The sequence below is a fragment of the Achroia grisella genome, unplaced genomic scaffold, assembly GCF_030625045.1.
Source record: "Achroia grisella isolate CSIRO2021 unplaced genomic scaffold, CSIRO_AGI_Agris_v1 utg241, whole genome shotgun sequence".
Lineage (NCBI taxonomy): Eukaryota > Metazoa > Arthropoda > Insecta > Lepidoptera > Pyralidae > Achroia > Achroia grisella.
In genome coordinates, this window is record NW_026712734.1 from 235815 (window position 1) to 379993 (window position 144179).

The following is a 144179-nucleotide window of genomic DNA, read 5'->3' on the forward strand; positions in this document are numbered from 1 at the left end:
AAAAACAGTCAAGAAGCAAAACTCTGTTAACACAGTTGGATTTATTAATGCATGACTTTATATCATGGAGAGAACATCAAGTGTGAACTCTAAAAAAAAATATGAGACTTGGGTGCTTAGGATTTGATTTACGAAGTATTATAAACACAAATAATTGAAAATATAATATTTATATTCCTTATTATTAAAGTAAAAAAATATAAAACATATAAAATTACAGTAATTTTATTAGCAATAGAATCTAAAATAATTTAAATTAATCTTAACTTTACAATTGTTTTGAGATACATGTATTTACATTATTTTCTATAATTTCAACTAATAATTATCTACTAGTTTATAATTTTGTATAATTAAATCAAAGTCTACATCAATGTAGCATTATCTACAAACATTTTCTTAACAAACTTCTTTCTAATTAAGTTAATGACTTAATACTTACGGAACAATAAACAAATGTTCCTGTCATACAATGCTTTGTGGGTTTCAACACTTTTATTTTAGACGCTGTAAATGTAGGTATAATACTACATATGAGTAACGTGAGGTTGTCCATTGTGTATAGGTGAATTCGTATCTTCTGAATTTTCAGCATCCTGATACTTGGTAAACTGCAAGAATATCTGTTCAAGGGTGGTCTGTGAGATGCTATAATCTTCAACATCTAATTCTCTTTTGGCGTTTTCCATTATTCCAAACATTCTAGACCATGCCATAGTGGAATCTGGTAGGTAATATGTCAATAGGCCTTGATACTCCTCCCTAGAGTAAAATACGAAATATTAAAATTGCCACACATTGCCATATGTATATTTTATTTTCTCTATGTTGACGAAGTACAAGTATATCGCTTACCAACAGGCGGGATATTAGCTTCTTTGCCATTCCAATTACATAAAAAAGAAAGAAGTACCTAAAGTTCCTAGACATTCACACTCCTATTTCCTATACCACTCCGAATGAGAAACGAACCCACCTCATGTAAAGTGGTAACCCTTCTAAACATCACAAACATTAAAACTGTTACATAAATGGACAAAAATATTAAAGTACCTTGGATTATATCAATCTAATTTACGAATAAGGCAGCATTATTTAGCGTTTCTCTAAAATATCTAAAGCTTAAATAGTCCTATAAATTATAGAACTATATATAGTTTAACTTTAACTTTAACTTTAATTATACGAATTTATATATTATAGACTAGATATATAATTTCTAGACATATATAATAATAATATATAATAGGATAAAAAGTTTACATTCAGGTCATGTCGACATTGGTTATACTCACATTAATTTGGGACTTGTGAAATTAGAGCATACATATTGTTTCAGATTATCCACGGATGTTCTCTTTGAGACATCTGTCGCCGCCTCGTCCATTCTTAGTTTAATAGTCAACGTAAAACCTATAAATATAAATATATTTTATTCGATTATAGAACCGATACATAATTAAAGTATGCAAATCACACACTAGGTTCAGATTATTATATTGATTAAATATTCGCTTCGTTCTCATGTGAACGGTGCCAACTCTTATATAAAGTAGTATTTATTAATTGCTCTGTTACAAACCTTGTGAGAACTTATTCTTGAGATGCTGCGGCGTGCCGATGCATCGGAAGCCGCCCCCGACCATGATGGTGAGCCGCGAGCAGAGCGCCTCGCACTCCTCCATGCTGTGAGACGTGAGCACCACGCCGCGGCCGCTGCTCATCGCGCCGCGCAGCGCTTGCCACACCTGCATACACAACCACACCACTGCCACTACTACGGTGCTCTACTACTACTGCGCACCACACTGCTACTAATCCAAATCAAATAAAATGAAATCAAAAATTCATGTAGGACTACGACTACTGCGCAGGCTACACTACTGTCACTACTGCTTCTACTGCGCACATACGCACCTGACGCTTCGCTGCCGGGTCCACGCCGGTCGTGGGCTCGTCCACAAACACGAGCCGCGTACGGCCCATCAGCGCCACAGCCGTGCTCAGCTTGCGCTTGTTGCCGCCGGAGTACTGGTGAACCTGAGAAATGTAAACAATGGTCAATCTGACGGGTAACATGCTCAATACGAGGCCATTATATTAGATATTAGTCATCAGGAGTAGTTCCATTAACTTAAATATTACACCATCAGTATATAAAAACGATACAAATCTCTCTCGTGATGATGATCTCTGACGTGATGTGTGTGTACCAGAATCTCATATTTATGTATATTTAATGTAAGTCCGTACATGTTGGTACTCATAGAATAAACTTGGAGCAGCTCAAACTATTTACCCTTTTATCCAAATGTTTAGTGAAACCAAGTGCGTGCGCAAGTATGCGTATGTTAACATTAGTGCTTTCCCTGTCCAGGCCGCGCAGCAATGAGAACAGGTACAAAGTCTCCCGACCCGTAAGCTCCTCAAACACTGCCTCGAACTGCGGACAGTACCCTGAAAGTAATATGTATTCATTAATAATGTAATGTACTATCATTACATCTGCATTGTATAAAATTAGTAATTTTTAAAGTTGCTTATAGAGTATTACTATTGCATCTTATCTGTGCTACTACTAAAGTGCCTAATGATGACTTCACTTCATTATAGTTTTAACGACTGAGCTCATAATCACTATTACTGTACTAGTCGCCCACTTTGATGTGACTTAACGAAAACATTTCTGCCCTAACTTTACCTAAATGCCTCTCCAATTAATGCTATTCGCCGGACTGTCCCGTCCTAGTACAGCTATTTATATAAAATTTAGCTTTAGTATGTCGACTCACCTATATTTTTGTACACTCTAGTTATGTTCTTCTTCACAGAATCTCCACCGATATATGCATCTCCGGAAGAGATAGTCTCGTCTCCCATCAGCATTTTGAATGTTGTAGTCTTGCCTGCACCATTCACACCCAAAAGTCCGAAACATTCTGATTCGCTCACAGCTACAAAAAACATAAAATTTTCAGTATATGCATAAATTTGTATTGATCCTGTACGAGTACAAATATATACATTATACATGTAAATCTATTTGTCTATAACCTGCTTTAATGATAGACCAACGCAGAGTCAAATCTGTAACAGCTTTTATAAATTCATACGTGCTTTAATAAATATGCCTCCTGGCCTGTAAGACCTTTTCTTTTTAAGATATTGTTTAGCCATTGCCATTTGGGTACGAGAGTCGTACCCAAATAGAACAATAGGTAATGCCATATTAATTAGACGATGGTAATACATGTAGGTATATAATAAAATAATACAAGACAAAATACAACTACTACTATTATGCAACGGAATTCTGCAAGTAATATATTACGTCTCTAAACTCTATATCCGTCATACTTGAGAACGAGTACTGTTTGTCTGTTGCTTTGGTCTGTTAAAGTTGTGTTTGCTGAATAATTAAAAAAATATCTAAAAATTAATCTATTATAATTCAATAGCATATGCTAATGGTCACTGTATTCATAAGTTTTAATAATGATGTACAATGGCATTTGAAAACAGTGAGAGCAGAATTTCTTATCTTATCTTCTTGGCTCGAACCACAAACAGAACTGAAGGTAGATTTTACTTTTCACAAGGGTCTGCAATGAGACCTATATGAAAAAAGATATTGTGATATCATTTGATTTGGCATCTAAAATATTACCGTCATACTTACTAAATGAGACCTGATTGACTGCGAGATGTTTCCCGTAATACTTTGTGAGCCCGCTAGCCACCAAGCTATGTCTGCCAAGATCGGATCCCTTCACTTGTTCCACGTGTCGAGCTTCATCTACGACGTCATTGTCTAAAGTGTTAACATCGATAGGTGGTGCTTTTTTCGTAAATGTGAATACCTATATAAACGCCAATCCATATAAATTAAATTATTATAGAATAATAATTATTATAATAATACAATTAGGTACTAAGATTTAGTTACTAGAAGTCCTACTAACATAGTATAAATTTGAAAGGTCTTAAATATTGGGATGTGTAACTCTACATAGGTATATATATGTAGTAACAACGATAGTTATTATTACATAGTATAAAACAAAGCAGATGTCGCTGTCTGTCCCTATGTATGCTTAAATCTTTAAAACTACGCAACGGATTTTGAAGCGATTTTTTTAATAGATAGAATTATTCTAGAGGTAGGTTTATATATAATACATGTACTCCCGGGTGAAGCCGGAGCGAGTAGCTAATAATTAATAATTCCATTTGGAATTACAGCGTGAGGACAATTACGTATAAATTTCATATTTATAATATATCAATGATACAGGTAACATACAAAATATGTTAATGTAATTCTTATAATATATTTTTTAGTACCTTCTGAAATAGTCTATACTCGACGATCATGAGAAGGATCCAGAACACGGCACCAGATGATAATATTACCACTAAGTACCGAAGAACTCCGGGAGACTCCCATTCAAAGTAAGGATTTTCACGTACTGTAATTATAAATTAAGACATATAATACTTTATGAACAAATCAAACTTTACATCTGAACATTGGCTGTAATATACTATAATTAAAGTTTATATATTTAGAAAATATGATACGTAAATCATTTCTATATAATTTGTTATAGGTAGGGTACAAATATAGATTTTAAACATACCAGTAAATATTTAACATATTATATGTTAACATACCAGTAAATATATAACATACCAGTTTATATTTTACAGATAAAATAATACTGCATAAATGTGCCAAACGAAAGGAGGCCTTATTACTTAAGGCAATTTCGAAGAAACGATCTTGATAATCAATCAATACGAAATTCTATATAAGCTTTCGTTTTATACATATTACAGACTCGGTGATCTAGAGGTTCAGCACACCACCTTAATTCCGTGGGTCGCGGGTTGGATTCCTCGCATGATACAAATATTTATGTATATTATGTATGTATTTAAGTATATCTAACAGATTTTTAGTACTCATACTCCAAGGTCTGCTTAACTTAGGGCTAAATGACGCTGTGTGTTTTGTCCAAGGTTATTATTATTATATTCTACGTTATTTGTATACATATATATGTACTAACTGCAACAGGCACTTGTTCTGTTCTCGCAGAGATACTGCATGTTGCATTCCTGCACATTTATCACCGCTTCCAAGTAATCACAGGCCATTAGGCAAGTATGTTCTGTTATAGAGACCGCGCTTAAAGAGCTGAAAAATAATACATTCCGTATTATATATTTTGTATGGCTTTAAAGTGACAAACAAGCCGATGGACATCACTTGGTGGGAAGTGGATATATATGACATACACAGTAGACAGGGCACTCCACGTCCCTCCGCGGGTTTAGAGTGTCGTCTGCACTTACCCTCATTTTCATTTGCTGAAGTTGTAAATGCTAGCTATGGTCAATTGTAAATACTTCGGAAAAAAAAGTTTCTCTGTATATTCTGATGCCCGCAGTAATGACCCTCTTATGCGATACCATCAAAAAAGAATACAGCATACAAACCACGCTGCGAGTGATATTAATTCATAAGATAGAGGTGACATGAAAGCAACTTTTTGTATAATATAGATAGAATATGAATATTAATGTTTTTAATATTGCATGTAATATAATTGAATTGCATAATACATGAATCCATTAAGTAATGTTTATATTAAGTTTATTTGAATAAAAAATATTTCTATTTCAAATAAAGTTTGAATTCTAAATTCCTTTTGTAAAACTAAACCATTCGAATACCTAATATGTAAAATGTTTTATTAAAGAACAAACAAGCGTATTTTAAATGTTTCTGTTGCTTTTGTTATATATTTCTAATATATCCTGTACTTACCGGAGTGCTGTGACGAAAGAGTAAAGAGGGAAAAACTGCAATATAGTATCCATAATGTCTGCCGCATGAGCTGTGTCAAGCATTGGATTATACAATGCTTCTACAATTTGAGAACCTATAATGCCTGAAATAAACAATAGGTACATTTAAATAATTTTCCTGCAGATACATAATAAAATACAATCTGTATAAATATACAACGCTTTTCATACGCACAGTATTTAAAAGATACATAGGTATGTAGGTACCTTCCGTTGGTATAAAAATGAATAATTTCATAGAATAGAATAAATTTATAGTGGACTTAAGTAATATTGAAATAATAAGTAAGTAATATCAAAAAATACTTTTAGCTTATTTAGTAGGCCTCAATGTAATTACGTTTCATGCATTAAAAAACTGGATAAAAATAAAGTTTAATAAAAAGTATTGCCTTGGAAGGAAGTTTTCCTCTTTTAACTTTGAACTTCAGTATTTTTTTTATATACCTGGATTGGCAAAAAACAGGATAGAATGGCCACCTGACGTTAGGTAAGTGCCAACCGTTGATTATGTACATGAGCAGCACAAGGAATACGAGACCAACGTTCTACCCCTAATACCATTTCCATTTTGAAATATTAAAGTATTATGCAACCGAAACCGTGATTTTATCATACTCAAACATTCAAACTCAGGTAACCATTCAGACAGCTTTAAACAAAATCTAAATGGATATTTCTTATCAAAACACAAGTTAATAAAGTACTTACCAAACAATAAGTTAATAAAGTACATGACAACGAAGCCGACCGCTGGCCCGGTGAATAGGAATGAGAACAGATAATGCAGTGGTAGAGCTGCCGCACCATATACCATGATGCACACGTACATTCGACCTACAAACAATCGGTGAATAATTTTAGTGTAATAATACACAACATCGGAAAATATACTGAATTAAAATGTAAATTGTATAATTTTTTTATTCAAATAAATTTTAAATCTTGGAGCGATATAATTTTTATAAAAATAGCCATTTTTTATAGAAATTGTATCGCCCCAATCGTAATATAGATTCGGAATTAAATATTTTCTTACTTTAGGTTTAACTAACTAAGAAGTATAAGAAAGGGAAGAGAAGAAAATATTAAGATTTTTTTTCCAAATGCTATAATTTTTCGTTTTTAAATACATATAATGCGGTAAATATTACAACGATATTTCATTATTGTGATTAACAAATAATTAATATCATAATAAGTAAGTACATTTGTTGAGTTGCCCAATGAAAAGAAATATAGTAGTTTGTAAGAATTAAAAAAAAGATTTTTGTAACTAGTAATAGCATTCTATTACATACCCAGCTCGGCAAAACTGGACAACCCAATAACTCTGAAGGCCGCACAAGGTAAAACAACAGTCAGGGAAATTTGAAGAAACCAAATCCAATCAAAGACAGCAGCACTACTCCACATCACGACTGGGCGGATTCCTGCAGCTTTTTGAAGAAGTTTTGCGCGAGACATGCGCTCCTGAAATTTTTAAACCTTCGTTTAAAGCACAACGAAAATAAAAGTAAAAAGTTTGAAATTGATTTTCTGACATTGATACTTTAAAGGAGAATAATCATACCTTGATATAGAACATAATGTAGACCGCTGTAACTATTCCTAAACTATTTCCAATCGAAAAAGATAACTGGAATGACACAAACTCTACCATTGCCAGCATGTCACTCTGAAACAAAATGTTGTATATAAGACTACAGACTACATATTTTTATTTATATTTACATACGACTTTTTTCGTTTGTTTGTTTATAGATCTATGTACTCAAAGTGCGTTGCAAGATAGGTAGTAAGATGAATTCTTTAAAATTAGACAGGGCTCTTACTACTTTACTACTTTTTTCATTAGATTATACAATATTTACTTATAATAATGATAGGATAGTTTAAATTCTTAATAATCGTTACTCAGTAGTCACCGAGGTAGATTTTGTACAAAGTAATCAGTTTGGGGTTTTTCTGTGTCGGTTGAAACATACAATCAGGGAGGCCGTTAGCTTACTTGCATAAAATCGCATGATCACATAAAAAAGTATGTACCTATTTACATGACCCTGAAATAAATAATAGCAGCTGTAATATAAGAAGAAAATAGATAAAGCTAGCAGTAAAAAAAAATAAAGTGATCTGATTCTGTAGATCTGTTATCGAGTAATTACTTCATGCAGTGTTAATATTACTTTTTGTATCTGAACGGTCTCATATAATAAACAGATTTATGATTTAGTTTACGTAAAGATACCTTCGTTATCACAAAATGTTTTAAAGTTACTAAAAATACATACATACATAGTAAAATTATTATGAGCTTACTGTGTTAATTCACATTTGATCAAACTGTGTACCAAATTCCTGTAACAATGAACAGTAGCTATAACAGATACTAAAAACTTACTTGATCTCTATAATTAACTTCAAGAGGATGGTTGTTGACATTGATCTCAGCATCGGGTTGGAAGGCCTTAAGCAGCGCATTGTGGAGTGTTGCAAGTGAACTGGGTAAGTCGTGATACCCAAAGTTGCTGAACCAAGCAGTTGCTGATTCATCGCCGAATGTAGCCCCGCTCAGTAAACTATGTCTGATGCTGGCCGTGCCCCCCGTCACGTTCGCCTTTATAATATTTATTATATTTAGAATCGAGTTTTAGAGTACTGACAATAATAGTTAATTCCTTATAATTTATCGTATGTGCATTTCGTTACATTCAGTTATATATATATATATATTGGATAGGTAATATAAATTATAGGTACATGATAAATGTTAGGCAATATTTATGTTGCCTCAATAATATCTCACAACAATTCACCTCACCCCATACAGTCCTAAGCCAAGCAGAGCTTATGTTATGGGTATTAAACAACTGATATCAATAATAAACATACTTATTTTCTTGTAAATATATATATATATAATATACATAGAAAACACCCAGACCGATACAAACAATACTCAATAATATAAATGTTTGTGCCGTGCGAGGAATCGAACCTGCGACGATCGGATGTAAGGTGGTATGCTGAACAGCTAGACCACCGAGGTCATTTAGAAATATTATATAAGATATACAGTTTGTTTACATATAGAAATTTTTCCTTTTTTATTATGTTGTGGTTAAGAAATATATAGGTAGTCATTATTAATATACCCTTTGTAAGTAGTAATCATCGACCAGTTGTCCGTCAACAATTGTGAGGTCCATATTATCTATATCAGACGATGTATACATTTGCTCGTAAGCAGTCTTCGCTAATGCACCTCTGGATGTTGAATTTGTACCATTGAAACTTAAAAGACTTTCTGTGCTGGCATATCTACGGATAAAAACATACACTATTAGTATTAATGATGATCTTCGTCAACTATAAAATAATAACTTTGCAATTTAAATACGATATGTATTAGATATACTCTGGTTTCTTCAAAACGCATAAATCTTTGCCTTTTACTAAAGATTTCCGTTCAAATGGTCTTACCATTGAACAAAATAAGTTCATATATTATATTAATAATTTAATTTATAATATGACATGTTTTCATAATGACTTTTTATTTTTTGATAGTAACAAATTTGTTACAAACTTTTGTATGACTGGAGATAGATTTTATCTGCCTAAAAAACAAATAACAAATATAATAATATAAATGACCCCATTATAAGTAATATAATGGGTTGCATTAATCCAATTAGTAGTACTTGTACTAATGTTAATACTAAACATACTGAAAATATTGACATAAATATTGATTCTAGTAAGAATCCTTTTATTTACAAAAATTTAAATATGACTGCAGATTTAAACTGCTGAAAAAGACAAAGGGAAAGCTATCAGAATTGAAAATTGTTCACCAGAACATACAAAGTTTTCTCGGCTGTGAATTAATTATTCAATTGTTTTTAGAAAAAAATAATATAGATGTTCTATGTTTAACTGAACATTGGCTCAAAGTGAGCAATATGATGTTCAGCTTAAACAATTATAATATTGTCAGCTGCTTTAATAGAAAAATAGTAAATAGAGGAGGTTCTATGATATTGGTGAAAAATAATATAAAAGTAAAAGAACGTAGTGATATTGGCAATCTTTCTGTTGAATGTTGTATTGAAATTTCCTGTGTGGAACTAGACAATTATATAGTTATATGTGTTTATAGACCTCCAAATAGTGATTATAATTTATTTGAAGAGGTAATGGAGGATATTTTAAAAAGAGTATTTAATATTAACAAAAAAATTATAGTGTGTGGTGATTTCAATGTTGACATTTTATCACATAATACCACAAAAACTAAATTAATGAGTTTATTTCAATCCTTTGACTTGAGTAATATCTACCAATTTTGTTATTAAGGATAATAACAATTACTATTAATACGTTTTTTTCGTGTAGTTTGTATTATATAATAAATATAAAATCATGGACTAGTCATGGAAACTTGGGGACATCTGTCACCCATATAACTACTCTAACGGGGCTAGGGTACCATTGCGCTGACTTATTCATAAAGGGCTATCTGACAATCGTGACCTACTTCCCATATTATCTTTCACAGGTGCCGCCGTCTGACTAAATGTGAGAGGAACGTCATTTCATAAAAAAAATTGCCTAAACTTTTATTTACCTTTATCTAAGAACTTTTATCTAACTTTATATATATATATATATAGAATGTGTCGTTTAAATACGTGATCCCGATATATTGTATTTTGTATTGATAAAAGCGTCAACAAGCAACTTACTTAATATAAAAAAAAAAGTTACCTTGTAACTTATGTTTAGTACATGTATCTATTTCCTAAATACTTTAATATACCTTCTGGCAACGATGTATTTATTAGCTATCTACTATGAACTAAAATACTATTATAATAACGAACAAGTACTACTTTCTTACCCTTCAGTGAATCTGAGCGGACGAGATTGTAAATCACCTTGCAGTGACATTATATATTCCAATACTGCAAGTGACGTTACTATTTGGACTAAAGGAACTAAAAACTGTAGTAAAATTAAAGTCCATGATCGTATTTTGGTTAGCCAGAGCTTCATCCAAACTGCCGTAACATGCTGCCTCAACAACTGTATCCCCGTCGTCAATACTTCCTCATAAACCACTAAAACAGTCATAGGTCATAGTCATACACATACATACACTAAACTAGGTACCGACTTGATATCTAGTTAGTATATTTCCCAAACTTTGGGTAAATTACAAAACACTGGCGACGTTTGCAGAATATCAATTCGAGAGGTGAAAGATTTTTGGCACATAAGCCATTAAAAAAATAAGTGATCTTAAAAGATAAATGAGCAATACTTAATGCAGTGTCAATTACTTTTTGTATCTATACGGTTTCATATTATAAGCAGACTTATAATTTAGTTTACGTAAAAACACCTTCGTTGACACCAACTATTAATATGCAAAGATACAAATATATTACAATTTCAGTAATAATATTAAAATAGATACTCATCAGGCCTGCCACATGAGTTCGGGTATAAATTATTTAGAGTACTGCGTTAATTCACGATTTCATCTATCTGTATACCAAATTTCACTTAAATTTAGTGCCTAGGCGTGATTGAGTTAAACTCCAATAATTACAAACGTAAACGTGTATAATATTGACAAGGGTTATGAGATAAAATAATACATACACTGATCTGTAGACGATGTGTCCAAGTCTTGTGCGTTTATATTATTTGCACTAGCGATTGTATCAGTTTCATCAGAAATAGAAGCTAATTCGGCATCAGAGCCCACTCTGAAATAAATAATGATTTCAATACTTGTTCAAAGTATTACAACATATTTAACAACAAACTATAATACAATCGTTGAATAATACAACGCTAAACGATTGTACCAACGTATTCTTTCACTACGTATTTTCCAAGAAGATTTCCACGGATTCAATATTTTTACGGAAATATGGTTGTTATATTTAAAGTACATACAATTACTAAAAGAACTTACATAATCTAATTTATTTTTAATAAAACAAGTGAATACATATTTTTACGAAAATAAATGATGATGATAAGTATTTTAAGTCGGGTAGTAGCTTGCTTTAAAAGCTAAAGATTAATACATCGGCGTATCCTCTTGAGATTGGCAAAATCTGCAGAGTTTTGTTGTGCATAGGACTATGTATATCATTTGTTTATTCTAAAAGAAATAGAGGTAAGGTAGATACTTAATTAATAAATAATGAAAATATTCTTACGACAGGAAAACATCTTCTAAAGTAGTTGCTACCAAACCATAATTTTTAAATTTAATATCGTCTCGGTTGGTTTCCAAATCGTTTAACATAGTTTCGAATTTATCTGAATTCTCATTTGACAAGCTGTAAGTTAGCTCAGTACCTAAAATTAAATACAAATATATTTTTCCTAGGGCCTTATCTGCTTATTTAAAAAAAAAAATTTTTGACTTATCATTGACTTAAAATAATAATTGGATTGTAATTGGAAACTTATAAAAATAAATTAATGAAATTAATTGCAAGTTAATTGGAATATATGAAATATAATATAACATACCACGATCTTCTTTAATTTCAGTATTGGGAATGTATTTATTGATTAGTAGAGTACATGCATTGTGATTAAATTCTTCATTTTTCACTACAACTAAAGTGTATCCAACGCCGTAGTGCTTCTTTAGGAAGTATGGAGAACCGACACATTGGAGCTGTCCATGGGCCATGATTGCCACTCGGTCTCCCAGGATGTCCGCTTCATCCATAAAGTGGGTCGTCAAAATTATAGAACGACCTTAAAGAGAACATAATGAGTAAACATTTATTCTTTATACCTTACACACAAATTATCATATTAAAAACTTAGATATTTATAAAATATTTATTCGCAACACTAGCTGTGACTGACTGACTTTCACTTTTTTTTATTTAATGAATAATTTTCTTTGAGTAGGTTTGCATAAGCGAAGTAGTAGGTAGAGGGTCCATTTAAACTAGAAATAATAATATAATACTTTTGGAGAAGTGCGTTATTAAATATGTTATTTAGAGAGCGTAAGTCTTAAAATAAGAAAGACAGAGAGACTATGTAAACAGTTAGGAACTGTAGTAGGCAGTACAATGAAAAACAGTTTAAAACTTATAATTTCTATGTCTTTTAATTTCAGTTGACTTGCCTTTTTTAACTTTTTGTAGAAGGTCCCAAAGTGCTCGGCGCGACGATGGGTCCATACCTGAGGTGGGTTCATCCAGTAGGACGACGCGAGCTTGCCCACTTAAAGCTATACCCACACACAGGCGGCGCTTCTGTCCGCCAGACAGGCCTTCGGCTAAATAGTTGCGCTGAGAAAATAAAATTAAACATTTTATGAATCTACATTATCATTGAATTCAAATTAAATATTACATTTTTCTTTAACAAACCGTCCAAATCCACTAATTCTTTATATGTAACATTTTTAACACAACTTACCTTTGATTGTAATTCCAAGTCGTCTATAAGAGTGTCTATTTCTTTGTTTAATTCTTTGCCCTTGAATCCCTTGAGTCTTGCAAAAAATTCCAGATGTTCTCTAACTGTTAGTTCATTGAAAATGACGTTGTGTTGTGGACAAAGGCCAAGGTTACTGCGAGCTAATTTCATTTGTTTCTTCATATCATAGCCTGCGATACTTACCGAACCTCGAGTGGCAGGCAAATTACCTGGCGACCGATATACAAATATAAATATAAAATCTAAAACTATTGTTTATTTTCAGATCAATTGTGACCAAATTCATCATTTGATTAATTTCAACATTCATTCAAAATCATTGTGCCATAAATTTAATTTTATCCTAATGTACACACAAACTTTAATTACATTTCTACATCGCATGTGATGTTGATAATTTGCGATATGTCATATCTTGTTTCAAAGGCTTAACGTTTGAAACACAAGTAGACCATGACCCCTACCCATAGACATTAACAGACACTAGGCTAGTATTTTTCTCATGTGATAGAAGTTAAAAAAAGTATATATAATAATCAAAATAGTAAAAGTAATTAAAAGCTGTAAACGCGACGGGTGAAAGACATACAACAAATGCGTATGGATTGTGTGACAAGGATTAAGAAAATAAAGAATAAATGTATGGCTTGGTATGAGCATGCGTATGAATAAAGATAATATTTTAAAGAAGGTAAATGTTATATATAAATGTGCATGATTATAAGGGCAGATGAATAAGAGCCCACAATAGAGATGGATGAACTGTGTGATAGATTTTGTGGTAGCAAACAGAGTGAATAACGATGACTGCGAACAGAGATAATAACAAAGAAAAATAAATAAGGAAACGCCGATGATGATGACAGTAGCTAATACAGAAGTAATATATAATTTGATGCTCTCGCTACAAATAGGTTTTAATAGTATGGCAATAATTTTATCAATATTGATTAGTAACAATTAATTACAAACCTGTTAGCATTGATATAGTGGTAGACTTTCCAGCACCATTATGACCGAGTAGGACAGTAATTTGGTCGTCATAAATATTTAAAGACAAGTTATTCACGGCGGTGTTCGCACCAAATATTTTAGTCAAATTCTGAAAAGGATTTTTGTTATATGTTATAGATATACAATTATATCAATTTGTATATAAATAAATTTATTGATTGAAAACCAATATTATAATATTAGGTACATAAATTGCACTGATGCTCAAATTAGTAAAGCAACTATAATTTGCATATTATTATTTACTTCAACAGCAATAACAATATATTAACTACACCAGCATATAATCATATTACACTTTGTAGATTTATTATAATTACAATTACAATTGGACAATAAACCTATTAAGAGACATTTTATAAGTTGTATGTGTATAAGTTATAAAGATTATAGATAGATTTTACATTCAATACGGAATAATAATAACATGGTTCTTTATCATTTTATAGACAAACTTGCTGTTCCTAAGTATCGTTTAGAAAAAGTCAAGGAAAGGTAAAGAAAAAACATACCAGAGTCTGTTATAAATCTGCCAGAAAAAAGATTTAAATGTCAAATAAAACACTTCCTTTAAAACGATAATAATGTTTTTGTAGAAAAATTTTAATTACATCCTATCTGTAAAAACTTCTGTTAGATCATATTTATATCAATAAGGTTTTACAATAAAATACCAGAGTCTGTTATAAATCTGCCAGAAAAAAGATTTAAATGTCAAATAAAACACTTCCTTTGCAAAAAAGTTTACTATAAAATTGAAGAATTCGTTAACGATAATAATGTTTTTGTAGAAAAATTTTAATTACATAGCACTGATCTTGTGATGAATCTGCATTCCGAATGAGTGGTAGAATCAAAATATGACTATTCAAAAGTGCTTGTAATGAGTTTATTTGAATAAAGATTATTTCTATTTCTATTTCTATTACAATTACAATTAGAGACATTTTATAAGTTGTATGTGTATAAGTTATAAAGATTATAAGCGACTGAAATATTCTATATTGACTTACTTCCATAGAGAACTATATTTATTCTGAGTATAAGCATGACCACACGTCTACCTGAGACGTGGTTACAAACAAAGCATTAAACATATTAAATATATTATGAACAATACCACTTCAAAGATGGTGATATTTGGGGCTGTATCAGACAGTGATATCAAAGGATATTGTGTCAACAGATGGTGTGTGCTAAGCACCTGTAACCTCTTACAGGTGCTTGCAGAAACTTTCAGTGTTTTGCCAGCTTTATAAACGGATATGCTATTTTGTTGATGAATATCGATATAGTATAGTAGATTACAAATTTTCCGAATGGACATTGGTTAAACTTTCACTCTATACTAACGTAATACTATGATTTCAATTTACTTCCATTTTCAACAAAAATAATCACCAAAAATTCTTACTGACTTCTATACTTACTCTAATTTCAACACCTATGGTAAGTTCAGGTGGATCTTTTTCCATGGTTATTTCTCCCATCTCAGGAGGACCAATTGTTTTTACATCTGTGAAATAATATACATACATAAATTACTTTGTTAATAATTTATCATTTCTGTAATAATATATTACAGAAATTATAAATTATTAACAAAGTAATATAAAATACATATATTTAAGATAGATTTTCATCAACTTCAATTTTGGCAATCATTTGAATTCTATCTACACAGAAGTAACGTGCAAACGTGCACAACGTCGAGAGCAAGCACCAGATATCTATAAACAAAAAAAAATGCTTACCCGTATCTTGTGAACACCAGAAATCTTTTCGAAAAATAAAATTCCAAGGCTTTGGTATGCCATATGGCCCGGGTAGAACTTGCTCCAAATAAAGTGCTATTAACATATATATTAACGAATCTATCAATAAAAATATAACCACATATCCAAATGGTAAACGAGTTGAGTTTAAATCTGTGACTGACATGAACTCCCCCCATTGCATACCTAAAAGTATAAAATAAATCAGTCTTGTTAAATGGTCATTTTTTAATGGACCTACGTAGTACTTGCATCCACCGATAGAATTAATAGTCTTTATTATAATAAAATCAGCTATGTCTCTACATTAAAAACTAAAGTTTTGTCTACTTATTTTAATGAGTCATATTTCGATTGAAATTTTTATCATAGATATATGTATAGCAGCATAACATTTAATATTTATTTAATTCGGTAAACAAACATAAAAGTTACTCTATTGTTACTATGAATACAAGAACTCCTATATATAGGTAGGTTTATGAGTATAATACTAACCGCCTAAAGTCTCCTTGGCCAGCAATTGATGAAAACCGTATGACATTACTGTGTTTATGCTAAAAAAGGAAATTATTTGGCCTGCAGTTGACAAATTGATATCTGCCATCAATAACACTGAAGGAATGTATGATAGAAACCAAACAACCCCCATAAACAACGCTGCTGTGCTGCCTAAAACAAAAGAGTTTTCAATCATTCAAATTGTACAGTTTTGTCAGCTATTTACTACTAAACTACTAATTACTACCATAAATTACTAATATACAATAGCAACAATACTATTATATATTTTATATTTACTAGATTTTTTTTTTACTTTCTAAAAACCAGGCAAAATAAATAAATAATAAATCAGAAATGCAATATACGTCAATTTAACAATTGATTTATTAAAAATATGTATTTATATTTGTTTTCGTATAAAAAACAAACACCTTACGTAAAAAGTAAGCAAAGAACAGAAGATTTAAGCAGCTTTTCGGAAGTTTTAGGGCAAAGGCAAAATCCTGAAAAACTATTTATTACGTGAATTGGTGATTGATTTTTAATCAATTATCAATTCGCGGCACTTGGCATACAAAACAACGTAAAATTTTATTAAAAGTATTTAATTCACGTAATTATTTTATTTTCTTACCCACTGAGAAGAAGCCACTGATCATGAAGCAGAAAAATATTGTACAAAACAAATATAAGGCCAAGAAGAAAAATAGCACATCCCAAGGAGTTTGCGTGAATAAAGCGTAGTCACCTATACCTTCGTCAGTAGTAAACCAGGGTACCTAATGCAAAAACATAAAAACATATTCAGTAAAAGTTATCCTATTAAGGTGACATTTGTTGACTTGGGGTTTTTAATTAATACATATTTTAATGTGATATGGAATGGAAACCTAGATGACGATGGCCCACATTTATATTCATAAGTGCCAACCTCCGCACTATACTTGTGTATTAAAAATACAGACATCAAGTCATCACAACAATTCCGAAGGACTAACGTGTCATGCTTCCGTACCCTATAATTTCACTGGCATATCTCACCCTTCAGCCGACACACAGCTTATAAAGTAAATTGATTGGCGACTAAAATTGCTGATTATGCGTATTAATTTATATGTATTGATATGATTACATTATTTACCTTCAAAACAATCACGATAAGACCAGTAGCCAATAAAAGAAATATGAACTGTTTCAAAAACCATGCACACCAATGAATCCACGTAGGCATTCCCATTATTTTTAAAGATTCCTGTAAGTTGTAATAAATATTTAATGAAATATTTTATATCTTCAAACTATATTATCTCTATTCAATGCTATCTGTAGCAAATCATTTTAAGAGGCCTGTGGATTGTATTCGGAATTAGGTTCTTTAAACCCAAAACTGTTTACGATTAATATTTTGTACAAACCAAAAATTTTAAAAATTCACGAAATTGTTTTGTTATTATTTGTTGTTGTCTTATGTTCATACAAGAATGTAAAGAATGTAAAGGCCTTTGTTGTACAAGCTATAATATGTACCTACACGTATTGTAATATAAAAATTGTTTACTTATTTGTAAATATTACAGTTGCAGTACCTATTACTGCTACATTACAAATCTTATTAATCGGTAATATCATGATCACCACTCTTTTCTATAGGTACCCAGAATATCATAATAAGCAACTGCATGATATAATATATAGGTAGATATAGAATATAAACATTTACGTTTTACGTTAATTAAGTCACAAAATGTATTTGGTTGGCGCAAAAACACACGGCCATAGGAAAGTATGCCAGTGCGCTAAACCGTTAACCTAACAAAGTCATTATACAAAGTTTTCAACCATGGCAAGCATCCTCGGATTATTTTATCCGTATTCTCCGTTACCAGACATTAGTCAGAAAGATGTTTTAACCATGAATCTATCTATAGATGGTGTAACAATAACAATTCAACTAATTTGAGGGATAAATTTTAACTTACACGCGCATACTATATAGTATATAGATAATATAACAAATTTATTGTGATCGTATCAGTGACATTAATTAATGACATTCATTCGTACTATATATACCTACTGTTATCTTATTTATATACAAATATTTATGAAACTTTTTGATATTTTATTCGATTATTTTGTGTATTGCGATTATGTTAGTTATTTATACGTACTATGACCTAATACATGAATTTGGATGTTTGGCACTTTGATAAACCACATCCTGGATTATTTGACAAATACTTTTAATTAAATTCGCGTGCATATAGAGGTAAAAATTTGCTATGTAACTACGAACTCTTTACATGTTACTTAATGAAATATGACGTAAAAATACCTATCTAATTTATATTACAGACACGAATATAGGCCTTTCGCGATTTCGTCTAATTTCTATATCAAAAAGTAGACGAAATCGCGGGTGTTTGTTAGTAAATATCTAATTACAAACCTTCAGTTGCAATTCCTTTTCAAGTGTAACAACTCTAGTAATGTTTATGGCTGTGTAACTGAAACTTATGACTATAAATATAGGAAAGAGGGCCTGCATCACTTCTATTGCAAAATCTTGTACAAACGCTGGATGGGGAAACCTTTGAAAATTCACATTAAATCTTCTAAAGTTTTCTCCTGTTATTCTAGATATCAACTCCATAGATATAAAGTGTTGTAGTTGCACAAACATTTCATGTACATATCCTGTAAAAAAAATAAACACTAAGTCAATATATAAATGTTACCTAGTTTAAATGATGTTCATTGCTATTAATCACTAAAGAATTAGAATCTATGAAATATACAAATATACGATATTAAAGCAAAATTATGTACATTTAGTGACTTAGATCTAAACTTGATTAGATCTGCAGCACATCTTATTTATTAGTTACTGGTTATTGGGAATAGTTACATGACCAAACTCAGAGTACCTAACGAATCATTACTTTGAAATTAATTTGCTTTCTCGCTTGAACAACGTATTTAAGCACGTTTTTTTATTAAACTGTGTATTGATAGTAAATACATGTCCGTCTATATCGCTTGTAACCGTTAAATATTTGGAAATTTGTGAAAGAACTGTTACACTATCCTTCACTTACTAAAAATGGGTGAATTAATTATACGTTTATTTGCGTAATTATACAAAGACTATTTGTTGCTAAAATAAAGAGAAAAACAACGGTAGTATTTTTTATACTACGAAGGTTCAATCAAGGATACAGCCCACTTGATGGTAAATGGTTACACAGCAAAGGGGCTTTCGTAGCGGTGAATGTTAGGGTTAATTGAACTAAGTTCAGTCGCCCCCAATCAGAGACTTGTGTAAGAGTACTCTCAATTTCAGATACTGGCTGTACGTGGTTTACCTTCACAACGAAAAGATATATATATATATATATATATATATATATATATATATATATATATTTCATGCATACTAATATTAGTATGCAACCTTAGTATCGTCCGCATAACTAACACTATCTAACACTGTTGGGCCGCCAACTTTAGCCGCCTAGATATGGATGTAAGTAAATGAAATAATTAAAAAGTCAATACACATCAAAGAAATTTTATGTAATATTGCCTGCCGCCATTTATACACTTAACTTTAATTTAATTTAATTATCTAAGTGTGGATGAAGGAAGCAGTAGTTATTTTCACAGTAGTTGAGGCTCTGAAGTACTTAACTAGATTATCACGCATCATGGTCGCCTGACATAGTACAATTAACAACGACCCCTCTCTTCCCCTTACAGAGTAATTGTAGTATACAATTATGTATTTACCTGGATCACTGCCACCTACTGATGAAGATGATCTAGGTCCTGGTACTTCAAATAGTGGAAAAATCAAATCTGTACGCCAACTACGACCACCAGATAAGTAAAATGAATTTAAGCGAGGCCTTTCAGGAAACCTTAGGGAATAATTTATATTATTTGGTATTTCGGTTGCTCCTGCAAATAAACAAGTTTTAAGTAGCATTTAGTTAGCAGTAGCTAGAATATAAAGTTATAGTAATATGTTACATTCATCGAATACAAACGAAATCACCTAAAAATGTTTAATAAAATTAAGGTATTAAAATAATACGTTAATTTTATTAATATGGGACTTGATACAGTAATAAAGTAGGCAGTTGCGTAGTTATCAGACTATGCAAAAAATGCTAAAAATCGAATGAAACTATTCTCGCTTGTTATATTGAAATACGTTTCTAATAAAATATTTTCTTCATTTCAAAAGAAGTGACAAAATATGTAAAAGTTTAAATTAATTTGTATGGCTTTAGTTTTTATGAATAACCACGCACCGTGTAAAGTATCATTGAATTCCACAGCAGCCAGCACCCTTCGAGTATATACTTCATTAGAATATATCCCTCTGAGATCAGCACTACTGTTGTAAGCTTCAATCTTTATTAATGATTTCAGAAAATTATTTATAGAAATTGAATTTAAATCTGTCGTATCTGTCGGAAGTGTAATATCTGGCGGAATTGGCATATTCTCCAATATTTTTTCCAATATTATCTTCAATATAATTTTTATGAGATCTACTACATTGCTTCTGAAAAAATTCGTTGTGGCACGTCTAACAACATCCTCCAACACTTCGCTTTCTGGTGAATAAGCTACAGTCATTCTTGTCAAGTTCATACCAACCCTGAAAAACATAAGTTAATAAAAATATTAGTATAAACATTGTGCAAATCGAAGACAATAAAAACAGTTTTTACAAAATATTAAAGCTATTGGGGATATAGACACTGAGTTAGGTTATGCCCGGTATTGCTAAGCCGTTTTTAAGAGACTGTCTATCCGTCAATACGATTTTGTTTGTGAATTTGTAGAACTGTACATTTTTAGTTACAAATACATTGCAGTAATAGTTATTGAAATTAATAGTACTAATAGTTGTTTATGTAACTAATGGAATGGAATGGAAAATAGACGGGTGTTTAAACCCGTCTTTACCGTAAAATATACCGTAAACCCGTGAATACTCAACAAAATAACATCAAATATAATTCCAACAGAACTTTTCATATTAATCTATTTCAGTCGTCGTGAGTGCTAAGGGTTATGTCATATGAGATAACATTAATAGCATCCAGAAAATCTTTAAGAACTTTCCCACTTTCTTAAAATAAAGTACCTATTACAGAATAAATAAAATAATACTTAAAGCTCAATTTTTTATTGTTTTTCTAATACTAGCCTACTACTAATTTTTATGTTATTTAGCATCGCGTCATCGCTTTTTCGAAAAGTCAGAAAAATATGTTTAATGAAAACGTACCGCGGGCAGGCGATAAAGATGTAGTTCATATCTAATAGAGTTAGAATTACTACATCAAGTATTCACACAATCACTTCAATTCTACATATCTCCATATTCATGGCCTAATATTAACTAACATTATGATTTCTGGTGTGTCGTACAACTTCGTGGAGCACAAGATGGTGGGCTATGAACTCGTACAAAAAAAGGATTATAGAAGCAGCCTTCGAACGGAACGGACCAAGTACTTACAGAATACTTAAAGATGAAACGGTGAGAGAGTGCACAGGTACAGGTTCAAAGGATCGTAGATCGACATTCCTTGGCTCGATTTGCCAACGAAGAAGCAGAATAAGCGAAAGAGTTACAACTGGTAGTAACAACTCGGCTACGGTCTGCCAAGGGTGTCTCCACTGCTGCAGGAAGTTCTTCCACGTCAACAAGCGGAACTTTACCCACGAGTTAGCTTCTTTTTTTTGCCGCATATTGAGACGGTATCTGAAAAAATAATACCTTTTAATGTAATTGATATGACAAATAAGCTCACGGCTCACTGGATAGTAATTTAGCGATATAACGTAATGTCTACATGTGACACCCGGGACACCATTAATTCGTATCTCGATTAAGATGTCATGCCTACTAACCCTGCATTTTCTCATCTTTCAACCGAAACATGTTACAAATCTATATTTATTCAAAAGTTTACTAAGCTATACAAATATATAAATCTTGAAATCTAGTAAAACTGCAAGTTATAACTAGTAATAAAAATACTTTTCGTTAATCGTCATCGTAATTAATTATTAACTAACAGAAAGTATTGTCTTAAATGATTTGCAATTATTTACTCTTCACGGCATATTTGTTATTGTCACGTGAAAGGAAATTATTCTAATATTCTATCAGTCTGTACATAAAAGGTTACGAGTTCGCAACTCGTCAAAATTTCCTGCTGAACGATTCTCAGGTTCGCCAGCTAGTTGTAGCCAGTTGTAAACTCATTGTCATTCAGCTTACAGATCATACAGGCTATGCGCTATAGATTTCTATGGCTATCCATTATGATTTTATCATGCTAACACGCAACCACTCGCACATACAGCTAGTAGAAGTTTTCATAATTTTAAGCTTAATTACTCCGGTTAACATTCGTAAATAACTAATTATAATATAAATAGTTGAAATATTTAGACAGTCAGCATGACTAGCACAATCGATGACTCTTCAATGACACCAAACAACAATATCATATTTTATGATATAATATTTCAGTAAGTACCTACTTATATCTGATAATGACGTCATTAAAAAGATACTTATCATTCAGATAAGACGACCCCATACGGGCAAATTCAGTACAAAATACTAAATGTTGCATAAGAGAAAATGTAGATGAGTCAGGCAACAACACTGCGATATCGATCTCGATCTCGAGTTTTAAGAGTTCATTAATAAAGATATTATCTTATCTGTTGTAAATACCCATATACACATTATAATTTTTTTATTCGGTTTTCTTTGTAATTTCCGAATATTTCTTTCACTCGCATCTTTATTTATGGACTGTACCTATTTAAGACGACACCATTGCTGCGTCTAGTGTTTGAATTATATTAATTCGTTATTTGTTGTAATACTTTAAAGACTAATCACAAGGCTGCAAAAATTATCTCAACACTGATATCGCAAAAATTTTGGAAGCCCTGCTATAATATACAGAGTCAAATCAAATCAATAATATATTCAATATAATCAAATTAATAATCATTTATTCATGTAGGGAGATTTTAGCCGATTATGAACGTCAAGTTTTTTGTATTCATATTTTTCCCTGCTGTTCAGTACAGTATACAGATTCAATTGAGACGAACTGGCAAGAAACTAACTAAATTTCTTTTTTTAAAAAACAATTTATTTACATAATGGCCCCGTATAGGTTGAATGCCAAACATATAATATTAATAGAAATCCCGTGCTTCATGCACATAACAAGGTTTTGCTTCACAAATATCATTTAGCTAATATTTTAAAACTTAAAGGTAATTTCAGTATATCCTTTGGTATCTTATATATAATATAATTTTTATATCCATTCCCATAACATATCTATTAACTTTTTCTAAACAATAGTTAGGAAAAGCAAGTTTGTCTTTAAACCTAGTATTAATATTATGAATATTTATTTATTTTATGTATTCTTTATTGCACTATTTAAAATAAATATACAATTGGCGACCTAAATTCCTAACAGCTAACCATTTGGGAAACACAGAAAGTGGTTAAAGGGCCGTAATGGGAAAAGAAATACTTTTAGTATTAGGTCCTTACATATGAAATTGGCGTTTTGTCGTACTGGCCACTTTGATCTCAAATATCTCATTGGTTAGGAATTCCAATTTCAAATTTATACAGCTTTTTACTTTATGCATCTGTTTTTTGAAAACCGTAATCGCAATCTGTTTTTCTATCTTTGCGTCACTCAGTTTACAAAATGTAGGTAAAACTTAAAATATAGCTTTATTTACGAGTACGAGTTCCGCCGTGGCGCCAGTGCTGCAAAAACGGTTCCTAGGATTAATGATGTGTATGGCGGTGATGTCGCAAAATAATACACAATGCGTTTTTAGTTGCAACGATTTCGTTCTGGAAATTTCGACCTGCAAAACAAACCCCGTGGGCGGCCGGAGTCCAAGGTTGATAATAAAGAATTGAATTGTGGAAGCAGATCCATCGTAAACCACCTCCGAGTTAGCTACATGCTGCGGTGTTAGTGACAAAACTGTTTTAATACACTTGAAGCAAATTGGGAAGGTAAAAAATATTGAAAGGTGCCTCCCTCATGAATTGAGTAGACCAAATCGACAAACGCGCGTAGACTGCTGTATTACATTAGTCAACCGGCATAATAACGAAGGGATGAAAAGTAGATCTTGTACGATAATCGGAAACGCTCATCGCAATAGCTGAACCCTGGCGAACCAGCCAAATCCTGCCCCAAGCGAAAATCCACTCAAAGTAAGTTACTTGTGAGCGTTTGGTGGTCTAGTGCCGGTGTTGTTCACTTCAGCTTTCTTAAATCTGGCCAGACGATTACGGCAGATGTGTATTATTAGCAATTGCAAACAATGATGGAAAAGCTAGCTGCTAAACAACCGAGGCTGGTCAATCGCCGTAGTACATACGCCGTAGCCACTGCTGCTTCAGGACAACGCTAGACCACTGCACAACAGACAGTTACCAAATTAGAAGAGCTTCAATTGGAATGTCTAGACATCCACCATTCTCCCCGGATCTTGCTCCAACAAATTACCATTTATTTCGAAAATTCAATAACTTCTTGCACGAAAAAAAATTAAAATCCGATGGGGCAGTCTAAAGCGCCTTCAAAGATTTTATTGATTCCCGTCCGAATATTTTTTTAGTAATGTGATCAATGAACTACCTTTGAGATGGCAAAAGTGCATAAATAGTAATGGTACATACTTTGATTTAGGTTACTCCCTTACAAAACGCCAATTTCATATGTAAGAACCTAATATTTACCTAAGTTAGGTAAATATCTCAATAATAATATGCTTTTGTAACAATAATGTATATGTACTTAATATTTACTTATGAATACAAATGTTGGTAGATACCGTGCGAGGAATCGAGAGCGGTGTGCTAAACCGCTAAACCACCGTGGCCGTCATGTTGTTCTAAGACATTTATAATCATTATTATACCTCTTATCCTGTAATTTCACTAACATCTTACAATACAACTGCATTGTAAGATGTTAGTGAAAGCAGATGCAACTGCATCTGCTTTCCAGTTGAAATAAAAGTACCCTAACCACTTCTTATGTCTACGCTATTAGTGCAGTCGAAAATGTAATTCCATCCATAGCAGTAAATAATATAAGATAGGTATAAATATTGTACAATTGCATGCAACCAAACAAATAATAGATAACCTAAATTAATTAAAGCCAACGCAAGGCGTAACGAAAATTACACATAGGTATTAAGTAGTATTATTTGGTATTAAGTACTTACATATAAGTAATAAAATTCTTTGTATGTCTAGTATAACGGCAAACACGTGTCGTAGAGTCTAAGCCCTCATGTAGAAATGTAGGCACACGGCAGCATCATGAAGGTGGTAGATTGACTGACTTCTATGACCCAATTCACACATTCAGGTTTTATTTCAAATGCTTAAAAATAATTATAAAATTCTTCCTGTAGCGGGAAAATCGCAATTGAAAAGCAAATATTGGAATAGGGTGGTAAGATTTATTGGTAATCACATGTATTGCCTACGTATGTATGCTGATAGAACTGATCTAAATAACTATTATTGTTATACAATTGGAATATTGAGTATGAAAGGTTGAGACGATACGCCTTTTGGAAGGTTGTTACTGTCTATCGGGCATCAAACCATCAGTAATGTTTTGTTATATCTCAGAAATATAGTGATTTTACACAAAAAAAAACGTAATATTGGTTTACCAATATTTTATTACACAAAAATTATTTTTAAATACCTAGGTCTAGTATAATTAACACAGTTGTCTAACAGTACCGCTAAATCTAATTCATTAGTGTATTTATAATATTATAGCTAAATATATTGTACCCTATAGTAAGTACTCATGGTGAATATGTAGTAGGTATATGTACACTACTTACGTGTAGATTTCCAAAATAACGAAAGATAAACAACACTACACTAACAGTTTCAATGCCATTTGCCAATATACTATTCACAAATTATTCTCAACGAAGAATAATCATAATCATTTTCATAGATATCGATAACAAATGTACTTACTTTGTAACGATAAGGTTAATCAGTGCTAGGGTACATTTATTGATTATTTTAGTATTATTATCTTTGCAACAAGCATTGAAAGAATCGGTGTACCTATCTGTTATGGACCAGGTCATTATTTAATATATTTTAATAGGTTTGAGAATCAACATTAAGGATGTATATCCCCATCCTTAATGTTGATTCTCATACAACTCGTGCTACTATTAAAATTTTCTACTACAATAACTAATTAAACTCATTGAAATTTTGTCCATAGAATTTGAACCTACCCTATTAACCTACTTATTTTATGTTATGTTTTACAATTATATATAATTCTAAAAAAATTTAGAATTACAACAAATGAAAAACTCTATTTTCACCAAAAAAAGAACCAATCTTTAGCTCAAAGAACAATACAAAACAGTTTAAATATTTGAAAAAATGTTTTAGATATTGGAATCATAATGACTTGTAGAGCGGAATGTGAATATTTACGGCAAAATTTCTACTGAAAGTACTGCTTGGGTGAGGGAGTCCCAAGGTGTCTGAATAGAGATAGAACGAACATCGTAATGTTATTGCGTGGACAGAATCCTCTTAATCTTTTCGTTCGTATTTTAGGTTGCTTTTAGCAGTACTTTCTCTCGACGTATTGTAAGTTATAAAAAGTTGTAAACTGAATTACCTACACTTAATTTAATTATACAAAACAGACTCCTTGACGACTGTCATAGATAATATAGAGGTATCCACGCTGACGACTTCGTACAAATATATCTCGATAAAACCTGTGTACCTACCTGGATATATTTGGGCGATGTTTTTAGTAAAGCAATTAACACGATATATAGATTTAGAATAAATAGCATTTGCACTAAATAATTTTTAATTCAAGTAACATTGATCATCATCAGTGATAATAATAATTATATTTTTAAATAGATATGTACGATAAACTGCGATTGATATATCAATCTACTAGATATATAACATATGCTTGCTGTTTGCTTTTACTAAGTACTAGCTGATACCCGCAACTTTGTCCGCGTGGTATTTGTTATTCCTTCGATTAATATTTTAACCTCCTGATTAGGTTGGCTGACTTACACGGGAAAAAGCTACATGGAGCTGGCTGTGCAAGATAGCGCTGAAACTGATATCTATGTCCCTATGACAATACGCAGCATCTGCCCTTGGGTTTTGTTAATTGTCATAACGCGTAACACAAACTCACTGGAAACTGTATACGTTTGAAACGGAAGGGGTAATTATTCTGAATTAATGGAAGTTAGGGTGTAAAACATCTCTCGCAGAAACCACACCCCATCAAAATCAGAGAAGTAATTTATAGAATAGAATAGAATAGAATAGAAAAGAAAATCATTTATTCAAATAAACTTAATGTGATGGATTGGATAATTCGATGATGTTGTGATATATGATATATGATAATAGGTTCTGGGACAGCAGGTACATAGGACGAATGGATTTATATATAGAAATAAAATATTTTAGGAAATTCCGAAAGAAAAATATAATGTCACTTTTTTGCAATAATAATTTTATAATACATTACTTTTTAAATATAAAAATTAAACTAAAAAGAGGTTTCATAACATACACCCCACCTTGCGTGTGCGCAATGCTAAAGAACAACAATAAAATAAAAATAAATCACAGGTTTAGACGTCGAGGCAGTTTCACAGGACGACCAGAATGTGTTGTCTTTGTTCAAAAGATTGTCGGGCTCAAGAGCGGGATCTGCGACTTTATCATTTGACCCTGATGACTGTGGAAACTGAATACTCTCTAACCTCGATAACTCTAAAGGAAATAAACGTTGCAGTGCACGAACACGTTCACCCTTTGCTGTTTTAACACGTGCTACCCTACCGACATTATCAACACCTAAACATATCTCTAAAATGAGACCTAAAGGCCAGTTAACGCGCTTCAAATCATCTGAACCTATAAGCACGATATCCCCAGGTTGGAGATTGTTCTCGTTTTTAGTGTTCTTTTGTACTAGTAAAGATAAATATTCTGATCGAAATCTTTGTTGTAGATCTGTATTAATTTTTTCGATATAACTATAACGAGTAGTAAGGTTAGGTGATTTAACTTGGTTTAAATCAAACGTAGAAGTATTGCCTACCTTAAGAAACATAGCTGGAGTGAGAGCTTTAAAATTTTCAGTACTATTTACTATATAAGTTAGAGGACGTGAATTAATGACAGCTTCTGTTTCGCAAAGTACAGTAAACAATTTTTTTCTAACAGAGCAGCTTTGCCTAAAACTCTCCTCAAAATTTCTGTTATAGTACGAACCATACGCTCCCACCATCCACCCCACCATGGCGCTTGAGGTGGAATAAAGTGCCATGATATTTTTTGGATTGATATTTTGGAAGAAACGTCATCCCAATTAACAGTCGATAAGATATTGTTCGTCCCTCGAAAATTAGTGCCATTGTCACTATATATGATTCTGGGCCTACCTCTTCTAGCAATGAAGCGCTTTAAGGATAAAAGGAACTCTTCTGTACTAAGTGAAGAACATAATTCCAGATGTAAGGCTCGGTAAGTAGCACAAGTAAATACTACTATCCAGCACTTATCACCTGATTTAAGATATAGCGGTCCTGCTAGATCAACTCCTGTTACTTCAAAGGGTACTCTACATGTTACGCGGTCAGCAGGTAACGGGGCTAAAGGTACAGTACAAGCTTTAACGTTATGCCGTTTACATATAATGCATTCACGTACGACAGTTTTTGCTAATTTTCTAATACCAACTATCCAATATTCTTCCCTTAATATATTAATTAGAGTTTGAGTTCCAGCATGAAGACCAAGAACATGGCTCCGATGAACAAGTCGCTTCACTATTGAATTTGTTCCAGGCAATAACATCGGAGTTACGAAGTCTTCTGTATCACCACTTAGTGTTAATCTTGTTTTTACACGAATAATATTCTTACTGTCTTTAAATATATCCAACTTAAGTCTTGTTTTCACTTCATTGATATCTCCATATGTCTCTCTTTGTATTAAACATAATAACCGATTTTCTGCTTTTTCATACTCTTCTGCAGTAATATCCTTCTTATTCTGTCTATTACAATCGTATTTATTAAATCTTAAACACCATGCTACAGTTCTAACAATTTTTGAGTATTTTCCAAAATAAAGAAATCTGTCAGTAAATCTATAAACTTCCTGGACAGTTAAACATGTTTTCTTTATTTCTTTATTAACTTCACTTTCATCAGGAGGAACTTCACAATAAGGCCAAAGTTCTTGGGATTTCTTAAGCCAATCTGGACCTTCCCACCAACGACTTTTAAAAAGATTTTCAGCATTACAACCCCTCGATGGAAGATCAGCTGGATTGAGTTCACCAGGCACATGATGCCAATCATCTACGTGACTCCTATCTGTAATCTCTTTAATTCTATTGTGCACAAAAACATTAAGACCAATTCCCCGTCTAATCCATGCTAACACAATGCTGGAATCAGTCCAATAGTACTCTTTACAGTTTAATTGCAATGCATATTTTGCTTCTGTACATAATCGAGTAGCTAATAAGGCTGCAATAAGTTCCAGTCTTGGCATAGTGATGGGCTTTACTGGTGTAACCCTCGCTTTAGCAAGCACAAGTTGCACTGTTACTACACCAGCATATTCTGACCTCAAGAAGACACAACCAGAATAAGCATATTGACTTGCGTCACTGAAGGTATGAATGGTATTGTTACAATCAGACAGGTTACACTTGCTCAATCTTCGTGGAATGCGACATTTCTCAATTGATGATACTTGTTGGAGCCATTCTTTTGCAGACTTTTCTAATTCGAGAGTAAGTTCCTTATCCCAGTCCATTGTCCTTTCCCAACACTTTTGTATTAACAATTTTGGTATCAGTGTAGTAGGACAAAGAAACCCGATTGGATCAAAAATGCTCTGAGCCATCGATAATAGTACTCGTTTAGTAAGTTTTTTATCAATTTGTTTTAGAAATGGAACTTTACAATACAATTCGTCTGTTTGTGAATTCCAAGTTACTCCTAACACAGAAGTGTCTGTTTGATTTATATCTAGAGTAGGACCAGTAAACGTAACTCAAACTTACCTTCATTCATAATATTTAAAGCTTCGATGATAAATTTCTCCATTTCGACTTCATTATTCACACTAACAATGCAGTTATCAACATAAAAACTATTCTTCAATAGACTGGCCATTTCACATTCGTATTTCTCAAGATGGTACAGTATTGTAGCTGACAGGAGGTAAGGGCTTGTCGTAACACCAAATACTACGCGACGATGCCTAAAAACTTTTAGTTTTCTATCTGCGCTACCGGGATTATTCCACCACAAAAATTTGAGAAATTTACGGTCATCTGGGTGAATAGATTGTAGGAAAGCCTTCTTTATATCGGCAGTAATACCTATAGCGCCCTTCCTAAATTGAATAAGTAATTTGGGTATTAATTCTATAAGATTACTTCCTTTTTCGAGACAAGCATTAAGACAAACACCTTCTTTAGTAATTGCAGACGCATCGAATACCGGACGAATTCTCGTGGTAAGGCTAGAGTCTTTAACAACGACCTGATGAGGTAAATAATGGCCAATTTGCGGATTATCATCTACAACTTCTTCAATTATATTACTATCTAACCATTCTCCAAATACTTCATCATAAGCTGTCAATAAGCCTAATTTATTGAGTTTATTGGTAGTTGAATGAAGACGTTTTAAAGCTAAATTATAATTAGGAGATAATAAATCAGCTGTATCATTCCATGGTAATTTAATTTCGTACCTATCCTCATCATTTCTGACTATACTTTCTCGAAAGAAATTCTCGACTTCTTCCTCGCGTTTCCTAATACTTTTTACTTGCGCCTCATCTTTAATACCTATGGATTCTAGTTTCCACAAGTCATCAATATCAAATGAACAAGCGTGTACTGAAGTAAAAATAGAATACATACCGGAAGTAGGTCCCTGAATTACCCAACCGAATTTCGTCTCGATTACCACTAAATTATCACTCACATGTTCTGATCGCCCAGTGTACAGCGAACCTAAAACATCAGAACCAATTAGTAAAGAAATCTCAGTCACTTCATCAACACAATCAGTAATATTTATACCTTTTGCTTGTAGTTGTGACAAAAGTATACCTGGTTTCACCTTTGGCAAATTATCGCATATTGTCTTTTGCTCGAGTGCCTCTATTTGTAGTTTATATTTGTTATCAAGACTTTTACAGACCCCTCCGAATAAATTGTGCCTTAGGTGTTCATTGCCTGTAGGTACAATCTTTAGTTTGTCAATTACATCAGATCTAATAAAAAAGCGTTGAGCACCTGAATCTAGTAGAGCTCTTACTGTAACAACTTGATCTTCGTGAAATAAATGTAACTTGACGGTTTGCAATAGAACAGTACTCTGTTTTGTCGACTGTTTGAGCATTGACTTTTCATCTTCACTCTTTTTTGTTGACTTTTGTAATTCTACGCACATAATTGGGTAATGTCTCTTCTCACAGATGACGTATTTAGGATATTTCCTACATTTCTTCGCATGATGTCCAGTTATAAGACATATCAGACAGGAATTCTTTTTTTTAGAAAATCTTTTCGCTCCTCTAAATTCCATTTGATCGGTGTCTTGCATTCCGAACTATTATGCGTTGATTTTGCACACCACACACATTCTCTTATTTCATTATTGGTATGTGCAATAGTTTTTCTTTATTCCTATAGAGTGCAATAGTTTTTTCTTTATTCCCTTCTATATCCTTATAGATGTAGTTAAAAAACTGGCAGAAGGAATTACTGAATCCACGTTTGCAAAGCCTCCTCGTGATAAATTAATTTTTCTTCAGATTCTACTTCATTACGAACAAAATGTAACAATTGTGTCAACTGACTTTTACCTTTATCATCAGTAGTGACGTTTATTTGATACCTATTCCATGCTCGCAATATGTCTTCTGGCAGCGCTGACTCCACCATTGGAAATAAAAAGGCGGCATATTTGTCTTGCGTAACACCAAGAGACTCTAAAGCTAGAATTTGTGTCATTAACTTATCATATAGAGTACGAGTGGACATCTTACAGTTATCTTTCCTTTGAACAATAGTTAATTTTAATAACTCTCTAACATAATGTTCAATTATAAGTTCGTCTTTTGCATACCTTTGTTTGAGCTGCTGTATCACCTTAGGGTAGTTTTCGGCCGACGGAGGAAAACTTTCCACTAGATCTCTGGCACTACAACCTGTCTCAATACTTTGCAAGAGATATTGAAATTTATCTTCGTCGTCTATGTCACTATCAGCGTCAATCTTCTTAAACTGAGTCCAGAAGGGTATCCAGCTTTTTATCTCTCCGTTAAATCCTGCCAGCTGGAGTTTGGGAAGGCGAAAGTGGCGACGATGTCTTTGAGAAGTCTCTCCACCCTCACTATCCGCTTTTACTACAGTGTCAGATGCCGAAGAGCGGGATACGGTATGACTACAATATTCACTGACCTTGTGCTTCAATAAATAGAATTGACTATTGTAAGCTTCTGAAGATTCTAGATCCTTATCAAAAAAATTCTCGTCTCGCTGTTCCATATTCAACCATAGATCCATCAATCTATTTTGTAGTAACGTTAGCTCGTCGAAAATCTTAGTAATATTTATTATCTCCGAAGACATACCAACTTTATCTTTTTTGTCTAGATATTCTTCTATTTTTTTAGCTTTCCTTTGTAGTTGTACCTGGTCCATTTCGCTCACGGTCGCCATAATGTGATGGATTGGATAATTCGATGATGTTGTGATATATGATATATGATAATAGGTTCTGGGACAGCAGGTACATAGGACGAATGGATTTATATATAGAAATAAAATATTTTAGGAAATTCCGAAAGAAAAATATAATGTCACTGCAATAATCTTAGGAACTAACTTTCAAAATTTTATAATATATTACTTTTTAAATATAAAAATTAAACTAAAAAGAGGTTTCATAACACTTACATTGAAGCACATTTGAATAGTCATTACATTTTTTTTAATCTACCGCTCGTTCGGAAAGCTGTCTCATCACAAGAAGAACGAGCAAGAAACTTGCGAGTTGCTCTTATAAATAACTTTATTGTTACTTTAGATTTTTTAGTTTAAGTGTGTGAATACAAACTACCAATTAGCACTAATTCAATTAAATACTGAAATAGAAAAAATATTGAATATATAACCAACTGGTTAAACAATTAATAAGAGGAAATCAGTCATAGTGATTAGAGCAGACCAGTCCCTACAAGCAGTACCCGTTCACGAGTATGACGGATGAGCCAGCCATCACTGCGCTCGACCATATTTTAGGGAGCCCAATGACCCGGCCCACCACGCCGCCACAAGTCTGGACATTTTAGTGAGCATGACTACTCAAAACACTAGACCACGTCAAAGCTACTTACAATTGCCATCTGATAGTTATTATATTCACATTTTACATAAGAATGCATGCGGCAATCAATACAAAAACCGCTACGCTTTCATATTTCTAAAATCAATCAAGAAAGCAATGAGAAAATTAAATTATAACGTTGTATGCTAATAAACTAATTTTTACTTGATATGTTGTCATCTATGAATTCGTCTATCCTGTAATAGGCTTTCTTACATAAAAATTGTTTAATATACGATTTGAATTGCCTCTTTGTCAGATTTAATGCAGATTCTGGCAGTGTATTATAAAATCTTATGCAATTACCATAGAATGAATTACTGATTTTGTGCAGACGGCATTTAGGTAAAATAAGCTTATTTATATTGCGTAAGTTTCTACTTGTACAGTCTTTGAGTTTTTTAAAACTCTCTAAGTTCTTCCGTGTATACATGAGATTTTCATAAATGTATTGTGAAGTATATAATATATTATAATATAGTTTAGTCCCGTTGCATAATTTTGGAAGGCGTGAATTTCGTAACAAATTCATAGCGACGCCATTTTTTTTTCTTAATTTTATGTGATCGAAGTCCAGTAGCACTCAGAGAATCAAGGAATTACATTGGATAGTTGGTAGCGTCATCTGGCTCCATTCGGTATACTCCACTAGTTCTTGTTCAACAATGGTAAGCATATCCAAGTTGATTCTTGCTGCTCGGCCACTTCGCGGAATCAAAATTGAACTTTCATAAAATCACGAGATTCTTTTCATTTCATTCTCATGATTGGTTATTTGCCTTTGGTTAACATAAATGGAAGCGATAAGTTCTTCAGTGAACTAACAGTGTGGCAGGGATTTTCAGAAAAAACGATTTGCACGTCTTCATTGAATACGTTCTTTCGTCAATTTTTAGCAATAAGAAAATTCCTGTGCTTTTGTATTTCAGTCTGTCCGCGCCTATCATGTTCAGTGTTAAGTGCATCTGTGTGATTTGTCGCAAAAGGATTGGGGTCTTTAAGCATGCTTTTATCTTACAGACTGGCTCTTATTCTAGACAACGCTACAAGATCTATTTTGCCTTAAGCTCTTAATTATTTTAGTGAGTAAGGTTTTTACCGTCCAACCGGTGGGCTAATTATGTAACACGATATGAAATTGTTTCTGTTGAAGTTGTGATGCAATATGAAATCATTTCAATTTAAAAAATGCGATCAAGTAAGGTCGAATGACCGCAACATAAATCATTTCTATCGATAAAACACTACTATGAAGTTGCAGCGGAATATTGTTAATCCGACCAATTTAAAAAGTCAGTACATTAGATAGCTTATACCTTTAGAGGGATACATTTTAATTTATTGGGTTGTTACACTAGTTGGTTGATTTGAAACAATTTTTATTGCGTTCAAAAATTACAAAATATACTGCAGCGTTCACTTGTTCTTTTATTTTAATTTTATTAATAGACATTTAATAAAATAAAATAAAGAAAGTCTATTCTATTCTAATGAAAAAATAAGGTTAATAATTTTGAATATAAAAGCATATTTTATACAAACTATTTATAATCATTAATAATATTAATCTAACCTACAAATTAAATTTTCTTTTCTGCTATAGATACCTAGGTAAGTACGTAGGTATCCATATAAATTTAAAATGATATGGGCACATCTTTTTAAATTTGTACATAATTGTAAAAACTTTAAACAAATAAATTTATTTACTTTAAACAAATCACAGAGCATCATAAACGTTGTATTCCGTTCACAGAGCACCGTATTCATTGAAATAGTTTTTTAATTATATTAATATCATAATCAACCCTAATTTTATATTAAACATTTACTCTAGTTAATACAACATTCTATGTGATTTGGGACGAAAATAAAATATCGAATTGGCAACACTGATGTCGTGTTGTGAGTCGTGACAATTTTCCCATTTTAATAAATTTAAAACCTTTTCACGACTTTCTACGTAATATTTAATATAATAAAAATATATGTAATACTGAAAATTACCAAAACAAGATAAATAATGCTGCTAATGCTGATATTTTAAAGATTGTAACCAAAAGAAACACCTTCTAAATTGTTTCTCATAATGTAAAAACCGTTTCAATTCCACGCTGTCATTTCGGCAAAATAGCGATTACGTGACGTTGCAACGAGGTTACTAAATCGACATTCGATAGAAATAATTTTTATCGATATGTAAAGTTGCGTTTACGTTGCAATGCTAGTTGACAGCGTCAAATGGCGTCTATATGATCGCATTATTGACAGATGACGTCATTTTCACTACGTTACATACGAAAATCGTTGCGAACGAAGTTACATAATTAGCCCACGGGTTCATTCAGAAACAGAATTTCATCCCATGGCTAGTTCCACTGGATCATAGTTTATTTTCGCAGCATATTCTCTATTATTGTGTTACCCTTCTATTGTTGGCGGATACTCGTAGATGTAACCAAACCTTGTACAGCAATGTGCCGTACTCACCCTGAAGAAGACTTTCGGAGGAAGTCGAAACAATTGTTGCGAGATACGAAAACTTTGTAAGTTTTGTCGTTTTCTCTCGCAGAAGCGCCATCTATTGACTGTTTCAGAGAGCATTGTTTAGAATATTATGTACCTAGTTACGTTGAGTCCCTAAATAAAGCCTTTAATCACGTAGTAGTAGTAGTAGAGGAAATGTGCCTTCGATCCCTAATATATATTTTGAAATATTATTTTTAATTTTAACTATAGTGGCATTAAAAAATACATACATCCCTAAATTTTCACCCTTCTTTCAGCATCCCTTATTTTTTAATAGCGATTTTAATTTATATGGCAAAACAACGCTTGCGAGATCAGCTAGTATTTCATATATATTAATTAACAATGTAGGTAGGTATTAGGTAGTATAGGTGTTCTACACCTACCTAATACCCTTTGCATACTGATATATAAATATACAAATACATTATTTAAGTACATATTTAGGCGAACACCTTTATCAATCCAAATCAAAAATATCAGTTTATGTATGTGTCAATTTGTGTAGGTAGGTACTATACAATTATGATACATATTTATCACAGAACCAAGAATTTACGATAAGTGAGTGAGTACTCATATGTTTCGAATTACATACGTTGAGTGATGAGACATCTCATGTTATTTTCAATCAATTTAATATCGACTATATGTCAGGTGCGAATATTACCTTTAAGTTTTCAATAAACATTTTATGTTTAAATATTTAATTATAGCCATTATTTTCAATGGTTTGGCCTGGGGGTCTATCTGGCGTTGCTGTAGGGCCAATGTTCCTAACAATGGGCCCAGTATTGTAATGTAATGTAGCAAATGACTGTTGCTAAAATAATCCCTCTTTTCGTAACGTCGGTCCACCTTGCTGGAGGCCTTCCCACGCTGCGTCTTCCAGTCCGTAGTCGCCACTCGAGGACTTTACTGCCCCAACGGCCATCTGTCCTACGAGCTATGTGCCCTGCCCATTGCCACTTCAAAGTCGCAATTCTTCGGGCTATGCCGGTCACTCTGGTTCTTCTGCGGATCTCCTCATTTCTGATTCGATCACGCAGAGTAACTCCGAGCATAGCCCTCTCCATTGCCCTCTGAGTGACTCTGAGCTTGTTCATGGGGCCCATAGTTAGCGACCACGTCTCTGTGCCGTAAGTCATCACTGGCAACACACATTGGTCGTAGACCTTCGTCTTGAGACACTGCGGAAATTTGGACGAAAAGATATATCGGAGCTTCCCGAACGCTCCGAACCGAAACGAATCCGAGTTGGATTCGACGATTGACCTCTTTCTCGAAATTGGATCTACCTAGCTGGATAGTTTGCCCTAAGTATACGTAGTGATCGACAATTTCGAATGTAGAATCCCCGATTTTTACGGGAGCAGCATCAAACGCCCATGTCGTAGGGCGTTTGACATAATTTTCGTCTTGTCTATGTTCATCTTAAGACCTACTCCTTGTGAGATTCTACTGAGGTCTTCGAGCATTTTGCTAAGGTCTTCCAGAGTCTCAGCCATGACCACGATATCGTCGGCAAATCGAAGGTGATTGATGTACTCGCCGTTAATATTGATGCCCAGCCCACTCCAGTCCAAAAACTTGAAGACATCTTCCAACGCAGCGGTAAACAGCTTTGGCGATATGACATCGCCTTGCCTGACAGGTGGCAGGTTGTATTCTTCGGTCTTCTGAATTACCTGCCGCGGCGTATGAATGTGGTCTATGGTACTGAAGCCTTTTCGGAACCCGGCTTGTTCGGGATGCTGGAAGTCGTCAAAACTGCGCGCGAGACGATTCGTGATGACTCTCGAAAACAACTTATAAACATGGCTCAGCAGTGTTACGGGTCTGTAACCTACTTTTTAACTCTTTATTACTGTCTAATTTTTATATTTAATTAGTTTGAGTTTAGTTCAGTAGAGGACAGTTTTGACCTGAAATTCTATCGTCGGCGATTATTTATTGTAATAGTGGAATAAAGAGACTATAATAGGATATTCAATGAAAAAAATATACAAAAATTTAAATTTGAACTAAGTAATGTTAAAGATAAAAGGATATTCAATGAAAAAAATATACAAAAATTTAAATTTGAACTAAGTAATGTTAAATGGAACAAAATAATCGATATAAATAAAAATATACATCAAAATTATAGTATATTTATAGAAACATTACAGGAAATATTAAATAAATGTATACCCAAAATTACAATAGCAACTAAAAATAAGAAAAATAAATCTTGGTTAACGAAAGGAATAAAAACATCATGTAAAAATAAACGTTTGCTAAAAAAATTTATTTGTAAAATTGATAGTCCTATTTTAAATCAAAATTACAAACAATATGAAAAAATTTTGAAAAAATCAGTTAAATTATCAAAAAGTTTCAAAATATTCAAAGAATAAATAAATCTGAAAATAAAATTAAAACAATGTGGTCTATAGTTAAGGAAAATACAAATAAAAGTATTCGAAATATTAAAAAAAATATAAAATTAAAAATTGAAAATAATATCACAGACAATCCCACAAAAATAGCAAACTCATTTAATCAGTTTTTTGCTTCTATTGGAAATGATAATGTAAACCAAAGTCAGCCATTACAATTAAATAAATGTATGAGTAGCACCATCGAAAACTCTATGTATCTCAAACCGGTGGACTTAAAAGAAATTCAAACTATTATAAAAAAACTAAAAAATAAGCGTAGCTATGGCTACGATGAGTTTCCACCTGTCTTAATTAAAAAATGTGCTGAAGAATTGACGCCTATTTTAACCTTACTTATTAACCAGTCATTTACAGAAGGTATAGTCCCAGACCCTCTGAAAATCTCCTAATCAAACCAATTTATAAAAAAGGCGAAAAATTAGATATAAATAATTATCGTCCCATTTCTTTGTTACCAACGTTTTCAAAAATATTTGAAACTGCAATGTGTGACCGTCTATATTCATTTTGCGAAAAATACAATATCTTCAGCGAGCATCAGTATGGTTTTAGGAAAAATCGGTCAACTTCATTAGCAGTCTTCAAGTATATTAACGAAATAATTAATATCATAAACAACAAAGAATATGCCGTAGGCATTTTGCTCGATATGAGTAAGGCTTATGACTGCGTCCAATACAAAACGTTATTGAAAAAATTATACAACATAGGAGTAAGAGGTCCCGCTTATAAATGGTTTACCTCTTATCTCACAAATCGATCCCAATATGTACAAATAGACCATGTAAATAATCAAACTGGAAAAATAAAAACAGTAAGATCTCAACATTCAAAATTAATAAATTCAATACCTCAAGGAAGCGTCCTCGGATGTATATTGTTTTTAATATTCATAAATGATTTGCCTGAAGTGATAGACAGCCCCTGCACATTGTTTGCAGATGACGTTTCTGTTGTTGTTTCCTGTAAAAATAACCTAAACCTACAAAGTACACTGGATGGTAGTATGTTAAAAATAGTGAGCTGGTTACACTCACACAACTTAAAAGTAAATTTTAATAAAACTAAATTAATGGTTTTCCGTCCATTCCAAAAGAACCCGCTGCAAATTAACTACTCTTTCAATAATATTAAAATAGATTGCGTAGAGAAATATTCACTATTAGGTGTAAATGTAGATTCGAATATTAATTGGAAAGCGCATGTGCAGAGTGTGGCTACCAAGCTGTCTAGATTTACTTATGCACTACACCAACTAAAGATATCTTCTGATACCAAGACAGCCATGTGCGCCTATTATGCATATGCCCACTCTTTGCTCCAGTACGGCATATTGATGTGGGGTAATAGTACAAACGTGATTGATCTTTTTAAATTGCAAAAACGATGTCTCAGAATAATTGCTAACATAGATAACAGGGAAACTTGCAAACCATACTTTATTAAATATAAAATTTTAACTTTACCGTCAATGTACATATTAGAAGCGTGTCATTTTGTTAAATGTAATATGCACCTATTTCCACAATATACCCGCCCTCAGGCATTGCGACCGCAATGTAGATTAGCAAGACCATTCTCGAAGCTACAGTTATTCCATTCTGGCCCTTACGCAATGTCAATAAAAATTTACAATAAAATACCAATTAACTTAAAAGGTGAGGATGATTCTAAAAAGTTTAAAATAGCTCTAAAAAAATATTTAATCGCAAAGAGTTATTATGCGCTACAGGAATTTTTCAAGGAAAAAAGTTAGTTGTGTTTGTGCCTGTTTGTTTTAATGTAGTGATGATTTTTTTTTTTTTTTTTTTTTTATACTAATCAACGATACATATATATAATGTAAAAATTTAATTATGTAGTTTATATAAGATTTATTAATGTGATTGCTGTGCCCTTTCAGGGTTCATGTTTGATTCTATACTTTAGTAAATTAAGACCAATTTTGTTACAACATGTAATAGCAATAAATAAATGAATAAATGAATAAATAAATGAATAAATGAATAATAGATAGTAGAGAAGGTGGTGTGTACCGACCCCTGCGAGTTGTAGACAAATCGTTTTGTCTTGATTAATACCTTTTAATTTTATTATAAGCAGAAATTGTAACAGTTTCTTACTTGAAACAATCCCTTCCTCTAATCTAGAGGTATTGTTAATTGTTGACGTTTTGGAGAACGCATTTGAATGCCCCAATTTCGCTGAGAATATTCAAATGCAATGTGGCAACTACCACCTATCTCTCTCTCTCTATGTAATTTTGTTTACCATTGGTGTTTTCATCACCCGAGAGTTAGAAATATTAAGGGGCACACCTAGTGTGAAATTTTCAAATAATCGATTTTTTTTACGATAGGTTATACCTTTAAAAATAACATACTAAAATTTCAAATCGATATCTTAAATAGTTTTTGAGTTAAAGCCATTTAAAAGAGTAGCCGCTCGGCAGTTAGATAGTTGCATTGGCTACGGGATATACCTGAGCTATTGTTCGGAGTCTGCCGTCTCTTCCAACCCTTGTAATACGATTCCGGTTTTTGTTGCTTGATAGATGCAAAGGTAGTAATACTCAAAACAATAATGAAAGTTACAACGGTTTACTTTGGCACTTTTCACCAAAGCACCATCATAATGGATTGAAAACTATTGAATTAGCAAATTTTTTTGCAACTTCAATATTCAATGACGGTTACTCCTCAATTTTAAAGATATTTAATGTAATGGGAGTAAAAGTTGGACCTGCAGCAAGAGATTATACGGCTCTTAAGGATGAGACGAGACTACGAATCGCTGATCATCGCCAACGGGCTTGTTCAAAAGAGGGTCGATCATCTCGAAGAAGAGCTTCTTCAGCTCAACAAGCACTTTTTGTGGAAGAGGAAGGTGAATTATATGGGGCTGGAATAGCAGATTAGCCGTAAGTATGATTTTAATCCATTTATAACAGTGAAAACGATCATTTTATCTTTAAACGCGTTTTTCTCGAAACAGCATTTTTCGAATTTGCTGGAGTGATTACTCGGAGACAATCTCCTCTATATAGTTCTCCATACGATGACCCTCCAGTTTTTTGATCTGATCAAAAATCAAATTTTGGCAGGACAAAAACGACCGAAATTTTGGGAAAAATCTAACTTTTTTTTTCGACATGCCGCCATTTTGTCAATTTTTGATTTTTTTGTTCGCCCGTGGGTCACATCGTACAGACAATATGTTTTACTTTAACAAGAATTTTTTTTTTTAGGTTTTATCAACGGAGAGGGCTGCAATCACTCCAGCAGTGGAGGACCTTTTTTTGGCGCCGCCGGAGATCGCGTGTCATTTCAAAAATATTTAATATTTTATTTCAAAAATTTTACTGTGTATTCTCAAAACATGTATAATAAATATACCCAAAATTTTAAATAGATGGATTCACTAGTTTTTTTTTGTTTTTAATTCCCAAAAATGGCCTTTTTTAGGTTGTCACACTAGGTGTGCCCATTAATCGATATATGTACTATACGTTTCTTACTACTTACTTCTTCTTACTTATTTTACAACAAGGAATATAAAAATCTGTGTTGGAAATTTTAAGTGTACAGGTTTGATTCGCTCTCTAGTAGTTTTGTTATGTATCTAATATGAGTATTCGAAGTATTTTCCGTAGAGGTCAGAAGGTCATACACCTGACGGGGTACGACCTTCTGACGTGATAGGTACATACATACTATCCTTACACTGACAGATGAGATTTGGCATTCTTATATAAATGAATAACTCGGCATAATTTTAAATTACTATTATAATACACTCGACAATAGTAGCAACATAATATCAGTTAACTTTCTAATTACTTTAAATAAAACTAGCTATGCGTACATTTAATTGATTCTATAGGTCTATGTTATGTTATTTTGTTTTAACAATCAATGTATATTATACAACTACTGCCATCTATAATGTGCATATGCTCTGTTAGCCTCACACTGGCGATGTAAATCCTGCTTCCGCTTAACAACTTTCCCTGTGTTACTTGCTGCATCCAGCAGTTCCCTTGCAAATTGCTCTGGGAAATGGATAGTTCTGTCTTTTTCATTTGTTGCTTCCAGTAACCATTTTATTGCCAAAAATAGAGAGCGTTTTTCTGTAATAGGCCCTGGTACCTATAACACAAAAATGAAATATACTATTACACTTTTTGTAATACATTATTAATTTATTGCCATTTTATGATTAATGTTATTTGATATTTATTTATTGAATTTATTTGATACTATTGAAAAAAAATACATTTTATTTGATTGAATTACTTAATCAAAGTATGTCTGATTAAGTAATTCAATCAAATAAAATCTTGTCATAGCATTACATAATAGATTTGACTTTATTCTCTATTTTATCAACAAGTAAAATTTATAATATGATATTTCAAATTCATAAATACTAACCTGGTAAGTAATACCACCTCTCTTTATTGGTAACAATTGTAACAATGGTTTTGAGTTATCTATGGCTCTATGCAACACTGATTTGGGATCTAAAATTATATTAGCTTTCTGCTCTGGTGTACTCGCTAAATGGTACCGCTCTATTTGTTTTCTTTTAATATTTTCAAACGCTTTTTCAACAAGTTCTCTAGCCAATTTCTTTTTTCCCATTTCCATCACATGGTTGATCACTTTCCTGTAAAGTAACATTATAATTTATCACTAAGTACTAACTATCTTTCCCTTTGAACATTCTGTTCCATATTTATTGTGCAGTTTGGTTTTTCAACATTCATTCTAGCATGCAAGCCAGCAATAAGTCATTGTGAATTTGTGAATATTTCCTAAAAAAACCTTTCCAATTGAAAACTTATAAATTATATTATGAAGCCAAGAGTGAGTTGAGGAGGAAGGCCCTTGCCAACATTTTTTTTATATAAATAAAGCTAGAGCACCATAACTTTGAAGTTCATGTCAATTCTCACTCCTGTAGTTGTTGTAACATTGACTACCAATTGAGAGTTATGTCACAGTGTGTTAAATGGCCATTATTGTGCAGCTATGAATAAACTTGGAATATATCAATAAATGGATTCTGGAAAAAAAACAAAGGCTAACTTTTTTTTTTCCTTGCATGTCAGTATTTAATAAGTTTTCTGTTATAAAAATAGAAGAGAAAATATAATTTTAATAATTATTATAATTCAAATACAAGAAAGAAAGAAGTAAATATTTTATTATTCCTTGAACTTTTATTTTAAGTTATTTGATGATAACTTTAAATTTTAGATTTGATTAGAAACTCTAATGAGTGTGATTCTACTCTCTAGTGATTTTTCTGAGTTTTGCTTGATCTTCCTTTTTTTAGAGTTTCTAATAATATACAGTGATTAAATCAAGTTCATATTTAACACTAGATTTTTTTTATTACTAATGGTATTGCCCTGACAGTCAAGTGTTAATATAGTCAGTGCTCCCTAGATGGAGTTGTAGAAAAATTAATGGCACTATTAAGTTGTTTTTGCCTTTATGACCTAAATTTTTCCATGAAGTAAGTAGAACACCAGTTAACTTAACTTGTTAAACTGTAAAAATGTAAAAGTACAAAAATTGTTTATTTGTGTCTCCTCCTCACTACCACTTACCCTTGGAAACACAACTGATTTTCAATATCTTAAGTGTTATATCACAACTATCATTTTAGAAGTTTTTGGGTGAGAGAAAATGATTCTCAAAATTAGGCTCTTGCTCACCAACTATTCTCTATATTAGAACCTCTCATGCATTATTTATGTAATTTAAAAATATTTTCTATTCCAAACTTTTTTCATTTGCTAAATTTCTGTTCCAGCCAACCTTTTAGTAGATAAATAAATGGTATTGGTTTACCTAACGACTATTTTTTTATATTTTTCAATATACTTAAAATAAATTCAATTGTGTTGGTGCAAAGATACTTTTGTCTTAAAATGTAAGCAAAGTAAGCATATGATTAACATCTCTTAATTTCATGTACCATCTATGAACTTTTTAAAATACTTATCAGATATCATCAAATTAGAAAATATTAATACCTATCAATTACTCGTAACAAAACCATTACTACACAAAATTTGACGCAGGTAATCAATATTTATGTTGAATATTGAATAGTGGTATACACAACCAGGGAGAATACTGTTCTGTGTAAAACCTCAATAAATATGTTTGTTTTATTTGACAGCTTTAGAGGTGGGTTTGATTCCTCTCACAGTACAAACATTTGTATTCATGAGTATCCTGCTCATGATTACATGTTTATATTGGTTTGAATGTTTTCTATGAACATTACTTATATATTTAATAAAAATGTATATAAGTATTTGTTTCTGTTGTTTACTTAGTTCACATTTGTGTAATGTTTTGCTTAGTTTGGGACCAGACAGTGCTGTATGAGTTGTACAGGGTTGTTATTATTATTAGTACTTCTATCTAAACATTTTACATGATCAGATGAACAATGAATGAATAACGACAATTAATTTTTCATACTGGACAAGAGGATCATGGTATACTGAAGATGTTTCGTAAGCCGCTGGTGGTCTCACAGGCACTACCGCTAGCTTTGATAGCTCAGAGTTTTCTATTAATTTAGCTTGATCTTCCTTCCTAAACACAGGATTTTGAAAGTAATCAGGAAAGCTTGTAGGTCTTCCTAAGTAACGTTTTTGTAACTCTGTCCATGGTCTGAAAAGGAAGTTTAAAATTACAGTTACCAATAAACAAGGTATCAAATAAATACATACACAGACGCCTATGATTATTAATAGTTGCTTAATGTCACTTCACTTTATTTCATACAATATACAACAATATAATATACTAAAGGTTAGAAAAATACAATAAGATTTAAAAAAAGTCACCTTATAATATACAATGGATATTTTATGATAGGTAAATAATTAATTACATTACTCATTTTCAATGTGCATACATTAATCTGCAAAATTAAACTTGAATTAAACAGAATTTCTAAAAATCTCAGCAAATTATAACCTAATTTCCTTCGAAATTAACAAACTAAGAGCACATCACAGAGTACTTCTATCTGCTAACAGCCATAGTGATTACTTGCTCAGAAAGTCGTCGTATCATTACTATAGCTCATTTAAGCGCCTAAAAATGAATATTCACAACTAGATGACTAAATTATATTTGACTTTTTACCAAAGGAAAATACAAAATCAATAGATACTCCAAATAGATTTTTACTATTTCATCAACGTATAAATACCAGTAATATTTTAGGTTACTGATGTCATAACTGTCAAATATCAAAGTCAGTCAGGCTTAGATATGTCTCAGTGACCATTGATCAGATTTTATTCTGTCATTTATTTAACTTGTTTGTTTAATTTAATTTTGGCCTTAAGATTTCTAATGTATTCTATTTTTAATAAAATTTGTAAATGCTTTAAAGATGTCCACGATTATTAAATTTGATCTTAAAGAATTACGGAAACTGGGAAACGATAAAAACTCATGTGTTATTGAAAAAAAAGTTACTCAGAATCTAGCACTGCAGCCGTGGTGTCTTGGAAATTTAAAAGAATCTATTAAAAATTTGCTAGATTACAAAATTGGAAAATACGATAAAGAGTATGTAATTGGCAGTTGTATAATTATCTTATGTATTTTCTTTGTAATTTTAATGGCTATTGCCATAAATTATTAAGTTATATTTATTTCAGGTTTAATGGAATTTTATTAAGTTATAAAAATTTAAAGATTCTACAAAATGTTGGTTCAATAAGAAATGACAATGCGGATATTCATTTCCAAGTTCAAGCTGACTATTTTATTTTTCGGCCTCATGTTGGAGCTACTTTAAAAGGAATTGTTAATAAAAAGAGTCCCACTCACTTAGGAATACTTGTACACAGGTAATAACAATAATCCATTCTATTTTGCAATATTATTAGCTGTGTAATGATTGATTGATGTTGTATAAACTTTCAACTTTATAAAATCAACCTAACAAACCTGTAAATACTATTATTATACTATTATACCTTAATATGGATAATTAATTGGTCATCTTTTTAATATCCAGGTAGAGTGATAGTTCAATTATGCTAAATACTGGATGCATTTGAAAAAAACTTAGTAGTTACATCTTAGATTGTTTCATAGCATACTAATGCACTACTAGCACACATGGGTAACAGCTAGCAATATAATAAATTAATATAATATTATTACAGAGTATTCAATGTTGTTATACCCAGACCAACAGAAGAACCTGGAAATAAGTGGATAGGAGAGTCTGTTCAGGAGGGTCAACAGATCATATTCCGAGTAGTAGTATTAGATCTATATGGAGCACTGCCTTACATTAGAGGAGAATTGGATGAAGGGTAATATTATATAAGGCATAATTTTTCATTTAAGTCTATTTTTAAAACTACAATTAGATGTTTTAGGCACTAGACTATTGTTACAAATATAAAGTTTTTTTTTAAATCTATTCTATTCAGAAAACACTCAGACAATACAAATAATCATACTTATGACTACAAATGTTTGCATCATGAGAGTACAGTCAACCCTCCTATAACGCGGTGAGTGCATACCGCGTTGTATGGAAACCGCGCTATAAGAAACTCGGATTTAACCGTACAAACCAAGCTAATTCGTAGCGCGTTCTATGGAAACCGTCTACCGCGTTGTATGGAAACCGCGCTACAAGAGACTCAGAATAAGTACAAATCACATCATTCGTACCGCGTTATATGGAGACCAATAAATACAAAAGACAAGATAAATTATAAATTATTTTTATTGAATTGAAGAGTATGAACTCTTCAATTCAATAAAAATAAGGAAATGATGAAAAAAATGAAACAAAAACTAAACTAAAAAACTGTTTTCCAACAAAAACAAAAGAAAGACTTTTGTAAAATGATGTAATCTTTCAACACTCATCCTCACTGTCAGATATGAGTCGCCTAACTCGCCTTCTTTTAATGGGCAAAATGTCTTCCTCACTTGGTTGATCTTCACATTGGTTTTAAGCGGCTAAGACATAAGCAGAACGTAGTTTTTCTATAGTTCACGCGACAATGTAGTCAAAAGATCACATATATATCTTTCATGTTACAGTTTCGTTAGACACACACACGCATGGCACGCTGTCGATGCGAAACTATTTAGTTAATAGAAGTGGAAGATAGCGCATGAGGAGCCCCACTCGTGAACCACGCTGATATAAACATATCCAGTTAAAACCATTCATTGGGTGCACGGAAAGAACTGATGGGACGTTGTTGAACGGAAACCGCGCTGTAAGAGTACCGCGTTATAGGAGGGCTGTCGCAATTTCAGCTCCGCGTTATATGGAAACCGCGTTCTGAGAGTACCGCGTTATAGGAGGGTTGACTGTAATCAAATTTGTGACCGTTGGAAGTAAAATGGTGTTCTAAACCACTGAGGATATATATAATTGTTATATATATACATAACTATATATAAATATATAGGGTGGTAAACCATAAAATGTTAATAAATGAAAATTGTAATTAATTTTAATGGAGATATATAAAATTAACAAAGGCATGGACCACTGTCAGTGGATTGTCAATTCAATATGCAGTTTTGCACTAATCATTTTGTTATTTCTAAAGACAATATCTAAATAAGTTAATAAGCTTTATATACTTATATTATGCAAATATAAAATAAAATATGAAACTTGTAATATTGAAATTTATAACTATTTAACAAAATAGACTTTGTAAAAACTCGTCGGTGTAGGTAGTATCTTTTTGAGCCAGCTATTTTAGCTGCCAAGCAGTATTTTTTCTAAACGTATGTTTCCATTGAATGGCAGTGAAAGTTTGGGATATGACACCTTAGGTCTCTAGAATGTCCATTCTTGGCTTGTGTACCATTCCAATGTTTGTTTCAGGTCAATACAGTTTGAACCTGATGGTGATGATGAAGATTATGAATCAAAGCCAGCTCAGGGAATAAATGTGACGCATGTCAACTTTGATAAAACTAAACCTTACCATCAGAGGCAAATTGGTGATGGATTACCAGAGACTTCTAAAAATATTCAAAACAATGGTATTAAAAGCAAACAAAAACCAAAAATTAACTCCCTTTCTCCAGAAAAATACACAGACCAGACAAATAACAAGTCTAATCCAAAAAAATCAAAAAAAGTTGACAGTGACACGAGTACCTCAGAGAAAAGTAAGACTAAAAGACAAAGTAAAATATTAGACTCAGATATAAAACAGCCTGAATCAAGCTCAAAACAGCCGAAAAAACACAAAAGAGATATTTGATTATTAGTTCATTATATTTTTATTAAAAAAAAATATTTTTTTTCAATATACAACAATAAGTATACAATTATTGTTTTTATTCTTAGTAGGGTTACTATGTTTTGTACTAACTAATGTAAGCTTAGTATGAAAATTAATATGAGTTTGAATCCATAGGTGGTAGAATGTAGCTTGCATTACTCCAATGGTAGAAACTTATAGACCAAGTTTGCTGTATGTGATTTGTTCAGTATGTGGCAAGGTTCTTTTCTCTCAAAAATGGTCCAAGCTAATAGTGTAAAAAGTAAACACATGGATAAATATCACAGGCTACTTAGACCACTATGTTATCAAGATAATTCCAACACAAAATGCAGTATAATTCTTAAAATGTCGAAAATAAAAAATCCTGAAATTAATTAAATAGAGATGTCTGTAATAATTGAAGCCCATTGTTGCGGCATTCAATCCTCTTGCTACCCATAATCACATATGGACCCTAGAAAGAAGTAATTCCATCAAAAACATAAATGTAAAATAATAGCCGAGTTAAATATTATGATATATGCCTTGATTGTTGACTTCTATGACAATAGAGGTGAGATCTAAATGGGTGCCAAGTTCAATGGTCTGTCCTGAAATGTAGTTATAACAATATAAAATATCATTTCTTCTTATAACTTAGGATAAGGTAAGGTCTGACTTCAGTTTTCTTGGTTCTTCATCCTACCAGACTCATTGAAACCGTATATTGAGTAACAACGGTGTATACAATTTCGTATCAAATTATAGTACAGGTAACAAAAGCAATAGGTGAAAAAATAGAGCTTAAAATAACGAATTTGATATGCAATTGTATACACCGTTGTTACCCAATATACGGTTTCAATGAGTCTGGTAGGATAAGGAACCAAGAAAACTGTCTGGCAATTTAGGAAACTCAGTTTGAGAGAACTGTCAATAATATATATAAAGTTCAGCTTTATTAAAATGACGTAAGTTTATTTCTAAAATAGTATAGTTTAGGGGGGTCCGGCGGGGGTTGGAACCACATTAAGGGTCTGGCAACGAGCAGAGCAAGTTATAATACTGTTACGAGCAATATGTGAAAAAATGGAGCATCTTAAAATAACGAATTTGATATGAAATTGTATACACCGTTGTTACCCAATATACGGTTTCAATGAGTCTGGTAGGATAAGGAACCAAGAAAACTGTCTGGCAAATTAGGAAACTCAGTTTGAGAGAACTCTCTATAATATATATAAATTTCAGCTTTATTAAAATGACGTAAGTTTATTTCTAAAATAGTATAGTTTAGGGGGGTCCGGCGGGGGTTGGAACCACACTAAGGGTCTGGAAACGAGCAGAGCAAGTTATAATACTGTTACGAGCAATATGTGAAAAAATGGAGCATCTTAAAATAACGAATTTGATATGAAATTGTATACACCATTGTTACCCAATATACGGTTTCAATGAGTCTGGTAGGATAAGGAACCAAGAAAACTGTCTGGCAATTTAGGAAACTCAGTTTAATAGTTCTCTCAATAATATATATAAAGTTTAGCTTTATTAAAATGACGTAAGTTTATTTCTAAAATAGTATAGTTTAGGGGGGTCCGGCGGGGGGTTGGAACCACACTAAGTGTCTGGCAATGAGCAGCGCAAGTTATGATAATGCTACGAACAATATATGAAAATATAGAGTTTCTTAAAATAACGAATTTGATATGATTTTTTTTTACACCTTTGTTATCTGGTACCTGCCAAAGGAACCACGATCCAGGTTTCATGTTTGGGGATCGTTCTTACCTGTGTTGGGGACACACATACAAGAACTTTCACGTTTACTAAAATGACGTATGTCTGGCAGTCGTGGGCTCTTGGGCTATTAGGAAGAACTAGAAGAATAGACCAGAAACTGTAAATGTAGGGTAAAAAAAATTTGTGCACCGAATATGCCCCATTTTATTACTCAAGCTATACATTCGATGTGAAATTCTAGATTACGAGAAGTAGAAATAAACTATTCACCAAAATCAACAAATGTGGGAGATCCACCTTTATTGAACTTATAAAATATTTAATACATTTTCGGAATATTTCGAACAATTTATAATTAATAATTCACAACTACAGACATAAATATAAAAATAATAAAATTATTTTCAAAAATATTCATACAACACACTCAGAAATTTATAATGAACGCTTATAAATTGTTTATTAATAAATTAATTCTGCATTTTGTCCAATTTCAGTACTATTTCATCGAAAACTATATTTTCTTACAAACGCACTAACTAAACTTTATCACATCTAAATACGACGCTATCCAAAGCCATACAATCACTATCACAGCACAGAAAAATATTAGTTAAAAAAAATATTATGTCAAACAGTTGCTTTCGTCGTATGTTGTAGCTATTTCTTTCCTTGCGATAAAATGCATAAATATAATAATACATTTTTATCCCTTATTATGAAAACGTGACCGATTTTATACTTAATTACTTCAGATGGATAATTGGGAAATCATTACTTACACCAAAGAATAGTGAAAACGATTTTACTCTGTATTATCTAGACAAAAAATGTCGAAGAATGGCGAAGTGACATCAAATCAAGGTAAAAAAACTCTAATTCCTTTTATCAGATTCTGTTTAAATGTTGTTTACCAAGTTACCTTAACCATGATTTTCTATTTCAGGCCCCAGTAGACCTATCATGCCAAAACCAGATTTGAATTTATTCAATTCGGAAAAACGTAAAGTACTCGAGCTGCCTTTCGGAAGCTCATCGGGCGATGGAGCCGCTTTTATGCCATTTCCTGCAAATACTTCTACGGCACCGAGACCCAGAGTGCCATCACGTACTATAAGAGATGTTCTACCCGATAATACTAGGTTAGTTTTTTAATTTTATTTACTTGCAATAACAATACTAATAACTTGAGTACAGCTATTCTGCGAAACCACTTTGCAGTTTTTTGGCTTCTGATTCAATCATTTATAAGTAGTTTTTGTAATCCAATAAGCTATTTTATATATAGGTAATTATGGTAAAACCTAACCTATATGTGGATGTCTTAACAGCATACATTTATGTGTGCAAACATTTAATGATAATCACATCATATTCTAGATTTAGTCATTATGCCAATAGTGCAGTCATTCATAAGATACTACACAGTAGAAAGTGATAAGTACATTGTATGTGGTGAATTTGAAATACCAAACAGATATGTCATATTATGTATTTATATTATAATTTTATGATATAATAAATCTCTATGAAGTAAGTTATGGTATCCTATTTTATAGGCAGTATTAAGGACTAGAACACTTATGATATGTCAAATCTACTGTTTTATGATTTGCTTTTAGATTTTGTTTTAAAGAATATTATTATTCTCTATTTGTTATGGGTAGGACACATTTTTATGTCTAAATATCAGATTTAGGCTGATAAATGTGTAATTTATAAATCTGACATATAAACACTGCCATTGTTTAATAACAGATGTATATCTTAAGATAATGACTATAAGAGATCTCTCAAGTCAAATAGTATTGCTTCAAGTTGACAAGTATATTACTACTCATTGTCCTAAATTCTAAGCTTCTATATTTTTTATGCTTTGAATGAATTACAGTTTAATGCAGCAAAATATTTCATTGTTTCTGATTTCCCACTCATTCCACTTTCTTTCTTTGCTGTCCAGGCTGTTAGTTTATGGAACTCACTCCTCTTTTGCAATTCAGAGCATTTGTATCTTATCATGGAATTTATAATTTTCTGTATGTGGTGCAATAATGAGTAGTAATCTGTAAATATTATATGTGACAAGTTTGTTTACAGGGACAGAAATAGAATTTATCCATCCATGCAATCATCAGGTAAACTTCAACTTTCTGCAACAGAAATATATGATTTTACAGCTGATGATCTGCAGGATTTGGGTGAAATTGGACGAGGTGGATTTGGAGCAGTCAACAAAATGGTCCACCGAAAGTAAGTTTATCATTTTCTAATTAATAGTATCTGTTTGAATAGTATACAAAATTAATTATAGGTATACAACTGATGTACACCATATAAAATGCACCACTTATGTTACAATATATAAATATATAAAAACTTTCAAAAACCTTTCTTAGCAGATGCTAGCTTATATTACAAAACAAACTTGGTTCAACTTTATAGAATAAAAAAATATTTCTAGGCTGTGTATTGATTGTGAGTCAACACAATGTTTTTTTTTTATAAATAAAGTAGACCCGTGGTAATCGGCCCCCCTTGTAATCGGATATGGTCTATTATTTATTATTGAATATGTTTTTTTTTTACAATCTTGGCTAATGCATGAATGAACAAGTTTGAACTTGTATGTGTCACCACTGTTGTACTCGACGCGTAGGGTTTTGATTATGATTGCTTAGTTAAATTGGACTATTTGCATGTGATGAAGATAGCGGTGCAGTATTTACTATGTGTTCATTATTTACTGTTTATTAATTGTGTATTACCTATCAGTTCAGAAGCGAAAGCACAAAATACTTACAATTCAAGAAAAATGTGATATTTTAGACGGCCTAATTCGTAACGAATCTTTTAGTAGTTGACATACATAATGAAATAAGATTTGTACTTCAGAATGCATATACATACATATATAACATAGAATCTTATCACTGGACCTGCAATTTGTCGGATGACCAGGTACTCTTTTGTAAAAAATTCCGGACTATAGGGGACTCCTCAGGCCCCCTTTATAATCCGACAAATTCGATTGTCTGACACTGCCCTGCAAAACAATTGTCGGATAACAGCGGGTCCACTGTACAAATAATTGAACACAAGTATTGCCATTATAATGGCTTTATAATTATGTAAATTTTTGCATTCTCTACTCCTTCTTTTCAGAACTAATCGTGTTATGGCTGTAAAACGTATACGATCAACTGTGGATGAAAAAGAGCAAAAACAGTTATTAATGGACTTAGAAGTAGTAATGAAAAGCAATGAATGCCCATATATTGTTGAATTTTATGGAGCATTGTTTAAGGAGGCAAGTATTCTAATTTTATTATTTCTTTAGAATACTAAAAATACATAAAATTGTCATATTTTACACAAATATTTATTCTAATGCAATTAGAATAAATATTTGCTTATACACTGAATTAGATTTCTATTAAGTAAAGATCTCAAATAGAGATAATATCAATAAAACATGTGGCATGATATGTCATTTAACTAAAATTATAAAGGCTGTGTATATATTTGTATTTGTAATACTGTCACAAATTTAATAATTTATAAAATAATTATGATACTTAATTTCTTTAAGGGTGATTGCTGGATATGTATGGAACTTATGGATACATCATTAGACAAATTTTATAAATTCATATGTGAAAGAATGCAGAAACGGATACCTGAAAATATTATAGCTAAAATTACACTTGCGACAGTCAAAGCTTTAAATTATTTGAAAGAAAAACTAAAAATAATACATAGGTATGTTTTTATCTAATTTATTGTTGTTTGGTTGCAAATTTAAAACTACTGTTATTTTTAATAATGATAAACATTTATACAGCTTAGTGGCATATTTATTTTACATTGTATTAGCATAATACAATGTGGAAAAATATAAAATAAAATTGAAAGTAATTTTGCACTATAAGTTTAATTGGCCTCCACTCAGCTGGTGTTGCAAGTTTGCACTGATTTTGAGTGGAGTTTCATGTTTTTATTAAATTTATTTTAATTATAATAAAGATTAATAAAACTAAATGTAATACATTTATAAGTTAATTAGATTAATTGGGAAGCATCTACCTACAATCAATATATGAAAAATGTATAGTCATGTATGATAAAATTTAAGAAGTGTGTTAAATAGAATTTTTAACTATATTATAATACAACTTGAATATAAACTATACGAACGTATAAATATACGTATATTTGATATTTGTATATGTACTTGACTCACCTGCCTCATTTAGGACTTTTGTACTTGAGCCAAATGATGTTTAAAAGACGAAATGAATTATTCAATTATTTCCTTTTTATTTTTAGGGATGTAAAGCCATCAAATATACTTTTAGACAGAAGGGGCAATATAAAATTATGTGATTTTGGTATATCTGGCAAATTGGTAGATTCTATAGCCCGTACACGCGACGCTGGATGTAGACCATACATGGCAGTAAGTAAAAATTGTTCTTAATAATACAATCACTTTATTTTAAATCACCAATCAATTGTTTTCAGGTTCGCTTCTTTATCTTTATGGAATATAAAAGCAATGCAATTTAGCAGAGTTTATTTTCGAGTGAAAAGATATCTTTATCATTTCACTCGAAAATGAACTTTGAAATCAGATTTATAGGATATGAAATGTTTAAAATATTTATATAAACAAAGTTTTAGTCTGTAAAAGATTTAGTAAAGTGTGGTCTAAATTCATTCAAATTATTTAAAATGACAAATAAAATTAGACGTTTGTGTAAAACGTGATTATAGTGATTTGTGATCACCACAACATATATTTTATTATCAAAATTCCTTCGAACCCTTACAAATTACTTTACAAATTTATAAATAACTTGCAGACCTGAACTATAAACATTGAATTCACATGGTATAATGATGAACATTTAGAATTTATGTAAAATGTATAATAATTAGCTAATCGGTCCATCCGTTCACGCGTCTTGCCCTGACTAAGGGAAATAGGGATTCATTGTATATATAGATATGTGTCATAAATTTCAGCCAGAACGTATTGATCCGGGACGAGCGCGAGGCTACGACGTTCGATCGGACGTGTGGTCTTTGGGAATAACTCTAATGGAGGTAGCGACAGGCGCATTCCCTTATCCGCGCTGGGGTTCTGTCTTCGAACAACTTCAGCAAGTCGTGCAGGGCGACCCACCGCGCCTCACAAATAATAACAACACCTTCTCGAATAACTTTGTTGAGTTTGTTAATACTTGGTAAGATGAGGAATCATTTTTCTTTTGCTTCAATTTATTAAATATATATAATTTACAATAGGCTACATTCCATTTTCATACCCTTACAAGTTGGTACAGTAGATTCAAATGTTCCATGTGTATAAATTCTAGATGTACAGAATATTTTTATTATTATTATTACTATTTTTATTCTCTATGTTTGAGGAATTCTTAATGACAAGGATGGGTGGGTGTCTTAATGACAAAATAGTGCATTAACATATTAAAATTAAGTTAATTAATGAGTTTGTTCAGAATGAATTTTCTGAAAATAAAGTCCCTTCACTTTTTCAAATACTGCTCTCAGTGTCATATATACCCTTACATGACTAGATTACATATGTGAAATTACTTGTTACAGTCTCATTAAAGAAGAAACTCAACGTCCTAAATACAACAGACTATTGGAAAGTCCATTTATAAAAGGTATTGATCAAAGCAGAGTTGACGTTGCAGCATATGTGTGTGAAGTACTTGACGCAATGGAACGCAACGGTGTTAGTCCATTCACCACAGACCAACCTGCACAGGCATGGGTTGATTAATTATTACTTTTGTAAATTGTAATTGCACCCGGCTTCTTTGTACATTGTTGATTTAGTTAAGTCACATTTAAACACACTTGAAGGTTTAATATTAGAATGGTTCGTGTTTTAACGACCTCAGTATACACATATCCAACATGGATAGTCTGCTGGGTGTACGTAGATAGTGTCACATTCTGCTGTAGCAGCAATATAAGGACAATCCCATAGAATATTCTTAGGGCCACAATAGTGATTATGTGTATATGTACATACTAGATTTTACGCGTGACTTAGTAGTATAAATTAATTGGCCGGAAGAACGATGGGATTAGAAAGAGTGAAAACAAGATATTTGAGAATGAAAATATTATGCTGATCTCTCCGTTTTTCATAACATTGTCCATTTAAAATAATGCTTGTGTGAGAAAGAATAAGAGCCCACTTAACCATGTTGAACCCTCGCTATTTAAACAAAAGTTATATCAGCCGATTGTAGATCTTTACATTATTACATATATAAAAAATAGTCAGCTGGCTATACATGGTGTATTATAAGTCAGCTGATAGCACGAACATGTAAAAAATCTGTGAATTTCTCTCATTCTAAAATATATCAGGTGTTACTTTACGTATATATTTTCTCGGATAAATAAATTATCAACTGACTGAAAAACTACAGCCAGCTGACAATTTTATTTAATTAAAATAACCTATTAACTAACATTTAACAAATTTTAAAAGGAGAGGAAATCACAGATTATTTTATTTGTTCCTGCTACAGCCAGTTGACTATTTTTTTCTTTAGTATGTATTTCTTTAACTATATTTGCAATTTGAATCGGTACAAAAAAACAGTATTTTTAAATGTTGTGCTGCTCCTTTCCTCCTCTCTCCAGAAATCTCAGCTGCCTTTCATTAATCTTCATAACTAGGACGAAATAATTGACAAAATTGACTCTGCTTCGCGGAGTATATAGAGAGCAACATTTAATATTTTGTATTTGTAATTTTATGCCCACTTATTATAGCAATATAACTAACAGCATGAATATTTGTGTAATGAGTCGAAAAGACGCGATCCAAATGGCGGACTCATGTTCGAATTTGTAGCTGTGACAGAGATTGTATAGAACAGTAATGGCGGAATATATAAGCTCAGATATCATTAATTTCTGGAGTAGGTACCCTGATTAGCTCTTAAGCGAATAGAATAATAGATTCAGATAGGACTTAATAAATATGGTTAATGTCTGTTAACTCTACTGTAATTACGGTAAAATAGAGTTGCAGTATAAATAGTATTTCTATATGAAAAGATTGTAGCATATATGTTAGGACAAGTAGAACAATTCTTTAAAACATAATATTGAAGTTTGCAGTTGTAAAATGTTTTATACATGCATCGGTATTTAGTATGATTCTGTAAAATTTATAATTTATACCAGGTTCTCAATACATACACTGTAGTTGTTAAGTTATATATTACTTTAATAATTATATCTCTGGACTATTCACACTGCATCATCTAATTCCAGCCTAATTAGATCTTGTTTTATGAGAAGTGGTACGCATATCTAAAAAAAAATTAAGTATGTATATCTACTGGTTGACTAGACAACTGGTACATTTACTTAGATATATATTTTTTTAATTACTGACAATATACATTCAAGACCCACACCAATGAACCCTGCGAGGAATCGACCCCACGACGATCGGAAGTAAAGCGGTGTGCTATACTGCTAGACCACCGAGGCCGTCACACATGCCAGTTTATCGGGTATAAATTAGTTTCTATCAATCCAATGTTTTCTGTGACTTGATTTTCGAATACCTAATTAAAAACTAATCAGCTGTACTTTATCCCGCTTCTAAAACATCCACATAGACGCATTTGTCTCCAAAAATATCGTTTCCACTGGGATAAAACTAATGCGTGAAAAATAAAGTGCAAAAAGAAAAAAAATTGAGCATAAACTAAGTGTCCTAAGGATCTGGATGGCTAAGTTGTAGTGGTTTTCTATTTAAAAGATATTGAAATTGGCAGATTTTTAAGGAAAAATCAAATTTCCTAGTATTTATTGTAATTCTAGTCTGAATAAGTATGCTTCTATTTTATATGGGTATCATTGAAGCTATCGCCAATTTAATTAGTTTTGTTTCTTAAATACTAGATTTGTCACCAAAATGTGATGTGACCAAACAATATAAAATCAATTCCACAATAAATCACCTAAAATCATGGAGATAGAGTCTAGTAGCAAATAAATGTTTTTGTATATATTATAATAGGTTTGTCTTAATAAGTATTTAAGCAAACTAATTTCAAGAGATCACCAATAAATCATATGATGTCACTAGAAAATTTCATAGAGTTCCTACTACTTCAATAGAGATATGCCATGCCATATGGGGGAGCCAGGGATCTTAATTTCTACAGGTAATATATTTTAATAAAATTTCTAGCAGAATAGTAAATAAATCATTTAATTAAAGTAAGTAATCAATCTACTAAAATAATAATTATTGAATAATCAGCGCTGGTTTGGATTTAGAAGAGCGCCTCCTTTTTCTTTTCTGGCCGATAAGCACATTTTTTGCTTCTGGTTGGGGTTGGCCAACTTTAAGCATATGGCTAATCCGATAATATGTTTACAAATATATTTTTTGTAAAACGCAACAGGGCAACGAGCAGTTGCATTTCCATCGTTGAGGCCGGATTGGTCAATTTTTAAGAGCACGCCGATTTGTCTCCGCCCCTTTGAACGTTTTCATTAAAATTATAAATTGACGTATTAAATTGGTAACGAATACTATTATTTTAATAACTGAACGAAATAAAATGTAACTACTGTATTGGGACAAATAACAAATAAAAAGGAGTCGCAATCAGGGATCGATAATCGATTTATTTGGTGACAGACCTACCATTCTGAACACAAAACTATTATTTAAGTAATAAAACTGTAATTATAAGAACGAAGTTTATATTGCACTACAATTTTTTTTGGTAATCTATCTCTTATTTTACACATATAAAGATTAATTTGATCATTCATATCTGGGAACACATTTTGTTTATCTGAGAAATATTTCGTGGCGATAGATCTATTTATTAGGTGATACAACTTGATGACAAATATAAAGTTATAGCATAGGTAAATGCCCTAAATTGCTCCAAATGATGAAAGAAGCCATTGAATATGTCCGTGTCGCTTTATTATATATGTAAGATAGCCTGTATGTTATTTTGATTCATTTTGGTTCAGAATGATTAAAAATGTATTAGTTACCTTAACATGTTTTTTGTAATGTAGCATAATATCTAACAATAATTTACGCTTTATTTTATGTAGGTATAAATTTTTCATTTGATATAAATATTGAAATAATAAAAAAATTAATCTAATTTTTGTCCTAGACGGCTTGGAGAAATTTGTTTTCTTCGATATTTACTTATTATTTCAATTAAAAGCAACAACAATAGTTCGTTCTACGCTTTGTACAACGTCATCTAGCCCTGAACAAACTAAGTTACTTAATAAAATAAATTGGCTAAATAAGAACTAAAATAAAATTCAAACTTATGGTGTAATGTTTTCTAATTATGTTAAATGCTAAATTGTTACTATTATGACTTAATAACATCAGCTAACAGACATTCCACACGTCACAGCCAGCTGACATTTTTATTTATTCAAAATAAATAATGAAACTTATGAAGTAACATCTGACAAATTTTGTAATGAGAGAAAATCAGTTTTTTTTTTACATTTTCCTGCTATCGGCTGACGAATAATCAATCCACCATGCTAAAGCCACTTATTATTATTTCTTAAATTCAATATTTAGGGTTAAGTATTATTTAATACTAATTTAGATCAAGAGGAAATGACGGAATTAATTTTTTTATATGTTGCATGGGTGCTGCTTGTCAACCCACTCTCAGAAACAAAGTTGATACTAGGTTACAACTATCTTATTCATCTTAGAAGTTTTTGACCTGGAGAAAATAGTTTACTTGAACCTGTTGCCTGGCTCACAGGCCATTATATTTTTAGGAAACCTGCGGGACTAACAAAGTGATTTAGTGCAAGTATAAATAATAGTATCAAGTTATCATGTGTAATTATATATATGTGTACATGTTCTTTTGTATTCCATTAGTATCAATTTGTACAAAATGTACCTACACGTATTTTATGTTTTGCCTTTAACACTACTGTTTATGAGAGTCTAGTAAAAAAATGTAAACAATAAAACAATATAATATATTATTATTATACAGTTAAATGAATTCATAACAATAAAAGTGTGTAATAAATAATAGACCAGTGCTTTGTTACAGGTTTATTGCCAGATTGACTAGTCCAAGAAAAATAGTTTTACCCTCCATATAGTTTCAATATACCTTACATTACAAAAATATTGTTTCATCAGAAGAGCAAAAGTTTCTAGACTATTCCTACAGGATCCATATGTATTAAGAACCTGGCCATATCTTAAATAGTGATTTTTAAAAACATTATGAATGTGACTGACACTATTTTTCTTTGGCTGATTGAATATATTTTGTGTTATTAATACACGGATCCTGTAGATAATTTGTATATATACAGACAAATTAAAAGCAATAATTTTTATATGAAATTATATCACTGGAATTGGCAAAACTGTTTGTGCAAATTATTATAGGTATTTACCACCTGCATTTTTTCATTGTATTTATTCAAAATTTCTATTTATAAGATTTGGTTCGCTATACTATTGTATATTTAAGAATAGAATGATAAAATAGTGTATTATGTTTTAATTGTTACTTTGGCCCAATTTTTAATCCCAAGTATCAAGTATAATATATTATCTACTTATAATTAACAATAAATATACACAAGCTGAAATATTAGAACATTGAAATGCATAACTATTCAATATATTGTCCAATTTTTGTAGGATTTAAAACTGTACCAAACTTTATAAAAAATCTATATTTAGTACCATCTCTAAGATGTGGAGACATATATACAGCATCCATTGTTCTTGGTGGCAAATCTAGTAATGGTATCCAATCACTTACAGGAATTATTTTATTTATTCTTTTCCCCCAAAAATCAACTGATGATATTTTAATATTTTTATTGTCTTTACTTATATATAAAAATCCTATAACATTGTGAAATAAGATACTGGGTATTAAGAGTGCACATCCAGCAGTTAATCCTGAAACAATTGACACAATAATTAAATATATAAGAATAAATATATTTCTAATAATTATTGTATGGACTCATATAGACTTATATAATATTCTTCATTAAAATGCATATCGCTTTGTTAAATTAATCTTTCGGTCTGTCCACTTTAAGAAATGGTACTGGAGTGTTTCATTGCTTTTTCGATTATAACATGTAAAAATCATTTATTCATATAAAGGACTCTATAGAGGACATGTTATGTACATGTTTTTTTATTCAACATACTACTTAAGCTGAGAAAAGCTGGCTGAAAACTCAATTGTATGAGATAAGTTTCTTGCCAACCCTTCTCAACTAAAGACATATGAACCCAGACACCTAACGACATTACTATGAAAAAAATAAACTCTCCTAGAAAGCCTAAACAAAAAATAAAAACTACATAGATGCCCCAGAAGGAAATGGGAATCAAACTTGAATACACACAAACAAGTGACAGCTTGCGTGGTCTAATGGTTTAACACATCTCTTTACTCCCAATAGTCGCAATTTCGATTGATGGTATTTACATGGTACAATCATCTGTATTCATGAATATTATTTTTTGTATTGATCTCAGTGTTTCCAAAGTATATTATGTATCTATTTTTATAAATCCGTTGTGTCATACTCGTAGCACAAGCTCTGCTGAGCTTATCAAGATTAACTATTTTAGTTAATATCTCTGCACAATTCACAATGTCTAGAGATATTAATAAAATAGTTAATTGGAATACAATATCTTAAATGTGCACCATAGCAATACTGTTCAACTTTTGGATTTATCATAGTTATAACTTTACTTTTGCGTCACCACTTTCCTTAAAATCAATTTTGCCCAGTTTGACTGGTTTTTAGTCATATTGCTAAAATTTTAATAAACTGTGTAATTTCAGTTTTATTTAACTTTGTTAGTATTTTAACATCAACATAACCTTATTCTTTTTGCATCCTCACCTATGTAGAATGTTGCTAAAAATGTTTGCTCTGGTATTACACTCATCATTTCTAACACTCCGCAACTAGGAACTGCTATGGATGATCCAGCAAAATGGTACACTTTAAGTCTATTTAGAAGGGCTATATATTTTATACTTGGAAATTTATATACCGACTCAAATTCCGTAGACTCATTTTCGTGCTTTTCTTTAGACATACATCTTTTAGGCACGTTAGAAAGTCTCTTTAAACTTGTAATGAATTGATTTCTAAAAGATATACTAAACATTATAAGCATGAAAAAATAGAATTAATTTAAATTAACACAAAGTAATATTTGGATTACAGTATTGTTAATACTAAGGACAGATCAGTCTGTCACTCATTCAGTCAAGGGATACCTGCATTGCGATTACTATTACCAGTAAAATAAATTCAGTTTTGTCACTAATAATTAAGGGTTCAAAAATTCTTCTCATTTTATGAGCACATTTAAAAGAATTAAATCGATTTATATATAAAAATTGTTATATGGCTTAAAGGTCAAATGCTATTGTTTTTTCTTCTGGTTACGACGGTTTGCGTTACCATTAGCCATCAAAGCCATTTGCCAGTATCAATCAAATTGTCAGTTCTGTCAGTCAATCAGTGATTTATTTTGTAAAATTTTGGTTATTTGCTACACGTGATTATAGAAATTATTTTATGAAAAATTTAAATATTCTATAATGACGAATATTTTAAAAGAAATGTGAGTATTCGTATATGTGTGTACAATATTATGAAAGTTTAGTTGTACCTGTAATATAAGTAGATATTTTTATAATGTAGCTATTTTTAATCTCTACGTTAAACCTATAACATATAATATATATTTTAAATAAGGGATCATTCAGCATTGATACTTTATGTTTATAGTTATGAAAAGACTGCAGAGTTCACAGCGTTTTATACTGGCGGAGAAATACAATGGACTACAGACGGCGCACATCTTCTATGCCAGTGTGAGGATGATATAAAAGTAATAGATGTTAATAATGTAGCCACGGTTCTTGCTATTGGAGAAACAAATGAAAACACTGAAAGTGATCAGATTTACACGTTTCAAATATCACATGACAACGAAACTGTTATTACGGCACATAAAAGCGGGTTGATGAAATTATGGGATAGGAATACTGGAAAAGAACAAAAGAAATGGAGGTCAGGTCACAAAGGCCCTGTAGCCCGACTAGCATTTGACTCAACTGATGTAAACATAGCTTCAGGTGGCTCTGATGGTAATATACGGCTATGGAATCTAGCCCATCATACTTGCACAAGTAGTTTAAGAGGAGCCCTTGGCGTTTTTACTGTACTCAAATATCATCCTGATTCCACAAAACATTTAATTTTTGGAGCAGCAGATGATACTAAAATAAGGTCATGGAATTCTACTAATGGAAAAGAGAATGTGATATACTCAGGACATTTCAGTAAAGTAACATCATTGTTGTTTACCATTGATGGTGAATATATGATCAGTTCTGGTAGAGACAGAGTGTTAATTTTATGGAAATTGAATGAAAGTAAAGCTCTAAGAGTTATTCCAGTGTATGAAAGTATTGAAACAGCATTACTTTTACCTCAGACATTTAAAATTCCAAATTTTACTAAAAAGTTGGAAACTGAGGGGATTTATGTTGCATGTGCAGGTGAAAAAGGAGTAATAAAAATATGGAATATGCATATGAGTCGTTTAATGTATGAGCAGAACAATAGCTTGGTTTCTCCTGCATCAGAAGAGGGTGGATTAGCAATTCAACATCTTTTATTCAATGAAGCCAGGAATATGTTATCTGTAGTTACTGTTGATCACAATATAATTATTCATGACCTTGAAACATTTGGTTGTGTGAAACAATTGATTGGTTTTACAGATGAGATTTTAGATATCATCTTTATTGGTGAAGATGAAACTCACATTGTTGTTGCCACAAATAGTAAAGATTTAAAATATTATGATCTGCAAAGTATGAATTGCCAGATAATTAAAGGCCATACAGACATTGTATTATCTTTAGCAAGATTTCCAACTAAACCACAAATGTTTATATCTTCAGGTAAAGATAATTCTGTTAGAATTTGGCTTCAAGATGCAAATAATGATATAAAATGTATAGGAATTGGAACAAGGCATACTGCTTCTGTGGGATCAGTGTTTACCTCTCAAACATCTTCTGATTTTTTCACATCAGTCAGTCAGGATAACTGCTTGAAAGTTTGGCAAGTACCTAAAGATATAGAGATATTTGACCAAAAGATAAAATCAACTCATACTGAATTAGCTCATAATATGGATATAAATTGTGTAGCTGTTTCACCAAATGATAAGATGATAGCTACCGGCTCTCAGGATAAGACAGTAAAGTTGTGGACAGAAGATTTAACACTATTAGGGATACTCAAAGGACATAGAAGAGGAGTATGGTGTTCTTGTTTCTCGCCAGTTGACCAAGTAATACTGACATCTTCTGCTGACTCTTCTATAAAATTGTGGTCCATAGCAGACTTAAGCTGTTTGAAGACTTTTGAAGGCCATGAAAGTTCAGTTTTAAAAATTGAATTTCTCAGCAAAGGACAACAAATTATATCAAGTGGTGCTGATGGCCTTTTAAAATTATGGTCTATAAAAAGTTCAGAGTGTAAAATGTCTTTAGATAATCATGATGGAAAGATATGGTCTTTGGCAGTTAACAAAGATGGATGCTTATTAATAACAGGGGGATCAGATTCGAAATTAGTAATTTTAAAGGATGTAACAATGGAACACCGTGACCAGAGAAATAAGGAGAGGGAACAACAAATATTACAAGAACAAGAGTTAATGAATCTTCTACATGACAAAAAAATGGTGAAAGCTCTGAAATTAGCACTACGCATGGAGCGACCTCTACATGTTTTAAAAATAATAAATGAAATTTTAAAAAATGGAAATGACAAACTATTCGAAACTCTTAAAGAAATAAACCACACTCAAAAAGAAACCTTAATACGATTTGCTACAGAATGGAATACTAACAATAAAAACTGTCATGCTGCACAACTCATATTTCACATATTAACTCCTGAAATTATTTCTGGTAACTTAACGTTGCCTCATCTTGATAGTTTTATTGAAGGTGCATTGCCCTACAGTGAAAGGCATTATGATAGATTAACCAATTTATTACAAGATTTAAATTTAATATCATATACTGTTAACTGTATGCAACCCCATGCTATTAAAAATTAATAAAATTATTTGTTAATTTCATTTGTATGCCATACTTAGTAAATTAAAAATCGCTGACAAAACTTTATTATAAAAAATATTAAGTGTCTTTAAAATACTTTTTTAGTTCCTGAAATAACAATTTGTATGTATCGAGATTTAATATAGCTGAAAATTAAAAAATCTGGATTAATAATTACACTGGATTTATCAGTGAATAAATATTTAATGCTAACGCCAACCGTGCTCTGACGCACTATTTGTGTTATGTTCAAATAAAATTGTGAAAATGTTAATTTACCTTTGTAATGTTTTTAAGCTCAACTGGCATTACGTTGAACCGTCGAGTCGTACGCTTGCACAGTCTTTATGGAGCATCCTTGGATAGCAGCTTCCAATGCGCTCTTATGCCTATAGAGTACAGTACAGTACAGTAGTAGTGGAACTATCACACGAAGCGGACTAATCGTGTTGTATTTTAAAGTTAGGTTTTTTGCGAGTGTTACCTCCTTCCCTTACTAATGATACACTTATCATAATGAAGTTAAGAACTTTTTTATCATACCAGGCGCTTATAATTATTTTCAAATATGCTCACGGACAAAAGTAAGTAACTTCAAAATTAATATATTATATATAATATACTTTCATTCATTTATAGAATAATAATAATATAATTTAAGAACCACACTCTTAGTGGATTACTACGAATTTAATATATATACAATACATGCATCACATTTAATAAGAAATCAACCTCATAAAATATCTAAATCAAGTAATAGGTATTGAAATTTTAAACTTCCGTTACGGTCCGAACCGTTCATCTGGCTCGTTGGCAGGGTCCGTTTCTAAATACTTGGCGTAATAATTTAGTTCTACAACCCTTCATTACTCCTGAATAAATAAAACAAACAAAATTTATAGGATACGAACGAAGGTACAAAAGGTCTTATCGCTTAAACGATCTTTTTCAGTCAACCTTTGAGTAAAGGAGAAATTTAGTCTAGTATAGAAGTCTTCAAAAGAAAAATGTAGAAATTTTACTGTTTTTTACTATGAAATATTTAATGAATATTCTCCTAGATCGGAAATGCAGTACAAGCATTTTACCTACTTTGTTTTCTTAAGGATTACCGTTTCTTATACTATTTTATAGGTAAAATATCATTATTACTAGGTATATCAATGTGTATCTGTGATATATAAACAGTGCATTTGCCTCTACTAACGGTTTATGATTAGGGAACACCAGGGCACAAGATATGATGTGGTGGAAGTGACATCAATTAACATATCACACAAATTATGATTATTATTTCATTGTTATCATTAAATAATATCCAGATATAATTGTGTGGAGATTGTCCTGAAAAGGAATTTACTGAGAATTATTAAATATATTTCTTCCAATGTAAGATCTAATTTAAATATAGAAAAGATCTAAAGATATAATAGGAATATGTGATTGGACGAACTTTAATTTTGTAGCCTTCGATCAAGACCATCTGATGGTAAATCATTACGGTAACTTATGAACGCCTGGAACTCTTTCATATTGCACAATATAAAGGCAATAACAAAATAAGAGGCCTACAGACAGACATACTCGTACTTAATGAATTTTCGTTACAATCACAGTTATGGTCTTTTAAGATTGAATCATAACAATGGATTAGGTACTCGTGATTAGTTGTCCCTAATTAATTATTGTACATAAGGTAAACATTTAGTTTAATAATGTCAAGGTTTTATTAGTAGGCAAAAGTTAAGTAGGTAACTAGGTATATACGGAAATGCAGTTTTAAAATGAAGTTGCTTATCTATATAAGCAATAACTAGGTAACATACGTTAGATCTACTCGTAATTTGTATATACCTAAGTACTACGAGAGGCAACTATATTCTACAAATAATTGCATTATACCTTATAGTGTACATATTAAGTGTGTTTAATAGTCTTCTCAATTTTGGTGCTACATGATCTTAATTTTAATAAGTGAACAATAGGCTATAGAAACACTCCATAAGAACTATATCTACCTACATTCTGTTGTTGAATCGCCACTGATTCTCATGGCTAATGACTCTGTGTATTTAGGTACATAATTTATGTACGCTCTGCAAACAGATACCTTTAATATGAGTACTTAGATAATATTTTATAGCGGCATATCCTAAGATTATCCACATAGTTTTTCCAGACCACGGAGTAGTAAATTTTCAAGTAGATCCTGTATGTCCGTCCTTCGAAGTTTTCCGTGAGTAGAGCAACATAAAAATATTTTATGTAGGTAGGAGTAGTAGGAGGAGGTACACGCTCTGTAGGTAGGTACAAAGTAGTTTGCGTGAATATATTCACCTATTTCAGGCCGCCAAGCTGCTGGCTTTTTAACTTGTGTTTCAATAGAAGGGTGAGATGAAGATAGTGAAATTACAGGATAAGAGGCATGATATCTTAGTCATCCGGAATGGCAACATATGAGTGATATCACAGGCATCACATGATTACGCTATGTTCCTAGTACTGTTCAGGTTTATAGGAGACAGTTATCAGTTACCATCGATGGGCCATCAGCTTCTTTGCCTTTCTAGTTATCTAATATAGGTAAACTATATAATTTTATTACCATTTAAATTATTTATAAATTTATAACATTATTAAAATTTTGTATAGTAATAGGTAACTTACGTGCATTTTATGTAAATTCATTAAACCTAAAAATGTTTGCCGGTTCTTTGTACAAAAATATAATTAATTTATTGCAGGAAAGTTAAGGTAACTTTGTATATTATTATGAAGTAGAAATTCATATGTCTTATTCTCTGTAAGTTATGGTATGGCGCTGGTGATAGGCATACCATTATAATTAAAACGTAGGTCGTTTGCGTTTAGTTTGTTTGCAACATATCATAACGACCACGCGGTTGAACCTGATTGTAAAAAATGTAACATACAAAACATTGTTTTAAAAAGTACGTATTCAAATATTAGCTGTACCTAACTATCACCATGCATGGAGCAGGTATATTCCTTAGAAGTGGTGATAAACGGCAGCTGCCTTGAATGGCACAGTGTGATCAGTACCTATATCATGAATTCAGCTGTATAGACAAATATCTATCGGCCACAAGTAATTTTGGTAAGCTTGTCATTCCTATATATCGTATTATTTATTTACTTCTAGAAAATTCTCTAGTCATTTTTTATTAAGCTTCGAATCGAGGTAGCCTTTGTACAAAGTTTTCTCAGACAGAGATGCCCATCTCACCTATTGTTATTTGTAAAATGTGTTTCGGTTAAAATGTGGAATATGGCAGTTAAAATGCAATTTACTCGTACTAGTACGAGATACGAGAAGCTCTATGTAGTAGATATTTGTACTACTATCGTATAGCTTCTTGTAGTATCATGATTGTATTAGCGATACTACTATTTCCATTCGATAAATAAAGAGTGTTATTAGTATGTATTAGACTTTTCTTGACAGTTACAAAATGTACCTAAATAACTTAACTAGTGGCTATATATACCTAATGAATCCATTCATATGAAACATTGTTTTGACCGTACTCATTAGATATTGCTAAACATTACTGTAAATTAGTAGGTAGGTACTATAAATTCGTAAAATTTTGGAAACCTAAATAATACTTCCAAACAAACTACTTTTATTCAGTTGTTATGTTACTTTGATAATGCTTAAATTATGATGCTTCTGGGATTATTTTATTAAATTTAAAGTGAAACTGAACACAATTATTATACAGTTATAACGTTCCGATGTAAAAATTAGATCATTATAAATAAGTAATAAAAGTATCTATTTATCTTGAAGCAAATCACTAAAATATGTATCTATGTTTAATAAACACGCAGAATATAATATGTAGACAAAAAAATATTGATGTGAATAACTCCATTAATTCACCACGGTATAAGTATAGTGTAATGACAAGGATTGTTTGAAATAAAACAAGTTTTATTTTTGTACATATTCTCCTTTATTAACTTCCTTATCACATGATTTCTCAAACTCCTAGAAAACCACTCTCTTCTTCGTCTTATTAGATATATCTTTTATTAAAAAACGGGTAATTCTGGTGAGGATAGATCAGTTTAAATTACCGCAGTATCTGTTATAGTTTATCCAGAGTTCATATTTACTTAAAATAACAATAATAATGTGTGCTTTGATTTAACTACAAAAAACTAAAAATAGTCATAAATATTAACTTATTACTATCACGGGACTAGGTAAAGGGGACTGATATTTATTAAAGAACTTCAAACGAATGAAACCAATGTTCGTATTCAAATATATTTTTTACACCAACGAAATAAGTTTATAACCATGACTAAATTTTTCATTTATCATAATTACTGCGGTATTAGTTAAATGACATCATCTAGCTCTTTTCTTTAATTCAAAAGTATACCATTATACAAGTACATACATACTGAGTTTAGTTCTATGTTTATTATATTGTATTGAGTCCCAGGTTTCGCATATTTAAAGAAAAATAATGAGAGACAGGCTACGTACCTACTACATGTGTATATACTTACTGGTCCCAAATTTCTATTCATTACGTCTAACTTCTATTTTATTTATACTATAACTTTTGGACATATTACTGACAGAAATTTAATACTTTTTTGTAAATATACATACAGACAGATACCCAGAATAATACAAACAGACATTATTGAATTCAAATAGTTACGTTGTGAGTGACCTCGCGAACATTGATTTCAAAGCAGAGCATTAAACCGCCAGATCATCCAGGTAGAGAGATATCTGTAATATGTTTTATTTTTCAGTTTTTATGACCAAGGACGCAAAATCATTTGTGATGGCGCTCTATTTAATCGCATATACACACCTGTAAACACCTCTAAAATGTCATTCTCTAGGATCAATGAATATTTTTTAAAAGTAAGATTATAAATAATCGCTTAATTGTTATCTGCATAGGTGTAATTAATAAAAAATGCCTTTAAATATTTTTTTATACCACGTAGGTGACAAACAAGCATTTCTAGCTCATCTATATTTTATGCCCATAGTACAATATGTGCTTAGTTTGTTATTGTGTTCTGGGTCAATTATTTGTTACTTTAGTTATTATTCTTAGCATGAAGGAGTCGGATCTACAGATTATACTAGTCACTAACGTAACTCTAGCTCTTACTTTTCTATACCTGCTTTTTATGACAAAAATAGATTTTATATCTAATCTAAGTTTTACAAATGAGTAATAAAATAAATAATTGCATATTTACAATAAAGCATGGCTGTTCCATAAATTTAACGAAGGTCCTTTTATACTTGGCACAGTTGGTTGACTGTTTATCGTAGTAATCGATGATAAGCAAGTCTCAGAGTTTTCCTTGATCTCAATCATAGTCCTCTGATCTGTTCCAAGTTGTTATGAATATAAGTATGTATTAAATTCCAGCTCGTTTATTTCCTGAGACGAGGTAGCGCATGCGCTACGAATTTACCTATAGGTACTCATACCTATAATCTAAATATTATGATATTACTCACCAACCAGTATTACGAGTATGAATAAACAACTGTTACAATGATCTGTCATTAAATTTATATAAAAACCTATGTATTATAATTCCTTATAGAACAATAACATAAGCTTATATTCAAAAATTTCTGTCGTATTGTACTCTTTTGTGTACCCCGAAAGAGACCAAGCCTGAAAATAGACAGGTAGACGGAATCTACATAGATAATTATGCAACAAAACCTTGTCTATTGTATTCCATTAACATTCATAAATATATATAAATAAATATTCATATAAGTCACTTACATGATTCGATCGATAGGAATAACAAAATTCTACTGCAACTGCTCTGATCCATATTTTGATCATGGAGTATTCACATTTAAGGACTCAAAGATAGAGAAGGCCATATCACAGTCTTACTGGGTTTAGTTTATATGTAGATTATTAAATAAATTATAGTTTGTCTGCCCATTTGGCAGTAGAGTCTATAATATAAAATATTAAGTCACCGAGACCGCTCACCACCTAATGAATGACGAGTGGCTGGTTGTTCATTTTTGTCTTATAAATATTAAAACAGCGATCGATACTTATAGGTATAACATGGGCACGTTGCTGGTAATCGTAATTGTAATAAAATGTTACTAAACGGTACTTAAATTATCGGTACTTTAATCTCATCATATCAGTTGCTCCTGTGTAATAAAAACGTTCAACGCTCTCAATCTAAAAGGAACTGAGGATATCTGGGGTATGTCAGTTAGAGTAATGAAAACTGTAATAAGTGAAGTTGCTTCACATTTAACTGAAATATTTAATATGAGCATTGATCAAGGTATTTTTCCAGATCTAATGAAAGTGAGTAAAATAATACCGCTATTTAAATCTGGTGACAAAGACAATATATCTAATTTTAGACCTATCTCAATTTTACCAGTATTTAGTAAGATTTTTTAAAAGATACTACTTACACAAATGTTAGCTCATTTTAATACACATGATTTATTTCATAAACAGCAATTCGGATTTACGAGTGGACGGTCTACTACTGATGCAGGCATTAACTTAATACAAAGTATTTTTGGAGCCTGGGAAGATTCACAGGATGCCATTGGTGTCTTCTGTGATCTCTCTAAAGCGTTTGATTGCGTTGACCATAGGATATTATTACGCAAACTAGAACATTATGGAATTAGTGAAAAGTCCTCAGAACTCATTAGATCATATTTGCGCGATAGAATTCAAGTGGTAGACATTAAAGGAAGCAAGTCCAAGGGGTCATTTATAAAAATGGGTGTACCCCAGGGTTCTATACTTGGCCCATTTCTTTTTCTTGTTTACATAAACGACTTACCATACCAGTTTCAAAACATACTTGACATAGTATTGTTTGCTGATGACACATCACTTATTTTCGAAGTGAAAAGAAATACAAAGGATTTTAATAATATAAATATTGCTCTTGAGGATGTTCTAAACTGGTTTACATCAAATAATCTAGCGCTTAATTCAATGAAAACAAAATGTGTTAAATTCTCTTTACCAAATGTAAAACAAGTAACGACAACTGTTAGTCTGAATCATCATGTTTTGGACTTTGTTGATGAGACTTCGTTTCTTGGTATTGTAATAGATAATAAATTGCAGTGGGGACCACATATATTCACACTAGCCAAAAGACTAAGCTCGGCTGCTTTTGCTATCAGAAAAATTAGACAGTTGACTGATACTGCAACAGCGAAACTAGTGTATTTTAGTTACTTCCATAGTATAATGTCGTATGGTATTATATTGTGGGGAAGAGCGGCTGATGTAGAATCAATTTTTATATTACAAAAAAGAGCAATTCGTTCAATATATAATTTACCGTGTCGCGAATCTCTTAGAGAACGCTCTAAAGAAACAGATATCCTTACTGTTCCCTCTCAATATATATATGAAAATATTATGTACGTACGCAAAAACTTAAATTTATTTCCAAAAAATAGTCACACGCTTTTAATACAAGGAATAAAAATAAATTAAATATGCCTAGTTATCGTCTTAAAAAAGTAAGTACATCTTTCATGGGACATTGTATACATTTTTATAATAAATTGCCAAATAGTGTTTTAAATTTAAGTGAAGGCAAATTTAAGATACATGTAAAAAAAACACTTTGCTCTAAAGCTTATTATAAAATAAACGACTACTTAAATGACTACAATGTGTGGACTTAGGTAATTACAACTTCAACTTTTGTTATGAGGTATATAATTTTTCCCATTGACATGGATAATGTAATAACATTAAAGAAACTTATTATAAATTTTGTAATGACATATTGTAAACTAAATAATGTAAATTTAATATTGTAATGGGTGAAAACTGTGATCGGTACAGCCTATGCTGTAAATAATATAATTGACGTAGTGGAGTAACCTGAAACAGTCATGCTCGCTATAAAGTTCAAACTTGTGGCGGCGTGGTGGGCCGGGTCGATGTGCTCCCTCAAATATGGTTGAGTACAATGATGGCTGGCTCATACGTCATACTTGTGAACGGGTGCTGCTTGTGGGGACTGGTCTGTTCAGGTTGTGAACACTGATTAAATTTTTTGTTCTTTGCGATAGCATATGCTGGTGGTCACTCTATTCTCCCAAATTTGAATTTTAATGACTGTATATTATTATAAACATGTTCCACTATTATTTGAAAAAAATACGAGCTCAGTTTCTTGTCAGTTCTTCTCATCTCGATATCATTCCGAACTGACGGTAGATTTGACAAATCATAAGAGTCTCTAATAGACCTACATGAATAAAGATATTTTGAATTTGAATTTGAAAAAATTTGAATTTGATACGTAGTTCAAGGTAGGGTTTAAATTGAACTGATTTAATCGAAATCTCTTGCGGATAATACCTATAGGACCAGTAATGGTGGGAGGTACAATCGTTTCAGCGGACACATTATGAGATTTTTTCTGATTTGGCTATATGCGAGGCGGTCTTTCTAGTTGGTATCCTATTGTTCCGATATCGGTTATAAGTTTAGGGCCGTGTTTAGGCAGCATAGTGGAACGCTAATTACCCTGATTTTCAACCTGTACACCTACATATCGACATATATTTTTTATTTATTTATTAAAGGAAAACCAAGGCTGACTACTAGACTATACTTAACTAGAATCAATATAAACGTCATACTAAGCCACTGACAGGCTTTCACAAATAACAACAGACTAATTCTAAAAAAAATTTTGACATCACTACATATAAAGGCAACAACACATTATAAAATTAACAAAGAATATGAGATTAATTAACAAGAGTGCAGTAACAAAACAAATAGCGAATTTATACAAATATGTATATACATATACATGATCTTCAATAATAATTAATTGTAATTTAAAGAAGGGCTCACTTAATTGGTGTCTCGCTGATTTAATATTATTAGAAAATAGATCTATACTAACCGTTTTAGATAATTTATAATTTATTAATTTTGTTGTTAGCTCGCCTGAGAAATGACTTCTGCTATACTATAGTTTGGTGACACTAGGGGGACAGATACGAGAGGATTGTGCCTTGTGGTACGTTAATGGATAATTTACCCAGGAGATTAGAGTAGTCGACAGCACCAGAGGCTATTCTCATTATATATGTAATATCCGCGATTTCACTACGCTTCTTAAGAGGGAGAAGGTGGTATTTTTTTGCAAAACTCAAGATACATAGTCGAATCATACGAATCTCGTAATCTGTAGGCTAAAAAACGAATAAACTTCTGTTGGATATTTTTGAGAAGTATCATGTAATCATGTAAAGTTTGATGAAATATCATAGTATCTAGGATTCCAAATCTGCGAACCATATTCCAATTTAATTCTAACCAACGTGCAGTATAATATTTTTAAGGTTTTAGCTTGCTAAAAAAAGTCTTGAGTTATTTATGTTTCCGTGTCCTATTGCTAACCTATTAGGTATAAAATATCTGCTGAAAGTAGGTATGTTATTAGATACCTACTGTATCTACATGTAGTGTCTACGTAATCTTATTTATTGTTGATGGTATTTTATCCATAAATAATAAAAACATTATAAGAGTTGGCCTGCCTGGCACTATAACTCTACATTTAATATAAGTATAGTGAAGTTAATGCATTCGCGTATCCCTGGTGTTAAACTTTATCACAATTTTTTTATTATACGTCATTACACTCCTTGCATAATCTAAATTGCGCGTGTATTGAAATGTTTCAAAATGTTCATAATTTCAGACATTTTATCGGAGGATTAATATCCCCTTAAGAAGATTACTTTCGTAAGGTGAACTAATCTTTTAATTACCTTGTTCAACGTCAGTTGTCTAGTTATAAAGCAGTGAAATTTCTATACTAATAAAACGATTATAATCTATCACTTTTGTACATTTCATACAATGCGCATGGAGTATTTTATTACAATGTTTATGAAAATTATAACTATAAATAACTGAAAATATTTCAATGCTTATTATCTCAATGTCACATTTTACAATCAAGACAATTCTGCTGAATTTTGATACCTTAGATAGGTATCAAGACATTTTAATAAATTAGTATGGTATAAGGACGAAAGTAACTCTTCGTATTACAAAAAGAAACATATTCTTCAGTTTCGACATCTATACTGGGTAGTGTACCCACACAACAAATATCATCGAATTAGGAACCTCCCTTTTTTTGGCAGTCGATTGAAAATATATCTTCGAGCTGGTTAGTTGTTGTGTTTTAAACTTAAAATTAGGATTATTATTTTCCTGCTGTAGTAGCAAATTAATTGGTTGTAAGTGGGTAAGTAACAGATAAGTAATTAGATATCGGCGAAGGCAGTTATAATGAATTAGCCTTCTAGGTGTACCTAGTCTTGTTGCAAACGTTAGCTACCGTATTTCACGAAGCTAATTCATTATTACTTGTTTGATAAAAACTGACAAGACCGTCTCTATGACACGGCTCGATAATTCGCCGTGACCGAACATTAAACATTGCTCTTATATTCCGTGTTTCTAATAAAGACATTTATCCGTTTATTTATATATGTTGTATGCATTATTAATAATATGAGATTTTTATTGTAATTATAATTACGTGCAAAGTAATTTTGTCAAAGATTTAACTATAAACTTTATTTTGTCATGTCTAGAATTTGAAAATAGTTTTCACCGTCCAGACGGATAATATTACATATTTTATTAAATACCGATTTCGATGATTTCTAATAGTTCAAATTTAGTTTCATGCAAATCGGAAAGAAAAGTTACAGCTATAAATAAGTGTAAAAGACCGGAGAATAATTGTTTTTTCACTAGTACCTATATCTAACGAAAGTTCTCAATATTCTCTATTTTCAAATTCACATGCTTTGTTAGGGGCTATTTATTCTATTCAAAATATTTATGGGTATCAATGAGTCGAATCAGTTCATTTAGATTCACCGTAAATGCTTCTTGTATAATTATTTTAAGTAATTCTCCTGAGATTCCTGCCATCATCATGAAAGGTTTTGTGTGAATGGATATGTATCCATTCATAAAAAAAAACTTTCATACTCGTATGCTGAATAGTTTTTTAACGAAACCAATTACGTTTTAGTTAATTGGTGCAACAGACCGAGGAAGTAGTGAATTGACCTTTTTCTATGTTTTTTTTCCAACTCAAGGCGTATCGATAGATGGATAGGTAACATTTAAAATATGTTGTTAAACTGCTGAAGGACAATTTACGATGTAAATTAATTATAGTGTTCAGGACTGTATTATCCATTAACTACAGCGGCGAGTTACCAAGTGCGGTGTAATACGACATGGTCTATTGCCAAGGATGGGGCCAATAGTCCATATTTCTAAGAACCCCTTACCTTCCTACCCTATATTTGCTAATGCTGTTATACATATTTGAGCCCAAATACAATGGGAAACATTATCGTATGTGGCATGAAAACATGTATTTTGAACTCCAATAAAATGAGGTATTGAGGTGAGTTTCGATACATATGCCTACATCCTTTTATAACAGTGCGTAGGTAAAAAGTACGCACCTATAATTATTATAATTAGCCTTTAGAGACTATTATAACGTCTAACCTTAGGTAACCCATGCATTATAATTTTATAAATCCATTATAGGCTTAGGTATATGTTGACCTTTCATTGTAAGCAATTTAGATAATCCAAGTACATAAGACAGATGTCAACAATTTATTAGAATATCTAAGTACGTGTATATGTACTAAGTGTAAATTGTAATAAAAGTACACATTATTATTATTTAAACCGAATTCAAGTTATGGGACGATATTACACGAACTAGTATAACTACTATACTTGTAACTAACTTACCCATGTAACTATTCTAAGTAGTAAAGCAGTCTACGATTAAATATGTGACGAACAATCCGACTTTTATAATGGAAAATAAAAGGATTTTGGTTTAAAAATAAAGATTTTTGTGCAATTAGCATGTACCGCCACGGAACATCAATTATGAAGGAATTACTATTAAACCTCGCTTAATACTTACTCTACAAATACTGTATTAAACAACTCCTTCTTTCTCAAGTACATTGAAAATGCTAAACTTTCTGTTTCTTTAATAATTCAATTTTCCTCTGTTCTCAAATCTTTTCTTTTCAAATAGATATATTCTAAATACGGAAATTTCAATTTTGACTATCCCTGTTAAAATAAGCTGGATGTGAACATTATCATATTATGCGACAGTCCAGTCGTCTTATGCGACGGACTCTCGCATAACACGACTGGTCGCCGATGGCAAAGCGTCATCGTAAATCGGCTACGCCGATAGTCACATGACAGCACGGAATTGTGCCCTTGTTTAGGTTCAAGGTAGCCAAACGTCGTCGATTAAAACGTATACTGGTTGTACATCACATTTTTTGCATCATCAAACTCAAAATTTGGTATCCGTTCACATGCTTACATGTACCACAGACCAACCTTGTTTTTGGTAGTTTTTCAATCTATTAAAACATTACGCATTTACGCATTGAAGTTTGCGGAGATACTTTTATTTACTTCCTTTATTGCTTGTTTAAAGGACAGTATTTCAAGAAACTGTATCACATGATTTCTACAGCTTTGTTTTATTATCATACCGCCGGCAAACGTTAGCAAATTTATAATCATAGTTAGGATATATGTACATAGTCGTATACAGATTGTTAAATAATTTTGCTGCGGTTCTTCAAAAAGTGCGTAGTAAGATTCCATATTTAGCCAAGTTTTTAAGTTAATTAATTTTAGAATTGATTTATTTCAACAATAATACACGCAAACTAAAAAGAAAACTGTGTATCTCTATTTTTTAATTTATCGACCTAGTTATAACATTATAACATCAAATCGTTACTTTTGTTATATCAATTCCCGTATAGAGAAACAGCATTTTAAAGACCCATTTGCGTAGTTCTATATTAGACGTATTTAATTGCATCTCTCTAATTACTTGTGGTATTTAATTAAATATTATTTAAAACACTGTACAACATTATTTCTTTTCGTTATTAGTTTTCGGTACGACCTTAGTAAGTGTTACAATATATTTGACTACCCAAATGAATAATAAAAACTGTCTCTTAAATATAAAAACGTATATGACAATTTACTTTATTTTTTCCTAAAAATAGTAATAATACCGTTTATTAAATAATTAAAAGAACCTGCTTCGCGACTTGTGTAAATAATTTTTTCCTAAGTCTAAAATAGATGATTTGATACAAAATATTGTATGATTTAACGATTATTCAGACAATTCAATCGAATCCATTCAAGAACTTTTCTTGGCTCATTTACCTCAGTCGCAAGGTTATAAGGAAATTCGATTTGGAAGTAGGTCTTCGATGTTTACATTTTAAACAGACGCCTAACAATTGATCAGTGATGCAACGATGTAAGGTCGGTTGACAACAAAATCAATAGAGTTTTTTATAAAATAACCACTTAAACATAATACGATATGTTTTTCAAAAATATTAAATATGTACCTATATAAGTAAGATTAAGCTTCAAGACCATTTCCTATGTGTATTATGAATGTATTTACAAAAAAAAAAATATTTATATCAGTTTTCAATGGTATCCATAACACAAGCTCTATTTAGCTTTTTTAGGGTTGGTAGTTACCTTTAGATGGGCTGTATGCTTGTTTGCCATCGTCGTGGTATAAAAAAAAGCTTGCGACCAAATTACATAATGGCGATGTGTGAATTATCCAGAATTATTATTATAGGAAAACTATTTAGAAGGAAATTAACTGTACATATATGTATACTTGAAGTATGTACTTAAAAAAATATATACCTAGTTACTTCTTATAAAAGCCCCAGCAACTTCCATGAGTCATTATATTTATTTACCTTGTATTAAAGTATAAGGAAAAGAAAAATTGTAAATGAAACAATAGATTTACAAATTAAAAACCTTTCTACTAAAATATGAGTTCCCTTATCGTCTTTAAAAATTAAGAAGAAGTTACCTCTGCCTTTTACCTACACATTTCAACCGCCGCTTGATTTATAATTTTGTGGTGTTTCAGTCAAAGTGTAAGATGACCTATGTGGCAGTAAAATTACAGATTATGGAGGCATGTCATGTTAGTCCTATTCCTAGGCTACTTTATCGCATAAAAAGCAAGTAGTCTCTCATATAACAATATGATAAATGCACATCTCGTACAGTATACATATTGTTCGGTAGTAAGTTTTCGTAATTAATTCTACATGACTTCAGTCTCTGTCGTGGCCTAGTGATTGACGTTATATCAACGTCATATTATGTGTAATTAGCGCACAAATATGAAAATAAACAATATGACTATGTTATTACTAATATTCATTTTCATCTACCTACTTAATGCTTCGCAACTATATTCGCATATATACGTAGGTAAACACACGTCTTATGCAAATATTTAAATACAACCCATATAATTGCATATTTTAAGTGTCTATAAATAATTGATAAGAGAATATGCTATAATTAATTTAACTATTATTGATGTAGTCAACTCAGAAGTTTCACGTAATAGTAGGTGATTTTTAATCTAATATATATTATTATTTTTATGTATTATGGTATAAATTTGATAGAGAGAGAAAAGAGAGAGACTATTTTAGATAGCAGCCGTTGTCATTATTGTTGGAAGACAATATTTACCTATCTGACGAAATTTCGTTTTTTTATATCTTTTACAGCATATTGTTTTTCAACAATAATAATATCAGTATTATCTCTCCTCTTGTTACCAAGAATTGTCACTAAATGTTAGAAACCCCATTACTAGAAATGTAATATGTCAGGACATCCTCCTTGTAGTTCCCCTGAAAACCAGCGTCAATAATTACTTGTGAACACGTCACGATGGACTAACTGACCTGACCTCACATAAGTGCCCTGGTAATGCAGGCGGGTGAACCATTTTATTAATAATCCTTATAAAATAAAGTATTTATTTAATTAGTAGCAAATAGTTTTTCAAATTATTCAATACCTTCCGGATATATTCTTCACAAACTCAGTAATAGATACAATGACGTGTAGAGCACACATATAATACACATTATTTATTTAAATGATATCAATGTATTCCTAATTAAAACACTACTTATATTAAAAGAATTAATGAGGACATATTTGCTTAGATACTATTAGTAATTACGATCTTAAAACAAATCAGTTGTCAAATGTCATTCTAATATTCTTTCCAGAATTTAGCGTTTTATTAATCACGTGCTATTTTTGATAACATTTGTTTTGATGATATATATAGACTGTATAACCACTCCAATCCTCTGCAGATGTGATTTACCCCGTGATATTAAATCACAACGACGTCATACGTTACACTGTTTCATAATGATTGTTTTGTATTTAAAATATGTTTTTTTATATACCTAAAGCTTGTGACCGGAGTGAAAGATAGAAGTGAAACTATCTGTAAATTTGACTTAAGTAGGTTATATATAGGTTTTATATCGGTTTAGATTTTCTAATAATTGGCATGCCAGTCAAGTCAATCATATGAGGTGTATGGATCATAACCAAGGCGGATAATATGTTAATAATTCATGTTATTATGCCAACGAAATAATGTCTGCATATCGAAATTGGTACAACGAAATATCAAGACGCTTCAACGGTGTAAAAAACGTCCTGGTACCGGGTTGACATCGGGAGTTCTTAAATAATATAATAATAATATTTAAGAACTTCCGATATGAACCCGGTAGTAGGTATATATTGCGTTTATGTATTATGGTATATGGTATAGACTTGAGAGAGAGAAAAGAGAGAGACTATTTTAGACAGTAAACAGTTGTGAAAAAAATAAAACATCTCATACATAAAAAACTGCAATCTAATTTTTATATATTGTCATATGTGCCTTTGTTCCTCCTTTACCTCTGCTTCAGACGATTCTCCTTTGGACAATATATTAGCAATAATTATCTATATTAATTATTTATCAAGGTTCAAGTAGACACTTATTGTTACCTACGTTAGAACTCCTATCATAGCCAGAGACAGTAATTTATTATAAGTAATCAATAAAACTACATATTAGCAAAGATTAAGGTCCAAAGAAAAGATAATGTGGTTGTAGCCATAACTCATGGCGAATTTTCGTCATAGTGAAAACATGCCGCACGTTATCATAGTTATTTACACGCTCAAACAAATTAAGACAGATTAGTGTATAAATTTAACTAAGTTAGTTGTACGTAATATGTTCTTTTTTATTATTATAGTAATGAAAAATATAATATTACCTAAGCTGTTTTGATTATTTTGTAAACCGGTCTGTTTATAATCCAATAAGAGATCCAACTTATTTATCAATCTATACGTATGTACTCTTATCACAATAACTTGTACACACTGTACTCTCAAAGATGATCTTATGAAATATATTTAGGCATAACCATAGATAACAAACTTACCTGAGAAAGATAAATAGACATGACAATAATTAGGTTAAGAAAACTATACCGTGTTTGTAAAAGGCTCAAAGATTGTAATTTTGAAATTTGAATGCAATACAGTATATTTTCCTAGGTATAATACATATATAAAAGTAGGTATATGTAATATGTGAATCAGCAGTTTTTACATAGTGATTCCACATCGATAATTAACAATCCCTCTGACTAACCCATCAGTGTTCACAGTCGGGCAAATATTAACTACATTTGTCTGGTAGTCTTTTTTAGAAACTCTATGTAATTATAACATATGTTTAATAATAAAATATAGATACTATCGTATATATCGACACCTACTTGGCTTATACCTTACAACTTAGTCGGAAGGATACACATACATACACGACATAGAAAATTATAATTATTAATGAGTAGTGTGCAATGTGAAACCGCCTTGTACATCTTATTTTTTGAAGAATCACTTTTGTGTGAATCTGTCTTGTTCTTCTTCTCATTTCTCTAATTATTCACGTTTTCTACAAAGATATCCTTAAAATTTCATGCCTAGAAATTCACATTCAAATCGTTATACCACTTCCAATTTTTCTATTAATAAATGTGTACATACATACAAATATATAATATTTGCTCGTTTTGTATGACTAGATACACCACTGTTGATAAGCTTTTTTTCTAGGCATAGGTTTAGCCTTGTTTATTTAAAGAATGTTGCCATGTTTAATATGATAGTTATGATACTAACCCGCTTGATATACTGTAGGTAGCGCAGGTATTATTAGGTTAATCTAAGAACAAATCTACTTGATATCTCAACAAATTGGTGCACAATGTTATCGGTATCACAAATATTAGCTGTCTTGCCTTTAGCAGCTACTGTATACTGACCTTGCTGTCTATACGCATGTAGCCATGCATTAACCTAATGCTTTCCTGTTTTCGCAAATATTCCTCATAATTATATTGTTGTTAAATATACAGAGCTTATGCTATTAGTTTAGCACTTGAAGTGTACTACAATGAAACACAGAATGCTATTATCTATTGTCTAAAAACACAATATAGCTATTTGGCTCTAGTGTGCGATTTTGTATGTAAACGAACTGAAAAGTATACCACCAAAATACATCATCATTGAGCATTACATTAAATTTACCTACATCAGTCCATTTCATTTCGAAATTGTTAAACATTTCTAGAAAATATACATATATTGTCGGCACCAAAGAAGTAGTAAAATTAAGTTAATAATATCTGTATATATGCATGGCATGCATTATGTACCTTTAACCCCATTTACTCACAATCGTAGTGAATTGGGTAACTTATGTCAAAAGTACTAGAAGTTTTGGTAGGAAACAATTTACGCACTGAACTGTATTGACAAGTAAAATGAGTCTTCAACCACGAACCTTTTTTTAAAACATTTCATCGTATTTTGCATGATTTACTACGGTCTGACGCTTTACCTATGCTATTCTATTATATCGCTGCATATACGGGCGTAGGCAGAATTTAGGTCCCTTGTGACGAGACATGCTTTCTTTCCTGTAATATCTACTTATTGACATAAACAATTATTACTATATTCTAGTAATTTCTATAAACGCTATTCTGAAATATAATACCTACTTACTTTCAATTCTACAGGTCTACACCAGGGTTAGAATGTCCGTCGATAACAGATGGCGATAACTACACCCAATCGGAGTTCTTGTCTCGACTGGCAGATGAATGCAGATATGACCGTCTCCTACTCCCCACATACCCTACTGGTGAGACAGTATACGTGCATGCTAGTGCATACGTTTACTTCATACAACCAGCTGAAGCACACGATCTGGTGAGATATTTTGAATTACACAAAAGTCAAACATATCCTTTCTGATATTTTTTTATTATAAGAGCACTTATTATCAGACGTTTCTAATTATATTGTATTAATGTAATATTTTCGGAGAAGCACGAGCTCATAAGATTTACTTCTGCCAGCGACTTTATCCGCAATGTCCAATTGAAATCTATATAAATCACATTACATAGTTGGCTCGAGCAATTTGGACCCTAAGAGGAAATTAAACGGACAAAGTTAGTTTTTTACCTACCTTGCAAAAAGACATGCTTTCGAAAATTAGTTCTAATCTTAGGTAATCTTGTGCAAGTAAGTAAAGCAGGTACGAACATAATGTACCTTCAGTATTGTTAAAAATGTGACGAAACTAGAAGTGTTCCTGCTTATATAAACATTATAATATTTCAGAATTTTAAACTGCATTTCCTTCTACAATTGAGATGGACTGACCGACGCCTAGCGTACCAACTTTATTCACCGAATCGTGTGACAATTATTGGCGAAGACGACCTAAGACGTCGGATATGGGTTCCTCATCTGTACATGTCGAATGAACAGTCATCAAGTTTAATGGGTACCGACAGTAAAGATGTTCTTATCTCTATATCGCCCTCAGGAGAAGTGGTTTTCAGCCGTCGTATGCAGGCTGTACTTTATTGTTGGATGAATTTACAAAAATTTCCATTTGACGAGCAAACCTGTTCAATGAATCTTGAAAGTTGTAAGTACTGAGTGGTTAAATCTCTTATACATATAGTAGATACCTATAATATTTTATTTTCCTGGCGAATACTTATGTTGTCCGTTTTGTACACAGGGAAATACAACGCATCGATCTTACGACTAATGTGGGAGAAAGGAATTCCGCCTGTTCATTTATCGCCAGAGTTACATCTCACAGAATATTCACTAATAGACTTTTGGACCAATGAGTCTGTCGTGCGTGGAGATATTTCTAGTATGCGCCTCATAGGAGGTAGTAGAAGTAATAACTTTTTTCATATTTCATATAAAAATTTAATTTAGGAACATAAGTATGTGGTGCCTAAAAATGTATTGTAAATAAGGTGCGATATTCAGGATTTTGAAAAAATAGAGAAATAAAAAATGCTTATATTTTTATTTCCTTATCAATGTAGATCTGGTTCACCATTATTGCATTGCATATACAGCAAATTCCTAGGTGACGGAAATCTGGTCAGCGTAAGGAGAACATTCTTACGCTTCCATTCTACTCCACTGTGCACTGCACTGTGTTATTTCCTACTGCACCTGTAAAAAGCCCATTTTTTTGTGTAGCACCTAATTTAAATGTAACTTCCATAATATTTGCAATATTTTATTAGGGACCATGAGATGTCTAAATAAGTCTAAATAATTAAATTTAAATTGAATAAAATAAAATTATTAGATTACATATTTGCAATTAATTACATAATTTATTGTAGTGTAATGTACACATACTTACATTGTTTTTTTTTATTTCCCCCTAATAATTCTATAAAGTTCTTCGCAGTGCATTTTTAAACACCGTAATATATGTTTTAAATTAAATACAATTTAACTTTAAAAACCATTAATAAGCTTAGAAAGCATTTCCATATAGACATTAATATCATCAATATTTTTTTATATTGTGTAAGTGTGGTGGTTAAAATGTGAATTTAATTGCAGCGGGAAATTACAGTGCCCTAAAGTTTACGTTTAAATTGGGAAGAGAAGTAGGTTACTATCTGATGGATTATTTTATTCCATCTATGATGATAGTTGCCATGTCATGGGTAACATTTTGGCTACAAGCTGATGCCTCAGCTCCTAGAATTACTTTAGGTATGCTCTAGTAGTACTATACTTTCTTAGCACTAAGTTATAGATACATATTTAACTCTTTCTAAAATAATAATAATCTTGGATAAATCGCGCTGTGTCATCTAGACAAAACTAAGGCAGAACTTTTACTATTGGTAGGTATGTACTAAACAACTAATATAAATGTCCCTACTTATATTAGTTGTTTAGTACATATTACACACATTCCTTGTTTGTGAATAATTATATACATAGAATACAAAACAACCAATACTAATAATAACACTCATTACTATAAATGTATATATTCGAGAATCGAACCCGTAAACATCGGTGTGGACTGAGGCCATAATAATCTTATGAACCATACTAATTTGCATATGCTATCAAATTATAAATACTTACAAAGCGTATATTAAGTTTATTGAGAAGCCTATTTACAAAAAATTAAATGAAATATATCCATCAGTTGGTCATTTAAATAAAGCTATGTTATAACACTATAGAGCTTCAAAATTTGCTATCTGAAATGATTCAAAATTACCTTAAATTTCTATATATTGTCATATATTTGTGTATCGAAAGGTAATATTGTGATAAATATATAGGCAATATAAGTATGAAAGATTCAATGCCAGGAGCAAATGTAATTCATTGTTTTCCGATGGAATTACATCAAGTGTTCTGCGAAAAAAACCACAATCTTTCGAGGTATCCGAAAACATACTTAACAGATATTAAATATTTATATTAACATAACAAAATTAAATAAAAAATAACAATATTTTGTAGCCTAGTGAAACAATTGTTCAAAAGACAAATGAAACATTATTTATTACTTTTCGCATTGCAGGTACCAGTACCATGTTGTCCTTCATCACCCTGGCGTCCAGCCAGGCCAAAACGCTGCCTAAGGTGTCGTATATCAAAGCCAGTGAAATATGGTTCCTCGGTTGCATTGGGTTCATCTTCTCCGCACTCGTAGAATTCGCTTTCGTCAATACCATTTGGCGAAGGAAGTACGTATTTTCTTTAAAAGTTATTTCATAATATTATTTTCCCTCAGATTTAATTGTGGTTTTGTGGTATAATTTATATCTATACCTGGTATGTATGAATTACAACGATAGGTTCCTAAACCCCATTCACAGTAACTGTTTGTTTGTGACAAGTGACAAATTTTCATTGTTTTGTGGTTTGTGATTTTTTACTTATTCATTAATAAGTAGATTAGCAACGAGTTAAAAAATCCTTATTTAATTAGCTACAACATGAATTCAATTAAAACATTCAACCTACTGACCACCTGATTGTATTATTAGGTACCTAATATTATTATAGTAATAATATAATATAACTATCTACATAGACCTACTTATATTACTTTATTTTGTTTTTACTGATAGTGCTTGGGTATTCAAACAACTTCGCCAATAAAACACAGCCTTAAAAGTAAAGTGTGTTTTAGTATAAAAGAACTTACTGGAACAAAAAGACTAGGTTTTAACATAGCACTCGATAAACTAACGCATAATATACATTATTTTAATATTCCAAAGGCGTTCAAAGGACATTCGCGCATACTGCATCCTAATAACCGCTTAAATTAATCTTAACAATTTCCAGGAAAGTTGTTAATCTCAAGAAGGTCAACAGCAAATATATTTTGAAGAGCACGCTGACGCCTCGGCTCGCTCGGAAGGAACTACAGAAAGAATTACAAGAAACGTCACCGCAGCTCTCCAAGTCACGCTCCTGTTCTTCACTCAACCAAGATACAAGCACCGACCCCGCAGGACCAGGCTACAACAACTATCTAACAGTGCACGTACGTTTTTTAAATAAACTATTATCAACAGTCCTTTTTACCCCTAAGACATTATAAAATTTCAGTACCAAAAACGTGACGAGGAGGTAGTAAAAATTAATCAAACTATTGATCCGAAATATTATTTTCATGTAATGAATTATATCTTTTCTTATTGTGCATGCATTCCAATTATGAGGATAATTTTACGTGGTAAGTATGTGGCTAATATTTTATGTGGAATAGTCAATATTTCTTATAATAGGTATGCTTAATATTGAGAACCTATTCTAATAACATTGTGATCTCGTGTCATTCAATCACTACTACTTAATTAATAATATACAAGTATCTTTCAAAACTATTCGATGGACATCCGAAAATTTTAGTATTGTCAAACTAATTATTTTTATTCCTTAATTACAAATTTTTATTGGTTTTTAGTGATTAGGCATGATCCTCATTAATTCGACAACCAAATCTACTCTAAGCATAATAGTTGCCTCAAAATGTTTCAGAGTTTCCCGTCTGCATTAAATTTGCCGACGATTACAACACAAAGTTACGACGATCTCATGCCGGGAGCTGGTGGCGGCGGTCCCAACAGACAGCAACAGGGCCAGGGTACCGACAGCGACGGCTCCGACGAACCACCCAAACACCATACCTGGACCACAATGACCCCCCAGGAAATCGCTACATGGATAGACAAACGATCCCGAGTCTTATTTCCCATTCTCTTCATATTCTTCAACATTATTTATTGGACTTTTGTTTATTGTCTGTGATTTAAAGTATTAGTAAATGCGGTCTGCAATTTCTCGTGACATCATCAGCGCATATGTCACCGATTTCTTAACTTAGTCATGAAAAGACGTCGATGTTAGCTGTATGTATTAGTCAAATATGAGGAAATAATTTTTAATAGGTACAGAATGTGCTGGTTCAACTGCACTTAGCTGTAAACGACGGCGGGGGCGTCTATGCTTAGTTTTATAGTTAGGTATACCTACCTACTAAGAGATATAATAAGTAAAAAATATGTAGTGAGGTGAGACAAAGGTCATAAAGTAATTTAGTCATTTTCCTTAATTTATAAAAATATTACCGTTTAACAAAAAATTTAAGCTTATGCTTAATAAAATTATATTATTCTAATGTATATTACCGTATAATATAGGTATACTTGCAAACTTGTGTTAGTCCCTCTTAGTTAATAATATTGTTTATGTAATATTAATTTTATGTGTAAGATAATATTATATTACGTGGCCATATTTTTGCAAGTAGATAGTTGTAGATAGGTATTAAATAAAAAAACGTTCCTTTTTGTTCAATGTCTTGCCGAATATTTAGAAATTTGGATTTATATCAAATAATATTTATTAATAAATATAACAGTTCGATGAAAAAAAACATCGTTTTCCCGCATATTATGATTATTAAAAAGACTGTCAATCATTTTAATCGCTACTTTCACTGAAGTTATAATAAGTGTCGTCATTTAATCACTGAGTATGATCTAATATTCAAATCTTTATTTGGCATTCCTGAATTATGATCCTTTTGATCCTTAAAGGATTCGGGATGTACTTATTATTATTTTAATACATTTTATTAAATATATTAATAATATAAAAGATTTAGGCACTATCTATCTAATAGTCTGCCTAGTTTAGGTAAGATTTATGATTATACCAAATAATATAATCTGCTCATACCAACGATGAGATTGTAGTATACGTGTAGTATTTGTTAAAATATTTTCTAGTAAATTCAAATTAATAATTTCTATTAACTTTGATATATTTTTATGAGCGGATGTCTCTTGGCTTATTGTAGCATTAGATCTTCTTTGAGACCTTTGACTTAGCCAATAATTTTGCATTTATGTCTCAAAAGTGTAATTTACTTTATAATTCAGTTACATATTTTGTTAATTTATTTTTTATGTTAAAACTCTTTTGTTGTGTTGTTTGTAAAGAAATGTCAACGTTAACCAATATTAAACGTTCACAATAATTACAGACAATAAAACTTCACAAAGTGAACAAGATAGTTCACAACTCGCATTTTTTATAGATAGGTCCTTACCCTTAATTACATATCGAATAATCTATACATTACATGAAAAAAATATTAAGTAGGTAGGTACTGAAATAAGTATGTGAATTGATTCAATTTTTTAAATGAGCTTATCTAATAAACTTTGTGACAGATGTTTGTTTATATTATAAATTCAAATACACTGACTTCTTATCAATACTTGTGAGTTATCATTATGAGGTAACACATGGAGAAACGCAAAGAATATAGGTATATTCTTTGCGTTTCTCCATGTGTTACCTACTCTATGTCCTGTCTACTCTATTCAGGTTTTTAAAAGCTACATGTAAGTTTCTTATCATATATTATCTTATTAAAAGTTAGAGCGGTAATTAAATTTTCTTCAGAAATACAAATAGTCTACACTCATACAAAATTTCATAACGATCGTTAAACTCGTTTAGGGAGTCAAGAGACGATATATATTACACGTCTTCATATTCAGTATGCTGAATGATTCTTTGGTATACAACTTAAATACAAAATTAAAAGTCTGCGTATAAAATGCCTACCGCTGCTAAAACAAAAAACTTGAAAATTTAAGCTAAAATCATCATCAATCATCATCAATGTAAGCTAAAGCCATCTTAACAGCGATAGCTTCCAACAACAAAAAACGCATTATAAGCGATCCATTCTTATAGGGATGCCACAGACAGACATACTCTCGTCTCGTCAAACTTTTATTAAATACCATTGTTTTGCATCGGGGGTTAAAGTAAGCCCTACCACGTACCTATAATACAGAGACAAATTTTAACACTATTGCCGATTAATTAAGTGGTTCAAGTTTATATATACCTTTCATACCTAATTTCTAATCATCAAAACTCATAATATCCTAGATATTTATTGGATATAAGTTCTCGTATGGTAATACTTTAAGTCGTTGTAATTGCCACAAAAATGTCAACTAGATATTGTATGGTAGGATTATATCAAAGAGTCATAATATCTACTTAAAATAAAGTGTCTATAAATTTATAACAAAATGTAAAAAGCTGCACTTATATATCATACTGTTTAAAATACTCATGGTTTAAACAAAGAAATAGGTAACTAGCTGGGTTACAAAGTATCAAATAATGTGTATATTTAAACACGAATCATCTTTATTAATAATGGAACGCGAAAATATAAATAAGAATTATTATTTCTATAATTTTAACATAAATAATTATGAACAATGCACACAATCATAATCTATCATTATGCAGATAAGTAATTATAAGCGGAAGTCATTGGCAAATACCTTATCATTCAGTTTTTACTTTGTTGGGTAAAAATATTTTGAAATTTTTCTAAAAACCCTTACAACACAAAGTTAACAATGTTATACATATTATTATATCACACCTATTTATCAAACAACAAAAACAATTGGTGTAATTTTCTACGAAATTCATGATGGGTACATATCTGATTTTTTCTGTAGTTAAGCAACCGACAACAGCATACAATAAGCACATATACGTTTTTGTTAAAATCGACTTCATTTGCTTTCAAATTATATCCATCGTTTTTTTACGTAGCCAAGACGAATACGAACAGCAAACCTCAAAATCCACATCATATCACTTTCAGTGATACAAATGATTGCTCCAAATGTAAATTGCGTCGTGTTAACTCAAGGCGCTGCATTATCAGTTCCTCGAGGTGCTACCATTACAAGACTATCGTCACTCGCATATCTCTTCATGGTGACTGCACTAGCTTGACTGCCAAATTAAAAGAAAATTGTTGCACTAAAAAATCGACATCAATCAGTACACACAATGAACTTTCTTCCTGTAAATAGTGTGGTGAGAAAGAGTAAGGTTTTTCAATTAAATTTAGAATCTCTAAAGTCCATTAAAAATGCCAAAAAATCAAATACTTAGTTTTGAGAAAAACAGTCGTTGACTGTATGTACATACAAAAAACTATTATTGGGGGACTTTTGAATCTTTTACTTCAAACTTTCATTATTTTTATTAATAAACAAGTTAATAAAAATAACAACAATTCAAGTTCGGCATAGCACGCTACTGATTGGCAGTTCCGCCCTTAGCTGGAGATGAAACAAAAACATAATTTTACCTGTATCGAGTCCGTGGTCGGGGTGTGGGGGCCAAACGTGGTAGCCGATGATCTAAAGCCAGCGTTCCTCCTGAGCCAGAGCTGGATCCGCGCCCTGATCCGCTCGAACTTTCAGACCATGCCAGTTCCGACAAGCTGAAATACCATTAGCCGGGGGGAAGGGGATTGTTAGTAATGGGGATTGATAACCCCATTGCCAGCAATATACCATGTTAGGTTGACCTCCACGCGTGATAAATTCTTAGTGAATTTGTCACGATGGGCCAACTGACCTGACCTCATACTCATCTTATCATCCTCCATTGGTGCCCCGCCAGCATAAACCGTTAGCGCAGGCGGGTGCATCATTCCATTATCATCCATAAAAAAAAATACCATTAGCCGGGAGAAAGGGGATTATTAGTAATGTGGACTAATGTTCTTATTACTGGCAATGTGCCATATCAGATTGACCTCCACGCGGTTTCCCCTGGAAACCATCATGATGAATTCTGGGTGAATTTGTCGCGATGGGCTGACTGACCTGACCTCATCTTATCATCTTCCGCTGGTGCCCTACCTGCGTAAACTGTTAGCACAGGCGGGTGCACCATTCCATTATCATCCATAAACAAATGCCGCTAGCTATCTATATGTTGTTGAAATTAAAATAGAAAATATGTCCGTCATATACAACGCCTTACTATTTATTTATAGCAAGAAAAATGTTACTTGCAGTTATGTTATTAATACATATTATAAATCGACTAGACATATAGAACATTTTCAAAATTGGTAATGATATCAAAACTCGTTTGTTTTCCACTACCTTCAAGGCATATCTTTTCTAGTATTCGATAAGAATTAGGGTAATAAAGAGACTGAGGAAAGAATGCAGAGGGCTTCTTTATATACTTCATTCTAGTACATATGGTGGGTGCATGAATATAATACATTACAGATGTACATTAGCTGTGCAAAAACTTTAAGAAATTAATTTGGCTGTCTAATTTTATTAAAACTTACTACCATTTGAATAGATTAGGTATTGTGATATATAGGTATACCTGGTAGAAATTGGTGGTAAACGATATGGCGGTGTGTAGATGTCATTGCTCTCAGTGTAAGTAGAGGCATGTATTTCTTGTTGGTACAACTCGTACAGCTGGCCCAATTCAGGGGGTACACCAACGCCCATTTCTAAAATCAGCAGTTCAACAACTGATCAAAATAGATCGTTACCTATGTAGCATGTGGCATTTAGTCAAATATAACGCTATGTGCCAGCATTTATCAGACTAAAATCGCATCATTAATGCAGAAATTGACCTTCGGTAGTTTCATAAGTTCTTCTGTGTGTTTGAGCTATAAAGTTCTGCAACAGTCTTAAATTAGTTCATAACAAGGATTTGAGTTACAGTTTATACGTTTTTCTGCTGACGGATTATTGGAACTAAAGTCAATGTACTAATCTTAAATAGGATTGTGTATTAATAGGCTCTTTATTAGAATAGAAATAATCTTTATTCGAATAAACTCACTTTTAATTAGTCATATTTTTTATTGTACCACTCATTCGCAACGCATTTCATTACAAGAAACTTGCTTGTTCCTCTTTTGAATAGATTTTTTTATATAATTAGGATTTATATATATTAGCAGTCATAATTGTAGCAAGCGGATAAATGCTCCTCCGTCTCGTAAGTAAATAATTAATATTTGTTTACTAGGTAAAAGGAGGAAGATAAACAGCGACAGATGCTTTTAGAGCTCATTTATTTAGTTTATTTTGTATGAATTAAAGCTGATTCTATTACTTTTGTTATTGTAAGTTCATATAAGTAGTTAGTTCTACAGAGACAAGCATACCTTCGATCGTTCTTCGTTGACGAGTAATGATTTCATCGGAGAGCCGCCGCTGGGCATCGCGACGTTGTAACGCCAGGTCCCGCCGGCGTAGCTCGTGGGCGCGCGCTGCTCGTTCCCCTTGCAGTGCCAGCTTGTCTGCCTCTAACTCATGCACACGGCATACCAGAGCTAGCACTTCACGTTCTGGACCGCTACTAATGCGCGCCGGTAACTCCTTTTAAGGAATAGATATGTTAAACATTATTTTAATCGTTTCCTAAGAAAAAAAAATTACCTATGGGTAAAATTGAATTTTTTTAGGGGATTGCAAATAATACAAAATTTCTTACTTTGAACACACGTTTCGTTTTCTGCGTCAGCCAAAGTTTATAAAACTTATTATTATGAAATTTACCTGCTCCAGTTGGGCCCCTCGAAGTCGGACCTGCTCCAGTTGACGCTCTACACGCTCCCGTTCCGATCTAGCGCTCTCTTGCTCCCTTTCAACGGCTGCGAGTTCCGCCCACGCCTGCTCTACAGCAACTTCTGCTTCGGCACGCTCGCTGCTGCTGGTAGACAACCCAGTACCACCTCTGATACAATAATCAGGATATTTTAAAATTAACAATCTAAATAATGTAGTACTATTTCAATTCTTTAACAAATAAAATTAAGGCAGTTGATGATAAGCATAATCAAAGAAACTAAAAAGAAATGCAAGGAACAGACAAGTAATGACAAAATAAAGTATTTTATTTCGAGAAAATGTGACATGAATTTTTAAATGAAAGTAATTATGAATTAACTAATTATATTTATATATTAATTAACTCTATTAATCAACTAAATTAAAAAATAATACTAAGTTTGTAAACTTAGTATTATTTTTTAATTTAGTTGATTGTTGGTTACAATTGTTCAATAAACGAAACGAACAAGGCTCTTCAAGGCATTGAAACAGTTGTTTATAATGAGCACTAGCGCGTTGCACATAAATTGTACGATAACAATCCAGTTCTAAATCTAAGCCTTTTGATTACCCTCTAGTTTTTACAAGGCCAGCAAGTGTTTGGTTATTTTATCGCTTCCCAGCCATCGCATCGTTTACGTGAATAAAATATAAGGGTATGTTATGATATAGTAAATGACATTTAGAATGGTCTCCCGTGTTTATAAACAAATGTACCTTTTACTGAACATTAATATTTTACTCTATATAATCTATATTTTACTCTATATTATAATCTATATATTTAAGTACCTACACCTTTATTTTTAAAATGATTTTCGAGATTATTTTTTTAGAATTCATTGTAACTACATTGTCTAGGTTTTGTTACTCATTTATAGTGTATTTGTAATTCATTGATAGTTTTTAAATACTATTAGATCATTTGGTTAGGGTTAATAAGCTAACTTACTTAAGAATAATAAAGAAATCTTTCATATGGCAGTGCCAAGATTGCCATATAGAAGTATAGGTAACTCAATATGTAGTTATTTACGTTTATTAAATACCTGTAACTCTGCTGTGTACTAAGTCGTGATCCGGGCATATTGATTGGTTTATACAAGCGATTGAATCTTGCCTCCCAATGTGATATAGCTGCATGCTGTCTTTCTGCGTCCAGAGCTAATCCTAAGAGATGGCTATCTAGTTCCATTAATCTTCGCCGTAAACGCATCTGCTGCTTAAAAGTCGATACAATTGCTTCACGTAAAGACTTTAAATGTGCGGCACTTTCTGCAGCGTCCTCTTTATTTACCTCTTCTTCCATATGACGATGCTCGTCTTTCGGTCTAAAAGTTACAATGAATTTTAAACAAGAAAATACGCTACTTTTATTCTCATTATTATTAAACTATCTAATATATTAGAGGTAAGAGTGTAGTCTTAGCTATTATAAATAAAAAACTAAAGAAATGCTAATTTAGTCGAAAAAACAATAATCTATTTTACATATTTTACAATATTTAGTACCTTGTACGATCATCCTTCATTTTTATTTTCAGTCGTGCTATTTCTTCTCGTAATTCACTTATAACAGTGCGATATTGTGATAAATGCATAGGGGTTTCCACCATTTCTCTTTCGACCTATAAGAAACCACAAAGAATAGTACTATTCTACAATTAATTACAAGAAGGTATTATCTATTTTATAAGTAATGTAACAATAACAAAATCTTAAAGTTATTAGCAACATTAAAAAAAATGTTGTTGTAATTTTTATATTACAATATCATTTTTTATTATTAATTGTTTAAACGTATAATTAAATATGTAAACAAATAAAATTATTATTTCTGTGTCGGTTGTAATCTCTAATATCGACTAAAAACAAAATAAAAGATGTTCTCAAATCCGCAAGAAATAGGAAAATTTATATACCCTGTTGGTGATGGAAGAAGCTTTCTGTGCATAATGTAAAGTGGAACGGGTAGTCTCGCGATGGGTATGCCCGGGGGCCACGTGCGCCACCATAGCCGTTCTGCATCGACCACCAAGCACCTCCCGTAGCAGACGTGTCAACTTCGAGTCGCGGTAGTTCACGTATCTTTCAGAACACACAAAAATTTAATATGCAACTATTTGCTTATTAAATGCGTATAAATAGTGTAGTAATTTTACATATCGTACCTAGCCCCGCCGGAGAGCGCCATGATACAATTTCCGAGTGCTAGCAATGACCTATTAATGTGTGCGCCCTCGAGTCTGCGCGCGCGCAACCCAGCACGCTCTGAACCTGCTAAGTCGATAAGAAATAAGCGCCCTCGTTGGACGCCGCCTTCTACTTGTGTGCTCACTGTTACACTGAAATTAGACAATATAATGCTTAAAGTGAATTTGTGTTATTCCATTTTTTACTTAAGTTGTGTAGTTAATTGAATATATAGGTACAGCGAAAGGTTAATGCCCTTCTGAATAAGAACAACCGTTACCAACTAATTAATAAACCGCATAGTTAATTAAAGCAAACAGCTTGACAATGTAACTAAATGAATGCATTGTGTTTTTGTCATAAATACAACATTTAATTAAAGAACATGATATTTTTTGTGTAGTCTATTTATATATTCTATTCGAATTAATAACTACTCTTGGAGTAGTTAGTGCAGTAGTTAGTAATTGGTTGAATATACGAACCTAAGTAAAGCATGTCCTCTAGAGGAGTGCTGATTAGCATGCGTTGGTTCTGCAGTCCGCGCACGGTCACCTCGCGCTAGCAGTTCCGCAACATGTGCTGCGCTGGTGGCACGAACCTCACTCAAGCCTGCCACCACTGGCGCTCCGCTGCCGCCTTCATCTCTCAGTTCCAGCGCTCCCGCACTCGGGTTTAATAGGTCTCTAATATTTTCGTTGTAGATTTCTATATACGACATTTTTACCTGCAGACAATGTTTTTTAATCTAGATATGAAATGCGACACTGTGTTTAGGTGAAATTTCAAAGTACAGCGATATAAGACCTTAGTTCTTAGGAATGGGACGGCTACACTGGGCGCTTCCTTAATTGGATCTAGGATTCTAACCCACAAAGTATGGGGTGAAGGAGATTGTTAATAACCCCATTGCGAGTCATGTAACATGTCAGATTTATCTCCACGTGGTTCCTACTGGAATCGTGATAAATTCTTAGTGAATTTACCACGTTGGACTAACTGACCTGACCTCATTCTTATCTTATCATCCTCCACTGATGCCCCGCCAGCGTAAACCGTTAGCGAAGGCGAGTGCACCATTCCATTACTATACTACCAAACTCACATACCATAGATACCTAAATAGCTCGTCTTTTATGCAAAGAAAGGAGTTCAACCGCAATAACTGAACCGAAAGATAACCAGAACTGAATTAAAACTATGTGTCGAACCTGTTACGAGAGCTACGTTAGTAAAATATTATGCACACTGCCAGCATAGTTACATAGTTAATATTTATTATGTCTATATTACCACTAGATTGTAAAGTAATTAAGGACTGGAATTAAATCTAGGTAGGTATTCAAATTTCAAGAATCGTCTTGAAATTTGAATACCTACATAGATTAGAAAGTGAAATGGATGTTACCTATTTCTGTCTATGAATATTCTATTAGTGCATATTCAGTATTAGGTTTTATGTCATTAGTAGATAGTGTCAGAAATTCACTGAAATGAAATACGTAGTTTAAATTCAGAATCCACCCAGACGTTTGTTACGGTAACGTAACCGTGTTGTACATACGTAACATTTCCTTAAATTTTTGTGACGGAATTTTTTTTATTTTTAATTAATATAATTCATTATTAATTGACCCCACCCACCTGAAACAAGCATTAGCATTGAAGTCAATTGTTGAAATAGGGAAAGCAATTTCGTTTTAATATTACATAAAGGAACCTCATCACATATTCCGTTTAACAAGTTGTGAGCCTGCCCAAACGACAGATCATTAGTGTTTGTCGGTTATTACACACTTGTATATGTATTCCACCTTAACATATTGATTCTTTACACAACGATGACAAATGAGCACTTGCTTATGTTTTATACAGAGTTCATTTTCATATTACTAGGGCAAACTATAGCAAATAAACTATGCATCGTTGGGGGGAAGAGGATTATTCATAACGTGGACTTATAATCCCATTGCTGACCATGTACCATGTCAGGTTAACATCCACGCGGTTCCCCCTAGAAACCGTCATGATAAATTACTGGTGAATTTGCCAAATCATCCGTTTGCATTGAAGGTGTTTTGACAATGGGAAACTATAGTACCATACGCAATATCTCCCATGCCTTCAAGTTTCGGAGAACTGAGATATTATTACATTCGTGTATTCGATTACTTTAACTTAAAAATAAGTATACAGGTAGATGTTATGACGTAGGCATCCGCTAAGAAAGGATTTTGATTAATTCTACCCTCAAAGGGATAAAATAGGGGATGAAAGTTTATATGAAACTTTGTCAATTTTAAACCGATCGGGCTGAGACTTTGCAAGCATAAAGCTACTATGACGTAGGCATACCCTAAGGATTTTGATAAATTCCACCCCTAACGGGATAAATTAACGCGAGCAAAAGCTAGTTATTAATATTTAGTTAGTTAAACGGGATTTAACACGAATAATTTTATGGTAAATGAAATTATTTTGACAATTATTTATTACATAAATAATTTTATACAATTGTAAAATATTTAATATATTTATATTAATAATAGAAGCAATGGTATATTGTGACTTTGTGACCAACCTGTTCTTAACTCTTGTGTCAAATATGAAGTCAATAAGTACCTACCTACCTACGTTTAAGTAACTTGTACCTAAATCTGTTACCATATTAATAGTAGTAGAGTAGTCGAAAAATAATTATATTGGAGCAGACAAAGTAACCGGTTATTAACCTTTGTTTTTCATTCAACCGCCTAATAAATATGAATAAATAGGTACTTCCGGATTTTTTAAAACTGTAGTCTTATAAACGACACAAATGTAAAAGTAAATGTATGGAATATGTAATAAATATTATCTAGTACTATCATTGCCCTTTAGGGCTAGTACCTGCTATCGGCGGTAACTATAGATTTTCGTCGATTATAGACTACGTATTATTATTATACGAGTGAATATATTATTATGTATGTACTTTCAATGTAATATATAAAAGTAGTGTATCTAGTTATGTTATACTCTCAAGTTTTTGAAAATGTGTATGTATATTTCTTAATCTTCTTAATAAATAAAAGGAGATTCTCAATTCTATCTAAGAATCAAATGCGAAGTAAGTACCATTTGATATGTTTATGTTATGCGTCTTGGGTCTATAATTTATACCGATTGGAAAATAAGCCTGGAGTAAAAGTAGATTGACTGAAGTATGTTCTATCATCTGTTCGAAAATCGAATCGAAAAAAGTTGAATGTTTAGTGTACTAAACATTTAGCTTAGTATCTTTCTATATAGTTATATATCTATTGAAATAAAACAAGGTAAAACATATCACAAGGTCATTTGCGTCGTTATTACACTTGCACAAGCATATGAATCAATCAACCACTAGTTTCAAGAAAGTAGGTAAGTACATTTCCGTGTACAGAATAATAATTTATAATTGTGTAGCAGGTATATTCACCTACAGAAAACAGAATAAGCACCTGGTCCTCCATGTATGAAAGTTTGAATCAGATAAATACCTATTCTAAGTTTAGATATATCTATCAAACCCTTATTTGAACGTGTGGAAAATGTTCACTAATGTTATCCAACCGCAGTGGATCGCACGTGGTATATGATTGTTATCCACTAAATATACAGACCACGGTGTACTTCATATAATGGAATCGCGCTTAACATTCTGCTACAACTCTGACGGCTTCGGTGGTCTAGCGATTAGCACACCGCTTTACTTCCGATTGCCACGGGTTTAATTCTTGCACGATGCAATTATCTGTATTTAGGAATGTGTTTGTTTGCATTGATCTAAATGATTTCTTTATTATCAAGTACAACTGCATGCTTGAGAAATGTAATGTATTCTATCTATTTCTATTTATTGTTTAGTAGCTACATAGTTTAATTGGACGAAATGATGCTGTATAAGATGTATTTGGTCATTATTACTATTACAGTAATTAAATCTTCCTAAACATCTTAAATTTTAGTAATTAATACTTATTTGGAACTCTTCACATATATATATATATGTATCATATAGGTATAAAGCGCATAAAGCTATGCTGCTTTTGGCACACAGTCACATAATTTTAATTGTCAGTCATTGTTGTTTTTAATAATTACTAAAATAAATAAATAAATTTATTTACTCCCTTACTGCACAACGAATTCAAAACAAATAAATAAATACCTAAAAAATATCCTATATACTTATAGAATCTTTGTTCTTAAAGTAGCTCTGCACATGATATACCTACATATGTAGTAATCTTTGTAATATAGAATTTGAAATATGCATGCTTCGGAACATCGTTATTGTATACTCCACATGGGTAAGTACCATATGAAGAAAAGCATAATGATATTCTCGATAAGTATAATATATATAACCACTTCACCTGATCAGATAGTCAGTTATAAATCATTAGATTATTTTATGAATAGAAGTGGCGTAATGTGTAAGTAAAGGTAACGATAAACGATTAGATATCTGAACGATAAAGCATGGATTCTTTAATAAATGCCTATTACTATTTTACTGATACAAAAACGGTGTATGTACTTTGTGTACAGTGTTTAAGGTGAGGCGAATAATCCGTCAGTCTGATTCATAGGCCTTTTGTAAAGAACTGGCACAAGTTCAACAGTCTGGCAAAGTTCATGTTATTGGCAATTTCATAGTTGTAGTCGATAATTACGAAGGACTATCTGAATAATGGTATTGTTATAAAAAATGTTTTCTGTACCTTCACCAAAAAATGGTTAAAGTTCTCAATAACGACAATCGGAGCTATATTAGATTAAATTAATATGTCGGTATAACTTGGTTGTAATGGATTTTTTATAAAAAGTTTTGAGTAAAATTTTATCAAACAAATATTATATTCGTCTCTGATGATCAATATGACTGGCAAATTAATTAAAATAGTTTTTGTTTTCAGTTACTTAGTATGCATGAAAGTTCAATCAACTTATTTCTATGAATTAATAGGTATTTCATCCAATTTTAATTATTACTTTTATATTAAATTATATCAAATAATTATAATTAACAATTATGGTAATATAATTGTTAATTATAATTATTTGATTTAAATAATGTTACATTAAATAGTTACAGCAGGTACGTATACTGCTACAATGATTACATCAGAGAGATAATCAGTTCAGTGCCGGCGCAAAATTCCCTTATCTGATAAAGCACACCAATCTGCCGCCCGCCCTCGTCCGCCCTCACCCGCCCTCGCCCGATGTAACCGCCAGTCCATGACTCGTGGTGTAAAATCACCCACGCCAACATTATAATAATTGCTGTCAATTGTTATCAGTATAAATTCTGTTATTACTGCCCATTCTATTACCATTTTTATTATATTACCTATAGAAATGATGAGAATATTTTTAAATATAATGTAACACGGTTGTCTTACATATGTCAAACTCCAACATGTGGCATTCTCTCTCTCTCTCTCTCTCTCTCTGTAAGTGTCAGTTAAAAATATATGCCGCGTTTTTCTCTTCTCCATAATTTGTTAAATTTCTATTATAAAAGTAATAAAATAATTGCAGTTGAATTCAAGTTTAATTTATATTATCCACTGGCAATGCTGTACCCAATACTTAAAATTTCTGATAGAAGTTACAATTCTGAAGGACACTATTGAAAAATGCGTCGTACGTATTTGCGAAATACTGATGAATAGCAGAATTGAGTATATTGTAGAGAAAATTTTCAATGATTACGATTGGTTATACGTATACTTATATATAATTTCATACTATGTAATTTCATAGTTTTTGGGATATTCAAAGATCTTAATACACAAATATTTAACTATTATATAATAAACAATATTTGTGTCGGAACAATTATGAAAATATTTTATAAATCACATATATTTCACTGAAAGCTATACTCTGTTTTCCCATTTTTACTTAAATAAATTAACACAATATGAAATTAAATCTCTTTAAAGATATATTTGGAATGTACTTATTATATACTCGAACCTACTCTCAAACTAAAATTAAATTAACAAAATCTTTTAAAATAAATATTTTAAAGTTGTATTTTTTTTAACTATACTTGAACCATGATATTTTTATTTTGTTATCTAACGTACGTAGGTAAGTTATATACAACAACTGTCTATGATAATATGATAATAATAATGTCTAATTACAGACATTTCTTGTCTGTATGTATTGTTGGCAGAAGGTAGGTGCCCATATGAATTAAAGGTCAATTCTCTAATGGCTATTATCATGAATATTTAAATTTAAACGAAGCTTTCTTCTATTGAGCCACTTTATGACGTCAACTAACTTAAGTGGATAGAACTTTAGGACTGGAAATTAAATGTCGAATTCTAACTAACCTATATAAGTGCTACTCTTCCTATATTTAGGTATTTATTATTGTATCAGATTAATACGCCTAATTTAACATTTTATACTACAAAGGAAACAATTTTTATTTATGATCCTATTTTTCCAATTTCATTACATACCTATATTTGGCTTTTCCATGTATCACAATTATTAAAATTGTACTTAAATTACATACTAAATTGAGTTATTGTATTCTATTTCGGTATATCATCTACCTACATCATGTTAGTATTTGCATACCGCGCATACTTTTCTTTTCTTTTTTAGGAACTCTGAAGGCCGAATTGAACTCTTGTGGGTGCTAACTGTACAATGAATAGTGCCTATGCACACTAGTACCTACTACTAATGCCTATGTAGCCTAGTACATTTGTACTCTATAGAATTTTAAACCTAAACATTGCCACACAAAAGTACTTCCAATTACTACATCCGTCAATATACATTTTGCTATGTAGTCGTCAGGCAACTCAATTAGTGGAGGACTAATGTGTTAACAGAAATTTACTGTATATTGTTTGTCATATCCTGATGAGTTGGGCTGTCAGTTCCTTTGCCACCCCCACTTAATGTAAACTAAATCTATATAGGTATATATAAACAGTAATCTGCATGAATCAAAAATCACGTTCGATTATATTTTGAATCGTCCAATCCGCCGTTCTACTATAAAAGCGATAATGACAAAATGTGGAAGGCGGTGCGATATTTTAATGGGCTCCCCGCCTGGTGTGTCAATCACGCGAGGGGGTGTCGGCACTGACCTTGTACGGTTTCAGCAGCGCTTCACGATACCGTGTACTTACAGTAAATCCATGGACAAAGTTTTAATTTAATAAAGTTATTAAAATAATAATTAATTAATAAAATAATATAAGAATAAGCAAAATTTTGAATTAAAATATAACAATAACAAATGCGTATATGTACAATAACAACCCGGCCCCATCTAGCTTCAGACTGTAGAGACCTACATACATACATTTTTTTTACATAAATACGAGTATCATAAATGTACTGGGGTATTATTTATTATTATATTGTATACTAGCTGTTACCCGTGACTTCGTACTCGTAGAATTTAACATTTTTATTATTAAACTATATTTTTAATAAAATTAGCTTAAGTTACTCCATATGACAGTGGCTCTGCGAATAAATGTCTTGTCAAAATAGGTCCACCCGTTTCAAAGTTTGACAAGAACAAACAGACATACAAACAATTTATTTTAATTAACATTTTGATGTAAGTACCGTATGCATACTTTCTTTAAAATTACAAACACTCCGCAATGGTCTTTATTAGTCTATATATACCTACAGATTTTATGTATTCTTTACTAATACTGTGGTCAAGAATGTAGTTTATGGTATAATATATTTTATGGACGTAATACCATATTCCTCATTGATCTTTGTTCTGTATTTCTGGTAAATTTCATCTAATGTAAATCGCTCTTGTACTTCAGGTGTAAAATTGCAACAAATACCTAAATATATAGGTACCTCCTTTGTTATTATATTATAAACACCTTAAACAGGCTTAAACAAAATCTACAAGCTGTATGCATCATATATCACAACTGATGGGATATAAATAAAATACAAATAGTTTTATAAAGTAAAGAATAAATAAATTATTATGTTTACACTACTCTAACCTAGGCGGTGCGGTGGCGGTGAATTATAGCGTTTTTTAAATCAAACGTTCCTTTATTTTGCTGTAACATATACCTATTATATATTGATACCTACATCTCTATCTCTAATTTATGAAAAACTGTGTCTATCTAGATACAGTTTTTCATAAATGGAAAAGTATATCTATCTATCTTTTTGTTACCTTTAATAGCTCGTAATCAAATTTGACATAAAGATAGGTTTTCACAACATCAAGGACAGACACGGGCTATATTTTCTTGAATATAGACTTTATTAAAAAAATTTACTAAATCACAATTAACCATTATAATTATAACATTCCTTGTACAATAATGACAAATATCTTATATACTTCAACTGAACAATGAACAAATAACCTTACGTGTATTATAGATATTAAATAATTTGGAAATTTCTGAAGCGTGCACTTCTAGCAACCAACCTTCGTCAATATGCATAAGAAATGAGGTCGTTAGGCCGATTCCGGCTGGTCAAGGTCTGCCGTTACATTTCCATAAACTGCGGAGATCCATTGTAATTAACGTAGGTAATATTAAAATGAAAATAAAAAGAATGAGTACTTAAACAATACAATAATTTTCATAAGTAGATATTGTTCGATTAGGAAATATGGTACATTACTGAGCAACCGTTTCTCTTTGTTCAATATTCACTATGACATAACTATTAATTATCGGATTGCTAATTTTCTAAAATACAAAAATCACTTACAAAAAACAGTTCTTCTATCTACTATACTTATGTGGAAAAGTGATACTGATATGTAAGATAATAAGGTTGATTGTAATATGCTCACGATTTGCCACAAATCACTACAAAACAAGCAAAATTTCAGTTCACTTATTTTAATGCCCAAACAGCTTGCTTTGTAAGCTTCCAGTTTGGGTCATCCGCAGATATTTACGGGCCGCTGGGTACGGACCGCTGGGTACGGACCTGGAGTATATGCTCACGTCATACATTTACGCCTATTAGTGAAATTGGAAGCTGGAATTTTGTAAGTTGTGTTTGACGGAGATAAGACAATTGAATTACGGATAAGTGGCATGACATCTAAGCTCTCCAGAAAGGCTACGGATGAGTGGAACCACGGGCGTCACGTGACCGCGTGATGTTTCTGGTACTTTTTATATAAATAATCTACTATGAAAATGTAAGTTACAAAGTATTATCACTTCACTATTTTATATATTTTGTTAAAAGTTTACATCATCATTACATAGTATGAAACAAAGTCGCTGTAGCTGTCTGTCCCTATGTATTCTTAAGTCTTTAAAACTACGCAACGGATATTGAAGTGGTTTTTTAATAGATAGAGTGATTCAAGAGAAAGATTTACATGTACACCCATGCGAAGTCGGGGCCAGTAGCTAGTTAAGTTATAATTTCCCAATGTCAAAATGTTTTCAATGAGACGTTGACTTTAAGAAAATAATTTAAATTCAAAAATCATTTATTTATGTACCTATAATATTTTAGCCGCTTATGTCTATAACGTCAAATATAGATCCAATTGCGAAGAACTGGCAATCAACTCTATTGAATTACTTAACTAAATTTGTTGACAATATTATGATAGTGCTTCTTAGTAACTGTAAATTAATTTTAAACCTTTCGTGATTATACAATTGCATCGTAAATATTACAGTTTATTTTTTTTACTTTCACATAAAGAATAAGAAAAGAATGGTTTTAGGTTTTAAATGTAAGTGTGCGTACGTTTATACTTTAAACATAGAAGTGTGTCTGGGATATGACTTTTAACTTTTTTTAACGTTTAATGTTTTATTTATAACTTTTAAAAACATATAGTAGAGCAAATTATGAAAGCTCAACTATATTACGATATGTAATTGCATACAGCTTTAAACCCATTACATAATTATGATATAAACATTGAATAACGAATTAGGTGTATACCTGTATACATATTTAAAGTCAACTGAACAATAAACGAAGGCTACCTAGGTCACGAGCCATCCTGTAAATTGACTGAACATTGTCGCAAAGCAAACAGAGTGCGTAAATATATATCAACGTGTTATCTACACATTGTCGGTAATCATTCATTGTGATAAGTGATAGTTAGATTTATCATTATAATGTTAAATCAAATTTCAATTTTAGAATCATTTACGGCTGCTAAAATTTTCTTTTAAACTATTTGCGGCATATTGCCATACTAATAGGCAAACAAACAAATAGTAATAAATATTTACAAGCACAGTCATATTTGCTTGTAAATTTATATTTTATAATCTTAAAACATTAGGTTCTACTAGAGTCCACAAGAGAGACTGCAATATAGAGTCCTGAGCGACTTTATAATCATGTTATGGTAGGTATATGTAATTTAAGTTAAAAATGACACAGATAAAAAAGTACAGTTGAAAGAAAATTAATATTTTTGAACAATAATTATTCTATAAGAATAAATTATTTCAATATAACTTCATATTCCATACTCAACTTCAACTCAAAAGGTTTCTAGAGCTGTTGAAGATAGTAAAATGGTAAATGGTTAAAGTAAAATGGTCGAAATTAATTTATACTTAATATTTTATTTACATTTTACTAGTAGTAGCAACATTGTCATAAAAATATTATCAATATAAAATTACGCCTTCCTTAATGTTTTAGCGACCGAAGTCCCGAGCCCGCTTGGAGATTGACGTGATGTTCTCTTTACTTGATATCTACTTCCATCGTTTTGTATTTTTTTAGAAAATTACTTATGGGTGCTTATGTATGATAGAGAATAAAATTTATTATATTTACTTTCATAGCATATTTATAGTGCACAAAAGTATCTCGATACCAACACAGGAAGTTTAAATAATAAAATGAAAGTTAAGAGAAGGTCGGCTTTTCATTAAGGTGACTCGAGTGAGCCGCCTCTACCGCCAGTCAATGTGACCTTGCCGGAAGTGTCTGCTGAATGAATAATGGAAACATGCTATTAGCTACCTTTCAACCAAATTTTCCAACAATTACACCTTTCTATAGTGTATCGACTATGGAACATATCATTAAAAGCGCTTCTTTTCTTTGTACCTAAAAGATAATATTTCGTCGTGGTATGTAGGTAGATATATTATAAGTTTAATGTATTTGCTTATAATTTTACCGGTTATTTCAGTGCGTAAATACTCTCAAAGAATATCGACGAATACTAGAATTACCTTTAAATAAATGCAAACATCTGTTAAATCATATTTACTGAGAAAAACCTATTACTCACTAAACGATTACATGAATGACGAGCATGGCAATAGTGGTTCAAGCACGGGATTTTCATTTTAATGTTAGACTCTACATAAGTACACAATTTAAATAAACTGGCTTTAAAAATAAGAAACTTTATAAGGTTTTTTGCCGTTTCTTCTCAATTGAATGTGTATACTGTACTGGGGTAGGTTAGGTAAGTTAAAAAAAATTATAATATAAAAAAAATTAGCTCATAAACGGCAAAAATGTTCTACAAGAAAAAAATATTTGTGATTTTGATGAATGGGAAATTAATTGCATAGAAATTCTATCATAATAATGCCAAATAAAATATTCATTGAAAATTGATAATGCTTATTTTTATTTTACTTTTATTTGGCCACTAATCCTGCGTACGTTAGTTCAAATTGTCCAAACTCATAATAGATAAGTTTTTATATACCAACCTGCGTTTAGATTTAACGTAACCTAGAGTAGGTAATGCATTACATTATTATCCACATATCTATTAAACTTACCAAGTTATTTCTCCCCAACAAGGTTGAATTATCAAAACAGAAGATTGGTACATACTTCGTGTGACTGATGTTCACTCTCGGCGATGCTCGTAAAGAGGTGGTTCAAGGCACGCGACATGAGGCCCGTCATGGTATGAGTCTTGCCAGCACCTGTTGCCCCATATGCAAACACAGCCCCAGCAAAACCACGAAGAGTGTCCCCCACTAATGGCGCACAAACAGTGTCGTAAACGTCCTCCTGAAAAAAAAAGTACTTATTAACTCAATATAAAGAATATGCATTACCCTATATTTATATACTTTATTTTTTATTTACTTTACCAAGGGGAAACTACGGTCTTAAGAATCAATCAAAATAATAGGTTTGCACATACTTATTTATACATCCACGACATACAATTTTTTTGTTTTGTTTGAGAAATTAGTATTATTAATTTTATATCTTTATGATATATTTGATGCATGTAACTGTGCATCAACGTTGAAACAAAGAAATATCAGAAAAATCCTAAAAACATTTCTTTTACTATGCGGGCATCGAACGTCGTATTTATTATATATATATATATACAGCATCGTCCTAATTAAAACAGTACTAAACCGACCGAGGTCGTCAATAATTGAATACTCAACAATGGCATGTATGTGGTATGTACGACATACTTGAGTACTATCCTCGCCAAAAACTCGATCATACACGTAGTGTTTGTCGTTAAGCCGCCGCTGTCGCAGAACGTCACGCCGACTGTCTGCCTCCTCTTCTAAAACCAGCATCTATACAACATACAATATAATATATTATTATTTATCAATATGTTAAATATTAGTTCATGGATTTGAGATCTAAATTTATCTATCTTTTAAGTGATTTTTGAAGCTGTGGTAACAAATAAACAAACAAACATATAATGACTTTTAATCGGCGTTATAGGACAGTGCATTCTCCTGCGCTAACGGTACCTATATACGTTGACGGGGCCACAGTGGAGTATAAAATGAGCTTGGGGTTAGGTGACAAATTCACGATGGGGGTCGACTTTGCATGGCACATTGCTAGCACTGTAGTCCCCATTGCTAATGATCCCTTTCCCTTATAAACAAAGATGCAACTACCTACCTATTTATAATGATAGTGATCTACATTATAATTTTGTAAAGAAGATGGAGTTCACTGTTACAAATCCACAATTTTATCTGGATAAGTACCTAAGTCTTGACAGTTATATGACAGTTATTATCTACGTTAATAAATAATAGCTTGATATAACTTCGTTTAATATTCTGTTGTGTCGATGCTGTTTCCTCACTCTACTTAATATAAAAGAATTGACTATACTTTCCTAATAATTTTACATGTTTTAGTTTTGTTGTAAGGACAATGTATTCTCTCTTGACCAAAAAAAAATAAACCTACCTATATGTACATCATGTACATGTATACAGCCAATGACCTAAGTAGTAGATTTGAATTCAGTGGAACAACTATAATGCGCAAACAGCAACTCATGCCTTTAGTTTGTACTTAGAATGTTTTGTAGGACTATTTATTCTACTATTATAATTATCCATCGAGTTCGATAAGTTCGTACCACATATTCGCACCTTCCATAAAAACTTATGTAATTTTAAAGACATTCACACATTCACATTAATAGTGATTTTATTGGTTGCAGTTTTGTCTTATTACTGAATTTTTATAAATCCAAACATTGATAATGCTTTTTCACAATCGCTTATGCTGTTACTTTACTTAAAACTTACAGTAGGTTCAAGAGATAAGTCGGTACGAATAAAAATTCAAAATCCTCTAAAAATATTCTATATAACGGTACAATTTATCGATAAAAAAAAACTTATTCGTTTTCGTTTATTCGTTACATAATTAATGCAGGTGTATTAATATGCGCTTACAAAGAAAATGTGTACCAAAATAAATAAATATTATACTCTGTAACCTTATCGCTGACCACGTGGACGATCCGAGGACCTTCATCGGCGCGCAGCGGTCGCACGCGCACCGCCACCTGTCACACAAACATGTAGGTATTAAAATCAATAAATACCCAGATTTTTATTGAAAATATTTATAAAAATATAATCATCGTTGTATAATATTCTTAGTTTATTTATCCACTACCAAATTATTTATTAGTACGTAGATACTTAGATAGATACCTAATACTAATTGTGTCACTTTTTCTACCGCTGTTCGACATACATAGACCGTATAAGCTACAAGGTCAATAAAGGTTATTCAACAATCTCCTATCTTATAACTACTGATTATAAAAAGTCTTAAACTTCTAATCTTAAGCTATTCCTACGTCAGAAAATTAAAGAAGTTTATTGCCTGAACGATTCTTTGGCTGCTGTAAGACATTGAATGGCTACATAGGTGACTTTGTATATGATGTATTTGAATTTAAAATAAATCTGTATTATTGTAAACATGTATAACTTTTATTTGAAAAGAATACGAGCTGAGTTTCTTGTCAGTTCTTCTCGAAATCATTCCGAACTGACGGTAGATTTGACATATCATAAGAGTCTGTAATAGACCTACATGAATAATGATATTTTGAATTTGAACTTTTACACAATAACGAACGTAGGACTTCAAAAATTAAATTATGTATTTTTCATGATATATCATTTTATTAAGATATTATGAAGTAAAATGTTCTAAGAAAATAAAATAGGTACATACAAGTATATATACTAATATATCTACACGTATACATACAAAAGAATGGTTATGAAAAATAGTCGCAACAAATCCTAATTGGCAATGATCAATACAAATCCAATTTAATTGAAACAATGTTTTTAATGTCAACCAATTTATTTACGTTACACAATTTTGATAGTATATGAGCCCTGTGGTATCTAATTATAAAGCTATTTCTCAGTTTTTCAAACAATACTAGATAACAACGGTTGGGAATATCGTTTAAAATAAGTAGGTTCTTCTCTACATATACGTAAGTAGGTAAATACGTACCGTGAGAGCTTAGCGTCAAGAACGAGACTTTGGAAGGGACTTTGACTAGGGAGTCGAATATATTTCTAACTAATACCCTAATAGCAACAAATTGTAGTGTCGAATTTAGACATGATATCAGACAGTACAGTTCGGAGGAGCTTCCTCTCGCGTACGCTTGGATTATGAACTACCTACCGAGGTTTTCTCCAGGTGGGCATGGGGATATAAAGGGTATATAAAGTTTTCTTAAAGGTCGGCAACGTGCACGTGACTCCCATGGTGTTTCAGGCATCCATAGGCTACGATAACCGTTTACTGTAGATGAGCCGTATGCTTGTTTGCCACCATCGTAGAATTAAAAAAAAAAGACCTAAACCTAAAAAGTTACTTCAATTTATATATCATAAAGCCATTTAGCTTTCCAGTGAATGAAACACCGACATCAAACCAAAATTTTATCCTAGAGACTGCAGTAGGCTTCCTGTTGGATTCAAATATATCCAGCAAATTGTATGCATATCATGGCAGGCATGTGTTGCGTTCACCTCAACATCAATAGTTGACAATGATGCAATATTGATAGTCTACCCCCTACGGGATAGCATTGTGACGGTACTTTACCTAGGTGTAGATTATTTTTTAAACTTATTGTGTACTTATATACTATTATGACAATAATTCTATTTCGGTCGCTGTATATAACATATATGTAGTGACTGTACGTATATAGGTAACTATATGACTATTTATTTACACTATGCATCGACTGCAGCTGTGCATAACGTTCTATTTCTATACGAGATATTTTTATGCTAAAACAGTTCCCTGTTAACATACTACAAAGTCGCTAGCCAACGGTCAAGGCCTCTATACTACTTCCTATATACACAAGGCAAACTTAGGGAGGTAGATACTTAAATTCTGTCGTATCGTGACCATTACAAATGCTTATATAGATAGAGCTTATATGATTTTTATGCATTGTGATTACAAAATTCTTATTCTGCTTATATAGAACCACTATCCACCTACTTTTGCCTCATAACGTTCCAAAATTTTTTCCCTTATTCATACCATTCGCCATATAAAATAAATTCATTGACACACCTCTAAACCAAAATGTATGCATACATGCGATTTCAGAGGAGTTTCCTAATGCATTCGCTTGTAGAATTAGTTCCTGCCGAGGCTTTCGGACAAGACTTCCTGCATACAACTTAAGATAATAATGCAACGAGCAAGTGACATGTCTAATATTCTAAGTCATGCTATTCCTTGTAATCTCACTAATCTCTTACCATCTGGTTGATTGACGCCGTCGTATACCTACATACAACCTGTTCTCAGACTCTCGAGTGAAAATTAAATACCAACATAGATATATACTATATGCCGATTGCCTATAAATTTGTTATTTAAAACATATATTGTATGTATTCATACATACGAGTATAAAGTACAGAGTTACTGTATCCAAAAAATCTTTAAATCTTTCTTAAACCTATACGACAACAATTTTAAATTAGTAGTACCTAGTACCTACCTATATGACCACTGCATTGTCATTATTTATAATAAGTGCAATATATACACTGACAGTATAAAAGTATATTCACCGCATTGCATCGCGTGTTTTCATAGATAGACAAACAGGCACCAGCTACGCAATAATGATAAATCTATAAATTGATAAGAGCCCTTTTTCCATCATTTTAGTGATAACAGTATGCTGTATTTCTATTTTCTATCTAATTTGTTAATATACGGCGTCAAACGTTTAATAATTATTATTTACATGTAAATTTTAGGTATATCCGAGATGAGCAAGTTAGATAAATTATCGACTGTCGTCATCATTGGGAACGTAATACTAGACATGCCCACATTCTTTAAGTATCCAATTTAGAAAGTAAATCTACCGTCGTCACTCGGATTTCGATGTTTCGATCGCATGAAAAAAAAATACAAATCGACACAAAAAGATGTTTACATCAGGCACATTCCTTAAGCTAGCTATACGGGTATCCAAAATAAATCATACATCGGAAAGATAAATGACTACGCCAAGACATTTTCAAAAATATATAATTTGCGATGTTTGGGCTCAGTTTAGGATAGCAATCACCTAACCTACTAAAATGTATGATTACGTCAATCTTATCATTGTAACGATAACTGAAATTTAATGATAGAAGCATTAACTGTAATTCACAGGATATGTTGTTTATTGCGTAATTTCATCATGAAACTAGTGGAATTTTTTATCTCAATTTTTAGTTTAGTTTTCATTAATCAGTAAAGTACCCACCATCAACTTTTCTTCGGTAACGGTGCGTACACCACCATGGTGTTTATCCGGAGTGGTTAGATTGCTCTGAGTCATTGCATATCTCCTCTAAACGGATTCTAGAATAGCACTGATAAGAATAAGTTCCCTCGTTCACATTCAAACTATTTGACGTTATTCGGTACCATACGAATACCCACAACAATCTATATTATTTTAAAAGTAATCAATCATACAGAATTATTCGTTCTAGAGGCAATTTAGGTTATAACATATATGACGACAATTCATTAATCGTATGGCATGATAATTGCAGAGGCACGGGTCAGGCGGTTTCCACCCTTGCAACTTCACGTGGACTGAGCGCTGATCAAAATACAACCTTCGGTTTGTATGGTTGCTAGGGCAACAAACAATCACTACAAATAAAGTTAGTATCAGTATGATGGTCGACTGTACTCAAAAAATAACTCAAATGGTATGTAAGTGTTACTGATCCACTAATAGGCAAGAGATTGTTGGTAATGGGATCTAACGACTCCATTGCTAACAATGTACTATGCATCTATTTCTGTTGGCCTCCACGCGATTTCATATAGAAACCATCGTAGTTAATTCTGGAGGATTCTATAGATCTATGAAATTACTGATAGATATCTTTTTTTACACTACGACTGTTACCGTCTATACCTACATGGTTGAAACATAAGTGCGCTTTGCCGGCCCTTAAGAAAGTATATAGGGTATATATAACTAGGGTATATTGAAAAACCTCAAGCTATAGTATCTAGAGAAAACTTCGGCAGGTACCTACATTTCACAATCTAAGTGTACTCGGGAAATCCTCTGAAACCGCACTGTCCGAAACCACTTAGGTCCAAGGTAATTCAGGGTTCGATGTATTTCTTTTTGAAAATGTTACGCGATAATTATATTAATTTCAGATCTAATTTTACGATTCTGTTGTAATCAACAATGTTTATACTTTACATAAGTTCCATAAACAATAATTTTGTTGAGTAACATCATTCTTTATGGAATATCTATTTATTGTTTCTAATGCCACACAATGCATTTTTTAATAATTAGAGAGAAGACTGTAGCGTACTGGTTATATACCACAACTTAAACCAGTCGTAATTACGAATCTGGTCGACAATTTATATTACTGACTGGTGATTGAAACAACGACAACAAAACCCTTGCAATAACCAGTGAAATACGGGCATACCAAGTGTAGCATTTACAATGATGCCTCACTGTCATTGACTATAGACTATCTACCCCATCTGGAATAACAGTCATAAAGGTATATTAGTATTAATCAGATTTTGAAGAGAAAATGTAATAATTATAACTTAAAAAAAAGTAAGTACATCTTTCATGGGACATTGTATACGTTTTTATAATAAATTGCCCGATAATGTTTTGAATTTAAATGAAAGGAAATTTAAGATACATGTAAAAAATACACTTTGCGCTAAAGCTTATTATAAAATAAACGACTACTTGAATGACTACAATGCGTGGACTTAATTACTATATCTTATTGTAAATTTAGTAATGACATATTGTAATTTAAATAATGTAAATTAAATATTGTAATGGGTGAAAACTGTGATTGGTACAGTTTATGCTGTAAATAATATAAATGACGTAGTGGAGTAACTTGAAACAGTCATGCTCGCTATAAAGTTCAAACTTGTGGCGGCGTGGTGGGCCGGGTCGATGTGCTCCCTCCATTATGGTTGAGTGCAATGATGGCTGGCTCATCCGTCATACTCGTGTACGGGTGCTGCTTGTGGGGACTGGTCTGTTCAGGTTGCGAACACTGATTAGATTTTTTGATTTTTTTTATATAGCATATGCTGGTGGTCACTCTATTCTCCCAAATTTGAATTTAAATGAAATAGTATTATTGTAAATGTGTACAACATTAAAAAAAAATACGAGCTGAGTTTCTTGTCAGTTCTTCTCACCTCGAAATCATTCCGAACTGACTGTAGATTTGACATATCATAAGAGTCTGTAATAGACCTACATGAATAAAGATATTTGAATTTGAATTTGAAAACAATATATTCTTGTGATTAAAGACATTGTTGCAAATTTGTACAAACTAACTAAATACAAAACAACATAAAGACCTGAGCTTTGCATGGGTGCAATGCAAATGTTTAAGTTGCTCTGCTTTTCTGTGCTATAATATCAATGTTTTATAAAAAAATTATTAACATTGATATTTAATCACTCTATCTATTGCTGAAAACTGCATTAGAATCCGTTCCATAGTTTAAAAGTTCTACAGATAGAGGCATATACTTTGTTTTATACTGTGTAAAAATATTTTTATATAAGATTAGGTTAAAAATTATACATTCTATGAAATTTTGTAATATTTATATTCAATTTATACAGTGCCAGGAGCAAATAACTTAACACCTCTATCAAATAATTTAAACAAATAATGAGATGCTTTCAATTCCATGGTATACATGTGTTTGATGTTAAATTTTTGTCCAATATATTTTATTGTCAGATGACCTGTAGCATCAGCACTCCAACCTGACTTTAAACTTTCTACTTCTAATAGAATGTGTGCCTTGTGGGATAATAGATTGGCCATTACATTTGTAACATCATCATCACTGGCAACATTACAATGAAACAATATAAATGAACTATACTTTCTAGAAAGGTTCACAAGTTCATTACACATATGATTAACTGATTTTAAATTGAAATCCATATCAAATAAATGGGACACACCATCCAAAATTATATTAACTTTGTCATATTTCTCTGTAATTTTGAGTATTCTCTCATTCAGTTTTGAAATTAGATATTGTATGGAGTTATTGTCCTTCTTTAACAATATGTTAATACATTCTTCACCTAAATCAAAAAATGATATAAGCCCTAACTCCATGTGCCCCTCCAAATTGTAATTCATCTTAGAACCAACATATTGATAATGTGCCATTGAATCATGTGTTGAAATAAGTATAACAGCATTTCTGTTCTTGATACAGTGGCCAAGGACACAGCTTATGATAAAAGAACTGTCACAGTTGTTTATCTCCTTCGCTACAATAACACTCCCTAATGTCTCTCTCTCTAGATGAAGAGCTGCTATGATATCTGACGACATTCTGAAATAAAATTATAATTAAACAAATAAAAATATATATAAAATATACTAAATTCGTCAACTTACTGTCGAGTATCTAATTGTTTGTATATTAAAGAAGTAAATATATAATTAAAAAGTAAATGATGTAAGTAACCAATAAGCGTCATCCAATTATTATTGCCGTTGATTTTACGTTTACTTTTGTAGTTTCGGTATTCGGTCGTACATAAATGGGAGATAAAATCATTCGCACTCGCGCCAGCAGCGTGCGTTGACTTTTACGAACAGCGCATGATTTATTACATAGAGAAATATATAATACATATAAAATATATTAACAGTAATTAATTATTCTTAATTACGAGACAATTTTTTAAAGTATTCACTATATTTTGTGTTGTGTATGGATTTATTATTAGGACTTTTAAAACACGTAAGTCTTATATCTACGTAAGTAGTTTTAACATTTCTAATAATTTAGTTTACATTACTTATAATTATATGTACTTGTTGTGTTGATATAAAAGAAACATTCTACTCGTCCTACAACTTTCCTGAAGGTTATCATAATCGATCTTTAAAGAGTAGTTATTTTATTTTGGTAGTTATATTATTTACTTTAGGCCCATTCATTCATCAATATACTTATTGAATATGTGAAATGATTCCATAGAAAATTGACAATCTCACACTAATTATCTAATTTATTTACTATTACTGCACTTTAATAATTTATACGAAGTTACCTAATTATTTATTTGTCAGGTTGGAGATTCTTATTACTAACTTTACTACTTCAGTTATTCTGTTCTATACACATTGGATTTCATTGGATTGGTGTTCTGTGATATACATATTATTTTTAATATATTTAACGGATCTGGATACAAGTTCTTTTAAGCCTAAAGTTTAAGAAAAGAGGTTTTTGTGTTACGAATTCTGTAATGCTGTAATCATCTCAGTGTCATCCCTAAATTTAAAAAAAAATCCTCCCAAGATGACAAGTCTATTAGTATTACTAGCACAGACTTAAGGACCTTAAAATCAAATCAAAACTGTACATTTTTGTCACATATGTTTTGATATTTCGTTACGTTCCTAATTATTTCTGGTGTAGGCATAACTCAATACGTATTTTTATTAATATTTTATACAAACCTAAAAAGAAATATCTAAACGTAAAAATGGTAACACTGATAAAATACTGTCAAATTACGATTGTCACCTCATCAATACTGCGAGTACTAGATCTACACTGGGATCTCTCAATTTAGTTCGTAGCTCGCAGTTCTCTGAGTTCTCTCTTGTTCGCTGCTAACTGGAATCATAGTAAGGAAGTAGGCTAATCAACTTTGAAACCTATAAGAATTTTTCGCCGCAATTAAGTTCTTATTAAACTAAATAAGAACTTAATTAACAAGCTTTTTACCAAACGAACTAAAGTCTTTCGGAGCGCTCTTCCGAACTAGTTCGTCGGCGAACTACACAAACGTACTGTTGTTTTCTATTTCAATTTTTTTTTTTTTTTTTGGTTCTGTTTTTCTAGCCCATACAGCCATTGTCTTGTAATATTTTCGTATTTTTTTTTTTTTTTAATACTTGTCTTCAGTAGTTATATATCTTGAAATGTTGATATTATACTCGAAAATGGGTTTGTATGTTTCTGTGTTCTTTTAAAGATGATTTTTAAATAAATTACTCTTAACGAAGGTAAAAAATATATCTAAATAATAATAGTATACTTGTTTTATTTAAGAATTTATTGTATGTCTTAAAAAGGATTTACTTTAGAAAACAACACAGAATATTAATTTTTTGCCCTTTATATGGTTACAGAATAATGTCTAAAGCAAACGAAGTAAGGGTATCCCAATGGTATTTTGGGGGATTGGCTTCAGCAGGTGCCGCATGCATAACTCATCCTCTGGACCTACTCAAAGTACAAATGCAAACACAACAGGGAAAAAATATTTCAATGATTAAACTCACTGGAGTTGTGATAAAAAATCAAGGTGAGAATTCTCATGGAAGTCCAGCTCAGGTAGAATTTTATTTGTGGCTTTATTTGTAAAATTACTCTTTTGTTATTATTTAAACTATTAGAACAATTTCTAGCTAGTCTTCTTTTCATGTATAGCTAGAGACATTAGATACTTTTGTCTTTATTATTTATACTAAACCACCAACTTTAATAATTAGAGAATTTTTATACATGACATAACACAATCTGATCTCTAATTAATGGTCTGCACAAGGCAGAAAATAAAGCATTAACATTTTTAGTCAAAAATATAGATAAATGCTGGAGTTTTATAAAAATGTTAATTCTACATATTTTAAAGCTATACTGTACACTTTACAAAATTCACTGTATAAAGGCCAATGTTAGAATGTGAAAAGCTTATCCTCTTTAAGGTGACAAGTAAACAAGTACCTGATGTCCATTCTATTCTAGCTAAGCTTATTTTCTACACTTTCTACTTAAATAAAAATATAAACTAAATTTCTTTTTTTATGGATGATGATGTAATATGGTCTGTATACAACTAATAATTAGTTCAGTATTTAGTTTGGATTTAGTCAATTATTAATAATAATATTTCAGGTGTATTGGGACTATATAATGGGATATCAGCATCTTTATTAAGACAGCTCACATATTCAACGGCTAGATTTGGTATATATGAAATGGCAAAACAGCAATTTGCACCCAAGGATGTAAGTTTGTGATATAACTAATATATCTATCATATTACTTTCATTAGAAAAGAATCATGATAGTGCTTGGTTTTGATGTAATGAAAATAAAAAAATATTTAAAGAAAATGTAACAGTATATACTTTATTATTAGCAACTTGTTTTATCTTTCTATACTAGAATTATAAAGTATAGATATTTAATATACACGACATACTGACAAATTACTAAGCCATAACTTGCTGAAACCAAGTTTGAATAGTATATATACATATTTTTATTACAAGTCTTTGTGTGTCAAACTTGGAATATTGCTTATATTATGTATTTTAGAGACACATACTTTTTGGAAAACAATGTTGAAGAAAATTGTTGGCAATTGATAAATAATAATCTATAAAATTTGTATTCAATCTACAAATTGTCACACAAAGACATGTTTACACACAAAACTAAGCACTGTACAAATAGTGATATGATTTGGATAATTGAACATAAATTTATTTCAGGGAAGCGCTATACCATTTTATATGTCTGCATTCTTGGCAGGCTTAGGTGGATTTGCTGGAGGGTTTGTAGGGAACCCAGCTGATTTAGTCAATGTACGAATGCAAAATGATGTTAAGTTACCTCCTGAACAAAGAAGAAAGTAAGTAAAGTAAAATTTGTAAATAAATGTATACTAAACATAAATAATACACAGAAAGAATCATATTCACTAAATCTGGCAATAATAATAAAAACTTGTATTTTTATAAATAGATTTTATTAGTTTTCATTCAAGGCTGTATTTTTATTATATATTTTTTCATTTTATTTTACACTATAAAAGTAATATTTTCTATTGGCAAGCCAAGAGATATTATAAACTTTAATATATATACTACATACATAATACTATAAATATATATTTACCTCTATAGGTGAATTATATTATAATATTATTAAGTACATATTTATTTTGGCCTTAATTTAGCTACAAAAATGCCCTACATGGTCTTTGGCGAGTAGCTGCCAGTGAGGGTGTGGTCCGCTTGTGGGCTGGCGCCACGATGACTTGCAGTCGGGCTGTGCTCATGACTATTGGTCAACTCTCCTTCTATGATCAAATCAAGGCTATACTGCTTAACAGCCCATATTTTGAAGATAATGTTATTACACATGTAACCTCAAGTTTACTAGCTGTAAGTATATTAATGTTATTGATTATTTGTATCTACTATATATTTTTACTAGCTACTCGCTAAGGCTTCGCATGGGTGTACATGTATTATATGTAAATCTTCCTCTTGAATCACTCTATCTATTAAAAAAAACCACTTCAAAATCCGTTGCGTAGTTTTAAAGATTTAAACATACATAGGCACAGACAGCAACAGCGACTTTGTTTTGTACTATGTAATAATGATTTTAATAGGTGATGATGGTGTACCCAACTGCGTTAATGGTTTATGCTGGCTATCAGTGGAGGATGAGGTCAGTTCAGTTCACCCATCATGATATTTCACCAGGAATTTATCATGATGGTTTCCAGATGAAACATGTAGCGTGGACGTCAACATGCCATGGAATACATTGCTATGTACATTGTATATATGTAGGTATGGGTTTAACAGTCCACATTACTAACAACCCCTTTTCCCGCAAAGTATTTGAAGATTCTTATGTAAGAAAAAGTAAGAAAGTTGCGCGGCCCATTAATTTAAAAAAAAGTTAACATCCTTAAGTTTTCTTTAATAATTGCATCTGTAATGTTGTCTGTTTTGTAATATTTGCATTACAAGATAGAATTATAGACTGTTTGTTACATCTTAATGAAATATGAAGATGGATTGTGTCATGAGGACAAACACAGTACTCTTTTATTTTAGAAAAAGCAGACGAAGTCAGGGGTAGCAGGGTATTATATAATTTATGCTTTATATTTATAGGTACTATTATACATCATCTTACACATGTGTTATGTGTATCAAGTATTTTTATTTCTTTATATAGCTACAGTTTCACATTATGCATTTACAGGGCGCTATAGCAACGACATTAACACAACCTGTAGATGTTCTGAAAACCAGAGCAATGAATGCCAAACCCGGTGAGGTAACAAGTATGCTGCAACTCATCAAAAGCACTGCTAAAGAAAATCCTTTAGCATTCTTTAAAGGTTACATTCCAGCCTTTGCGAGGCTTGCACCCCACACAATACTCACTTTTGTGTTTTTAGAACAACTAAGAATTAATTTTGGCAAAGTTAAAAAGGAACAGTAGCTACTTTTAACTGAATAAGTAGTTACAAACCAACATTACTTCATTAGATGTTTATTTTTGTTATAGATATACATCCGAATTTTAAGCAATGTACTACAAGTACTAAGTGGGTATTATTAATATTGGTTGTTTCCTGGTCATACCATATTTTGTATTATTTTTGCAGTACATTTAATATTTTTGTATATTAATTTTATAACATACCTAATTATTATCGTATTTAATGATACATCTTATTTTAAAGTAAATTTTATTTTATATGCCATATATTTTCGTATTATGATGAAAATAGGATTATAATCACTAATCTCAGGAATCGCTAATTTATTTATCGCCTATTAAGAATATTTAAGCTAAAGCAAATATATAAAATATTATAGAGCTTATATACTTATGAATTTTTATATTAACATATCTTATGTAAATGATAAGAAAATATGTAAAAGACTGTCTATAAGATTAAAGCAGTATTCCTAAAAGTGTCCATAAAATCCATAAATGGAGTTCTTAATTGGATATAAAAAAATATCCAAAGTCAGTTCTACAAGCACTGGTGATTAAGTTTTTTTTATACTTGTACCTATAAGTTATATCTTGTTGTTTCACATTCCTATCGAGACATGATAATGTTGTAATAATTAAGTGTCACACTAATGTAATATAAACCTATAATGGGGCTATTAATAAATGTTACGTCAATTTCACATTGTGATTAAATAAACAGAAATTAACCACGATAGTTTCCAGGGGAACTGTGTGGAGGTCAACTTGACATGGTACATTGCTAGCAATAGGATCATCAGTCCACATCACTAACAATCCGCTTTTCCCCCTATAGATGGCGGTTATCACTTACCATCAGATGGCAAGTTAGCATGTTTGCCATTCCAATCATCTTTGTAGTAGTAACAAGTGGGACAGAGATAGGAAGTATGGGGTTAGACAGAGAAGATTGAAAGTCAATTAATTTTCTACATAATATAACTTCAAGTTTTCAACTATACCAGTACAATGTTTATTTCGTAATATTAAAAATTAAGTGTTATGATATCTGATAGCACATAATCGAATATTAGAAATTTTAAAGTTATTCTATACAAATGGAACAGAACCAAGATATATACATATCCTAGTTCACATAGACAAATTTAACATGGTACATTCAGGTACTGTACTTTGTTTTACTTTATTTATTTGGGAGCTTAAGACAATAATAGTCAGTAATTGTTTGTGTAACTGTGCATGCAACTATTCAAATTTCCTTGCACTTACTAAATTCTACATGATTATACATCGCAACAAAATCAGACCGATCATTTCCTGAAGTAATAAACCATTTCATAGAATAGTTTCTAATATTATGATTCTGGAAATACATCACATTAATATATATAATTTGAAATAAACACTAAGATGGCTATGAATAACATCCGTTGTCGCATTTTAAATAGCCTCATTTATAAATGATATCTCACAGGAGAATAATTTACGATCATATCGTAAATTATTCTCCTATACATATTTATTAATTACTCATATATTCCATATACCGAAATTACAAAAAAAAATGTACTATGTGAATACACATAAGAATTATTTATTTTGACATTATATATACATAGGCACTGCCTAATGACAATGCGTAGTAAAGGGAGAAATTAAATAATATAATTATTCAATAAAAACATTCCTAGAAAAGTGTGATAAATCGAGAAGTATGTGAGAAAAATAAGACTCTTTTCTAATAATCTCCGTCTACCATTCGATATTTACTATTTATGCTGGAACATCTTTTCAGCTTATCTAATGGTGTATTTATATCTGAAATGTGAATCTTTCTTGTAAGTAGACAATATATAATAAATAATATACATATACAAATATATTTTAATATTTATGTATAAATGGTTAGAGGTATACTATTTCACAGTCCAACTGTCGGTTTAATTGTTTTGTCGGGTAAATATATGTAATATAATGGAATTCCTTATTTTGTTAATATTGACGTTATGCAATAAAATTGTTATTTATATATTTGTTTTATTAAACTTTATAGTTGGCCTTGGTCTAATTGTAGCTACTTAAAATAGATGACTTCATACAACACTTTACAATATCAAGTCAGATATCAATAAAAAAAATGACATGTTTCAGATAATTTGTTTTCAAACTCCTGCCTATAATAATTAGCTCACTTACATACATATCCTTCCTCAAATATGGTATGCGATACAATTTATATTTAGCACCATTTACCAGTTGCATTATATAATCCCACACTTTTCACGGTTATGCATACTACAAACCGAAATATCGACATTTATTCTCTTCTTCCACTCTCATAATACGAATAGGAATTTAGTACTGACGTAGTCCTTTTTTATTTCTCATCACACAGTTGACCATGAATAGGTTGAACAACTATTTAAAAGTGCAAGGATCACAACCAACTGTCTGTGTATAAATTATGAAAATTCTAGAATTTAATCTTTAAAAGCAAAACAATGTGTGTCTATTAATAGAGGGTATAGGATACGCACTTCTTTATGCAAACAAGACGTTGATATGATAAAAAAAATACAAAATATCTTGAAAACATACTTGCTTTAATCTGTAAACTATAAGTAATTTAAAACTCATAATAATACTACTTGACTGAAATAAAAAAAATAACCCTGTAAAATTTAAAAGAGTTCTAGCTACATATATAACAAAATAAATTAATCAGATCTACGGTTTATTGCGCGTAACATAATGCTATGACCCGAGTGCTCAATCAGTATAGACGCCGGACCTTGCATCCACGGCTCACCATCTACTTGCATTGCGCACGATCCTTCCATATCGATCTGTAAATAATAAAACGTTTCAATACTGATTATTATTTATATATATCACTAGCTGTTTCCGCGACTTAGTCCGCGTGAAATTTATCTTTATTCTTCTAAAATAAAAGTAGCCTAAGTTACTCCTTATTACATCAGCTACATGCTAAAAAAAGTCCTGTCAAAATCGATCCAATAATTTCTGAGATTAGCCGGAACAAACAGACAGACAGACAAAAATTGTAAAAAATGTTATTTTGGTGTATGTACCGTATTTATATTCATATGCATGCAGTAAAAACGGTTATTTCAATATTACAAACAGACACTCCAATTTTATTTATATGTATAGATTATAAAGAACTTGCCTTACTCTTAATTACATTTTAAGACATATCAGTTATGTTATAGGTATTGTTAGAATGTCATTACGAATAATACTGCACTCTGAACCGCTTTCAATTTACTATAAACTTCAATTGACTATATACTTACAAATACCTACACTACAACTTCTTTTTGCTGCGCCCTGCCAGCGAAAACGAAACTATGCTTGCCAAAAAAGTGATAGTTTAAAATTATCTTAACTGTCAATTGATTAAATAATGAAATAGGCACGTAAAGCAACAAAAAATCGAAATCTAAATGTAAATTCACTCAATTTCTTATACCACATCTTGTTCTATACGACAATCATGCCAGTCTGGCAGACAGTGGCACCCTAATTTCACGGATAACCGTTAAGAAAAGTATAACCATTACTTTAGGTATCTTACCTTTACTCTTGAAGCTTGCGTAAAGCGAAATGGTTCAGCTAGGCCACACTGAAGTCGCGCTATATGGATCGATGAGGAAATTCCTACTACCTGAATTACAAATTAAACAATATATAAAAATCGTATAAAGAAAGCAACAACCAAAGATATAACGTAATTTTTCTATTACCTCCAGTTTACCATCGTTAATACTCTGCTCAGGTACTTCTTCTTTACCCATCCCTAGAAACAATAAAATATATTATCAAATAATATTATTATTTGATATTGGTAATTATTGTTGTTATTTAATAATAATGAAATACAATATTTTTTTATTCCAACAATAAAAAAGTAAATATCAAAGCATATTTATTTATTTCAGGCTGCTAATGGGCCATACGGCAATCTGCCACGGCACACCACCCATTTTGACCAGTAGTCCTCCTTCAAGAAGGTAGGCAGCGCGTCGTGTGGATTCGGTCTACAAACGCCTTGAAACTCTATATATATTCAGACGCGAAAAATTGAACATGTAATTGATAATGTAGTCTCACCCCAGAGGTGTACACCGGCGCCCCAGGAGGGTATGTTGAGTGCGACGAGCGCCTGCAGCGGCGGCAGCGGCAGCGGCAGCGGGTCCCGCGCACCGCCCACACGCACGCGCAGCCGCCGCTCCAGCCCCGCGCACCCGCCCGCGTCCAGCCACCGCCCCGCGCCCAGGAACGCATACGCCATCTGAACACCCCATAACCTGACTCACTGTTTTATCTAAATACATCACAGTATTGTTTTTATTGTATGTACCTATTTTATTTCTGTATGTTTATAATATGTCTACATAATTGCCATATTACTATTATTATTTACGTTCATTTCATTCCATTTATACGCCATCCACCAAACTTTCTTGCCGCCTAGTTACATTTTGCCTCTTTATTATTTTTATTCTATCAATGAACAAATAAATATACTTACATAATTAAGGGTTCTGCTAGCGTATCTATAGAGAAACTGTCTCCTAGCGTTATGGAAATCGAGCGCGACCTGGGCGTCGACGCCGATGCTAGCGTAGTTGTATGCATATAACACGCGGTCCGGCCGCAAGCGACCGAGTCGACGGCGCTTTGGTTTTATAGTTACCTTCCATCTAAAAATATATTTGACTAATTCAGAGACTTAACTTAATTATTTTTATTGTCTATGTTTTTTACAATAACTATATTATTTTATATATGACATATAATGAGTAAAATATTTGTGACTACATTGCGGTACCTTTTTTGGTCTTATCATACTTGTCATTAATCTTTTAAATATAGATACCCCTCACATTATCATACACAAATATTTAAAAATTACTATTAACGAAAGCGTATTAATACCTATGCATAGACCGATATTACACACTGCTGTTACAGACAAGGACTCAGTAATAGACTTATCGCGTATGAAGGTATTTTTAAGAAATTGAAAATAATTAACTTTCAAAAGTGAACAGAATATATAACTTCAACCTATTCGTAACTATACAGTATGCATAGAACTATAATATATTTCCGTCGCCAAAAAGACAAGTTCTTATTAAATATCTTAAATACTATGTATTTATGTAAACTATCAAAATCTTGTATTTCTCATGTAATACCTTTGTGAAATGTGACATTATAATTTTACTTGAAATCATTGTCTACAAATATTTTTTCAAAATAAATATAACAATAGTTGTTCAATAACTAACTTAATATACATTATATAGTCATTTCAAATATTTACCTATCCAAAACCTGTTCCTCGGCTTGTTTTATAGAGGCTATGATAAAATGTGCGTCTAAATGAGACGAGCAAGTCGGACCCCAACCTAACACTCGTGATAAATCATTTCCTGTCCCCATAGGCAGAATAGCAACAGGAGCCTGCAATGAAAAGAAATACAAATTTACATAATTATTCTCAAGCCAATAATCCAAGCTTCGATTACAGTTTACTTTTGTCTACATTTTTTATTACAGATTTTAGAATACGTATAATATAACTATTGTATCTGCATTAGTTTGACAGTATTATTCATTTTTATCATTCTATAATATTCACCGACTTAAAATCGGCACCGAGAAAGTGCGAAGCAGTTTCGCTCACCGAGAATTCCGAAGAAATATTGTTGGATCAGTCATGTATAGGTATATATAGGATAGAATAATAAACTCGCCTTCGTTAATAGTAGTTTCAAAATAGTAATATAAGGGTTTCATTTTATTTTTTGTTCAAAAATATAAATATATATGTATAAGGTAAGTATTAAATTTATTTTTAATAAAATGTATTGCTATGATATTCTTTATTTAATTAATCATAGTACTTTAATATGAGGGGCGGACTGTAGGGCGTTGAGGACCGAGGCTACTGTGCCGTCTCCGCCGGCTGCCAGCACGCGGCAGCGGTTCGGCAACCAGCGGACCACGCTCGCCGGCGACATTACGCTAATATCCACCACCTGACGGAAACACACACTTTTATTGTCTACTGCCTGACACACCACAATAATTTATTTATTTATTAGAACACCAACATCTTACAATGTAATATATTAAATCAGCAGTACATATCTAGAGAAGCCAATAATAGGTTTTCAGTAACTTAGCAAAGGAAAATAAAATAAATTATGGCTAACAGAATAAAGATTAATTTAGAACAAATCAAACATTATAAATTTCACAATAAATAAAAGTAATAGAACAATTACTTTAAGAATTATAAATACGATATCTAATAGTACCTGAAATAGAAGTCACTTGTATGAGTGTGTGTAAGAAAGAATGTGTGTGTATGTAATTAAAGTATATAAAGCATTTGTATAATAATGTAGAACATATCACCCAATCCCAAACAAAGCGAAGCTCGTACGTTTTATTCTATTAAAATAAAATTAGCCTAATATACCCTTTATAACATTAGCTTACTGTGGGTGAAAGTCCCGTCAAAATCGGTGCAGCCGTTTCAGAGATTAGCAAGACAAAACAAACAGACAGAATTTATTACACTCATTTTTTAAGAATGTACTTTCATATACATTTAGCAGAAAGTATTACTTATGTTTACCATAAAACTGATGCCGGGTTTTTTTTTATTGATGACGACATATACCTAGTTATAATTTTATTTCTTTTTCGTTTTATAATTCTACTCTGTGACATATGTATCCTTTTCGAAAAATACTCCGACGCTCCTATGCTTTATCTTTCCTGAAATACACCTCACAAACCTCACACTACTTTTTATCATAATATATACTTAATATCTCCACTTCACTTTTATGCATTGTTCGAAATTGTATGATGTAAAATCTTTCTGACCTACACAAAACATTTTTTCATAATAGTGATAATATTATTATTGTATAAAAGAAAAATAACCTGTATGGGATTAAGAAGACCTCTAAAAATGGAGAGAACTTCATCACTTCGGTTGCTGCCAGATTTACGATTTGCTAGAAGTGAAAAACAATTTAATCCTTTTTTTATATAACTATGTAAATATAATATAACTATGTATGTTATATATAGGTATGTATTATTTTTTATTTGCTAAAATGAAAGATTGTGTACAATAAGGAAAATATTATACAATATAAATGGAGTAACACTGATGCTTTGTGATGCTAATAGAGTAATTCTGATAGGTACTATGTAGAGGATTTTATTCAAGCTGAACCCCAGTTCAATATTTGTACATGCTTACCTAATATTATTAGTGGTTCCCAATTTGTATCTTGAATTGATTTAATATTGGTTATTAATCCTTTCTCTATTTGTACACAAGCAGGTGGGATTATAATATTTCTATACTTTTGAAAGTCACATTCCTAAAACATAGGAAACAATGAAACATATGACAAGGTTTTAGAAAAAGATCACCCACACATATATTAATTTATAATTTTGTAATTTACCTCAGAATTATTTAAGATGTCAATATTACTCAACTTTGTTCTTTGACACCAACAGCAAAAATATTTTTTAATGGTATCTTCAACATTATCAGGATTCTCAGCACGAACTGTGCCAACTGTAAATATAATAGTAATGAGATAATTAAATTTAGAGGATAATAATTTTAAGTTGCTGAGCTAGCTAGTCAGGACTAACATTTTTAAAATACTAGTATAAAAGTTATAGATGTTAAATTTAAGCAACATTTCTTTTAATGGAAGAAATGTTACCAGAAAAAGGTAACAACTATATTACAACATTTAGTAATTTGATTATTAAATTCTTCTCAAATAATTACAATTTATGTCAGAAAATCATTATCATATTATATTATATTCTAAGAAAATTATGGTATATACCTACTTAAAGTAGAAGTCAATAAATATATAATTCATATTCAATGTACTCCTAGTTGTATACGGTTAATTGTTAAACAACATTTAGAGTTCTTAATTAAATTATTTCTATCGACAATTTAAACTATAAAATACTTTTAAATAAATATAGGTGTATTTTTGTTTAAATATTTATTGAATCATCATCAAGATGATCATGTACATAATATGCCTTATATCCAAAAAAGGATGATGAACAAACTTATTAGATATATATATATAATAAATACTGCACTATTTATTATTGAAGTAATAATTTGTTGTTTATAATAATTTCCAATTATAGTTTTATGGTTACTTTTTATAAGAATGAGTCACCAATTTATTTTTAATTAGGTTTTAAGAAATGTTAATTAATTTGTGACACATAATGTATTAATTAATTTATGATGTGACTAATTACCATTAACCCAATGGTGGTGAAAGGGTTTATCACTGGGCCATGAAACAGGTTTACATTTGAATCTCTTCTCTATTGTACAGTGGCATCTCTGGCATGCAGTAACTGCACAGCACTCACAGAAAAGCCCAACCAGAGGCAACATGAGTTTACCACAAACTGTGCACTATAAACATATCACATAATATTAAAAAATATAATACACTTATTTTTTTGTAACAAATTTTTAATATTTGTAATTTAAAATCACCAATCCTTAAAAAGCAAAGAAAAACTTTAATTATAGGTAGATACAAAATTTACAAACTTATCTGAACTCTACTTAAATTACAAGGAAAGGCAAAACATATTCTTTTTATATAACAAATATTACATTTATTAACATAATTTGAATAAAGTTGTGCAGTTACTTACATAAATGTTATAAGGAATGGATTTATTACATTCAATGCTTCTCCATGTATGCCCACGAATTGTATATTTAGAATGAATATAATTATTATCACTTATAAATGAATACAAAATCCGATAAATCAAATAACTAAGAAATAATCCGCCAGTTAAAAAATAATAATTAAAAAATACATCATTTAATTTGAAAATATCTTCCATGGTAAAATGTATGCACAAAGTAACTATTTATATTTAATTGTTCAACAAGTCATTGGTTTAGGTAAATTCAAGAATACTATGTATTATTTGCTTTTTATCAAACAACTAATAAAGCATTTGGGTAAAAATCATTTTAACTCTATTTTATTAGTAACGTTAATATGCATATTCAAAGAAACCAGGCAAAAAACAAAGTTAAATCTTTTGTTTACATAAAAAAACAGAATAAACAACAACATTCAAAGATTGGAATGCCAATAATTTCATTTTGTTCACAGATTAGAAAGACTGCATTTTAGAGATGTCGACGTTGAATAAACATCCGACTTTATTGAGAAAATATCGATGTTAATATCGATACATCGATATAACTTCTATAACTGCAACACAAAAGGCGCAAAAAATCTTCACAGTAATAAACTTTTTCAACGCACTTGCTCGTAAATTGGATCTAGTTTCACCAATATTGGATATATAAACTAGCTCATAAAGCATGCGCGAGTTAAAATGCAAATAGTGAAATTATACGTATTTCCTACTGCACTACGACACTATTTGTTATTTAAATTTCAGCGCGGCGCGGCGCCGCGCCGCTGACGGGTAAGTAGGGTATTATTGGTGTTTTGTGTGGGTAAGCAACAGTGTGCATCACAATTCACAGTATTATGATTGAGTTTGTTTAAAATCAAGTGTGTATATGTTTTCACTTACGATGTACATGCGTATTTGTTATGCGAATTCATCCCCACACACTGGAACCTAAGTGGTCCCGAACAGTGCGGTTTCAGAGAAGTTTCCTCCCGCGTACACTTAGATTGTGGAATGAACTTCCTGCCGAGGTTTTCCCACGAGACTACAGCATTGGGTTTTTCAAGAAGGGTATATTTGTTGAGGTAAAGAACAGACTCAACCTTTATAATTATGGTCTTTGGTTAAAAATGTCATAAGAAAATGGATCTCTGTATTTTTGCTGTTAAAGAGTTAAAATGTCTAGGAATTAAGTTACAAAGTAAATTGTATCAGAATATATAAGTAAAGTATTAAAGAAGTGATTATTATAAACAACAGTGTATTTTATTGTGAACATTTACAAATAACATTAATATTAAGGTTTCTTAAGGGTCGGCAACACGCAAGTGATACCCCTGGTGTTTCAGGCGTTCATAGGCTACGGTAACCATTTACCATCAGATGGGCCGTATGCTTGATTGCCACCATCGTAGTATAAAAAAAAAATTATCAAACTCGGTTATATTATACTCTCGCCAATGGCTTGGGATGTAATTCCGCATAGTATAGATATATATATATATATATATATATATATATATATATATATATAATATGTCATAAGTATCACAACGCACTTATACGCACGCAATATTGTAATATAATAGTTCAACATACATGCTCGTAAAATGGATCTAATTTCACCGGTTTTTGATATAGAAAGCAGATCATAAAATTCACATGCCTTATAATCACAAATAGTGAAGTTATAACTGCATTAATTCCTGTTTTTTTTATATTCGTGCTATGGTCATGTGTGTCGATCAGCGTGTCGATGTCAGCGTGATCAAACAACAAAAATTGAAGTATAAAGATGCTAAACATAATATAGATTGTTTCTCATTACATGCATATTTTCTCTGTAGATATTTTCGTGAATGTGATGTATGCTTATTCTAAATTCGAATTGTCGCTAAGTAACATGAAAAACAGATAAGTCAAATATATATTCAGTTGCAATTTTTCTTATAAGTAATAAACACCTGAAACATTATTTGTAGTTATATTTGCAATATAGTGGCGACAGTGACGAAATAAAACAAAAATAATACACCATGGATATACGCAAAAGAACACAATTTAGACGGGAATTCACCATCATATCCGATGCAATAGAAAAAGCATTCGAAGCAAAAGACTCAGAGACAATCGACGAAAAATATACTATACTCACAGATAGTGTCGAAAGTCTATTACAAATGTGAAGCAGCAATTCGCAACCTATGGTGTGAGGATGATAACTTCGACGAACAGTCCTTTCAAGCCGACTAGGACAAAATACTCGAATATCGGAAACAATGGTCAAAGATAAGGACAAAATACACGAAGTACACAAAAGGAAGTGATCCGCTACAATCGTTTCAGCTGAAACTATGGTGAAGTCACATAATAACCAATGCAACAACAAACAAAGGCTCCTAATCCCGAAATTAGAGATAATTAAATTTGACGGGAACGTGAAGTCGTGGCTGTTGTTCTGGGGACAGTTCCAGAAGGTACATGATGACAAGGAGATCAATGACTTCGATAAGTTTCAATATCTACTTCAGTCTATGGCAACAAATTCCAGTGCAAGACAGCTAGTCGAAAGTTATCCACCATGCGCTGCAAATTATCCAAAAGCTATAGACGCATTGAAGGCTACATTCGCAAGAGACGATGTCTTAATAGAGACGTATGTCAGGGGCTAGTTAACATTAATGCAAGATAAAAATCAATTATCTAACTCTAGTGACCTGTCTGCGCTGTATGATAAACTCCAAACGCATCTCCAAGTACTCGAGACTCTTGGAGTAACAAAAGATAAGTACGCTTCAATCTTATTTCCTATGGTAGAGTCAGTGTTGCCGGAAGAAATACTACGCGCATGGAACAGGCATAGGTCCGATAATAACAAAGGACTCTCTGAATTTTTAAGACAAGAGGTAGAATCGGAAGAGAGAATCCAATTAGCTCGACAAGGTTTCACTCTAACGCCAACAACATCTAGTGAACCAAAGTCCCCTACTATATGCTTCATGTCAGAAACAAAAACAAACAAAAGAAAAGCGTAAAAGTTCTATAATATGCATATGGTGTGATAGGGATTCGGATGGTAGTTCAGAATGTTATAAGGCGGCGAGAATGACTTTAAAAGAGAGAAAAGAGTTTGTTAAATCGAAGAAAGCATGTCCAATCTGTTTAACAAATAATCATCATTTTATGAAGCGATGTAAAAGTTTCCCAAAATGTTTATTCTGTAAAAAACGGCATTTTACTATAATGTGTCCGGATATAGATGAACAAGGGCAAAAGAAAAAGGAAATATGTGAGAATTATGCGAACAATTTATTATGTCAATTAAAGCCTACAACATTACTACAAACCGTGGTAGTGGTAATTAAGTCTGGAAATATCTCAAAGATCATATATCAAAAAAGATGTTGTTCGAAAATTTAATTTAAAGTCAACTAGAAAAGAGCGAATAACTCATTGTTTATTTGGCGGCATAGAAACGAAAACCGAAGAACGTGACATTTTTGACATAAGTGTTGATTGTGTTACTAATGACTTTAGTTTGAATTTATCAGTTTTAGAACAAGACAACATCTGCTGTTTTTTACCTAAAATAAGATCGTCTGTAATAATTGAGCAACTGCGAGATAAAGGTATCATTTTGACTGACAAAGTAGACTCACCTGATGACGTAAGCTTATTATTTGGAGCCGACTTCTCTGGAGCTTTACTGACCGGTGTCATAATCCACTTAGAAAACTTGACCGCTATAAAAACTAAATTAGGATGGACAATTCGAGGACCAACTACTGGTATTTATAGTTCTGTAGTTACAATGACAACAACATTACATTGTTTAACAAAAATTGACATTTCAGATCTATGGACATTGGAGACTTTGGGTATTACAGATCCAGTTGAACAAAGTAATAAAACTCAACAGGAGTTGAAGGTTTTACAATCATTCCAAAAGTCAGTAAAGATCAATGAAGAAGGTCGTTATGAGGTATGCTTGCCTTGACGTGACGTTCCTCGTCCATCTGCTAATTTTGAAGTAGCGAGAAAACGTTTAGATTGTACGATGAAAAAGTTACTGCAATTAGGTAAGGTAGAACAATATGATACTGTATTTAGAGAATGGCTTGCACTAAATATTATTGAAGTAGCACCCAATCAAGATGTTAAAGATCACTACATGCCACATCACGCAGTTATAAAGAAATCGAGTCTTCCTACTAAAATACGCCCTGTTTTCGACGCGTCAGCAAAGGACAAATGCGGCATATCATTGAACTCTTGTTTAGAAAAAGGCGTCAACTTACTTGAACAAATTCCTCAACTTATGCTTAATTTCAGAAAGGAAGCTATAGGTGTAACAGCAGATATTGCTAAAGCATCCAACAAATATCAATAGTTCCCGACGATCGCGATTATCTACGATTCCTGTGGTGGTCTGATCCAAGTAATACGGATAAAACTATCGTTACTTATCAGCACAGACGAGTTGTTTTTGGAGTAGCCTCAAGCCCGTTTCATTTGATTGCGACTATAAATCATCATTTAGATCATTGTCATGACCACTTGAAACAAACAGCAGAACAACTGAAAAATTCATTTTACGTTGATAACTGTGTGACCAGCTTACCATCAAAGGCAGGATTAGATAAATTCATCAATGAGTCGAAGGAACTAATGATAAACGGTAAATTGATCTTAGAGGTTAGGTATCGAGTCCAATATTAGTAGATAACAAGGTCGAAAATATCTCTATACTAGGAGTACTGTGGAATATAAATGGAGATAATCTCAGATGTAACTGCAATTCTTTAAAAAACAACAAAACGATCATTATTGTCTATAACACAAAGAGTTTTCGACCCAATAGGTATTGTATGCCCTACTACCATCATTCCAAAAATGATAATACAGGCGGCATGGACATATAAACTTACCTGGGATGAAGAGTTACCTCAAAACCTTGCAAAAGATTTTAAAACATGGCTTAGTCAAGCTCACCTTATTAATGAGTGTGTAATACCTAGACGTCTCACTAGTTCACCCATAAATGAGAGTAAAAACTCATTACACGTTTTTTGTGACGCTAGTAACAATGCGTATTCAGCATGTATATTTCTACGCGCGGATTACAACGGGAAAATAGACGTATGACTAGTTATGGCGAAGGCTAGAGTGACACCATTAAAGAAAATTACTATACCTAGACTCGAATTAATCGCCGCGACGCTAGCGACCAGATTGGCTGCAATTGTAACTAAAACTTCGAACAAATTCTTCGAAGAGTGTTAGGTAAAGCATCGCTTTCATTCGTCGAGTTGCAAACAATACTTTGCGATTGTGAAGCTACTATTAACAATAGACCTCTGACTTACATAAGCAACAGTCAAGATGAACTTCAAGCAGTAACTCCATCTATGTTTATACAACCGCAGGCACAGTGTGAAGTAAGAGATTTAGATGAAATTGATAGCAAGTCATTGAATGTAAGAGCAAAACACTGTCAAAATATAAGAGACGTTTTCAGACAGCGGTTCAGAAAAGAATATATCAGTACGTTAATTCAACCTCGTAACAAGTACGCTCAGCTACAGTGCGGTGATGTGGTGCTAATAGAGACAGAGGATAACAGACGGATTAATTGGCCGTTAGGTATAGTGGAGGAACTTTATGACGGTACAGATCAATTCTCTAGAGTGGCCAAAGTTCGTACAGCTACTGGAGATAGAGTAAGGCCTGTTCAACGACTATTCCCATTAGAAATACGACACAACGTTACCAATAATCATGATAGTGATACATCTAACGGGACAATGACTGAACAAGACATGACAACACAGACTCTACGACACGAGTATTACGTTCACGTAGTGGTCGCGAATTAAGACCACCACGATATCTTAACGACTTCACATGTTAATTATTATCATTATGTATATTTCGCATACCATTGTTCACCTCCCGGTTTTTCTCGCTGCGGACTGTGACGTATGCTTATTCTAAATTCGAATTGTCGATATGACATGAAAAACAGATAAGTCAAATATTATATATTGAGTTGCAATTTTTCTTATAAGTAATAAACACCTAAAACATTACTTGTAGTTATATTTGCAATAGTGAATATATAATCGGGAATGCACTCCCAATCTCTGACCTATATAGCGACGACGGTTTTTTCATACTATACGGCTAAAATAGATTATTTTTCTCTAAATACTTTAAGGTTTCTTGTCATAGCATAACGACGGCTGACAGAATTCTGAAATCTGACGGTCTAATCTAGTGGTTTAGCATATTGCCTTACTTCTGATGGTCGCCGATTCAATTCCTCGCAAATCTATGTAGAGTCAAATAGTCGGTTTACCTACCACTAACCCACTGATACTTTACAAAAAATTTCGCTATAGCTAGGTATGTGTATAAGCACATGGAAAGCGTTTATTTTGAATGAAAAGGCATGTCTTCTTAAATCTTAGTCTTTTCGGGTGAAAAATTCATGGATATAACATTTAATTACCGATCAGTAAGTTGTTAAATTTAATTCGGACGATGCCAGTTGATTTAAAAAAATATAAGATAGCAAACTTTCAGCCGAAGTTGAAATTTTTTTTATTACAGTTTATGCATTTAAGTTAGGTTTCTCGTGTTAATGTTACTATTTCAGTCTATTTCACACTTGACTGGGAATACAGTAATACTAACGTAATATGGGAATGTACCCATAACTCTTGCATAATATTATCACTAAGCTACAATATACTAAGTTTGTCCTTTATTCAGAGACATGAATTTTTTGGCGGTTCTGCTGGTCTTTTTGCAGCTAATAACAATAATTCCTCGCCTTCCCCATGTGATGTTAAATAAGATTTTTCGTGATGTCGCATTTCCGAACTTAATAATTATTCAATTATTAATTTCGGACACGTGACCCAACCCCGTCCCCCATTGCATAGAAACATAATTTATAGATAGCCCCCATGATGAATATATTTTTTTTTGTGCATAGTTTGGGGCTTTTATAAATTATTTAATGCGTCTTTTATTTTATAAACTAAAATTTGATGGAAACACTCAAAATAAACCTGTTAGTATATTTTATAATCACCAATATTAGCACTTTACAATATTTTTTATGTAACTAGGGTGGCAAATAAGCTGATGGCCAACCTCATGGTACATGGCAACCACCGTCGCCTATATAAATAAAGAATGCCGCGGACATCACGTCATCATGATGTGACGCCCGTTGTACCTTGTAATTTACATTTAAATACATAATCATATAAATAGCTCATTTAATCACATATATACATAGTAATTCATCCACCAGTTCACGAGATTTCTTCATCCACTAGTCTAGTCAAACATTTCTGAAGTTTTAAAGAAGACAAATCGAGTGGTGATTTTTGTTCTTTATTTTTAATGTGTAAATCTGCGCCAGCTTTTACTAACATACAGGCTACAGCTTCTCTGTCTTCTTCACAAGCCAGATGTCTGTAATAACACACATATTTACAAATTATTATAAATTTTGTAAGAAGAATTTGAAACAAACTATGTCAAACATACAGTGTTTAAAAGTGTTATATGTGAATTAGTACTAGTATTATATCATAAATGTAGTGATAGTAGAGAGTGACTCAATTTCAATTATATAATATCTACTACAATGTAAACGGTCTTCTTAACATTTTAGAGTCCCAGACAATACCTACCACTTTTTAAGAGCACTCAGAACATACAGTATTTTTTGACAGTAAATTTAATAAAGTACCTACCTAGATACGGAAATTTTAGGCCATTGATAGATATGGAATAAACAAAAGGTAATACTTACAAAGGTGTGCAGCCAGTGGAGTCACAGAGATCCAATTTTACATCAGGTGACAATAAAAGTAGTTCAATAATGTTATTCCTGCCTTGAGCAGCAGCTCTGTGTAGAGCTGTAGCTTTTAATACATCAGTATTATTCACATTTGCATCATTTTGAACTAATAACTTCACTACCTGGGAAAAGTTGGAAATTTGTAATTTCATTTTACTGCTTTTTTTGTTAATAGCTTTAGTCTATTTATCTTGTGTGATGTCAAACTTCAAAATCTAATATATTAAAGTATTACATATTATAAAACGCGAATTTTGAAACATTAACGAAAATATTTCAAATTTTAAAATGGAATGTCTCACTAAGGGTGTGGGGTCAATAATTACAAAATTTGTGTGATGAAATACAACAGTGCACTCCAGTACCATGATGGTACTGGAGTGCACTGTTGTATTTCATGCTAGGGTGCCATAAATTACGTCACATATTCAGGTGGAAGGAGAGCATAGACAAACTGACAAGGGCTTGGGAGGTGTTTATAAATTTTGTCTCACAAATGTGACAAGAGTATGGATGAGTTCAATAATAATAAAATTCCTGAGATGTAATTTATGAATGAATTACAAAAACACTTAGTTATGAGTCAGCAGAGTTATTGAGTCTGCTTTTCTACAAATTTGCTTCACCAGAAACCTATTATATGATTAATTTAATAAAAATAGAGGCATTAAATAATCAAGCACAAATAAACTAAAGCAGAAATATTTTTCAATAACCTTTTAACACATACAGATAGTTATATATAATTAATAAATAAAATTAACATTATTAATATTACAGAATTACCGAATAATGTCCTTTAGAACAAGCATAATGCAATGCCGACTGGCCACGGTTTGTTTTATGATCGACATCAGCTCCTTTGCCAATCAATAGTAAAACAACTTCATTCTTTCCAGCAGATGCAGCTAATATAAGTGGTGTAGATCCTGTATCATCCACTGAGTTAACTGAGTTTCCATGGCCAATTAAATACTCTACTAGATGTACATTTCCACTGAGAGCCGCCCAATGAAGAAGTTGTCTTCCATTCTGAACATGTAAATTATAAAGCAACATGTAAAAGAGGAAACAAAGAATTGCAATGCAAGTTGTATTCCCACCAGCAGCCTCTATCTGGTGATAAACTGGCATTGCATGAATAAATGTGACAGCCCAGTATTAAAAAATTTACCTACTTATACTTTAGTAAACTATGTGTTATAGTACTTATAATTGATAAGTAGTAGTACTAATAATTGATAAGTATAGATGATATACTACAACTTACTGAGTCCCGGTTACATGCTATTTGAATATCTTGATCCAATTTAACTTTAACCTGATTAAAATCACCCTTGTAGGCCATTTCAAAGACAGATCCAATAGACATGTTGTAGTTTAGTGTTCCTGATCTTACCAGTAGTGTGAAAAATTTACAAATATTTTCTAAACAACTGGCCACATTTAACCTGAAACAATATGAGTTCATTAAAAAAATACATTTACAAGTTTTGTTTCACAAGGAAAAGTTATTATCACCTTATAATCAGATACTATGTTTATGTATTTATTTCAGATTGCCAGTTGGAAATTTAGAAGTTATATAGGAAAAGGATTGGGAGTAATGGAAATTAATGAGTATCATCTCATTACTAGCAATGTATCCTCTGATAACCCTCACATTTAATAGTTCCATTGACTTCATCGCATGCTCATCTTAGTAACCTTCAATGGTGCTCCAGCATATACCTACCGTTAGCACAGACGAGTGCACCATTCCATTATCACTCATAAAAAAGTACTCTTATATTACGATACTTCATGAGCCTACAAAGCAAGTGTTATAATACTATTAGATTATGGCTCTGAACTGGGTAATTTACTTTTGATATTTCACATTTACAATTAAGCAAGTATAGAAAATTCGAAATTGTATGTTACTTACACACATAAATCGGAAAGAATAAAATAATAACAGAAACTAAAACAATAATAAAAACAAAAATGTATTTATTTGTTTATTCACGAAATTCGCACAACTATCAAATAAAGTAAAATAGAGATGTTCCGATGTCCGATTCGATAATTGACGACATTTTGTGGAAAAATATTAATGTTATGTTTTAGATTATATTATGACACATCTGTGTAACTACACATGAACGGTAGTGTTTCGATGTTGGATCCCCAACAACCACGACAAAAATTGAGAACCTAAAAGGACATTAGAAAAAACCAATACTTCTGACATAAAACAAATAAGATCAAGTATTAGCGGCATGCATTAGCGGAGAAAGTTCAATTATACAGCAGAAAAATACTAGAACATCGCAAAGACGAAACATAATTTTTTTATAACCCTTATTTTATTAAACCGATATTGACATTATTGTTGACTTCGATGTTTTTGACTAGATTTGTAATAATAAATAGAGCGAAAAACACCGAAAAATGACTCCCCTCCGATCGATACCCCATCCAATTCAAACGGGAATTGAAATATCGACCGCTATCGTTGCTATAAGGCTAGTTCTATTTGTCAGGTACGAGTTGTCTCTCAATTGCTCCAGATATCCTTCCCCCAGTAGGTACCTCAATGAAATATTAAAGTTGTTATTAATTTTATAACTAACGAATAGTTATAAACTTACTAACAACTTTTACATAATAAGTATATATTTACATTAATAAAAATAAACAAAAATACTATTTATAACGTTAATAGTTTTTGTTTATATATTTATTTCGCGAGGGTAATTGAATATTTAAATAAACTTTTACTTACATTATCTACGGTACGGACCGTTTTTAAGCTCTATTAGACAGACGTCAGATTGATTACTCAGTGTCCAAATTCATTCACAATCTTTTTATATTTTTAACATTACAAAGGATAAAATGTTTACTTATTCATTTTTATATTACTGTGCTCTGCGTATTTAGCTTATTTGTCTCCACCTTTGCAATATTATCGGACCGTCATCGGTTTTGTTATTAAAATATTGTTATGTTTGTATTTAAATACATTTTTAGGTCAAACATAAGAGAAAGCGAAATTTTCATAAAGTAACCAGAAGTGTACATCAATTCTATTGCCAACAATTTACTTTTGTTTTTCGAAAAATGTCTGCAACATACTATGATTATTATGATGGCAGTAAAATGTTTTTATTTGTATCGAATAGAGTTGGTCTTCCCATAGATCTTGTAAGTATTAAATTATCTTATTACTTTATTTTTTCTCCTTTTAAGCCTTATTTTTATTAAATAACATATATTTAGACAATAAACACGATTTTGTTTGTTAATAATCTAACACTATGCTCGTCATGCATGTTTATTCCATTTGATATTTTAGAAATATATTCAAAGTATTATAAAAGTTAAGCAGTTTTAATTACATTTTAATATGCTTAAAATGCTGAGATTGATAACTTGTAGCTTTTTTCATGTCTCATTATTATCACTATGATTAATGTAGACATTATTGTATGATTGACTCTACTTGCAACAAATTCACATACCACATTTACAAATTTTTTGAATCACACATTTTTAATTATCTGGCATAATACCTATTCTCTGTTCAATCTAATCTATGTAAGTTAAGTAATAATGCACAATAAATATATCAAAGAGTAAAAGACATCAGATACATAATATGAAAAAAACAGTTTACGAAAAAAAATTTTGTTGTGCATATCTTGTTTTAATATATATGATAATTATTGACAATACTCATAACTAGTTAATATAAAAAATATGAATTAGTGTACTCTACTTAATATGAATATAATAATAAATAGATAAGAAATTTAGGAATAGCTTTGTTTGTTTATATGTACTTTTAGATTTCACATATTTCACTTTAATTTATTAGTCTCATAACATCATATTTTCCTTCCATTAGGTAAATTTTTTGATAGCACAAATAGCTGCACTATGCCTGGCCAGGCTGTTTCGGAAACCATTGAAGCTTGCTTCAGCTGAGTTTCGTCATTCTGTGTGCCTTGTTATAGGTTTGATAATGGGATATTTCTGCTTTGGAAAGTAAGTTTGATATTTGCTATTCATTTTAAAAATATTTTTTATATTTAAATGATTTGCTTGAATGTATTTAGTAATAGTATATTACAATTCATACAATAACATTATATTTCTGCAAAGTAAGGACTTTGATTGTTCAGTTTTTGATGGTTTATGGTTGCCATATTTAATTTATGTTGTTATTATGTATGTCATGAACATAATTACAAAAACAATAAAAACAAGCTAAGACCCAGATAGAGACAATTATACCCTATAGTACCTGTTGGGATTTAAGATATAAAATTGAATTAAAAAATATTGGCATACAGACAGTAGGTTGCTATGACACTACATAACTTGTGATGCAAGTATCCAGTAGTAGTAACCTATAAATTACCTTTATGATTTAATTTGTTTAAACAAAGTTAATACAACATACACTTACACTACGAAAGGAAAGGAGAAAAGGGCTTCAGAATTTTATGTACAAACTTATGTTTTCTAAACTTCTGTCTGTCTCTTTTTGGGTCATCAAGAGAAAAAAATCCACACTTGACCTGTGTGTAAATGTTTTATTAGATTCAGCAAAATATATTGATTGATACAGGAGTTCCTTATAATTAATTATAATGTAAGTAATCAGTGAGGCATTTCCCGAAATATCAGCGGGACTAGTAGATAAGGAGTTATCTCATACCCACTTGGAATAAAATAGTAAAAAAAAGATTAAACAACAAAAAATGGGTTCAAATAAAAGATATATAACTTAATATATCTTTTATTTGAACCCATTTTTTTTCTATTTACTTAAACAACCTTCCTAATTTTACAATAAACAATACATGCTAAACCTGCTATAATTTACAATAGTTAAATTACTATATACAATGAGTACCTATTGTATTTTCCTGAAAAAGAGTGTCAACAATTTTTCATTTCCATTTGGATGCCCAGTTGTATGTCAGATATTTCCTTACAGTGAAATAATTTACATGTACAAATCATGTAGTTTTCGGTTGTTAAGTTAGTCTAAGATGTTATCATCAAATCTATCTACATTGTGTATTTTACCGAATTTTGGCCTATTGTTATTTTATGATTGACAATTTTTGTAGGCAAATAAATGACGAGAGTCATAGGTATATGGTAGGTATAAGTATATGCACAATAGCTGTATCCTT

At 31.7% G+C, this 144179-nt stretch overlaps 14 protein-coding genes across 18 annotated transcripts in view; 6 read left to right on the forward strand and 8 right to left on the reverse strand.

Annotated features, from left to right (window-relative positions):
- Positions 1–296: 296 nt before the first annotated feature.
- Positions 297–26054, reverse strand: LOC131842606 (phospholipid-transporting ATPase ABCA1-like). The gene is made up of 32 exons (XM_059191182.1): positions 25989–26054; positions 22201–22446; positions 20978–21330; positions 20451–20621; positions 19111–19358; positions 17803–17913; positions 17296–17440; positions 16656–16829; positions 16137–16343; positions 15813–15898; positions 14341–14470; positions 13348–13577; positions 13052–13217; positions 12436–12669; positions 12117–12258; positions 11548–11654; positions 10781–11000; positions 9033–9198; positions 8279–8494; positions 7448–7552; positions 7176–7347; positions 6586–6711; positions 5834–5957; positions 5073–5200; positions 4345–4469; positions 3680–3860; positions 2793–2954; positions 2300–2457; positions 1918–2040; positions 1583–1748; positions 1296–1413; positions 297–762 (listed from the first exon to the last, which is right to left on the reverse strand). The coding sequence occupies exons 2-32, from the start codon at positions 22431–22433 to the stop codon at positions 528–530; spliced, it is 5262 nt and encodes a 1753-aa protein (XP_059047165.1). The 5' UTR covers positions 22434–22446; positions 25989–26054; the 3' UTR covers positions 297–527.
- Positions 26055–28399: 2345 nt separating this feature from the next.
- Positions 28400–32447, reverse strand: LOC131842620 (uncharacterized). The gene is made up of 3 exons (XM_059191198.1): positions 30890–32447; positions 29033–30824; positions 28400–28844 (listed from the first exon to the last, which is right to left on the reverse strand). Exons 1-3 carry the CDS (start codon positions 32445–32447, stop codon positions 28400–28402), a joined length of 3795 nt encoding a protein of 1264 aa, XP_059047181.1.
- Positions 32448–42975: 10528 nt separating this feature from the next.
- LOC131842542 (small ribosomal subunit protein uS7m) lies at positions 42976–46397 on the reverse strand. Its single transcript, XM_059191113.1, has 4 exons — positions 46083–46397; positions 45712–45906; positions 43642–43876; positions 42976–43356 (listed from the first exon to the last, which is right to left on the reverse strand). The coding sequence occupies exons 1-4, from the start codon at positions 46136–46138 to the stop codon at positions 43138–43140; spliced, it is 705 nt and encodes a 234-aa protein (XP_059047096.1). The 5' UTR covers positions 46139–46397; the 3' UTR covers positions 42976–43137.
- A 117-nt stretch (positions 46398–46514) lies between these two features.
- On the forward strand, positions 46515–50129 carry LOC131842570 (DNA-directed RNA polymerase I subunit RPA43). Of its 2 annotated transcripts, none has more exons than XM_059191143.1 (4): positions 46515–46818; positions 46896–47102; positions 47424–47576; positions 49127–50129. In XM_059191143.1, exons 1-4 carry the CDS (start codon positions 46640–46642, stop codon positions 49509–49511), a joined length of 924 nt encoding a protein of 307 aa, XP_059047126.1. In that variant the 5' UTR covers positions 46515–46639; the 3' UTR covers positions 49512–50129. The 2 variants fall into 2 exon arrangements, with proteins under 2 accessions (XP_059047126.1, XP_059047127.1); XM_059191144.1 differs by having other exon boundaries at positions 46911–47102; positions 49127–50127.
- Positions 50130–51900: 1771 nt separating this feature from the next.
- Positions 51901–57198, forward strand: LOC131842468 (dual specificity mitogen-activated protein kinase kinase 4-like). Its single transcript, XM_059190991.1, has 8 exons — positions 51901–52121; positions 52204–52399; positions 53355–53507; positions 54420–54564; positions 54847–55016; positions 55584–55713; positions 56283–56503; positions 56886–57198. Exons 1-8 carry the CDS (start codon positions 52088–52090, stop codon positions 57067–57069), a joined length of 1233 nt encoding a protein of 410 aa, XP_059046974.1. The 5' UTR covers positions 51901–52087; the 3' UTR covers positions 57070–57198.
- Positions 57199–61929: 4731 nt separating this feature from the next.
- LOC131842566 (transmembrane protein 186) lies at positions 61930–63562 on the reverse strand. Its single transcript, XM_059191139.1, has 2 exons — positions 63243–63562; positions 61930–62271 (listed from the first exon to the last, which is right to left on the reverse strand). The coding sequence occupies exons 1-2, from the start codon at positions 63520–63522 to the stop codon at positions 61976–61978; spliced, it is 576 nt and encodes a 191-aa protein (XP_059047122.1). The 5' UTR covers positions 63523–63562; the 3' UTR covers positions 61930–61975.
- A 295-nt stretch (positions 63563–63857) lies between these two features.
- LOC131842546 (transducin beta-like protein 3) lies at positions 63858–66498 on the forward strand. The gene is made up of 2 exons (XM_059191116.1): positions 63858–63975; positions 64143–66498. Exons 1-2 carry the CDS (start codon positions 63953–63955, stop codon positions 66496–66498), a joined length of 2379 nt encoding a protein of 792 aa, XP_059047099.1. The 5' UTR covers positions 63858–63952.
- Positions 66499–78000: 11502 nt separating this feature from the next.
- LOC131842621 (pH-sensitive chloride channel 2-like) lies at positions 78001–89250 on the forward strand. Its single transcript, XM_059191199.1, has 8 exons — positions 78001–78005; positions 84645–84837; positions 85255–85567; positions 85664–85831; positions 86521–86676; positions 87509–87674; positions 88282–88483; positions 88981–89250. The coding sequence occupies exons 1-8, from the start codon at positions 78001–78003 to the stop codon at positions 89248–89250; spliced, it is 1473 nt and encodes a 490-aa protein (XP_059047182.1).
- A 2453-nt stretch (positions 89251–91703) lies between these two features.
- Positions 91704–114324, reverse strand: LOC131842530 (kinesin-like protein KIF19). 2 transcript variants are annotated; one of them, XM_059191097.1, is made up of 14 exons: positions 114250–114324; positions 110914–110982; positions 109622–109732; positions 109014–109196; positions 97622–97863; positions 97115–97288; positions 96866–97031; positions 96456–96571; positions 95993–96274; positions 94890–95067; positions 94496–94709; positions 93694–93826; positions 92648–92782; positions 91704–92286 (listed from the first exon to the last, which is right to left on the reverse strand). In XM_059191097.1, the coding sequence occupies exons 1-14, from the start codon at positions 114322–114324 to the stop codon at positions 92196–92198; spliced, it is 2169 nt and encodes a 722-aa protein (XP_059047080.1). In that variant the 3' UTR covers positions 91704–92195. The 2 variants fall into 2 exon arrangements, with proteins under 2 accessions (XP_059047080.1, XP_059047079.1); XM_059191096.1 differs by lacking the exons at positions 109622–109732; positions 110914–110982; positions 114250–114324 and having other exon boundaries at positions 94890–95043; positions 109014–109155.
- Positions 97761–122491, forward strand: LOC131842531 (mitochondrial dicarboxylate carrier). Of its 3 annotated transcripts, none has more exons than XM_059191100.1 (6): positions 97761–97818; positions 119198–119373; positions 119967–120079; positions 120569–120708; positions 121036–121243; positions 122082–122491. In XM_059191100.1, exons 2-6 carry the CDS (start codon positions 119202–119204, stop codon positions 122322–122324), a joined length of 876 nt encoding a protein of 291 aa, XP_059047083.1. In that variant the 5' UTR covers positions 97761–97818; positions 119198–119201; the 3' UTR covers positions 122325–122491. The 3 variants fall into 3 exon arrangements, with proteins under 3 accessions (XP_059047083.1, XP_059047082.1, XP_059047081.1); XM_059191099.1 differs by lacking the exon at positions 97761–97818 and adding an exon at positions 117430–117794; XM_059191098.1 differs by lacking the exon at positions 97761–97818 and adding an exon at positions 119035–119071.
- On the reverse strand, positions 116614–118187 carry LOC131842532 (elongator complex protein 6). The gene is made up of 2 exons (XM_059191101.1): positions 118108–118187; positions 116614–117380 (listed from the first exon to the last, which is right to left on the reverse strand). The coding sequence occupies exon 2, from the start codon at positions 117377–117379 to the stop codon at positions 116639–116641; it is 741 nt and encodes a 246-aa protein (XP_059047084.1). The 5' UTR covers position 117380; positions 118108–118187; the 3' UTR covers positions 116614–116638.
- Positions 122492–124930: 2439 nt separating the features above from the next.
- LOC131842555 (diacylglycerol kinase epsilon) lies at positions 124931–131472 on the reverse strand. Its single transcript, XM_059191127.1, has 12 exons — positions 131103–131472; positions 130692–130854; positions 129854–129969; positions 129643–129766; positions 129318–129391; positions 128264–128398; positions 127681–127820; positions 126883–127054; positions 126462–126642; positions 126095–126147; positions 125926–126015; positions 124931–125173 (listed from the first exon to the last, which is right to left on the reverse strand). The coding sequence occupies exons 1-12, from the start codon at positions 131298–131300 to the stop codon at positions 125045–125047; spliced, it is 1575 nt and encodes a 524-aa protein (XP_059047110.1). The 5' UTR covers positions 131301–131472; the 3' UTR covers positions 124931–125044.
- A 6924-nt stretch (positions 131473–138396) lies between these two features.
- Positions 138397–140598, reverse strand: LOC131842496 (26S proteasome non-ATPase regulatory subunit 10-like). The gene is made up of 5 exons (XM_059191034.1): positions 140509–140598; positions 140258–140438; positions 139774–140019; positions 138940–139109; positions 138397–138596 (listed from the first exon to the last, which is right to left on the reverse strand). Exons 2-5 carry the CDS (start codon positions 140357–140359, stop codon positions 138434–138436), a joined length of 681 nt encoding a protein of 226 aa, XP_059047017.1. The 5' UTR covers positions 140360–140438; positions 140509–140598; the 3' UTR covers positions 138397–138433.
- A 1227-nt stretch (positions 140599–141825) lies between these two features.
- The window catches only part of LOC131842497 (lysophospholipid acyltransferase 6), a 10985-nt gene continuing 8631 nt past the window's right edge, over positions 141826–144179 (forward strand). The window contains exons 1-2 of the mRNA XM_059191035.1: positions 141826–142176; positions 142880–143019. Of these exons, the coding sequence (XP_059047018.1) occupies positions 142093–142176; positions 142880–143019 (224 nt within the window). The 5' untranslated portion in view covers positions 141826–142092. The remainder of the gene's footprint in view (positions 142177–142879; positions 143020–144179) is intronic.

Excerpts from the sequence above, each read along its gene's own strand:
- LOC131842468 (XM_059190991.1), top strand. The coding sequence starts at position 52,088 with ATGTCGAAGAATGGCGAAGTGACATCAAATCAAG. Across the intron at positions 53,508-54,419 it reads AACAAAATGGTCCACCGAAA|AACTAATCGTGTTATGGCTG; the intron begins GTAAGTTTATCA and ends CCTTCTTTTCAG. Across the intron at positions 54,565-54,846 it reads ATGGAGCATTGTTTAAGGAG|GGTGATTGCTGGATATGTAT; the intron begins GCAAGTATTCTA and ends AATTTCTTTAAG.
- LOC131842555 (XM_059191127.1), bottom strand. The coding sequence starts at position 131,300 with ATGGAAGATATTTTCAAATTAAATGATGTATTTTTTAATTATTATTTT. Across the intron at positions 129,767-129,853 it reads ACATCTTAAATAATTCTGAG|GAATGTGACTTTCAAAAGTA; the intron begins GTAAATTACAAA and ends CCTATGTTTTAG. Across the intron at positions 129,392-129,642 it reads GGAACCACTAATAATATTAG|CAAATCGTAAATCTGGCAGC; the intron begins GTAAGCATGTAC and ends TTTCACTTCTAG.
- LOC131842620 (XM_059191198.1), bottom strand. The coding sequence starts at position 32,447 with ATGCAAGACACCGATCAAATGGAATTTAGAGGAGCGAAAAGATTTTCT. Across the intron at positions 30,825-30,889 it reads TTTAAATATTATGAATGAAG|GAGTAACTTGGAATTCACAA; the intron begins GTAAGTTTGAGT and ends CTTCTGTGTTAG. Across the intron at positions 28,845-29,032 it reads GTTTTAGGCAAAGCTGCTCT|TTATATCGAAAAAATTAATA; the intron begins GTTAGAAAAAAA and ends TACTCGTTATAG.
- LOC131842496 (XM_059191034.1), bottom strand. The coding sequence starts at position 140,359 with ATGTCTATTGGATCTGTCTTTGAAATGGCCTACAAGGGTGATTTTAAT. Across the intron at positions 140,020-140,257 it reads TAGCATGTAACCGGGACTCA|AATGGAAGACAACTTCTTCA; the intron begins GTAAGTTGTAGT and ends TTACATGTTCAG. Across the intron at positions 139,110-139,773 it reads GTTCTAAAGGACATTATTCG|GTAGTGAAGTTATTAGTTCA; the intron begins GTAATTCTGTAA and ends AACTTTTCCCAG.
- LOC131842566 (XM_059191139.1), bottom strand. The coding sequence starts at position 63,522 with ATGCTTATAATGTTTAGTATATCTTTTAGAAATCAATTCATTACAAGT. Across the intron at positions 62,272-63,242 it reads TTTAGCAACATTCTACATAG|GATTAACTGCTGGATGTGCA; the intron begins GTGAGGATGCAA and ends CAATTGTTTCAG.
- LOC131842621 (XM_059191199.1), top strand. Across the intron at positions 84,838-85,254 it reads CAGCTGAAGCACACGATCTG|AATTTTAAACTGCATTTCCT; the intron begins GTGAGATATTTT and ends ATAATATTTCAG. Across the intron at positions 85,832-86,520 it reads CCTCATAGGAGGTAGTAGAA|CGGGAAATTACAGTGCCCTA; the intron begins GTAATAACTTTT and ends ATTTAATTGCAG.
- LOC131842531 (XM_059191100.1), top strand. The coding sequence starts at position 119,202 with ATGTCTAAAGCAAACGAAGTAAGGGTATCCCAATGGTATTTTGGGGGA. Across the intron at positions 119,374-119,966 it reads AGTTGTGATAAAAAATCAAG|GTGTATTGGGACTATATAAT; the intron begins GTGAGAATTCTC and ends ATAATATTTCAG. Across the intron at positions 120,080-120,568 it reads AGCAATTTGCACCCAAGGAT|GGAAGCGCTATACCATTTTA; the intron begins GTAAGTTTGTGA and ends AATTTATTTCAG.
- LOC131842546 (XM_059191116.1), top strand. The coding sequence starts at position 63,953 with ATGACGAATATTTTAAAAGAAAT. Across the intron at positions 63,976-64,142 it reads ACGAATATTTTAAAAGAAAT|TTATGAAAAGACTGCAGAGT; the intron begins GTGAGTATTCGT and ends TTATGTTTATAG.
- LOC131842606 (XM_059191182.1), bottom strand. The coding sequence starts at position 22,433 with ATGCGGCAAAAAAAAGAAGCTAACTCGTGGGTAAAGTTCCGCTTGTTG. Across the intron at positions 12,670-13,051 it reads TCTACAAAAAGTTAAAAAAG|GTCGTTCTATAATTTTGACG; the intron begins GCAAGTCAACTG and ends GTTCTCTTTAAG. Across the intron at positions 11,001-11,547 it reads CACATCGTCTACAGATCAGT|TGGTTTATGAGGAAGTATTG; the intron begins GTATGTATTATT and ends TGACTGTTTTAG.
- LOC131842530 (XM_059191097.1), bottom strand. The coding sequence starts at position 114,324 with ATGACTCAGAGCAATCTAACCACTCCGGATAAACACCATGGTGGTGTA. Across the intron at positions 110,983-114,249 it reads TTACCGAAGAAAAGTTGATG|GTGGCGGTGCGCGTGCGACC; the intron begins GTGGGTACTTTA and ends TTTGTGTGACAG. Across the intron at positions 94,710-94,889 it reads GAGGGGCCCAACTGGAGCAG|GAGTTACCGGCGCGCATTAG; the intron begins GTAAATTTCATA and ends ATTCCTTAAAAG.
- LOC131842570 (XM_059191143.1), top strand. The coding sequence starts at position 46,640 with ATGTCCACGATTATTAAATTTGATCTTAAAGAATTACGGAAACTGGGA. Across the intron at positions 46,819-46,895 it reads ATTGGAAAATACGATAAAGA|TTATATTTATTTCAGGTTTA; the intron begins GTATGTAATTGG and ends TAAATTATTAAG. Across the intron at positions 47,103-47,423 it reads TTAGGAATACTTGTACACAG|AGTATTCAATGTTGTTATAC; the intron begins GTAATAACAATA and ends ATATTATTACAG.
- LOC131842542 (XM_059191113.1), bottom strand. The coding sequence starts at position 46,138 with ATGAGTAATGTAATTAATTATTTACCTATCATAAAATATCCATTGTAT. Across the intron at positions 45,907-46,082 it reads TATCCATTGTATATTATAAG|ACCATGGACAGAGTTACAAA; the intron begins GTGACTTTTTTT and ends CTTCCTTTTCAG. Across the intron at positions 43,357-43,641 it reads GAGGTGGTATTACTTACCAG|GTACCAGGGCCTATTACAGA; the intron begins GTTAGTATTTAT and ends TTTGTGTTATAG.
- LOC131842532 (XM_059191101.1), bottom strand. The coding sequence starts at position 117,379 with ATGTCGTCAGATATCATAGCAGCTCTTCATCTAGAGAGAGAGACATTA.